Source organism: Hyperoodon ampullatus (assembly GCF_949752795.1).
Source record: "Hyperoodon ampullatus genome assembly, chromosome: 4".
Lineage (NCBI taxonomy): Eukaryota > Metazoa > Chordata > Mammalia > Artiodactyla > Ziphiidae > Hyperoodon > Hyperoodon ampullatus.
In genome coordinates this window covers 39749980-39894158 of record NC_136917.1, presented here as the reverse complement: position 1 = coordinate 39894158, position 144179 = coordinate 39749980, and the positions used below count along the sequence as shown (strand labels likewise).

The window sequence follows — 144179 nt, the reverse complement described above, 5'->3', positions numbered from 1 at the left end:
CAGACTTCCTGACTTCACACTATACTACAAAGCTACAGTAATCAAGAAAATATTGTACTGGCACAAAAACAGAAAGATAGATCAATAGAACAGGACAGAAATCCCAGAAATAAACCCACGTACCTATGGTTAACTAATCTATGACAAAGGAGGCAAGGATATACAATGGAGAAAAGACAGTCACTTCAGTAAGTGGTGCTCAGAAAACTGGACAGCTACATGTAAAAGAATGAAATTAGAACACTCCCTGACACCATACACAAAAATAAACGCAAAATGGATTAGAGATATAAATGTAAGACCAGGCACTATAAAACTCTTTAGAGGGAAACATAAGCAGAACACTCTATGAAATAAATCACAGCAAGATCCTTTTTGACCAACCTCCTAGATAAATGGAAATAAAAACAAAAATTAAAAAATGGGACCTAATGAAACTTAAAATCTTTTGCACAGCAAAGGAAAACAAAGATGAAAACACAGCCATCAGAATGGGAGAAAATATTTTCAAATGAGGCAAATGGCAAAGGATTAATCTCCAAAAAGCAGCTCATGTAGCTCAATATCACAAAAACAAGCAACCCAATCCAAAAATGGGCAGAAGTCCTAAATAGAAATTTCTCCAAAGAAGATATACAGATTGCCAACAAACACATGAAACGATGCTGAACATCACTAATCATTAGAGAAATGCAAATCAAAACTACAGCAAGGTATCATCTCACAGCAGTCAGAATGGCCATCATCAAAAATTCTACAAACAATAAATGCTGGAGAGGCATTTATTGGAGAAAAGGGAACCCTCTTTCACTGTTGGTGGGAATGTAAATTGATATAGCCACTAGGGAGAACAGTATGGAGGTTCCTTAAAAAACTAAAAATAGAAGTACCATATGACCCAGCAATCCAACTACTGGGCATTTATCCTGAGAAAACCATAATTCAAAAAGAGTTTTGTATAACAATGTTCATTGCAGCTCTATTTACAATAGCCAGGACATGGAAGCGACCTAAGTGTCCATCGACAGGTGAATGGATAAAGAAGATGTGGCACATATATACAATGGACTATTACTCAGCCATAAAAAGAAACAAAACTGAGTTATTTGTAGTGAGGTGGATGGACTTAGAGTCTGTCCTACACAGTGAAGTAAGTCAGAAAGAGAAAAACAAATACCGTATGCTAACACAGTTATATGCAATCTAAAGGAAAAAAATTATGAAGAACCCAGGGGCAGGACAGGATTAAGGACACAGACATAGAGAAAGGACTTGAGGGCACGGGGAGGGGGAAGAGTAAGCTGGGACAAAGTGACAGAGTGGCATGGACATATATACACTACCAAATATAACATCAATAGCTACTGGGAAGCAGCCACATAGCACAGGGAGATCAGCTCGGTGCTTTGTGACCACCTAAAGGGGTGGGATACGGAGGGTGGGAGGGAGATGCAAGAGGGAGGAGATATGGGGGTATATGTATATGTATAGCTGATTCACTTTGTTATACAGCAGAAACTAACACACCATTGTAAAGCAATTATACTCCAATAAAGGTGTGTAGCAGGGTAACTGAGGACATGGGAAAAGACGTGACCCAAGAGTCGGCTCACCTAACAAGCTGGGTGCGTGAGAATGTTTCAGGACTGCAAGCAGTACTGATTGCTCTGGGCACTGATCCACGCATGTCCTTGGTATAATTGGGAACATAAGAAAGTAAGGAGGTGCATTGCTTAGATGTTCAAGGACGACACAGCCTGTGAAAGAATCTTTTTGTTTTGGATAAAACGTAAATAAATATGCTATAGTGGACTGAGGGCTTTGCTGTTTTGCCTGAGCGAGCTGCAGCCCTCTACCACTGTGCTTTAACGCATACATCTCGTGTGTTGGACTCATTTTCGTCCCTGACTGAACAACTACAACATCTGGCGCCCGAACGGGGACCTGAAGGTGAGTACCGGAACCACACGGGACCGGAGGGGATTTTTTGTACGCCAAAGGGAAGAGGTGAAACCTCCGGCAAGGGTAGAGTCATGGGGAATTCTCCCTCAGTAGAAGGTCAATATATCAGGCTCCTGAAACAATTATTACAGAGTTCAGGGGTAGAAGTGAAACAGGAATCATTTAATGAATTATTTACAAAGATTCGAAAACATTGCTATTGGTTTCAACCCACGGGCCGTAATCAATTAAATTTAAAGGTCTGGAAACAAGTTATACGAGCATTGCGGCGAGCTCATCAATACGGGGATCCTATTTCAGTGCAAGTTTGGTCACTTTGTAATTTAATTTCCTTGGCACTTGAACCGCTGCAATCTGAGACAGAAAGTGAAAGTGAGGTATGGCCTCGAAGGCCAAACTCGGCCCATGACCATTCTGCTGCTTTTCACACCCTTTTTTGTGAGTCACCTGCGGAGGATTTTCCGCCACCTCCCATCTCTGACACGGGGTAAGGTCTCCTTGAATCGAGTGACGAAGATGCTTTTTCTGATGGTTATAAAGATAAGGACTGTGTTGATAATAAGGATTGTGCTATGCCTTCATGTCAGAATGAACTTTCTGACTTACTCTATAAAATGAAACATTTAGTAACTAAGCTAGAAGAAACTAAGAATAAAATTGCAACTCCTTCTTATCCGGAGCCTTGTTCAACATTTCCTTCGGCTCCTCCTCTAAAGTTAGCCGCGTATCCTGTCAGTTCGTCTCGCCAATTTCAGTTCCCTTTACAACCAGAGCTTAATAAACTTATATTAGAGGAAAAAATAAAAAAGGAAGGGAAACAATTATCTGAGCCTTTCTTTGCCTTTCCTATTGCCCGTCAAGCTATGCCTGCTAATGACCAATTTCCACAGGGATATATGAATGTTGAATATACTCATGATTTAAAATTTTTAAAAATGTTGAAAGAGGCTATTAATGCTTACGGAATGCATTCCACTTATGTGCAAGGACTTCTATCTAATTATGCTAATGAAAGTATTTTAATTCCCCGAGATTGGGAATCGCTTGCCAAAACTGTCCTTGAGCCAGGACAATACATGCAATTTAAAACATGGTGGGGGCTTCCCTGGTGGCGCAGTGGTGGGGGCTTCCCTGGTGGCGCAGTGGTTGAGAGTCCGCCTGCCGATGCAGGGGACACGGGTTCGTGCCCCGGTCTGGGAAGATCCCACATGCCGCGGAGCGGCTGGGCCCGTGAGCCATGGCCGTTGGGCCTGTGCGTCCGGAGCCTGTGCTCCGCAACGGGAGAGGCCACAACAGTGAGAGGCCCACATACCGCAAAAAAAAAAAAAAAAGAAAAAAAAAAACATGGTGGAAGGAGGAGGCAGAGGGTATGGCCCGGAATAATGCAAATAGGAATCCTCCTGGACCAACAACTGATAAATTAATAAGAGCCAAAGCTTATAGTGATTTACAAGCTCAAGCTCAGTTTGATGATTTGCGAATAATTCAAATTCGCATGTGCTGTTTACGGTCTTGGCTAAGAGTGGAACCACCTGGAAAAACGGCTCAGTCATTTACTAAATTAATGCAAGGACCAGGTGAGCCTTATACTGATTTTTTATCTCGGTTGCGAGCAGCTATTCAAAGGGCAGTAGCAATGGCCCTTAACACAAGAGAAGCTACAAGCTTTGCATCAATTAGTACAAGAACAGCTAGAAGCTGGACATATTGAACTGTCCACTAGTCCGTGGAACTCCCCGGTTTTTGTAATAAAGAAAAAATCAGGAAAATGGAGAATGCTTATAGATTTAAGAAAAATTAATGAGGTTATCCAGTCTATGGGCGCATTGCAGCCTGGTATCCCATCTGCTACTATGCTCCCTCGTAATTGGGAACTTATAATTATAGATTTAAAAGACTGTTTTTTTACAATACCATTGCAACCACAAGATTGTGAAAAATTTGCATTCACTGTGCCGGCAATAAACCAAGAGCAACCAGCACAATGATTTCAATGGAAAGTTTTTCCTCAAGGTATGTTAAATAGTCCCACTATGTGTCAATTTTTTGTTCATCAACCTTTAGAAGAGTTACGGAAGGATTACCCTGACGCATGCATTCTCCATTATATGGATGATATTTTATTTGCTCACCCCAATTATCAAACATTACAACATATCTTAACACAAGCTGAACATAAATTTAAAGAATGGGGCTTACAAAAAACTCCTGAAAAAATACAGAAACATGCTCCTTGGCAATATCTCGGCCAAGTTATAACGAACACTCAAATTATTCCTCAGAAAGTACAAATTAGGCGAGATGCACTTGTAACCTTAAATGACTTTCAAAAATTACTTGGGGATATCAATTGGCTGCGACCTAGTTTGGGTATTCCCACATATAAATTACAAAATTTATTTCAAACACTAGAAGGTGATCCAGCATTAAATAGCCCTCGTCAGTTATCTGCAAAAGCCGAGCAAGAACTTAAATGGATTGAAGAGCATGTTCATAGAGCACAATTAGATAGAATAGAAACACTGGAAGATTTTAAACTCATTGTATTTCACACTCCTCATTCTCCTACCGGTTTGTTACAACAAAAGTCAAATATTATAGAATGGATATTTTTGGCTCATAAATCACAGAAAAAATTACAGTCTTATTTACAAAAAATTGCTGGCATTGTTATAAAAGGACGATTGAGATTAAGACAATTATGTGGTCAAGATCCACATGAACTCATTGTCCCTTTTTCTAATAAAGAAATACAGGCATTATTCCAATTAGACGATGATTGGCAAATTGCTTGTGTGCATTTCTTAGGAAAAATACATAATCATTAGTCCTCAGATAAACGTTTACAATTTTTAAAGAAAACTTCTTGGATTTTACCGCGAGTGGTCCAATTAAGCCCTGTAACTGGACCAACTTTTTTTTACTGATGCTAATAAATTAGGAAAAGCTGGATATGCAAATGATCAATGTCAAAAGGTATTGCAATCTCCTTACAGCTCAGTACAAAAGGCAAAATTATTTGCTGTCATTTTGTTACTTCAAGATTATCCCACAGCCATCAATATAGTTACTGATTCACAATATGTAGAATTCACAGTTAGACATATTGAAACTGCTATGATTCCACACGATGGATTAGAATTACATCTTTTATTTTTACAACTACAAAAATTAATTAGATCACGTATATCTCCTCTTTATATTACTCATATCAGAGCTCATTCTCATCTGCCAGGACCGATGGCTTTTGCTAATGATATTATTGATACTCTAGTTGGTTCAATACAGCTTGCTACAGCAGAACATCATAAATATCATACTAATGCTCGAGGACTAAAAAATAAATTTAACATTACCTGGAAACAAGCAAAAACTATTCTTCGAACATGTCCTCAATGTGCTGCTATTAATCAACCTTGTTTACCTGCTGGAGTCAATCCTAAAAGTCTACATAATAATGATATCTGGCAAATGGATGTAACTCAATATTCTACTTTTGGTAAACTAAAATATATTCATCATTCTGTAGACACTTATTCTCATTTTTCCTGGACAACCCCCTTATCTCCTGAAAAGGCTGATGCTGTTATTACACATTTATTAGAAGCCTTTGCTGTTATGGGAATTCCTACTACTATTAAAACTGATAATGCTTCTGCCTATCATTCACAAAAATGTCAAGCTTTTTTTACAGCACATTCCATACAACATCTTACTGGTCTCCCTGGTAATAGTACAGGACAGGCAATTATTAAACGTCAAAATAGAACTTTAAAAGAAATGCTGACAAAACAAAAAGGGGAAAATGAAATGAAAAGCCCTAGAAATAGAATACACATGGCCCTATTTACCCTTAATTTTCTGAATCATGGAGAAGACAACAATAGTGCGGCTGAAAGGCATTGGAAAAGAGTAAAAACACAAGAGCTTAGGCAGCCTGTATTTGTGTTAAATGAGAATACTAATACATGGGACCCAGCCGAAGTTCTTCGGTGAGGCCAGGGATATGCTTATGTCTCTACAGGAACAGAATCTTATTGGATACCTACAAAGAAGATAAAGCTTCGAGATGGCTGCTAAACGTCCTTTTGATGTAACAGGAATGAAGGATGAGTTTGCACGAATGGACCTCCAATTTGGATGGGAAAAGGAGATCATTGTCTTAAAATGAGTTATCAGGCATGGTTGAGTATTGTTAAGAATAATAGTCACCATCAAAGTTTGTATCTCTTAAGTGCCTATAGTTTTGCCAATCATAGTTTTATTGATAATATTTCAGCACCATATATGCCTCCATGCCACGTGCCTATCGTGGATCAACTTTCGGATTGGGTCCATTGGACTCAATGTCGAGGTACAATGGCTTGAGTACTTGTTAATACTTCCTGGGGAAGCGTCATAGATTGGAGCCCTATTGGCTCTGCTCGAGCTAAAAGAACCCCGAAAGATTTATTCTGGCATAAAACAAATTATACTATTTCTACCTATACCACTAATGATACCATAATATGGCATTCTGGAGGATTTTCTCCTCCAGGATCCCATTTAATTGGATATCCTATTCAGAGGGATTTGTGGAAACTTATGGCAGCTTTAAAGAAAATAAATGCTTGGGTAGGACAAATTACCAATCAGTCAGGAAATTTCACCCTGACTTTTCGTAAAAATGTTACTCACTACAGTCGTAGCTGTGTTAAGTTACCTTATGTGTTGTTAAAGGGGCCGTCTGAATGGAATGAAACTCAAGGTATTATAACCTGTATAAATTGCTCATTGTATACTTGTATAAACTCTAGTATAAACTTCAATATGTCAACAGAAAGTTTATATATCTTGCGGGCTCGCATAGGTCTCTGGCTTCCCGTCAATCTCGGTAGAGAATGGCAGGAATCCCTTCCAGTGGCTATTTTACAACATTTAGCTAATGCTCTGAAAAGAACTAAAAGATTTGTAGGAATGCTGGTCGCGGCAATCATGGATATTATTGCAATAACTGCTACTGCCGCAGTGTCTGGAGTTGCTTTGCAACAATCCATTCAAACAGTTGATTATATAAATAATTAGCATAAAAATTCTGAGATGCTTTGGTCCTCTCAATGACAAATTGACTCTGAAATACATTCAGAAATTGCAGACTTGCAGCAAGCTGTTGTTATGTTAGGAGATCAGCTTGTGAATTTACAAAGACAAATGAAGCTGCGTTGTGACTGGAATCAAAGTTCCTTCTGTGTTACATCTGTTCCATACAACCAGTCTGCATTCCCCTGGGATAAGATAAAGAGGCATTTATTACATCACAAGAACCTGACAAAAGAGATTGTAAAGTTACAGGGGGAGATTCAACAGACTTTTCAAAAAAGGTTACAACAATTAAACTCCCAAGAAGTCTGGACAGAAATTATCCAAGGACTCAATAATTTAAATCCTATCCCTAAATTGCATGCTTTGTTTGGTTCTACTGCGGGATTAATAATAATAATGTTATGTCTAATCTGTTTGATTGTAGTCCACCGAAGATTGCAAGCCACCCACAACCTAACATCTCAACAAGCTGCTGTGTTCTCCTTGATATTACATAAGCTGCAAAACAAAACAGGGGGAAATGAAGGCACCGCTGACCTGTGGGAAGTAGTCACCCTTGAGGGACCTATGGGAAGCAGTCAGCCTTGAGGGCAGGCTATGGACATGCCAGGCATGCCACCGCTGCTCGAAGGGACTGTACCTACTTGTTCCTCTCTCTTTTTTTTGTTCCATTCCATGGGAGATAAATCACCAGGGCCCAGAGATCAGAAAGAATGTAAAATGAGACAAGCAAAGCTGTCTCCCCCCTGCGCATGCAATGAGACAAGCAAAGCTGTCTCCCCCCTTGCACATGCAGGTTATTTTGGATGATTCTGGGCTTATGGGTTTTCTCCCAGGGAAGTTAACCTTGAAAAACAAAAAAGGGGGAAATGTAGCAGGGTAACTGAGGACATGGGAAAAGACGTGACCCAAGAGTCGGCTCACCTAACAAGCTGGGTGCGTGAGAATGTTTCAGGACTGCAAGCAGTACTGATTGCTCTGGGCACTGATCCACGCATGTCCTTGGTATAATTGGGAACATAAGAAAGTAAGGAGGTGCATTGCTTAGATGTTCAAGGACGACACAGCCTGTGAAAGAATCTTTTTGTTTTGGATAAAACTTAAATAAATATGCTATAGTGGACTGAGGCTTTTGCTGTTTTGCCTGAGCGAGCTGCAGCCCTCTACCACCGTGCTTTAACGCATGCATCTCGTGTGTTGGACTCATTTTCGTCCCTGACTGAACAACTACAACAAGGTGTAAAAGGAAAAAAAAAAAAGAAAGAAAGCCCAGAGATAAACCTACACACCTATGGTCAACTAATCTATGACAAAGGAGGCAAGACTATACAATGGATAAAAGACAGTCTCTTCAATCAGTGGTGCTGGGAAAAATGGACTGCTACATGTTAAAGAATGAAATTAGAACACTCCCTAACACCATACACAAAAATAAATTCAAAATGGATTAGAGACCTTAATGTAAGACCGGACAGTATAAAACTCTTAGAGAAAAACATAGGAAGAATACTCTGACATAAACCACAGCAAGATCTTTTTTGATCCACCTCCTAGAGTAATGCAATAAAAAAGAAAAACAAACAAATGGGAACTAATGAAACGTAAAAGCTTTTGCAAAGGAAACTACACACAAGACGAAAAGACAACCCTCAGAATGGGAGAAAATATTTGCAAACGAATCAACAAAGGATTAATCTCCAATATATATAAACAGCTCATGCAGCTCAATATTAAAAAAAAAAAACATCCCAATACAAAAATGGGCAGAAGATCTAAATAGACATTTCTTCCAAGAAGACATAGAGATGGCCAAGAAGCACATGAAAAGGTGCTCAACATCACTAATTAGAGAAATGCAAATCAAAACTACGAGGTATCACCTCACACCTGTTAGAATGGGCATCATCAGAAAATCTACAAACAACAAAGGCTGGAGAGGGTGTGGAGAAAAGGAACCCTCTTCCACTATTGGTGGGAATGTAAATTGATACAGTCACTATGGAGAACAGTATGGAGGTTCCTTAAAAAACTAAAAATACAATTACCATATGATCCAGCAATCCCACTACTGGGCATATACCCAGAGAAAAACATAAATCAAACAGACACATTCACCACAATGTTCATTGCAGCACTATTTACAATAGCCAGGTAATGGAAGCAACCTAAATGCCCACAGACAGATGAATGGATAAAGATGTGGTACATATATAAAATGGAATATTACTCAGCCATAAAAAGGAATGAAATTGGGTCATTTGTAGAGACGTGGATGGATCTAGAGACTGTCATACAGAGTGAAGTAAGTCAGAAAGAGAAAAACAAATATTGTATATTAATGCATATATGTGGAACCAAGAAAAATGGTACAGATGAACCGGTTTTCAGGGCAGAAATAGAGACACAGATGTAGAGAACAAATGTATGGACACCAAGGGGGGAAAGCCGTGGAGGGATGGTTGTGGGATGAATTGGGAGATTGGGATTGACATTTATACACTTATATGTATAACATAGATAACCAATAAGAACCTGCTGTATAAAAATTAAATTAAAAAATAAATAAAATTTAAAAAATAAAACAGAAAAATGTTCCCTTCCCATAGATGTATTTATATGAATGAATTATTTGCATGCTTATATCTATAAATACAAAAAAGAGGAATAAAACCTACCTTGAACCAAAAAAGAAAGAAAACCAGAACCCACCAGTTATACAGAGGAAAATCCTATCAGTGCACTTGCTCCAGTGGCAAACAACTCTGAAGTTGGTCAGAGGTGGGGAATCGTCTCCCATGCTGCCAGCAGCCAGCCCGCAAGGAGTGTCCTCACTGCAAAGCTGGGGGACTGTGCCGAGTGTCTGTGAGTAAATGTGAGCTGAGCCCCAGGCCAGCTGCTGCTGAACTGTTCCCACTCTTCCCAGGTAAAACACCTGAATGTGTGCAAGGACTTGAAAGCCTAGAGGAAGGGCCATGGAGCCACACCAGCCACAGCACGCAGGCCGACTTGGTGCCTGCAGGCCAGCCAGGATGGTCCTGGCCCCGGGCGCTCTTCCGGAAGCTTTCCACTTCCCTGCCTCAGGTGCCCCTCCTGTCCCGGCCCCCACTGCTTTTTCCTTCCTCACCTCTGCCCGGGGAGAAATTCCAGCGGCAGGTATGGGTGACACATCCTCTTGTTTAGCTGGTGGCAGCCCGGCAATTCCTGCAGAAAGTCCAGCAGAGCCCCACTCACACCGGGCCACCCACAAAGCCATGGCCCCTCACTCACTCCCACCAGCACATCCCCAAGACTGCTAGACGGGGCAGAAAATATGGCGTCAGGCACAGCTGCAGGGGTTCTTGCTGCCTGGAGGGATATTTATATTGGCCTCAACAAAGGCACACCTGGGGAGGGCTGGCCGGCAGGGTCAGGCTGCCCAGGTCAGCCAATCCTCGCCTCTCAGGGGCTCACAGTTGCAGAAAATGGACCTTGCTGAACAGGCCGGGTCCAAGGAACAGGTGTGGGCTTCTGAGAGTGAGGATAGACAAGGGGCTTCAGCCTCAGCTTGTTTTCTAATCATTTTATCTGGCCCATGAGTGGGAGACAACTTCACGAAGACCCTCTCCTAATGAGAGGAACCCAGGAGTCAGGGAGAGGAGGGGTGGTGGGTGGAGACAGAGGCCTGGTGCCCCGGCTGCAGTGGAAGTCTCTGGAAGACCAGGTAGAGGGAGGTCACACAGAGTGATGCCGCAGGTCACAGACCTGTCGGAGCTGCTGTTTGTTAGTTCAAGTCCTGCTCTGAGGTGCTCTGTGTCAGCTCTAACCGATAGGTGGGCTGGGGGTGATATGCAATGAGGGCTATGTGCACGGTTCCTGTGTGCCCAGGCTTGCTGGGTGCCTTCCCAGGTGAGCTCCATTCCCGGGGAGGGGCCTGACCATGAGAGCCCCGTGGGCTGCTGGGTACCTGCCCAGGTGAGCTCCATATCCTGGGAGGGGCCTGACCATGAGAGCCCCGAGGGCTACTGGGTACCTGGTAAAGGACGTCAGGACAGTCATTGAAGCCATCAAGGATATACATCTAGTAGTTCCTAATTCCTACACCCTGCTGGTCATTCCACCATCCACCAGAACATGGTATTCTGTATTAGACTTAGATGATGCCTTCTTCTGTATTCCATTAGTCCCAGAGTCACAAGAAATTTTGGCTTGTGATTGGCAGGACTCAACATACAACGAAGACAATACTGCTGGGGCCGTCCTGCCCCAAGGGTTCAAAAATTCCCGCACCACCTTTGGGGAAACTTAACTAAAACCTAAAAGATCTACCTCTTGAGAAGGGAACTCTCCTTCAATATGCAGACAACATTCTGATCGCCAGCCCTACTAAGGAGGCCTCTGAACTACCTAGCTGATAAAGGACAGAAGGTGTCCAAGAAAAAGGCTCAAATATCACAGACTAAGGTGACCTGCCTGGACTGCATTCTCACAGACGGTCGGAGAAGCCCATCCCAGGAAAGGGAAGAAGCCATTTGCAGCCTTACCCCTTCTAAAACTAGAAGACAGCTTATGGGCTCCTGGGGAGGTCGGGGTTTGCTGCATCTGGATCCCTAAGTACAGTCTAACCGCTGGGCCTCTATATGAAACATTGAAAGGAAAAAATGATGATCCTTTCAAATAGAATCCAGAAGTGGTCTTTCAAAAAGGGAAAGAACAGTCAATTCAGACCCTTGCCCTGGACCTCCCTAATTTAGCTAAACCCTTTGATCTTTACATTCCCGGTAGAAGGTGAATTGCCCTTGGAGTATTAGTGCAAAAACTGGGACCACTTGAACTGGAACAACTCAAGTATGCCATCCAGGTCGGAGAAGCTACGGTCACCAAGGGCTTGCCAGCTGCCCCATCCGGCCAGGATACTGGGGGTATCTAAAAACCTGGAAATCAGCAGCCCGCAAGGCTAGCTCCCTCCTAAGGGAAAAGGACCCCACGTGGTAATCCTAACCACCCATCATGCCCTGAAGTTTCAGGGGTCGCTCCATGGGCACACAGACCTCGAGAGAGGAGGCCCTCCAACTCCAACCTCCAGAGAGACAACCTGGGGCAATGGGTCCCCATGACGACTCGTGTGACCATCACTTGACCTGGAGCTTCTCTCAGAAAACAACAAGAATGTGCCCCAAAAGAGCAGACTACTGCTTGCAGGACTTACTGCACCCAGAGGGGAAATAATAAGCTTGGCGGGGGAACCGTAGATAATGCTGTCACCATAGAAAAGCCTACAAACACTGCAGTGACGGTGGTCAATGAGACCAGCTGGACTCCTGGCTACTTCAAAAGGCTGTTGACTCAGTGGCCGTCATGGTCCTGGATCACCACCGGCCCTGGACTGTCTGGGAGTTGAGCAGGCAGGGCTCTGACACCTGGTGCTGTTTGTACGTTAATTCAGGTGCCTAATTGAAGAAAGCGCAGACTACTGGTCAGAGCATCTAGGCTGCCAGAAACCGTCAGACTAAGGTGGCTGAACAAATGTGGGGCGGGGTAAAACCTGTCCCCCCCAGCGTCTCTGCTCATCTCTTTCCTGGACCCTTAAAGGTCATTAGAATCTATAACACTTCCAATGCTGGTGCTCAGGCGGACAAGAAGTGAGGCAGGAGGCCTGGGGACAATCAACCTCACCTGGAGGCTGCCGGGGAGGAGTTCTGCCCCTCCACCCCCCCGGGTATGAGGACTCCCAACTCAGCACGAAGCAGTTACAGAAGAGAGGTCTGCACCCTCAACACCCCAAGAATGAGGAACGGGACAAAAGGCAGAGGAGGGGTTTGTCACCAGCAAAGCCCATTAAAAATTCCTGGGAGATAAAAATAGATTCTGGGCAATAAAATAAAGTCTAATCTTTTTTTTCCTTTGTGATTTTTCTAATTTCACATGCTCCTAGGGTTCCGCATGCAGAGGTCCCATACCCAGCACTTCAGACCCGATTTCCTAGTGCAAAATGGCTGGGCTGACACCTCAGCTCGCGGGCCTCGTGCAGACTCCGCGACATAGAGCCTGAGCTCCAGCCAACCCGGCCCTCGAGAGCTCCGCCCCCTCCCTCCCGCTGACGCTGCCGGGATCCCTACACAGCAGCCCCACCCACAGCCCACGGAGGAGCGCCCGCTCTCACCTCTCCATTCTCTGATCAAAATATAAAGTGTTCCTTTGCTTCTGAACCAAACTCAGTCTCGATCTGTTGACTCCAATGATACTGGGCAGGGGGACCCTTGTTGGGGCCCAGCCTGGAGGATCAGTTACAGAAATTGAGAACATTGTAACTTCAGTGAACAGATGTGTGAACCAAACTGTAAGGAATGCAGTGCAGTGTATAAGGCTTGTGTAAAATAAGATGTTTCTAACACTTCCATTTGATATTTCCATCACTTTATTATAAGCAAGGTCAGTGGAGGGTTATTGTATTATTTATCAGGTCAAGTTTAGAGAAATTAAGTGATTGCTTTCCCAGGATGTACATCTAATGATCTTGGCTGAAGCTTCAATCTTCTTTTGAATGCTTTTCCATTGAAAATTATACCATTCTTTCAGCTCCCCCATTTCTGTGGAATATAAAATCTTGTAACATATTGTTACCAAAAGGGAAAGGTGCGGGGAGGGATAATTTAAGATTTTGGGATTAACACATACACAATGCTATGTATAAAATGGATAATCAACAAGGGCCTACTGTATAGCACAGGGAACTACACTCAATATTTTGTAATAACCTATAAGGGGAAATAATCTGAAAAAATAGATATGTATATCTACATCATCTACCAAGGCCACATAAAATGTAACTTAAGGGAGGCTGATGGTGACCACTTCTGACCCTCAATCATCTAAAGCTTGGACTCTGCCTACTGCCCAAGGCCCTTCATGAACATACATGCATGTACCCGTAGCTTAAAACTTCTCCAGTTTTGGGGTTCTGGGAGACACTGATTTGGAAAGATCCCTGGTGTTCCCCTTACTTGCAGAGGACCCTTCCTACGGCTGAAACATGCCTGTCACACCCAGAGGATGGTACACCATCTGATCAGGAAGAGTTTGGAAAAGGCACCTCATCTCCTCATCTCCAGGTGCTTGGTTTCCCTCCACCAGCCTCTTTCCGAACAATCTCCCCACTTAACGAAGTCAGCACTTTCAACATCCAGTTTTGCACAGTTTGGAATTTGTTAGGAGGATGAAGCAGAAGGGGGAGAACCATGAGAGACAAACCCTAGGTGTTTGGACAGGAAAATGCCACTTTAATTTCCATTTAGTAAGAGGAAATAACCAAAGGTTCACCTTGCCCCCGGAACAAGAATAGGGCTTGAAGCAATGCTGCTGTTTTGTTGCTAGATCTCAAAGAAACAAGTTGAAAAATGGAGGTCAGGAGCACTGCAATTCACAAACCTGCAGGGTTTAAAATGATACCTATCATGGAAAAATGTCTTGAGGTAAGTCATGGAAAAGGATTTTAATGAAAGGCAGAATTTCAGGAAAGGAATTTCAAGAGGTAGATTGAACTAGCCATTAAAGCACATGAAAAAGCAGCTGAACTTCACCAATAACACAGTTGTCCAAAAAGGGCGTATGCGTTTTTCCTGAATATATTCAGGAAAAATGCATATGCCCTTTTTGGCCAACAAAACAGGCTGGCAATGCAAATCAACACTACAAAGAGGTATCGATTCAAACCAGTCGGAAGGGCTATCCTCACAAAATGTAAAAACCAGAAATGCAGGACAGGGCTTGGAGAAAATGGAACCCTGCTACGCTGATGGTGGGAATGTAAATTGCCAATGGCCAGGCTGCAGAAGTGTATTGTGTTTCCTAAAAAATTAAAAAAACAGAGATACAGAGCATGCCACACTTGCACTCATGGGCGTATATCCTGTGAAAACCAAAAATCTACAGGACAAAAGCACCCCAAAGTTTAGTGCTTCTCTGTTTACAAGAGCCACGAATTGGATACAACATAAATGTCCTTGGGGGACAAAAATGGATAAAGAAGATGTGGTACTTACAGACAATGGAATATACCTCAGCCAGGAAATCAATGAAATAAGGCCAGTTGGAGCAACTCGTGTGGACTTAGGTACTATCATTCTAAGTGACATAAGTCAGACAGAAAAAGAGACTTATCATGAGCTATCGCTTATAGGTGGAATCTAAAAATGGCTACACATGAACTAAATTACAAAACAGAAACAGAGTCACACATTTAGAAACCACACTTATGGCTGCTAAAGGTGAAAGGTGGGGTGGGGTGAGGCATAAACCACGAGGTTGAAATTAGCACAGATACGGTTCCAAACTAAATAGCTAATCGACAAGACCTACTCTATAGCTCAAAGAACTGGACTCACAATACTCTAGTCACCAGAAAATAATATATATGACTGGTAAGTGTAAGGCCAACTGGCCCGAGGCAGGGGAACGCAATCAGATTCACAGGTTGCATCAGACCGAAACTCTCCAGACCACCCAGTTCCAGAAACTGACCTGGAGACTTTCCGGACCACCCAGTTCCAGGGACTGACCTGGGGACCTTTCACCCGGCCCAGCCTTCCTGTCTTTCGAGGGGCGGGACTAGCGGTCCCAAGACTGATGTAACCGGCGCCAGATATTGCCACGATACCCGAAGAGACCACCAAATAAGGAATACCCTGCGCCCTCCCAGATTCACCACACCCCTTTCCCTTCTTCCCCTATAAAATCTTGCCCAACCCTCGCCCGGGTGCGACTTCGCTGGCCCCTTTCTCTCGGACCAGTGAACCTCGCCCGGGAGCGCCCCCTAATAAAGCTCACTTGAAGCTTTCCTCTGTTTCGTGGTGCAGTTTATTAAGATCCGACCTTACAGTAAGGATCTAAAAAAGAACTTATTGAGGTCTATCTGTAAGTGAATCAAGAAGATGTACAGCAGCAAGAAACACAACATTGAAAACCAGCTGTACCCCATTATAAAAATAAATTACAAAAAAAAGACAGTGAGAGAGAGAGAAATTCCTACAGAATTCCTTCAGGGTCTCTGATGCAACCTGGATTGACAACATCTAGACCCACAGATAGATGGGACTTAAGGATGGACACTCGTTGAGTGAGAAAATTGGTGAGGATGGGCCAGCAAATGCAGCACCTTTAGAATAATACTGCCTGGCCCCATTCCAAGGGCCCCAAATCTCCAGGTGCAGGGGAACCTTCCTAGAGCTAAAATATGCACGGGACACACAGAGGATGGTACACCATCTGATCGGGAAGAGTTTGGAGAAGGCACCTCCTCTCCTAATCTCCTGGTGCTTGGGTCCCAACTCCAGCCTCTTTTTTAACAATCTACTCAACAGGGGAAGTCAGCACCTTCAACATCCTGTTTCGCACAGTTTGGAATTTGTCTGGAAGATGAAGGGGAAGAGGGGAACAATGAGTGACGAGCCCGAGGTGTGTCTGAACAGGGACATGCCACTCTAATTTCCTATCAGGAAGAGGAATTGACCAAAGGCTCAGCTTGCCACCGAAACCAGAATACGGTTGGAAGCAATCCTGGAAAAATGCCTTGAGATAAGTCACGAAAAAGGACAAGAAAACAAGGCAGGATTGCAGGAAGGGGTTTTCAAGAGGTAGATTGGACTCGCCATGAAAGCAAATGGAAAGGGATAGAACTTCTTCCACGATGCCATTGGCCAAAAAGGGCGTATGTGTTTTTCCTGAACATATTCAGGAAAAACGCATATGTGCCTTTTCGCCAACCAAAGAGGCGTGCAGTGCAAATCAACACTACAAAGAGATATCACTTCACATCACTCTGAAGGCCATCCTCACAATGAGTAAAAACCAGAAATGAAGCATAGGGAATGGAGAAAAGGGAGCCTTTTTACGGTGACTGTGGGAAGGTAAATTGCCAACAGCACTCTGGAGAAGTGTATTGTGTTTCCCCAAAAAATCTCAGAAACAAAGCTACAGAGCATACGACACTTCCACTCATGGGTGTATATCTTGGGGAAAGCAACACTCGACAGGACACAGGCACCACAACGTTTAGTGCTGGTCTGTTTATAAGAGCCTTGACTTGAATACAACCGAAATCTCCTTGGAAGGAAAACATGGATAAAGAAGATGTGATACTTATGTACAATGGAATATAACTCAGTCATGATATCAATGAAATAAGGCCAGTTGCAGCAACTCAGGTGTGCTTAGGTACGATCATTCTCAGTGACATAAATCAGACAGAAAAAGAGACTTAGCATAAGATATCAGTTATAGGTGGAATATCAACATTGCTACACATGAACTAAATGCCAAAAGAGACACAGAATCACACATTTAGAAAACACACTTATGATTGCTAGAGTGCAAAGGTCAATTGAGGTGAGGCATAAACCAGGAGTTTGAAATGAGCAGATACCGTTCCATAGACCAAATAGGGAATCAACAAAACTTATTCTAAAGCTCAAAGGACTGGACTCAGCACAATCTACACACCGAAAAGATTATATATGACTGGTAAGAATCCAAAAAAGAATTTATCGATGTCTCTCTGTAATGAATCAAGTGGATGTACAGCAGCAAGAAACACAGCACTGAAAATCAGCTACACCCCCTTATAAAAATAAATTTAAAAAAGACACTGAGTAAGAGATAAATTCCTACAGAATTCATTCATGGGCTGCGATGCAAGCTGGATTGAGCATATCTAAACACACAGCTGGATGGGACCTAAGGCTGGACACTCGTGGGGCTGAGAGGCTTGGTGAGCATGAGTTAGCTAATGCAGCCCCTTTAGAGTTATACTGCCTGGTCCTGATTCCATGGGTCCCAAATCTTCAGATGCAGGCCACCCTTCGTACAGCTAAAACATGCATGGGACACCCAGAAGACGGTACACCTTCGGATAGGGAAGAGTTTGAGAAAACCACCTCATCTCCTCATCTCCTGGTGCTCAGGTTCCCACCTCCACCCTCTTTCCTAGCAATCGCCCCACTTGGGGAAGTCAGCACCTTCAACACCCTCTTTCGCACACTTTGGAATTTGTCCGGAGGATGAACTGGAACGGGGGGAACAATGAGAGACAATGCTTAGGTGTTTGGACAGGCACATGCCACTCTAATTTCCAATGAGGAAGAGGAATTGACCAAAGGCTCAGCTTGCCCTCGGAACCAGAATAGGGCTTGAAGCAATCCTGCTGTTTGGTGGCCAGTTCCTAAAGAAACAAGTTGAAAAGTGGAGCTCAGGGGCACTGCAATTCACAATCCTGCAGCATTGTAAAAGATACCTAACGTGGAAAAATGCCTTGAAGTAAGTCACGAAAAAGGACTTGAAAGCAAGGCAGAATTGTAGGAACGGGATTTCAAGAGGGAGATTGGTCTCGCCTCGAAAGGACATGGAAAGGGTGAGAACTTCTTCAACGACTTGGATACAACCGAAATCTCCTTGGAAGGAAAACATGGATAAAGAAGATGTGATACTTATGTAAAATGGAATATAACTTAGCCATGAAATCAATGAAATAAGGCCAGTTGCAGCAACTCGGGTGTACTTAGGTACGATAATTCTCAGTGACATAAGTCAGACAGAAAAATGAGACTTATCAGCAGATATCAGTTATAGGTGGAATATCAAAATTGCGACAAATGAAGTAAATGTCAAAAGAGACACAGAATCACACATTTAGAAAACACAATTATGACTGCTAGAGTGCAAAGGTCGGTTGAAGTGAGGCATAAACCAGGAGTTTGAAATGAGCACAGATACCGTTCCATAGACCAAATAGGCAATCAACAAGGCTTACACTAAAGCTCAAAGGACTGGACTCAGCACACTACACACCGGAAAAGATTATATACGACTGGTCAGAATCAGAAAAATAATTTATTGATGTCTCTCTGTAAGTGAATCAAGTGGATGTACAGCAGTGAGAAACATAGCACTGAAAATCACCTACACCCCATTATAAAAATAAATTCCAAAAAAAATAGATAGTGAGTGAGAGAAAAATTCTTACAGAATTTGTTCAGGGGCTGTGATTCAACCTCAATTGAACACATCTAGACCCAGAGTTGGATGGGACCTAAGGCTGGACACTCATGGGGCTGAGAGGCTTGGTGAGGATGGCTCAGAAAATGCAGCCCCTTTACAGTAATATGCTTGGTCCCCCTTCCATAGGTCCCAAATCTCCAGGGGCAGGGGACTCTTCCTACACCTAAAAGATGCATTGGACACCCAGAGTATGGTACACTGTGTGACCAGGAAGAGTTTGGAAAAGGCACCTCATATCCTCATCTGTTGGTGGTCAGCTTCCCGCCTCGAGCCTCTTTCCTAACAATCTCCCCATTTGGGGAAATTAGCACCTTCAACATCCTGTTTCGCACAGTTTGGAATTTGTCCGGAGAATGAAGTCGAATGGGGGGGAACCAATAAGAGACAAGCCCTAGGTTTTTCAACAGGCACATGCCAATCTAATTTCCAATAACGAATAGGGTTTTAAGCAATGCTGCTGTTTGTGGCCTGTTCCCCACAAAATATGAAAAATCCACCTCAGGGCCCTACAATTTTCAATCCTTCAGGGTTGTAAAGGATATCTATCATCGAAAAATGTCGTGAGGTAAGTCATCGAAAAGGACTTGAAAGCAAGGTAGAATTGCACAGAGGGATTTCAAGAGGTAGATTGGACCCACAGTTAAAGCACATGAAAAGAAGCGGAACTATGCCAATTATCCATTTGGCCAAAAAGGGCCTATGCGTTTTGTCCTGAATATATTCAGGACAAAACGCATAGGCCCTTTTTGGCCAACCAAGCAAGCGGGCAATGCAAATCTGCACTACAAAGATGTCTCACTTCCCACCAGTCAAAAGGGACATCCGAAAAAGTGTAAAAACCGGATAGGCAGGACAGGCCGTGGAGAAAAGGGAGCCTTGTTACGCTGAGGGGTGGGATGTAAATTGCCAACAGCCACTCTGGAGAAGTGCATGGTGTTTCCTAAAACATCTAAAAAACAGAGCTACAGAGCCTAGGGCACTTCCACTCATGGGCGTATACCTTCGGAAAACTGAAAATCAACAAGACACAGCCACGCCAAAGTTTAGGGCTGCTCTGTTTACAAGAACCTCGACTTCGGTACATCTTTAATATCCCAGGAAAGAGAAAAATGGATAAAGAAGTTGTGGTACTTACATACGATGGAATATCACTCAGCCATGAAATCAATGTCATAAGGCCAATAGCAGCATAATGAGTTGATTTAGGTTCGATGATTCTAAGTGAAATAAGTCACACAGAAAAAGAAACTTATCATAAGATACCACTTATAAAGGGAATGTAAACATGGCTACACATGAACTGAATTACAAAAACATAACAGAGTCTCACATTTAGAAAACACACTTATGCCTGCTTAAGGAGAAAGGTGAGGTGGGGTGATGCATAAACCAGAGTTTGAAATTAGCACAGGTACCATTCCATAAACCAAATATGTAATAGACGAGACCTACTCCTTGCTCAATGAACTGGACTCAACACCCCCTATTCACCGCAGAGGAATATACCTGACTAGTAAGAATCTTAAAACCTATGTATTGATAAGTCTCCGTAAGGGGATCAAGTGTGTGTAGAACGATATTAACACGGCAGTGAAAATCAGCTAAACCCCATTAGAAAAATAAACTTCAAAAACAAAACACAAAAACAGCGCAATTCTTACAAAATTCGTTCAGGGGCTCTGATGCAAACTAGATTGATGACATCTACACCCACAGCTGGATGAGACATAAGGATGGACCCTTTGGGCTGAAAGGATTTGTGAGGTTCGGTGAGCAAATGCAGACCCTTTAAATCAACACTGCGTGTTACCCATTCCATGGATCCCAACTCTCCAGGTTTAAGGGAATCTTACTACAGCTAAAACATGCGTGGGAAACCCAGAGGATGGTACACCGTGTGATCGGGAAAGGTTTCTAAAAGGCACCTCATTTTTCCACTCCTGGTGCTCGGGTTCGCCATTCCAACCCCTTTACTATCAATCTCCCCACTTGGAGAGTCAGCGCCTTTAACCTCCTGTTTCACAGAGTTTGCAAATTGTGCAGAGGATGAACGGGAAGAGGGGGAACCAATGAGAGACTAGCTGTAGGCATTTGGACGGGCACATGTCACTCTAATTTCCCATCAGGAAGAAGAATTAAACAAAGGCTCAGCCTGCAGCCCCGGAAGCAGAATAGGGCCTGAAGCAATCCTGCGGTTTTGCGGCCAGCTCACAAAAAAGCGAGTTGAAAAGTGGAGCTCAGAGGCACTGCAATTCACAAAGCTGCAGAGTTATAAAGGACAACTAACGTCCAAAAATATATTGAGGTAATGCAATGAGGAGGACTTGAAAGCGAGGCAGAATTGCAGGAAACAGATTTCAAGAGGAAGATTGGAATCGACTTTAAAGCACATGAAAAGCAGCAGAACTTCGACAATGATGCACTTGGCCAAAAAGGGCGTATGCGTTTTTTCCTGAATATATTCAGGAAAAAACGCATACGCCCTTTTTGGCCAACCTAGCAGGCGGGCAATGCATATCTGCTCTACAAAGGAGTCTCACTTCCCACCGGTCAAAAGGTACATTCGAAAAAATTGTAGAAACCAGAAAGGCAGGACAGGCCGTGGAGAACAGGGAGCCTTGTTACGCTGATGGGCGAGATGTAAATTGCCAACAGCCACTCTGGAGAAGTGCCTGGTGTTTCCTAAAAAATCTAAAAAACAGAGCTACAGAGCCTAGGGCACTTCCACTCATGGGCGTATAGTTTGGGAAAACTGAAAATCAACAAGACACAGCCACCCCAAAATTTAGGGCTGCTCTGCTTACAATAACCTCGACTTCGGTAAACCTAAAATATTTCAGGAAAGTGAAAAACGGATAAAGAAGTTGTGGTACTTACAAACGATGGAATAACACTCAGCCATGAAATCAATGTCATAAGGCCAGTAGCAGCATAATGACTTGATTTAGGTACGATGATTCTAAGTGAAATAAGTCACACAGAAAAAGAAACATCATAAGATATCACTTATAAAGGGAATGTAAACATGGCTACACATGAACTGAATTACAACAGAGGACAGAGTCTCACATTTAGAAAACACACTTATGCCTGCTTAAGGGGAAAGGTGAGGTGGGGTGATGCATAAAACCAGAGTTTCAAATTAGCACAGGTACCGTTCCATGAACCAAATATGTAATAGACAAGACCTACTCTTTGCTCAATGAACTGGACTCAACACCTCCTATTCACCGCAGAGGAATATATCTGACTAGTAAGAATCTTAAAACCTATGTATTGATATGTCTCTGTAAGGGAATCAATTGTGTATAGAGCGGCATAAACACGGCAGTGAAAATCAGTTAAACCCCATTATAAAAATAAATTTCAAAAACAAAGCACAAACACAGCGAAATTCTTACAAAATTCGTTCAGGGGCTCTGATGCAACCTGGATTGACGACATCTACACCCACAGCTGGATGAGACATAAGGCTGGACACTTGGGGCTGAGAGGATTGGTGAGGTTACGTGAGCAAATGCAGACCCTTTAAAGCAGTACTGCGTACTACCCATTCCATGGGTCCCAACTCTCCGGGTTTAAGGGAATCTTACTACAGCTAAAACATGCGTGGGGATTAGACATACAAGAATAGCTGAAGGGAGACTTCTGGGGAAGACAGCGGAAGATTAAGACGCGGAGATCACCTTCCTCCCCAGAGATACATCAGAAATACATCTACACGTGGAACAACTCCTACAGAACACTTACTGAACGCCAGCAGAAGACCTCAGACCCCCCAAAAGGCAAGAAACTCCCCACGTACCTGGGTAGGGCAAAAGAAAAAAGAATAAACAAAGACAAAAGGATAGGGACGGGACCTGCACCAGTGGGAGGGAGCCGTGAAGGAGGAAAGGTTTCCACACACTAGGAGCCCCTTCACGGGCGGAGACTGAGGGTGGCAGAGGGGGAAAGCTTCGGAGCTGCGGAGGAGAGCGCAGTCACAGGGGTCCAGAGGGCAAAGCAGAGAGATTCCCGCACAGAGGATCGGTGCCGACCGGCACTCACCAGGCCGAGAGGCTTGTCTGCTCACCCGCCGGGGTGGGCGGGGCTGGGAGCTGAGGCTCGGGCTTTGGTTGGAGTGCAGGGGGAGGACTGGGGTTGGCGGCGTGAACACAGCCTGAAGGGACTAGTGCGCCACAGCTGGCCGGGAGGGAGTCCGGGGAAAAGTGTGGAGCTGCCGAAGAGGCAAGAGACTTTTTCTTCCCTCTTTGTTTCCTGGTGCGAGAGGAGAGGGGATTCAGAGCGCCACTTAAAGGAGCTCCAGAGACGGGCGCGAGCCGTGGCTGAAAGCGTGGACCCCAGACATGGGCATGGGACGCTGGGGCTGCTGCTGCCACCGCCAAGAGGCCTGTGTGCGAGCGCAGGTCACTATCCACACTCCCCTTCCGAGGAGCCTGTGCAGCCCACCACTGCCAGGGTCCCGTGATCCAGGGACAACTTCCCCGGGAGAACGCACGGCGCGCCTCAGGCTGGTGCAACGTCACGCCGTCCTCTGCCGCCACAGGCTCACCCTGCATCCGCACCCCTCCCTCCCCCCAGCCTGAGTGAGCCAGAGCCCCCAAAGCAGCTGTTCCTTTAACCCCATCCTGTCTGAGCGAAGAACAGATGCCCTCCGGCGACCTATACGCAGAGGCGGGACCAAATCCAAAGCTGAGCCCCGGGAGCTGTGCGAACAAAGAAGAGAAAGGGAAATCTCTCCCAGCAGCCTCAGAAGCAGCGGATTAAAGCTCCACAATCAACCTGATGTACCCTGCATCTGTGGAATACCTGAATAGACAACGAATCATCCCAAATTGAGGAGGTGGACTTTGAGAGCAAGATTTATTATTTTTTTCCCTTTTCCTCTTCTTGTGAGTGTGTATGTGTATGCTTCTGTGTGAGATTTTGTCTGTATAGCTTTGCTTTCACCATTTGTCCTAGGGTTCTGTCCGTCCGTTTTTTTTTTTTTTTTTTACTTTTTATTTTTGTTTTTATTTTATTTTTTATTAGTTTCTGCTTTATAACAAAGTGAATCAGTCATACATATACATCTGTTCCCACATCCCTTCCCTCTTGCGTCTCCCTTTTTTTACTTTTAAAAAAAACTTTTTTCTTAATAATTATTTTTTATTTTAATAACTTTATTTTATCTTACTTTATTTTATTTTATCCTCTTCTTTCTTTTCTTTCTTTCTTTCTTTCTTCCCTTTCTTTCCTTCTTTTCTTCTTTTTCTCCCTTTTATTCTGAGCCATGTGGGTGAAAGGCTCTTGCTGCCCCAGCCAGGAGTCAGTGCTGTGCCTCGGAGGTGGGAGAGCCAAGTTCAGGATACTGGTCCACAAGAGACCTCCCAGCTCCACATAATATCAAACAGCAAAAATCTCCCAGAGATCTCCATCTCAATACCAAGATCCAGCTTCACTCAACGACCAGCAAGCTACAGTACTGGACACCCTATGCCAAACAACTAGCAAGACAGGAACACAACCCCACCCATTAGCAGAGAGGCTGCCTAAAATCATAATAAGGCCACAGAAACCCCAGAAGACACCACCAGACGTGGACCTGCCCACCAGAAAGACAAGATCCAGCCTCATCTACCAGAACACAGGCACTAGTCCCCTCTACCAGGAAGCCTACACAACCCACTGAACCAACTTTAGCCACTGGGGACAGACACCAAAAACAACGGGAACTATGAACCTGCAGCCTACAAAAAGGAGACCCCAAACACAGTAAGATAAGCAAAATGAGAAGACAGAAAAGCACACAGCAGATGAAGGAGCAAGATAAAAACCCACCAGACCTAACAAATTAAGAGGAAATAGGCAGTCTACCTGAAAAAGAGTTCAGAATAACGATAGTAAAGATGATCCAAAATCTTGGAAACAGAATAGAGAAAATACAAGAAACATTTAATAAGGACCTAGAAGAACTAAACATGAAACAAGCAATGATGAACAACACAATAAATGAAATTAAAAATACTCTAGAAGGGATCAATAGCAGAATAACTGAGACGGAAGAACAGATAAGTGACCTGGAAGATAACATAGTGGAAATAACTACTGCAGAGCACAAGAAAGAAAAAAGAATGAAAAGAAGTGAAGACAGTCTCAGAGAACTCTCGGACAACATTAAATGCACCAACATTTGAATTATAGGGGTTCCAGAAAAAGAAGAGAAAAAGAAAGGGACTGAGAAAATATTTGAAGAGATTATAGTTGAAAACTTCCCTAATATGGGAAAGGAAATAGTTAATCAAGTCCAGGAAGCACAGAAAGTCCCATACAGGATAAATCCAAGGAGAAACATGCCAAGACACATATTAAACAAACTGTCAAAAATTAAATACAAAGAAAACATAATAAAAGCAGCAAGGGAAAAACAACAAATAACACACAGGGAATCCCCATAAGGTTAACAGCTGATCTTTGAGCAGAAACTCTGCAAGCCAGAAGGGACGGGCAGGACATATTTAAAGTGATGTAGGAGAAAAACCTACAACCAAGATTACTCTACCCAGCAAGGAACTCATTCAGATTTGTTGGAGAAATTAAAACCTTTACAGACAAACAAAAGCTGAGAGAGTTCAGCACCACCAAACCAGCTTTGCAACAAATGCTAAAGGATCTTCTCTAGGCAAGAAACACAACAGAAGGAAAAGACCTACAATAACAAACCCAAAACAATTAAGAAAATGGGAATAGGAACATACATATCGATAATTACCTTAAATGTAAATGGATTAAATACTCCCACCAAAAGACACAGACTGGCTGAATGGATACAAAAACAAGACCCATATATATGCTGTCTACAAGAGACCCGCTTCAGACCTAGAGACACATACAGACTGAAAGTGAGAGGATGGAAAAAGATATTCCATGCAAATAGAAACCAAAAGAAGGCTGGAGTAGCAATTCTCATATCAGACAACATTGACTTTAAAATAAAGACTATTAGAAGAGACAAAGAAGGACACTACATAATGATCAAGGGATCAATCCAAGAAGAAGGTATAACAATTGTAAATATTTATGCACCCAACATAGGAGCACCTCAATACATAAGGCAAATGCTAACAGCCATAAAAGGGGAAATCGACAGTAATAGAATCATAGTAGGGGACTTTAACACCCCACTTTCACCAATGTACAGATGATCTAAAATGAAAATAAATAAGGAAACACAAGCTCTAAATGATACATTAAACAAGAGGGACTTAATTGATATTTATAGGACATTCCATCCAAAAGCAACAGAATACACTTTCTTCTCAAGTGCTCAAGGAACATTCTCCAGGATAGATCATATCTTGGGTCACAAATTAAGCCTTGGTAAATTTAAGAAAATTGAAATTGTATCAAGTATCTTTTCCAACTACAACGCTTTGAGACTAGATACCAATTACAGGAAAATATCTGTAAAAAATACAAACACATGGAAGCTAAACAATACACTACTTAATAACGAAGTGATCACTGAAGAAATCAAAGAGGAAATCAAAAAATACCTAGAAAAAAATGGTGGAGACACAACGACCCAAAACTTATGGGATGCAGCAAAAGCAGTTCTAAGACAGAAATTTATAGCAATACAATCCTACCTTAAGAAACAGGAAACATCTCGAATAAACAACCTAATATTGCACCTAAAGCAATTAGAGAAAGAACAACAAAAAACCCCAAAGTTAGCACAAGGAAAGAAATCATAAAGATCAGATCAGAAATAAATGAAAAAGAAATGAAGTAAACGTTAGCAAAGATCAGTAAAACTAAAAGCTGGTTCTTTGAGAAGGTAAACGAAATTGATAAACCATTAGCCAGACTCATCAAGAAAAAAAGGGAGAAGACTCAAATCAATAGAATTAGAAATGAAAAAGAAGTAACAACTGACACTGCAGAAATACAAAGGATCATGAGAGATTACTATAAGCAACTCTATGCCAATAAAATGGACAACCTGGAAGAAATAGACAAATTCTTAGAAATGGACAACCTGCCAAGACTGAATCAGGAAGAAATGTAAAATATGAACAGACCAATCACAAGAACTGAAATTGAAACTGTGATTAAAAATCTTCCAACAAAAAAAAGCCCAGGACCAGATGGCTTCACAGGCGAATTCTATCAAACATTTAGAGAAGAGCTAACACCTATCCTTCTCAAACTCTTCCAAAATATAGCAGAGGGAGGAACACTCCCAAACTCATTCTACAAGGCCACCATCACCCTGATACCAAAACCAGACAAGGATGTCACAAAGAAAGAAAACTACAGGCCAATATCACTGATGAACATAGATGCAAAAATCCTCAACAAAATACTAGTAAAAAGAATCCAACAGCACATTAAAAGGATCATACACCATGATCAAGTGGGGTTTATTCAGGAATGCCAGGATTCTTCAATATATGCAAATCAATCAATGTGATACACAATATTAACAAATTGAAGGAGAAAAACCTTATGGTCATCTCAATAGATGCAGAGAAAGCTTTTCACAAAATTCAACACCCATTTATGATAAAAACCCTGCAGAAAGTAGGCATAGAGGGAACATTCCTCAACATAATAAAGGCCATATATGACAAACCCACAGCCAACATTGTCCTCAATGGTGAAAAACTGAAAGCATTTCCTCTAAGATCAGGAACAAGACAAGGTTACCCACTCTCACCACTTTTTTTTTTTTTTTTTTTTTTGCAGTACATGGGTCTCTCACTGTTGTGGCCTCTCCCATTGTGGAGCACAGGCTCTGGACTCGCAGGCTCAGCAGCCATGGCTCATGGGCCAAGCCGCTCCATGGCATGTGGGATCTTCCCAGACGGGGGCACGCACCCATGTCCCCTGCATCGGCAGGTGGACTCTCAACCACTGCACCACCAGAGAAGCCCTCACCACTCTTATTCAATGTAGTTTTGGAAGTTTTAGCCACAGAAATCAGAGAAGAAAAGGAAATAAAAGGAATCCAAATCGGAAAAGAAGTAAAACTGTCACTGTTTGTAGATGACATGATACTCTACATAGAGAATCCTAAAGATGCTACCAGAAAACTACTAGAGCTAATCAATGAATTTGGTAAAGTAGCAGGATACAAAATTAATGCACAGAAATCTCTGGCATTCCTATACACTAATGATGAAAAATCTGAAAGTGAAATCAAGAAAACACTCCCGTTTATCATTGCAACAAAAAGAATAAAATATCTAGGAATAAACCTACCTAACGAGACAAAAGACCTGTATGCAGAAAATTATAAGACACTGATGAAAGAAATTAAAGATGATACAAATAGATGGAGAGATATACCATGTTCTTGGATTGGAAGAATCAACATTGTGAAAATGACTCTACTACCCAAAGCAATCTACAGATTCAATGCAATCCCTATCAAACTACCACTGGCATTTTTCACAGAACTAGAACAAAAAATTTCAAAATTTGTATGGAAACACAAAAGACCCCGATTATCCAAAGCAATCTTGAGAACAAAAAATGGAGCTGAAGGAATCAGGCTCCCTGACTTCTGACTATACTACAAAGCTACAGTAATCAAGACAGTGTGGTACTGGCACAAAAACGGAAGGATAGATCAATGGAACAGGATAGAAAGCCCAGAGATAAACCCACGCACATATGGTCACCTTATCTCTGATAAAGGAGGCAAGAATATACAATGGAGAAAGGACAGCCTCTTCAATAAGTGGTGCTGGGAAAACTGGACAGGGACATGTCAAAGTATGAGATTAGATCACTCCCTAACACCATACACAAAAATAAACTCAAAATGGATTAAAGACCTAAACGTAAGGCCAGAAACTATCATATTCTTAGAGGAAAACATAGGCAGAACACTCTATGACATAAATCACAGCAAGATCCTTTTGGACCCACCTCCTAGAGAAATGGAAATAAAAACAAAAATAAACAAATGGGACCTAATGAAACTTCAAAGCTTTTGCACAGCAAAGGAAACCATAAACAAGACCAAAAGACAACCCTCAGAATGGGAGAAAATATTTGCAAATGAAGCAACTGACAAAGGATTAATCTCCAAAATTTACAAGCAGCTCATGCAGCTCAATAACAAAAAAACAAACAACCCAATCCAAAAATGGGCAGAAGATCTAAATAGACATTTCTCCAAAGAAGATATACAGAATGCCAACAAACACATGAATGAATGCTCAACATCATTAATCATTAGAGAAATTCAAATCAAAACTACAATGAGATATCATCTCACACTAATCAGAAAGGACATCATCAAAAAATCTAGAAACAATAAATGCTGGAGAGGATGTGGAGAAAAGGGAACACTCTTGCACTGCTCGTGGGAATGTGAATTGGTACAGCCACTATGGAGAACAGTATGGAGGTTCCTTAAAAAACTACAAATAGAACTACCATATGACCCAGCAATCCCACTACTGGGCATATACCCTGAGAAAACCATAATTTAAAAAGAGTCATGTACTAAAATGTTTATTGCAGCTCTATTTACAATAGCCAGGAGATGGAAACAACCTAAATGTCCATCATTGTATGAATGGATAAAGAAGATGTGGCACATATATACAATGGAATATTACTCAGCCATAAAAAGAAACGAAATTGAGCTATTTGTAATGAGGTGGATGGACCTAGAGTCTGTCATACAGAGTGAAGTAAGTCAGAAAGAGAAAGACAAATACCGTATGCTAACACATATATATGGAATTTAAGAAAAAAAAAGTCATGAAGAACCTAGGGGTAAGACAGGAATAAAGACACAGACCTACTAGAGAATGGACTTGAGGATATGGGGTGGGAGAAGGGTAAGCTGTGACAAAGTGAGAGAGTGGCATGGACATATATACACTACCAAACGTAAAATAGATAGCTAGTGGGAAGCAGCCACAGAGCACAGGGAGATCAGCTCGGTGCTTTGTGACCACCTAGAGGGGTGGGATAGGGAGGGTGGGAGGGAGGGAGACACAAGAGGGAAGAGATATGGGAACATATGTATATGTACAACTGATTCACTTTGTTATAAAGCAGAAACTAACACACCATTGTAAAGTAATTATACTCCAATAAAGATTGTTAAAAATGTAGGAGAAAGAGAAAGGAAGAATCAGAATTATTATTTGAAGGTGATGTCTATACAGAAAAAGCAAGCAAATTCATTAGACAAACCACTAGAATATTAAATCTAATTGTTTTGCTATAGATAAATATTTATTTATATACAGCAATTTCACAATCCAACAATGACATTATAAAATGCAATAGAAATGCAACCCCATTTGTAAACGCCACAAAGATATTAGAGTATATAGGAATAAAGATAATTTTTAAAACTGAGGGAGATACATATTGAAAAAGTAACTAAACATTACTGAAAGATAGAAAAGGAGAATAATGGGGTAGATATACAGTGTTTACAGATGGCATAACATATCACAAAACTGTGATTCTTTCCCAAATTAAACTTAAGTTCAACAGAAATGCATGCATGCTTTCATGCAAGGGGTGTGTGTGTGTGTGTGTGTGTGTGTGTGTGTGTGTGTGTGTAGTTTAAGCTACAGGATCAAGAATGTGACTGACAACTGTTTGCTAAAGGGATTAGGCATGTGACTCATGGATCCAATCAACTATCTCAGTAGAAACCAGGAATAAAGTTGTCATTGTCCAGGAAAGATCTATAAATGTCCCTCTTGTTTGATGATTTGGACTCCTATGAATTTCATAGGAAACCAACAAGATTTTTGTGAATGTTCTATCAGCAGAAATACTGACAGGTTGGACTAGAGGAGACAGAAACAGGATAAAATAAAGAAGACTGTCAGATTCCTAGGATTCCAGAGGCAAGAAATGGGCTAACAGAGCTATCTGTCTAGGAATACATGGTATCCTACAAGAAAATGGAAGACTGATCCTATTGGTGGTTCAGAGTTTGACAAGACTGCCATTGCCACCAGGGTCCTGAGAGCACAGGCCCAGGGGGTGAGGTAATCTACTTTTCTGTGACCAGGAGGGCAGTGCATAATCAGAGCAGATTATTCTCAAGACTTAAAATCTAATGGAATTTGTTCTGTCAGCTTTCATACTTGCTTGGGACAAGTGATTATTTGTTTCCTTCTGATTTTTCTCCTTTTGAATGGGAATGTCTATCCTATGCCTGTCCCACCATTATATTTTGGAAGTACATAACCTGATGCTCGGTTTCACATCTTCACAGCTGGATAGGAATTTTGCCTCAGGATGAATTATTCCTCAAGTCTCACCCATACCTGTTTTAGATGATGTATTTTTTTTTTGGCCATGCCACACAGCTTGCAAGATCTTAGTTTCCCAACCAGGGATTGAACCCAGGCCTTTGACAGTGAAAGCTCAGAGTCCTAACCTCTGGACTGCCAGGGAATTCTACATGATAATCAGATGAGCTTGGATAGTGGAATGGGTGAAGACCTTTAGGGAGGTTGGGATACAATGAATGTATTTTACATGTGAAAAGAACATGAATTTGGAGAGCCAGAGAGAGCACGCTTATGAGTTTGTGTCTCCCCAAATTTATATATTGAAGGCCTATCTCCCAGTACCCCAGAATGTGACTGTATTTGGAAATAGCATTATTGCAGTTGTAATTAGTCAAGATGAGGACATACGGGAGTAGGGTGGGCCTCCTCCATTTCTACAAATATTCCTATAAAGTTTCATTACTGGAAAAGCTCCACTGGCTGCTAGCGACACATCAGCTCTGAGAGTGAGTGTTACCATTTGAACCTAACTAAACATTTTGCTATTACAAATGTATTAGTTTACTAGCACTGCCATAACAAAGTGCCACAAACCGCGTGGTTTATATAATAGAAATGCACTATCTCACAGTTCTGGAGGTTAGATATCTGAGACCGGGATGTCAGCCAGGTTGGTTCCTTCTGAGAGCTATGAGGAAGAATCTGCTCCAGATCTCTGTCTCTGTCTCTGTCTGTCTCTCAGGTGGTTTGCCGAAAATCCTTGGCATTCCTCGGTTTGTAGAGTTCTGCCTTCATCTGCACATGATGTTCTCCCTGTGTTTATGTCTGTGTCTAAATTTTACCCTTTTACAAGGATACCAGACATAATGAATTAGGGCCCATCCTACTCCAGCATGTTCCCACCTTAACTAATTCCATCTATAAAGACCCTATTTCCAAATAGGGTCACATTCTGAGTTACTGAAGGTTGGGGTTTCAACATATGAATTGAGACAGGTTGTGGGGCGAGGGAACACAATGTAACTGCAAACTAAAGAATGTCACTCGCCACTGGTTCTACAAGAATTAAGTCATTAGCCACTGTAGTCGCTGACCTTCAATACAACTTGAAAGAAATTCAGGGCAGAGATCAGGAATGAGGCACTCTGGGAAAACTGGCAGAACAAGCCTTCAGATAGTTAGATATTTTCAGGAGAAAATTTTATGAACCCAAATTCTTGCATCTTCCCATACTTAGAAAAACACTAAAACCACTAAGATATTTGTTCTTGGCAACTAGCAGCAATCTTTTTTTGTGTGTGTGGTACGCAGGCCTCTCACTGTTGTGGCCTCTCCCGTTGCGGAGCACAGGCTCCGGACGCACAGGCTCAGTGGCCATGGCTCACGGGCCCAGCCGCTCCACGGCATGTGGGATCTTCCCGGACTGGGGCACGGACCCGTGTCCCCTGCATCGGCAGGCGGACTCTCAACCACTGCGCCACCAGGGAAGCCCAGCAGCAATCTTCTACTGAAATGTGTGATTGATTACAAGTACCCTTCAGCAAAATCATATTTATGTAGGCCTCCCCCATTACCTCTTCAGAACAGTTTCTCAGAGCTATCTTAGAGGCTCTCTCCCAGGCTATAGACCTCAGTAAGACACTGAATAAACTACACTCACAGTTCTTGCATTGTGCATTTTCATTCAAGTCAACATAATCCATAGCAGAAGGAAAGCAAACACAAGGGAGGTGTAATAAGCTGGCCCCTACAGTAAGTTACAGGGTCTCAGTCCTAGCAAGGCCTTCTGAAAAGCATGTAGAATGTATCACTGAAAGGAAGAGGAAACCTTCATAGTGGTCTCCACCCCTGTTGCTCAAAGGCATTAGCTTTGTTGTATTGGCAGGCTGGGCAGCATGGGGTTGTTCAGCAAATGTCTCATGGAGTATCAGAGAAGCCTCATGGCTGAAAGGCAAAGAAAGATAGGTGATACCTCTGACTTGACATACTAACATATTGCATCTGTGTGCAGCTGGTGAGCACAACGATGGCTGGAGTGAAATGTGAACCAGAACTGGGCACAAGAGGATTCAAGCTGGGGCTAATATTTTATCTTTACAACAAAGCTCAAAAGTTTTACATTTTATAGTTTATCAACCTTTCCTTTATACTTTGTATATTTTATATTTATTTCAAGAAGCACATTAACTAAACTTACATGTTTTGCTCTATTTTCTTCTAAAGCGCTTATACTTTTTTCCCTGAAGAAAACAATGTGCTTTTATTGTGACTGCATTCTGTTAATTTAATGATCTGTGTCAATGTGCTTATGTCATGTAATGCACTTTCCTGTCATTCTGTTTCTCCCCCAGCTTCACTGAGTTATAACTGACAAATAAAAATTAGATAGATAGATAGGTAGAAAACAATGTGATGTTTTGGTATAAGTATGCACTGTGAAACAATCATCTCAATCAAGCTAATTAACATATCTATTGTCTCACATAGCTGCACTTTTCCTTTTGTGTGTGTGTGTGTGGTGAGAACACTTAAGATCTACCCTCTTAGCAAACTTCAATTACACAATACATTATTGTTAACTATAGTCACATTGTTGTACATGTAGCTTTACTTTTAAAATGTGTCTTCCGGGTTCGAGCCCTGGTCTGGGAAGATCCCACATGCCACGGAGCAACTAAGCCTGTGAGCCACAACTACTGAGCCTGCGCGTCTGGAGCCTGTGCTCCACAACGGGAGAGGCCATGACAGTGAGAGGCCTGCACACCACGATGGAGAGTGGCCCCCGGTCGCTGCAACGGGAGAAAGCCCTCGCAAAGAAATGAAGACCCAACACAGCCATAAATAAATGAATGAATGAACGAACAAACAAATAAATAAATACCTTTAAAAATGTGTCTTCATTACTTTTGGAATTTATTTGTATGATAGAAGGCAGAAATACAATGTTACCATGTGCATGGCTGTTTTTCCCAGCCAGGTTGACTAGTCCTTCCTTTCTTCAACATTTTCAATATCACAAGTTACATTTCCATGCATGCCTATGCCTGTGCGTGAACTCTATCCTGCCTATACTACATCAATCAGTTTTATAGCTTTTTAATGTCTAGTGTGGCAAGTTTCCTACGTTGTCAAATTTTTTCTGCATACTCTTTGATCCCTATTTTTCTTATACATTTAAAAAATTATCTTGCTCAGTTCTGTGAAAATCCCTGTCAGTATATTAATGACAATTGCATCGAATTTTAGTTTGAGGGGAGGAATAGATAGCATTGTCATGCCTTTGAAACTTCCCATCCATGAATATGACATATCTCCATTTTTCCATTCATTCAGGTCCTCTTTTATATGGTTTTTTACAACTTTTAATTTTTAAGAGATTCACTCCAGGTAAATATTGACTGAAAGAAAAACACACAAGTTAAATTTTATTCAGGGTCTTCCTGAGGACTATAGCTCAGGAGACAACCTCTCAGATAGCTCCGAGGAACTGCTTCAAAGAGGTAGGGGAAGAAGCCAGTATATATGTGATTTTTTTTTTTTGGCTAGGGAATGCATGTAGTCAAGTATACATCTTGGTAAAAGATTACTGATAGTCATAAAGAACAGATATCTCAGGTTAATGATTAACGCGCTTTTCTATCTATGAGAAGATGAAAGAAACTGGGTTTATTAAAACTCTTCCTGAGCTACATCTAACTATCTAAGGAACCTGTTTGTCCAAAGCACAGAGCATCCTGTTGTCATCTTTAATTTCCTGTCTGAAACACAGAGTGCACTGTTGGTCAGTGACTGTAGTGGGTAAATCTTTGTAGACTTGGATGGTGAGAAAAATGTTCTTTGCTCTTCTTTTGTTTGCATACTTAATAACTTTTATTGCTACGATTAATGGAATTTTTAAAAATAAATTTATTCATTTATTTTTGGCTACGTTGGGTCTTCGTTGCTGTGCACAGGCTTTCTCTAGCTGTGACGAGCGGGGGCTACTCTTCGTTGCAGTGTGTGAGCTTCTCATTGCAGTGGCTTCTCTTGTTGCAGAGCACGGGCTCTAGGTGCATGGGCTTCAGTAGTTGTGGTGCACGGGCTTAGCTGCTCCGCGGCATGTGGGATCTTGCCAGACGAGGGCTTGAAACCATGTCCCCTGCATTAGCAGGTGGATTCTTAACCACTGCACCAGCAAGGAAGTCCCTTGATTAATAGGATTTTATTACATTTTAAATTGCAAGTGCTTAGAAATATGCTGTTTTGATTATTTAAACCTTTCATTTGGAAATATGTCATATGTACATAAAAGATGCAAGAATAAGAACAGTCTAAAGAATAATTCCATAACCCTCCCACCCCAAGATTTACCCATTGTCAACACTGACATTGACATTCTTGAAGACTATAGTCCCCTCCCCCTTTTAACAGAACTTCCTCATTTGGAGTTTGTCTGGTGTTTGCTGATGATTAAATTCCGGGTTCTCAACCAGAAACACACAGTAGTGATATTGGTTCCATCTCAAGTCATCTCACCTAAAAGCAGACATCCATCTGCTGATATTTTTTATTAGATGGTCAGGTACTGTCCAATTTCTGCTCTTTATATAGTTACTATTTTTCTTTTGCAACTGATTAGCCAACTGTAAAAAGATAATTTCAGACTACACAAGAATACTGCTTATCATTTAAATTTCCTATTAGGTTTTACCACACATTGCTGCTTCATGCCTCACCCAATTTTAATTGTGATGGTTGGAACGAATGACTTCTTTCCAACTGCATGTGTTGATGTTTCTATATTGATTTTCTGTCCATCAACTTTACTTATTTTTTAGTTCTACTAGTGTGGAAAACCTCATGGAATTTTCCAAATTAATAGTTATATTGTGGGGTATTTATCTATTCAGATATTCCTCTTGACCACTGAAAGGTAAACTCATAATCCAATTTTGAGATCTTAATGAACAGAAATTTTTCTTCTGTCTTTCCAGCTTAGCTATGTTTTTGTAATTTATTTTATCCTGCATGTCAAGGTGTTTGTGGCAGAGAGGCAGTCTGCAATATCTCACTTCACTAAGATGCAAAAAAACAAATATCAAGATCAGAGTTACTCAAAAGTGCTAGTCCTAGACTAGAAAAAGACTTTGCACCAGAATATAAATCACATACTGCTTCCCTTATTGAAAAAGTCTTATCATGAAAAAAGTCAGCTCATCTAAAAAGCATACTTAGTAATTCGATTGATTTACATTCTTGCAGAATCTCCTTACATCAACACTCCATAGGCTATACTTTGACAAGCAGAGGTCTAGATGACTCATTTGAAAACGGAAGTGGTATTTCCATCCTGAAAAATTCCATGTGGTTTAAGAGTTGCTCCATGTGTGGAGAAGCAATCATTCAATATATATTAATGATTTAATGCTATGTGAAGTGTGGTAGATGAAATGCTCCTGGAATGTGATAAATCCAAGATAAGTTCTTATAACTGAAGGCAAAATGCATTTTCTACATAATACTTCTATTTATGAATATAGGCTCCCTCTACTCTAAAACTTTCTTTTGCATGATTTCAACCTCCTGTCCTACCAGAGCTGAAATTTCAACCATCAGAGTTAGGATAAGACATTTTTTCCCTTATTCATTACAATTGAATCATTTGGCAAAGAGATTTTTTAATACATGAAGCAATTTAATTTATCTTTAGTAGTTTAGATAAATAAGTAAAAAGATTTCTAGGCATCCTCTCTTAAAATTAAGGAAAGGAAACAAGTTAACTCAATAAATACAATAAAGTTTTTCTATTTTCCAAATTTTAAACCAGCTAAAATACAATAAAATGAATTATTTTATTAGAAAATATAACTGTTCAAAGATTAAAAATAAATAAGTTGCTGCCACAAAATTGCAACATAATATACAGTTAACTCATTCTGTTATGGTCAGTTAAGAGAAAGATGGCAGGAGGAATGATACAGTCAAAAGTAAACAAAAAAAGAGGGAGGGGGAAGATATGAGGGAAAGGAGAGCTAGAGCAAAAAGAGAAAAAGAAAGAAAAAGTGCTTTATTGAATGAGTTAGTTACATGAGGTCACCAAGAGAAACAAATCCTCTGACTGAGGCACTATGGTGAGAAATGTGTAGTTTGATGATTTCATTGCCCTGGTGTCTTCAACCCAGACATAAAGGAGATGCTCACATTCTCTAGGCAAAGGCACCATCAGCAAGCTTCCACTCTTCCTCACTCGACCAGAAGAATCACAGAGTGGTGGTCTTAACCCTGATGGAGGAGTACTCACTACCACTTATCCACACCTAGATGGCAGGGAAGGCAAAGAACCTTGGCGTCTGGCAGCCCTGCTTCCACCACTACCGAGAAGGCTCAAAGACAATGGTCAACTCAGGCTTTTCTTCTTGAAGTGTTTCTAATGCACGTTTTGTATCATAATTGAAATACATTCCACACAACCTGTAAAAGCAAATAGAGAAGCTTTGGATTGTACTCTTCAAATAAACACTTTCAGCTTTTGGCTTTAAAAATCTCATCTCCTCAGCCTCACACTTCTAAGCTTTCCAATGCTGCACTTCATGCCTAGTGTGGTTTCTGTGATATTCAATATTTTTAACCTTCAAGTTTGGAAATGTTTAAACATGTGCAAATACAGAGAGAATAGTATAATGAATCCCATTACCCAGGTTTGACAGTTAACAGCTCATGGCCAATCTTGTTTTGTCTTTGTTTATCACCCACCCACTCCTCACATCAGTGGATTATCTTAAACACAGCAGTTCATGCATCTATAAATATTTCAATGTGTGAAACTAAATGCAGACTTTTAAAACATAACTGCAATGCCATTATCACACCCAAAAAAGTTAACAATAATTTCTAAATATCAATATATGTCCAATCAGTGTTTAAACTTTCTCAATTGTCTGATAAAGCTTTTATATTATGTTCATTTAATCAGGAGCCATATAAAGTCCACACATTGGGAATTCCCTGGCGGTCCAGTGGTTAAGACTTGGTGCTTTCACTGCCATGGCCCAGGTTCAGTTGCTGGTGGGGGAACTAAGATCCTGCAAGCCGCACTATGCAGCCAAAAAGAAAAGATCCACACATTGTAATTGCTTGGTATGCCTCTCAAGTCTTCTTTGATATCAGTTCTTCCTCCTTCTCTTTTTTTAAATTTCCCTTGCAACTTAACTAAGAAATCATACCATTTGTCCTGAATCATTTCTAATAATCTTGATTTGGTTGTGTTATGGACTGTTTGTGTTCCTTCAAAATTTATATGTTAAAGCCCTAACCCTCAATATGATGGTATTTGGATATGAGGTCTTTGGGAGGTAATGAGGGTTAGATGAGGTCATGGGGGTGGGTCCTCATGATGGGATTAGTGCCCTTATAATAAGAGATACCACAGCACACACTCTCTGTCTATCTCTCTCTGTGTGTGTGTGTACACGTGAGGACACAACAAGCCCAGAAGAGAGCTCTCATCAGAAACCAAATCCACTAGTGCCATGGTCTTGGATGTTCCAGCTGCCAGAACCGTGAGAAATAAATGTCTATGATTTGTTTAAGGCACCTAGTCTATGCTATTTTGCTATGGCAACCTGAGCTCACAAGACAGGTTGACTGCATCCATGGATTCCCCAGTCTATTTTGAGCCTGTCCCTTATCTCCAGAGTGTCCTTCAGGGCTGGGTCAATCAGCCCACATACAGCAATGTTCCCAGCTTCATCCTGACCAATAATTCCTTTTGTTCCTATTTCTCTTAGCTCTGGAAATGGCTTTTATTGCAAGAAACATGTTCCACTGTGTCCACACAAGGATATAATGCTGATCTGAACTACTGTTTATTCAAACCTGTATTACAATTGGTTCTCAGCCTTGAGGCCATGGACAAGGACAGAAATTTCTGGGCTAATAGAATTTATAAACTACGGGTAAGATATAGATAATAAATAAACAAGAAAATGATATAGCATGTATTATGATGGTCAACACTATGGAGGAAAATAAGCAGAGAAGAGGAAAGGCATGCTGGGCTGTTATTTTCAGTAGGATGGTTACAGTCAGACTCACAGAGAAAACCCTGAGCAGAGAATTTAATGATGCACAGGAATAAGGCATGTGGATATCAAAGGGTGGAAGTTCCAGGCAGAGGGAACTGCAAGTGCATAGTTTCGGAGGTGACAGTGTTTTTCGAAATAGCAAGGAAACCAGTGTGAGTGGAGCAGAAGGAACTAGCGTTAGAAGATGACTTTGCAAAAACAGCAGGAGCCAGATCACATGGGGCCTTAGACACTGCCATGAGTTTGTGGCTCTTACCTTGTGATAGAAGCATGTTGGTAGGAGTGATATGCTCTGACTGATGTTTTAGCTACACCCTCCATCTGCAATGGTAGATGCAGAGTAGCCTGGTGGAATGCTACCAGGACAATCCAGACAAGAGGTGACAATGGTTTGAACTAGGGTAGGAGCCATGAAGCTGGCAAAAAGTGGTCAATGAATAGGCATGCTGTGAAAGCAGAGTTAACAGGACATGCCAGTGGATTGGATATGTGCATAAGGAAAAAGATGTGTCAAAGATGACACCAGGATTGTTTTGACCTGAACAATTCACACTGAGTTACCATTGACTGAGATAGGGAAGAAGCAGATTTTAGACAGAAGGGAACAGCACAGGTTTGGATTTGGACATGTGAAATTTGGGAGGCTTATTAGACATCCAAGTAGAAAGGTGAGACAAGCATTTGAACATGGAATTCATGGAGATATGAACTGGGGGGAGGGGAACAGCACATATATGATAAAACCAGAAGACTAGATGATGTAAACAAGGGAGAAAGTGTAAAGGAGAAAAATTAACCCAGTGATTGAGTCCTGGGGATTCAGTATGTAAAGGTCAGAATGATGAAGGGATGCCAGAGGAGACTGAGCAGAAACAGCCAATGTAGTAGGAGAAAATCCAGAGGATAGTGTGTTGACCCTAAAACCAAGTGAAAGAAATGTCTTTAGTGGAGACTGTGATCGTCAGAGCTGACAGAAGTTATGAAACTAATTAGGAAGCTTTTACTAGCAAGGTAATGTGTACCTCAGTGGTATCATTGATGATGGAAAGGAGCCAACGGTCCCAACACCCTGAAGACAGGCCAAAGTTTATGGAATTTCTAATCTTGATGTTTCTGGAGCACTTTCTATTTAGAAATTCTCCAAAACAAGACCAACAACACCCCTACTATGCAAGGACCTTTGCAATAAGGATGACCCATGGACAGGTCTAGTTCTACAAAGTATGATACCTTGCACAGAAATACAATTCTCTTTGGCTATTTCTCATTGGCACTTGTGTTTCTTTCAGGAATATGGATGAAAGGTCTTTTCACACCCAAATGAACCTTGATTATTCTAAATGTCTGGATGAAATTGAATACGTAGTTCATGACTCAATTATTGTATACATATATAAATCTGCAACTGGCCAAGGCCCAACCTCACCCAGAGTGCAAATGAAGCCAACCTGGATTTTGGAAACTGGCCAACTTTTCCTTAGCACTAGGAGCCCCGCCACACAAATCTCTACAGAGCACACTTACTTCAGGCTTTTCAGAAGGCAGCCCTGCTGTTTCAGCACTTCACAGAGTAGCATGACCCCCAGATCACCCAGGTCATTGTTGCCTAGGCTCAACTTTCGCAGGCTCTGATTAGAAGTCAGAAGTGTGGAAAGACCCCAGCAGCAGTGTGATGTGAGGCTGCAGTTGTCTAATCTGCAAGAAAGAAGGTGATTTCAAGAAAATGTCACCTTAAATTATCCTCCACAGGTCTCCCAGATCTTAGCCTGTAATATTTCAAATGCAGGAAAGGCTCAGTATTAACAAGCTTGGAACTGCCTTATGTGCCAAGGGTTATCATTCTCTCCTCTTCAGATGAGAATATTTTTTCCAGTCTACTGGATTTTGCAGTTCAAATGATTAACAGCAGTATATGAAATGATTTTTCCCAAATTCTATGCCTCCCTGCCCAGATTTTCCTAAAACACTAGTGCCATACCACCCCCACTCTTTTGTGGTAGAGAGATTTATGGTGAAAGGAACTTCAGTATTTACCTTTACACCATCTAAAAGTACAGCTCCCCCTAGTCCCATAATCCTGTAAGAAGCCAAGCCCTAGGAAGGCTCTCAGATATAGATGATCTCATCAACATTCCCCTCAACTATCCCCTTCCCTGTAGCCACCATGCATTCCCATCACTGTAATAAGCTCAGAGACTTACTCCAACACCTGAAGCTTGCAGTGGGCATGTAAGAGTCCCTTACAGAGTAGCTTGAACCCCACGTCTCCAAGAGCATTGCCCCGTAGGTAAAGGTGTGTGAGATTCTGGTTTGTGCTGAGCACCGAGCACAGAGCTAGACAACCACCTGACGTAATGCCAGAATTCACCAACCTGTAGAAGGAACAGGGAGAAGAATCCTCAATGCCCAGACTTCCTTGAACATTGCACAGCTGTCTCAACACAGGAACTTCATTTTATCTGAAAAGCTTCATGCTTCAACTTAAAGGCCAGCATCTTGGATATAATCTGAGGAGAGCATGACTCCCTATCTCTGGCCCCATAAAAGAGACAAATGATTTCTTAGCAGATGCTTTCCTGGGATCAGCAGAAGAGACAGAGCAAAAGCAAACTGATCCACATTCCCTTCACATTCCTCCTTCTTACACGTATTCCCTCTGGCCATACATGTTCCTCACTACCACTTCTTCCAGAAAGACATCCCACATTGTCTCTTACTAATAATTCTCATTATTATTATATTAACACTGCAGAGGCCTACCTTATTTGATTCTTATACCAACCAAGCAAGGTGGCAGTGCAGCTGTAACTATTGAATATTTTCTACAGATTAGAAAGCTGAGGCTCATCAAATCATGTGTTGTTTTTAAGGTCAAAGAGAGAATATTTGGTAGAGAGGGGACCCAGACTTACACCTTCTAGAGCCATCCCCTGCTCTATTGGCCCTTCTGTCCATTTCACACTAACTTCTGCCTTTTAAATGGCTTCTCAGAGTACAAAGCCCTAGGTTTGCATTATACGCAGTGGAACTAAGATTTTTGATGTACTGCTCTTGGGTCAAGTTGAGAATATACTATCACCCAACAAGAGCATAAGGGCTCTGAAATAGAGAGCTGTGTCACTCCTGCATAGAAGCTCAGAGAGTAATATACAGTATGCAGAAAGTCACATGTGCTAGGCCTTCAACAAAGCTTTGATTTAAGAATATCTCATGTGGTCACATTTCTTTCTTAACAATGACATGTTTTTAAGTTACAATGTGTCTTAGAATCAGAAAAAATAAAAATACAGAAAGAAGTGATTCAGGCAGCATAGCATGAACAGATGACCAAAAGGAAACAGAAATAATTATCCATCCACTAGTCTCCATCTTCCCAGTCAAGAATGAATTACAACAAAAAAGACTGAGTAAGCAAGACAAAGAGGGAAATGAAGCCCAAGAGGGATGAGCAAAAACAATTGAGTGGTTTATAGTAAGTTCTTCTTTCTAGCTAAGGAGAATTTTATCAGAGGATCTTCAGTGGACATGCAGAAGGGATTTTCAGGATTTCTGGCTGTCATAGACTGAATGTTTGTAGTCCCCTCTCCTCCAAATTTCATATGTTGAAAGCTTAACTCTCAATGTGATGGTATTATTGGGTTGGCCACAAAGTTCATTTGGGTTTTTCTGTAACATCTTACGGAAAAACCCGAAAGAACTATTTGGCCAATCCAATAGAATGTGGGGGCTTTAAGATGTGATTAGATCTTGAGGGTAGAATCCTCATGATGTGATTAGTGCCCTTTTAAAAGAGACCCCAGTGAGCTGCCTCCCCACTATCACCATGTGAGAACACAGCAAGAGTGGCTGTATGCAAGCCAAGAATAGAGTCCTCACCAGGAACCAGGTGATCTACAGGCACCTTGATCTTGGATTTCCAGCCACCAGAACTGTGAGAAATAAATGTTTGTTGTTTGAGCCACCTAGTCCATGGTATTTTTGTTACTGAAGCCCAAATAGACTAAGACACTGGCAAAGATAAAGACCATTCCAGAAGACTAGAGATGGTCCTCAAAAAGGAAAAGACAGAATATTTTGAAAGTTACAGAATAGTAAGATTTACTACTATTTCCAGAAAAGGGCTAAAAAGTATTAGCAACAGATGTTTGAGGAGAAGTACACAGTGAAGTGGCAGCAATTACAAGTAGATAGGGTGGTTTTGTTAAGAATAAATCACATTGGGGGCTTCCCTGGTGGCGCAGTGGTTGAGAGTCCGCCTGCCGATGCAGGGGACACGGGTTCGTGCCCCGGTCTGGGAGGATCCCACATGCCGTGGAGCGGCTTGGCCCATGAGCCATGGCCATTGAGCCTGCGTGTCCGGAGCCTGTGCTCCGCAACGGGAGAGGCCACAACAGTGAGAGGCCCACATACCGCAAAAAAAAAAAAAAAAAAAAAAAAAAAAAAAAAAAAAAAAAGAATAAATCACATTGGGATTATCAAAATGTTGGTAACCACTGAGACTGAGTGATGGGTACACAGAGTACATAATGAAATGTTTAGAAAATCAAACAACCAAGCCCTACCAACCAAACCACTAGATTAGAAGAATGTAACCAACACCATATATCTTGGTTTCACCCAATCCATTCGACTCAGATCTACATTTACTAAACAAAGATATCTTTCCATATACTATATTGTTACTGATTTTTTAAAAATTTACTAATGATATGCCTTATGTCACAAAAATGTCTCACAAAGAAAATTGAGGAAGAAGATTTAACATTTATTGAGTATCTACTAACTGCTTGGCTGTGTGATGATGACTTTAAATAGGTTTATCTCATTGAATTATTACAAAACCAAGATGCACGTGTTGTTTTTATTTATTTATTATTATTTTTTTTTTTTGGCGTTACGCGGGCCTCTCACCGCTGTGGCCTCTCCCGTTGCGGAGCACAGGCTCCGGACGCGCAGGCCCAGCGGCCATGGCTCACGGGACCAGCCGCTCTGCGGCATGTGGGATCCTCCCGGACCGGGGCACAAACCCGTGTTCCTTGCATCGGCAGGCGGACTCTCAACCACTGCGCCACCAGGGAAGACCGCACGTGTTGTTTTTATAGCTATTTTTAAATAGAAAAACTGAGGATCAGAGAAATCAGTTGAAGAATAAGAAGGAGCTTTCTAGATGGACAGTAGGAATGGGAGAGTAAGGATAACCTTCAGGCAAAAGGAAAATGGTATGCAAGGGTGAGGAAGGGTGAAAGAGTGGGCCAAGTTCTTAGAACTAAAAATTCAGTATGACACAAAGGAGTGAAGGGTGTGGTAGGCAAGAGGGAAGAAGCAGCAATCTAGGGCTGATCAGGGATAGCCTTGTGTGCCAAGCTAAGATATATCAAATTTACCCTGATTTCAAAGAAGAACGTTTGAAGGTTTTTTGAGCAAAAGCCCAGTATTATCAAATTTGCATTTCAGAAAATTCCCTCTGTTGTTATGTAAAAGAAAGATGAGAGGCAGAGGAAATTGAAAGTAAACACAAGATTAGAATTAGCCTCTGTTTAATTGTCAGCTCTCTGGAAAGTCCCACTATTCAACAAGGCAGAATAGAGAGGGCAAGAGGGCAGAATAGAGAGGGCAAGAAAAAGGAGAGGGGTGGGAAAAAAGTTACAAGAAATAAAGAATTTTGCAAATGCTTAGTGTGTGATGCTTGTGTAATATTGTGGAAGGGGCAGGGGCAATATGCAGCCAGAGAGAAAGACCTATTTCAAGAAAAGAAATGTTGGCTATACCTAACAAAATACAAAATGCCTAAAAGTTTTGCCTCATTAATTCCACTTGTAGGTATCTGTCTGAAAACAAATACACACACATAAAGTTGTATATATAAATATGCTTGCTGCAGAGTTATTTGTAATAGTGAAAAAGTAGAAACTCATCCAAAGGTTCATTATTCAATGAGCAGCCAAATATATTACCATAATGTATAGTATAGAGCATTATGCCAAAATCTGTAGATCTGTATATACCAGCATGGCAATGTGTCCACAATAAATGAAAAAAGTAAATCATGGAAAAATGGTCTCATAATGATTCCAGTTTGGATAGACAGAGTGTTTGGGGTTGAATCATGTCCCCCCAACATTTCATATGTTGAATTATTATCCCCCAGTACTTCAGAATATGACCTTATTTAGAAATAGGGCCACTGAAGATGTAATTAGTTAAAATGAGGTCATTAAGGTAAGCCCTAACTCAATATGACTGATATCCTTATAAAAGGGAGATGTTTAAACTCAAAGATAGACACACACCAACACAGTGAGAACACCATGTGCAGATGAAGGCTAAGACTGAGGTGATACATTTATAAGCCAAGGAATGTCAAAGATTGCCAGTAAACCACCAGAAGCTGGAAGAGAAGTATGGAACATATTCTTCCTCACAGCTGTCAGAGGAACAAATCCTGCCAACACCTTGATCTTGGACTTTTAGCCTCCATTACTAAGACAAAATAAGTTTTGTTTGGAACATTTTAACAATAGCAGAACATTCTTCTCAAGTGCACATGAAACATTTTCTAGGATAGATCATATGTTAGGCCACAAAACAAGTCTTAGCAAATTCAAGAAGATTGAAATTATACCAAGTTATACCATTCTTAGACCTCAATGGTATGAAACTAGAAATCAATAACAGGAGGATAATTGAAAATCTCAAAAATACATGAAAATTAAACAATGCTCTTCTGAACAACCGATGGGTCAAAGAAAAATTATAGGAGAAATAAAATAGCTTGAGTCAAAAAAATTAAAAACAACATACCAAAACTTATAGGATGCAGGAAAATCATTTCTAATGGGAAAGTTTCTAGCCATAAATGCATACATCAAGAAAACTGAAAGATCTTAATTAAACAACTAACTCTACACCTCAAGGAACTAGAAAAAGAGGAATAAACAAAGCCCAAAGTTAACAAAAGGAAGGAAATAAAAGATTACAGCAGAAATAAGTAAAATAAAAAGTAGAAAAATAATAGAAAAAAATAACAAACTAAGAGTTGGACCCTTGAAAAGATAAACAAACTTTACAAACCTTTAGCAAGAAATCTCTCCCCGCAAAACAAAAGGAGAGAGAGAAAGAAAACACAAATCAATAAAATTATAACCCAAAGAGGAGACATTAAAACTGCTATCACAGAAATACAAAAGATCATAAGAACTGCTATAAACAACTATAACAAACTGGACAACCTAGAAGAAATGGAAAAATTCTTAGAAACATACAAGCTATCAGGACTGAATCAGGAAGAAATAGATAATCTAACCAGATTAATTACTAGTAAGGAGATTGAATCAGAAATAAAAAAACTCCCAGCAAAAAAAGGCCCAGGACCAGATGGTTTCACTAGTGAATTTTATTAAAAATTTAAAGAAGAATTAACACCAATTCTCCGCAGACTTTTCCAAAACTCAAAAAGGAGAGAACACTCCCTAACTCATTTTATGAGGCCAGCATTACCTTGATACCAGATAGGACACTATAAGAAAAGAAAACCAGGGCTTCCCTGGTGGCACAGTGGTTGAGAATCTGCCTGCTAATGCAGGGGACACGGGTTCGAGCCCTGGTCTGGGAGGATCCCACATGCCGCGGAGCAATTAGGCCCGTGAGCCACAACTACTGAGCCTACGCATCTGGAGCCTGTGCTCCGCAACAAGAGAGGCCGCGACAGTGAGAGGCCCGTGCACCACGATGAAGAGTGGCCCCCACTCGCCACAACTAGAGAAAGCCCTCACACAGAAACGAAGACCCAACACAGCAAAAATAAATAAATTAATTTAAAAAAAAGAAAAGAAAACCAGAGACCAATTTCCTTGATGAATATAGATGTAAAAATTCTCAACAAAATACTAGTAAACTGAATTCAGCAGCACATTATAAGAATCATGCAGGACTTCCCTGATGGTCCAGTCGTTAAGAACCTGCCTGCCAATGCAGGGGACATGGGTTCAATCCCTGGTCCAGGAAGATCTCACATGCCACAGGGCAACTAAGCCCGTGCACCACGACTACTGAGCCTGTGCTCTAGAGCCTGCAAGCTGCAGCTACTGAGACCATGCACCACAACTACTGAAGCCCATGTGCCTAGAGCCTGTGCTCTGCAATAAGAGAAGCTAATACAATGAGAAGCCCATGCACCACAATGAAGAGTAGCCCCTGCTCACTGCAACTAGAGAAAGCCCATGCACAGCAATGAAGACCCAGCACAGCCAAAAGAAAAGAAAAAAAGAAATCATGCAATATGATCAAGTGGAATTTATCTCTGGGATGCAAGGATAGTTCAACATATGCAAATCCATCTATGTGATATATCACATTAATAAAATGAAATAAAAAATCACATGACCATCTCAGTAGATGCAGAAATGCATTTGACAAAATTCAACATCTGTTCATGATAAAAACTCTTAACAAATTAGGTATAGAAGGAACATACCCCATCATAATAAAGGCCACATATTACAAGCCCACAATTAACATCATACTCAACAGTGAAATGCTGAAAGCTTTTCTCTATAATCAGAAACATGACAAAAGTGCCCACCTTCCCCACTCCTATTCAACATAGTACCGAAAGTCCTAGCAAGAGCAATCAGGCCAGAAAAAGAAATAAATGTATCAGAATTGGAAAGGAAGAAGTAAAATTGACTCTACAGATGACATGATTTTTATATAGAAAATCCTAAAGACTCAACCAAAAAACTGTTAGATCTAATCAATGAATTCAGTAAAGTTGCAGGATACAAAATCAACATACAAATGTCAGTAACATTTCATGTAGCGTTGGTGGCATAGTGGTGAGCATAGCTGCCTTCCAAAAACCAGTAGCATTTCTATACACTAATAACATTATATAAAAAAGAAATAAAGAAAACTATCCCATTTACAGTAGCATCAAAAAACAATAAAATACTCAGGAATAAACTTAATCAAAGAGGTGAAAGATCTATACACTGAAAACTATAAGACACGGGTGAAAGAAATTTAAGAAGACATAAACAAATGGAAAGATATCCCTTGTTCATGTATTGGAAGAATTAATATCATCAAAATGTCCATACTACTTGAAGACATCTACTGATTCAATGCAATCCTTATCAAGACTTCACTGGAATTTTTCACAGAAGTAGAAAAAACACTTCTAAAATTTATATGGAACCATAAAAGACCCAGAATAGCCAAAGTAATCCTGAGAGAGAAAAACAAAGCTAGAGGCATCATACCTCTTAATTTCAAAGTATATTGTAAAGCTATGGTAATCAAAACAGTATCATAGTGGCATAAAAACAGACAATAGACCAATGGAACAGGATCCAGAGACCAGAAATAATCCCATGAGTATGCCGTCAACATATATTTGATGAGGAGCCAAGAATACTCAATGGAGAAGACTTCCATAAATGGTGCTGGGGAAATTAGATATTCACATGAAAAGGAATGAAACTAGACCCCTTTCATACATCACTCACAAAAATCAACTCGAATAGGATTAAAGACCTAAAGATAAGACCTGAAACCATAAAATTCCTGGAAGAAAATATAGAAAACAAAGCTTGTTGACATGGGTCTTAGTAATGATATATTTTTAATATGACTCCTAAAGCATTAGCAGCAAAATTAAAAATAAACAAATGGGACTACATAAAACTAAAGCTTCTGCATAGCAAAAGAAATAACAGAATGAAAAGGCAAACTACAGAATGGGAGACAATATTTGCAAATCATGTATCTGATAAAAGGTTAATATACAAAATGTAAAGAACTCATATAACTCAATAGCAAAAAAGCAAATAATCCAATTTAAAAATGATCAAAGGGCCTGAATAGATATTTTTCCAAAGAAGATATTCGAATAACCAACAGGTACGTGAAAATATGCTCAACAGGACTACTCACCAGGGAAATGTAAATTAAAACCACAATGAGATACTACCTCATGTCTGTTAAAATGGCCATCATCAAAAAGACAAGTAATAACTATAGATAACACTGCTGTATGGTATATTTGAAAGTTGTTAAGACAGTAATTCTAAAACATTTTTTGTAACTCTGAAGTGATGGATATTAACAGTGGTAATCATTTTGCAATATATGTATGTCAAATCATTATGCTATACACCTTAAACTTGTACAGTGCTGTACTTCAATTATATGCCAATAAAATTGAAAGAAAAAAAGTTAAAATAAATGTTGCTTAAGCCACTCCTTTTGTGGTACTTTATTACAGTAGCCCTAGAAAACCAATACACAGAGTGTATTAAGATGGGTGGGTAGATGGACAGATAAATGGATGGATGATTGTTCATGTATAACAAAATGTCTGGAAGTTTGCTCATCAGCCTGCTGTAAATGGTTCTCTCGGGAAGTGAGCTGAAAAGGAGCTTTCAATTCTTACTTCATGTATTTGTATTATTTAACATTTTCACACTAAGCATGTATTTAAAAAACTCACAAGTAGGACTTCCAGTTTCCAGGCCAGCATGTAGAAAGCTTAGAAGTTGCCACTCTGTCCTAACAACAAGGTAAAAGCTGAACAAGCTGACGAATCAACAATACTTCTTAAATCCACGAGAAGTGTGGCCACAGCACAATTTGCTGCCCCCAAAATTGGGGAGATAGAGAGGCAAATACAAAGAATCATAACTTCCTGGATCAGAAACCCACGAGCTTAAACCTCCGTGGGAATCCCAGGGAGGAAAACCTGAATTGTAATTGACAAATAACTAAAGGCTAGTTGTGGACAAGTCTGAACAATAAAAACACCAGAGGACCCCGTCATAAGGGGACCTGCATACTTTTGTGAGTTTTACCTTCAGGAGCTCAACCAAGTTCTCACATTAAATATCAGGGGAAAATCCCTCTGTACTTTCAGTATGGGGAGGAGTAAAGGAACCATTTTAAAATACAAGCATACGTCAGAGATTTTGTCAGTTCGGTTCCAGACTACTGTAATGAAACAAATATCACAACCAAATTAGTCACACGAATTTTTTGGTTTCCCAGTGCATATAAAAGTTATGTTTACACTATACTGTAGTCTATTAAGTGTGCAATAGCAATATGTCTAAAAAAACCCAATATGCATACTTTAATTAAAAAATACTTTATTGCTAAAAAATGCTAACTGTCATCTGAGCCTTCAGTGAGTCATAATCTTTGCTGGTGGAAGGTCTTGACTCAGTGTTGATGTCTGCTGACTGATCAGAATGGTGGTTGCTGAGGTTTAGGGTGGCTGTGGCGATGTCTTGAAATAAGACAACAGTGAACAACAAGGTCCTACTGTAGAGCACAGGGAACTATATTCAACATTCTGTGATAAACCATAATGGAAATGAACATGAAAAAGAACGTATACATATGTATAACTGAGTCACTCTGCTGTACAGTAGAAACTAACACAACATTGTAAATCAACTATACTTCAATAATTTTTTTAAAAAAAGACAACCATGAAGTTTGCCATATTGATTGACTCTTCACTTGAACACTTAGAAGAATTGTAGGGTTATTAATTGGCCTAATTTCAATATTGTTGTGTCTCAGGGAATAGGGAGGCCCACTGAGAGGAAGAGAGATGACACAGGAACAGCTGATCTGTGGAGCAGTCAGAACACACACAACATTTATCAGTTAAGTTCACTGACTTATATGGGTGTGGTCTGTGGTGCCCCTAAAACAGTTACAATGGAACCATCAAAAATTGCTGATCATATAGATCACCATAACAAATATAATAATAATCAAAAAGTATGTAATACAGTGAGAATTACCAAAATGTGACACAGAGACACAAAGTGAGGAAATGCTATTGGAAAATGGTGCGAATAGATTTGCTCAACACAGGGTTGCCACAAACCTTCAATTTGTAAAAATTGTAATGTCTGCGAAGCACAATAAAGCAAAGATCAATAAATTAATGTACGCCTATATACCAGAGCACTCTGTTCTTTTCAACAATACTTGTCCTCAGGAGAAAATAGTTGCCCAAAGCCTAACCTGCTGGGATATTATTAGTCTAACTGATCTTAGGGAAGGGAAATACTCAGCTTCAGCCTACTCTAGGCATCCTGTTCTGCTAAGAAGGGAGGAAAAAAACTGAGAAGCAGTTGAAAAGCACTGAGAATTCATAGTCCAGAGGTATAAATTCACTAAAAGACTGAAACCTAATCACAGGATTATAAAATGCTTCAACTCTTCCCACACTTCATTACCACATTACTAAAGTTCTATTTAGAGTACTTCCCTCTACACAGTACCTCATGTCCAGGATTCAAGAAGAAGTTACAAAACATTTTAAAAGGCAAAAAATAAAGTTTGAAGAAACAGAGAAAACATCAGAACCAGAGTCAGATATGGCAGGAATGTGAAATTATCAGACCAGGCATTTAAAATAATTATAACTAATACCCTAAGAGCTCTAACAGATTAAGTAAACAGCATGGAAGAACAGACAGGCAAAGTAAGCAGAGAGAGGACCAGTCTCTCCCATCAGGAAACCTGCACAAGCCTCTTAGACAGCCTCATCCACCAGAGGACAGAAAGCAGAAGCAAGAAGAACTACAATCCTGCAGCCTGTGGAAAAAAAACACATTCACAGAAAGATAGACAAGATGAAAAGGCAGAGGGCTATGTACTAGATGAAGAAACAGGATAAAACCCCAGAAAAACAAATAAATGAAGTGGAGACAGGCAACCTTCCAGAAAAAGAATTTAGAATAATGATAGTGAAGATGATCCAGGACCTTGGAAAAACAATGGAGGCAAAGATTGAGAAGATACAAGAAATGTTTAACAGAGACCTAGAAGAATTAAAGAACAAACAAACAGAGATGAACAATAAAATAACTGAAATGAAAATTACACTATAAGGAATCAATAGCAGAATGACTGAGGCAGAAGAACAGATAAGTGACCTGGAAGACAGAAGGGTGGAATTCACTGCTGCAGAACAAAATAAAGAAAAAATAATGAAAAGAAATGAAGACAGCCTAAGAGACCTCTGGGACAACATTAAATGCAACAACATTTGCATTATAGGGGTCCCAGAAGGAGAAGAGAGAGAGAAAGGACCTGAGAACATATTTGAAGAGATTACAGTCAAAAACTTCCCTAACATGGGAAAGGAGATAGCCATCCAAGTCCAGGAAGCTCAAAGAGTCCATACAGGATAACCCAAGGAGAAACACATCGAGACACAAACTAATCAAATTGGCAAAAATTAAAGGCAAAGAAAAATTGTTGAAAGCAGCAAGGGAAAAATGACAAATAGCATACAAGGGAACTCCCATAAGGTTAACAGCTGACTTCTCAGCAGAAACTCTACAAGCCAGAAGGGAGTGGCATGATATACGTAAAGTGATGAAAGGGAAGACCCTACAACCAAGATTACTCTACCCAGCAAGGATCTCATTCAGATTCGATAGAGAAATCAAAAGCTTTACAGACAAGAAAAAGCTAAGAGGATTCAGCACCACCAAACCAGCTCTACAACAAATGCTAAAGGAACTTCTCTAAGTGGGAAACACAAGAGAAGAAAAGGACCTACAAAAACAAACCCAAAGCAATTAAGAAAATGGTCACAGGAATATACATATCGACTACCTTAAATGTGAATGGATTAAATGATCCAACCAAAAGACACAGGCTTGCTGAATGGATACAAAAATAAGACCCATATATATGCCGTCTACAAGAGACCCACTTCAGACCTAAGGACACATAAAGACTGAAAGTGAGGGGATGGAAAAAGATATTCCATGCAAATGGAAATCAAAAGAAGGCTGGAGTAGCTATACTCATATCAGATAAAATAGACTTTAAAATAAAGAATGTTACGAGAGACAAGGAAGGACACTACATAATGATCAAGGGCTCAATCCAAGAAGAAGATATAACAATTATAAATATATATTCACCCAACATAGGAGCACCTCAATACATAAGGCAACTGCTAACAGCTATAAAAGAGGAAATTGACAGTAACACAATAAGAGTGGGGGACTTTAACACCTCACTTACACCAATGGACAGATCATCCAAAATGAAAATAAATAAGGAAACAGAAGCTTTAAATGATACAATAGACCAGATAGATTTAATTGATATTTAGAGGACATTCCATCCAAAAACAACAGATTACACTTTCTTCTCAAGTGCGCACAGAACATCCTCCAGGATAGATCACATCTTGGGTCACAAATCAAGCCTCAGTAAATTTATGAAAATTGAAATCATATCAAGCAGCTTTTCTGACCACAACGCTATGAGATTAGAAATAAATTACAGGGGAAAAAACGTAAAAAACAGAAACGCATAGAGGCTAAACAATACATTACTAAATAACCAAAAGATCACTGAAGAAATCAAAGAGGAAATCAAAAAATACCTAGAGACAAATGACAATGAAAACATGACAATCCAAAACCTATGAGATGCAGCAAAAGCAGTTCTAAGAGGGAAGTGTATAGCTATACAAGCATACCTCAAGAAACAAAAATGGCAAATAAACAATCTAACCTTACACCTAAAGGAACTAGAGAAAGAAGAACAAACAAAACCCAAAGTTAGCAGAAGGAAAGAAATCATAAAGATCAGAGCAGAAATAAATGAAATAGAAACAAACAATAACAAAGATCAATAAAACTAAAAGCTGGTTCTTTGAGAAGATAAACAAAATTGATAAACCATTAGGAAGACTCATCAAGAAAAAGAGGGAGAGGACTCAAATCAATAAAATTAGAAATGAAAAAGGAGAAGTTACAACAGACACCACAGAAATATGAAGCATCCTAAGAGACTACTACAAGCAACTCTATGCCAATAAAATGGACAACCTGGGAAAAATGTACAAATTCTTAGAAAGGCATAACCTTCCAAGACTGAAACAGGAAGAAATAGAAAATATGAACAGACCAATCACAAGGAATGAAATTGAAACTGTGATTAAAAATCTTCCAACAAAGAAAAGTCCAGGACCAGATGGCTTCATGGGTGAATTCTATGAAACACTTAGAGAAGAGCTAACACCCAACCTTCTCAAACTCTTCCAAAAATTTGTGGAGGAAGGAAGGCTCCCAAATTCATTCTATGAGGCCACCATCACCCTGATACCAAAACCAGACAAAGATACTACAAAAAAAGAAAATTACAGACCAATATCACTGATGATTATAGATGCAAAAATCCTTAACACAATACTAGCAAACAGAATCCAACAACACATTAAAAGGATCATACACCATGATCAAGTGGGATATATACCAGGGATGCATGGATTCTTCAATATACACAAATCAATCAATGTGCTACACCATATTAACAAATTGAAGAATAAAAACCATATGATCATCTCAATAGATACAGAAAAAGCTTTTGACAAAATTCAACACCGATTTATGATAAAAACTCTCCAGAAAGTGGGCATAGAGGGAACCTACCTCAACATAATAAAGGGCATATATGACAAAACCACAGCCAACATCATTCTAAATGGTGAAAAACTGAAAGCATTTCCTCTAACATCAGGAACAAGACAAGGATGTCCACTCTCACCGCTTATTCAACATAGTTTTGGAAGCCCTAGCTTTGTCAATCAGAGAAGAAAAAGAAATAAAACGAATACAAATTGGAAAAGAAGGAGTAAAACTGTCACTGTTTGCAGATGACATGATACTATACAAAGAGAATCCTAAAGATGCCACCAGAAAACTACTAGAGTTAATCAATGAATTTGGTACATTTGCAGGATACAAAATTAATGCACAGAATTCTCTTGCATTCTTACACACTAATGATGAAATATCTGAAAGAGAAATTAAGGAAACACTTCAAATTACCAGTGCAACAAAGACAATAAAATACCTAGGATTAAACCTACCTGGGAGACAAAAGACCTGTATGCAGAAAAATATAAGACACTGATGAAAGAAATTAAAGATGATACCAACAGATCAAGAGATATACCATGTTCTTGGATTGGAAGAATCAATATTGTGAAAATGACTATACTACCAAAAGCAATCTACAGATTCAATGCAATCCCTATCAAATTACCAATGGCATTTTTTACAGGACTAGAACAAAAAAGTCTTAAAATTTGTATGGAGACACAAAAGTTCCCGAATAGCCAAAGCAGTCTTGAGGGGAAAAAACAGAGCTGGAGGAATCAGACTCCCTGACTTCAGACTATACTACAAAGCTACAGTAATCAAGACAATATGGTACTGGCACAAAAACAGAAACATAGGTCAATGGAACAAGATAGAAAGCCCACAGATAAACCCATTCACCTACGGTTAACTAATCTGACAAAAGAGGCGAGGATATACAATGGAGAAAAGACAGTCTCTTCAATAAGTGGTGCTGGGAAAACTGGACAGCTGCATGTAAAAGAATTAAATTAGAATACTCCCTAACACCATACACAAAAATAAACTCAAAATGGATTAGAGACCTAAATGTAAGACTGGACACTATAAAACTCCTGGAGGAAAACATAGGAAGAACACTCTTTAACATAAATTACAGCAAGATCTTTTTTGATCCACCTCCTAGAGTAATGGAAATAAAAACAAAAATAAACAAATGGGACCTAATGAAGCTTAAAAGCTTTGCACAGCAAAGGAAACCAAAAAGAAGATGAAAAGACAATCCTCAGAAAGGGAGAAAATATTTGCATATGAATCAATGGACGAAGGATTAATCTCCAAAATGTATAAACAGCTCATGCAGCTCAATATTAAAAAAACAAACAACCCATTCCAAAAATGGGCAGAAGACCTAAATAGACATTTCTCCAAAGATGACATACAGATGGCCAAGAAGCACATGGAAAACTGCTCAACATCACTAATTGTTAGAGAAATGCAAATCAAAACTACAATGAGGTATCACCTCACACCAGTTAGAATGGGCTTCATCAGAACATCTACAAACAATAAATGCTGGAGAGGGTGTGGAGAAAAGGGAAACCTCTTGCACTGTTGGTGGGAATGTAAACTGATACAGCCACTATGGCGAACAGTATGGAGGTTCCTTAAAAAACTAAAAATAGAATTACCATATGATCCAGCAATCCCAATACTGGGCATATACCCAGAGAAAACCACAATTAAAAAAGACACATGCACCCCAATGTTCATTGCAGCACTACTTACAATAGCCAGGTCATGGAAGCAACCTAAATGCCCATTGACAGATGAATTGATAGAGGAAACGTTTTACATATATACAATGGAATATTACTCAGCCATAAAAAGGAACGACATTGGGTCATTTGTTGAGAATTGGATGGATCTACAGACTGTCATACAGAGTGAAGTAAGTCAGAAAGAGAAAAACAGATATTGTACATTAATGCATATATACTGAACCTAGAAAAATGGTACAGATAAACCGGTTTTTGGGGCAGAAATTGAGACAGAGATGTAGAGAACAAACTTATGGACACCAAGGGGGGAAAGCTGAGGGGTGGTGGGGGTGGTGGTTTGATGAATTGGGCGATTGGGATTGACATGTATACAGTGATGAGTATAAAATTGATGACTAATAAAACCTGCTCTATAGAAAAAAAAAAAAAAAAAAAACCTGAGCCCAGGGGCTTAGGGGAGGGATGGAGTGGGAGGTTGGGGTTAGCAGATGTAAGCTATTATATATGGAATGGATAAACCACAAGGTCCTACTGTATAGCACAGGGAACTATATTCAGTATCCTATGATAAACCATAAAAAAAAGTAAGCAGAGAGATGGAAATTTCAAGAAGGAACCAAAAAGGAAAGCTAAGATTAAAACAACAAAAAAAAAACCCCAAAAATAATAACACTGTAACAGAAAAGAAGAATGCCTTTGATGGGATTATTAGTAGACTGGACATAGCTGAGAAAAGAATCTCTGAGCTTGAGGATATCTTAATAGGAAGCTCTAAAAGTGAAAGTAAACAGAAAAAAAGATGGAAAATAAAACCCAGAATATCCAAGAACTGTGGAATAACTATAAAAGTTGCCACATGAGTGTAACACACACATAATGGAAACACCAGAAGGAGAAGAGAATGGAACAGAAGAATTACAGGAAACAAATATGACAAAAAATTTTCACTAAGTTAATGTCAGATGCCAAATCACAGATCCAGAGAATGCCAAGCAATATAGATACCAAAAAAATGGGGAAAAAAACTATAGCTAGGCATATCATTTTCAGAACACAAAAAATCAAAGGTAAAGGAAAAATCCTGAAAGAAGCCAGAGGGGGGAAAATACTTTTTCTGTTTAGGAGCAAAGATAAGAATTACAACTGACTTATTCTCAGAAATCATGCAAACAAGAAAAGAATGGAGTGAAATATTTAGTGGTGAGAGAAAAAAATCCTAGAATTCTGAACCCTGTGAAATTAGCCATCAAAAATGAATATTATTCAGCCTTTGTTTCTCCCACAAACAAAAATTGAGGGTATTTGTTGCCAATAGAACACCTTGCAAGAGATGAAATGTTACTTTAAAAAGTTCTTTAGAGAGAAGGAAAATAATATACGTCAGATGTGCATAAAGAAAGGAAGAGCACCAGAGAAGGAACAAGTGAAGATTAAATAAAAACTTTTATTTTTCTTATTCTTAATTGATCAAACAGATAACATCATGTTCAAAATAAGAGCAACAATGTATTCAATGATTTATATTTATGTGTATATATATCCTTATATATAAATTGAATGAATGACAGCAATTATACAAGGGACAGAAAGGAGGAATTAGGATTACTTTGTTATTATAAGGTATTCATACTGTGAAGTGACATAGGGTTATTTGAAAGTAGACAGATTAGTTGTAAATATGTATTGCAAACTCTGGAGCAACCACTAAGAAAATTTTTTTGAAAGTAAAATGGAGGGAACCCTGGCTGTCCAGTGGTTAGGACTCAGCACTTTCACTGCCGTGGGCCCAGTTCAATCCCTGGTCAGAAAACAAAGATCCTGTAAACCAGTCAGCACAGCCAAAAAAAATAAAGTATGATGGATGTGCTAAGAAAAGAGACAAAATGGAATTATATAAAAGGTCCACTTAAAGTCACAAAAGGCAGAAAAAGAGATGAAGACAAAAATAAGATAAAAGAACAAGAGCAATAAATGGAAAATGGGAACAAATATGAGATATTAATCCAACAATGGCAATAATTAATTTATCAATGATCTAAATAAATCAATTAAAAGGCAGGTATCAGTGAGTGAACAAAAAATAAGACCCAACTGTTTATTGTCTACAAGAAATCCACTTTAGGACTTCCCTGGTGGTGCAGTGGTTAAGAATCCGCCTGCCAATACAGGGGACATGGATTCGAGCCCTGGTCCGGGAAGATCCCACATGCTGTGGAGCAACTAAGCCCATGCACCACAACTACTGAGCCTGAACTCTAGAGACCATGAGCCACAACTACTGAGCCCATGTGCCACAGCTACGGAAGCCCGTGCACCTATAGCCCTTGCTCTGCAACAAGAGAAGCCACCGCAATGAGAAGCCCGCACACTGCACCAAAGAGTAGCCCCCACTCGCCACAACTAGAGAAAGCCCGTGCATAGCAACAAAGACCCAAGGCAGCCAAAAATAAATAAGTAAATAAATAAATAGAAATCCACTTTAAATATAAACACATACAGATTAAAATTACAAGAATGGAAACAATGTTTTAAAAAACAAGTGTAAAGGGATAGAGAAAGATATAGCATGCTAACACTAATCAAAAGAAAGCAGAGGATATGTGGCATAGGTGATAGATGATGATAGATAGATAGATAGATAGATAGATAGATATACATATATGCAATGGAATATTATTCATCCTTAAAAAAGAAGGAAATCCTGCTATTTGTGACATGAATGAACCCGGAGGACATTATGCTAAGTGATTTAAGCCAAAGAGAGGAAGACAAATACCATGTAATCTCACCTATATGTGGAATCAAAAAAAACAAAAAACCCACCAAACTCATAGTTAACAGAGTAGAATGGGGGTAACCAGAGGTTGGAGGGATGGGGGAAAAGGGGAGATATTGATCAAAGAATATAAACTTTCAGTTATAAGTTCTGAAGACTGAATGTACAGCTTGGTGGCTGTACATTCACCAAGTTAATATGTTGAATATTTGATATTTGCTAAGAGTAGATTCAAGTGCTCTCACCACACATGGACAAAAAAGTAACAATGTGATGGGTATGTTAATTAGCTTGTTTGTGGAAATTAGTTCACAATGTATACATATATAAAAACATCATGTGGTACATATTAAATATATATGACTTTTATTGGTCAATCATACCTTGATAAAGCTTGAAAATTTTTTTAATTCAAAAAATAAAGCAGGAGTATCTATATTAATTTCAGACAGAGCAGGCTGCAGAGCAATGAAAATTATTAGGGATAAAGAGGGACATTATATGTTGTTTATATTGGTCAATTTTCCAAGAAGACATAACAATCCTTAACATATGTGTGCCTAAAAAAAGTCAAAATATGTGAGGCAAAAACTGATAGAACTGCAAGGAGAAAAAATATATGTATCTATAACACATTGCTGGAGACTTTAACACCCCTCTATCGGAAATTAACAGATCCAGCAGGCAGAAAATCAGTAAGGACATAGTTGAACTCAGCAACTCTATCAATGAACTGAAAATAATTGACATCTACGTGTGGTTGCCAAGGGGGAGTGGGAGTAGGGGAGGGAGGGATTGGGAGTTTTGGATTAGCAGATGCAAACTATTATATTTAGAATGGATAAACAACAAGGTCCCACTGTATAGCACAGGGAACTATATTCAATATCCTGTGATAAAACATAATGGAAAAGAGTATATATGTATATATCTGAATCACTTTGCTGTACAGCAGAAATTAACACAACACTGTAAATCAACTATACTTCAAAAAAATAAATTAAAAAAAATTGACATCTATGGGCTACTTCATCCAACAACTGAGGGATATACATTCTTCTCAGGCTCACATGTAACATTCACCAAGGTAGACCACATTCTGTGTCATAAAACATATCTTAACAAGTTTAAAAAACAAATCAGACTGCAATCAGATGAAACTAGAAATAAATAACAGAAAGATAGCTGGAAAATTCCAAAATACATGGACACTAAACAAGACACTTCTTTTTCTTTCCATGTTAATTACTGTGTTTTAATTATTGCATTTTCCCCTTTACCAGAATATTTATGAATTTTTCTTTGTGTAATCCCAAGGTACATTATTAATGCAAATCAAAGGGTAGGTTAGTTATAAATATTAATGACCCAGGCAAAGTACCTTTAGCATGGAATTTCATAACACAGTCAATTTTCTAAAAAACACACTTCTAAATAAAGCATGGATCAAGGAAGAAATCTCAAAAGAAATTTTAAAATATTTTAAACTAAATGAAAATAAAAACACAACTTAAAATTTGTGGGATGCAGCAAAAGCAGTGCTTAGGTGGAAATTTATAGCAAGGGATGCATATATTAATAAAGAATAAAAATCTAAAATCAATCATCTAAGCTTCCACCTTAGGAAACTAGAAGAAGAAGAGCAAGTTAAATGCAAAGTAAGCAGAAGAAAAGCAATAAAAATTAGAGCAGGAATCAATGAAATTGAAAACAATAAATTCTTATCAAGGAAATCAGTGAGGGCCTCCCTGGTGGCACAGTGGTTAAGAATCTGCCTGCCAATGCAGGGGACATGGGTTTGAGCCCTGGCCCAGGAAGATCCCACGTGCCATGGAGCAAATAAGCTCACGCTCCACAAGTACTGATCCTCTGCTCTGGAGCCCGCAAACCACAACGACTGACCCCGTGCCACAACTACTGAAGCCCACACGCCTAGAGCCCGTGCTCCGCAACAAGGGAAGCCACTGCAATGAGAAGCCCGTGCACCACAACAAAGAGTAACCCCCGCTTGTCTCAACTAGAGAAAGCCCACACACAGCAACAAAGACACAACACAGCCATAAATAAATAAATAAATAAATAAATAAATAAATAAATTTTTTAAAAAAGAAAATCAATGAATCTTGGGCTTTCCTTGTGTTGCAGTGGTTAAGAATCCACCTGCCAATGCAGGGGACACAGGTTCGAGCCCTGGTCCGTGACGATCCCACATGATGCGGAGCAACTAAGCCCATGTGCCACAACTACTGAGCCTGTGCTCTAGAGCCCACGAGCCACAACTACTGAAGCCCGCATACCTAGAACTGGTGCTCCGCAACAAGAGAAGTCACTGCAATGAGAAGCCCACGCACCACAAAGAAGAGCAGGCCCCACTCACCACAACTAGAGAAAGCCTGCACGCAACAACGAAGACCCAACACAGACAAAAATAATTTTAAAAAAAAGAAAAGAAAAAGAAAATCAATGAATCCAAAAACTGATCTCCTGAAAATATCAATAAAATTGATAAATTTCTAGCCAGGCTAATGAAAAACAAAGAGAGAGGATACAAATTACTAATATCAGAAATGAAAAAAGGGAAATCTCTACAGTTCCCCAAAATATTAAAAGGATAATAAAGGAATCCTGCAAAAATTCTATGTTCACAAATTTTATAAGCTAGATGAAATGAACCAATCCTTTAAGGACAAAATTTGCCAAAACTCAAACAAGAAGAAATAGTCTGAATAGAACTTTATCTATTAAAGAAATTGAATCAATAATTAACAAACTTCCAAAGGAGAACATACTAGACACAGATGGTTTCACTGATGAATTCTAACAAATGTTGAAGGAAGAAATTTTACCAATCCTCTACAACTTCTTTCAGAAGAGAGAAGCAAAGGGAACATTTCCAAACTCATTCTATGAAGCCAGCATTATAAATATCTCTTATGAGCAAAGGTGCAAAAATCCTCAACAGAATATTACCAAATTGAATCCAACAATGTATAAAAAGTTATATACCATGATCACATGGAATTTATCCCAGGTATTCAAGACTGAATCGAAACCATTTCCACTAAGATCAGGAACAAGACAAGACTGCCCACTCTCACCACTCTTATTCAACATAGTTTTGGAAGTTTTAGCCACAGCAATCAGAGAAGAAAAGGAAATAAAAGGAATCCAAATTGGAAAAGAAGAAGTAAAGCTGTCACTGTTTGCAGATGACATGATACTATACATAGAGAATCCTAAAGATGCTACCGAAAAACTACTAGAGCTAATCAATGAATTTGGTAAAGTAGCAGGATACAAAATTAATGCACAGAAATCTCTGGCATTCCTGTACACTAATGATGAAAAATCTGAAAATGAAATCAAGAAAACACTCCCACTTACCATTGCAACAAAAAGAATAAAATATCTAGGAATAAACCTACCTAAGGAGACAAAAGACCTGTATGCAGAAAATTATAAGACACTGATGAAAGAAATTAAAGATGATATAAATAGATGGAGAGATATACCATGCTCCTGGATTGGAAGAATCAATATTGTGAAAATGACTCTACTACCCAAAGCAATCTACAGATTCAATGCAATCCCTATCAAACTACCACTGGCATTTTTCACAGAAGTAGAACAAAAAATTTCAAAATTTGTTTGGAAAAACAAAAGACCCCGAATAGCCAAAGCAATCTTGAGAACGAAAAACGGAGCTGGAGGAATCAGGCTGCCTGACTTCAGACTATACTACAAAGCTACAGTAATTAAGACAGTGTGGTACTGGCATAAAAACAGAAAGATAGATCAGTGGATCAGGATAGAAAGCCCAGAGATAAACCCACGCACATATGGCCAACTTATCTTTGATAAAGGAGGCAGGAATGTACAGTGGAGAAAGGACAGCCTCTTCAATAAGTGGTGCTGGGAAAACTGGACAGGGACATGTAAAAGTATGAGATTAGATCATTCCCTAACACCATACACAAAAATAAGCTCAAAATGGATTAAAGACCTAAATGTAAGGCCAGAAACTATCAAACTCTTAGAAGAAAACATAGGCAGAACACTCTATGACATAAATCACAGCAAGATCCTTTTGGACCCACCTCCTAGAGAAATGGAACTAAAAACAAAGATAAACAAATGGGACCTAATGAAACTTCAAAGCTTTTGCACAGCAAAGGAAACCATAAACAAGACCAAAAGACAACCCTCAGAATGGGAGAAAATATTTGCAAATGAAGCAACTGACAAAGGATTAATCTCCAAAATTTATAAACAGCTCATGCAGCTCAATAGCAAAAAAACAAACAACCCAATCCAAAAATGGGCAGAAGACTTAAATAGGCATTTCTCCAAAGAAGATATACAGACTGCCAACAAACACATGAAAGAATGCTCAACATCATTAATCATTAGAGAAATGCAAATCAAAACTACAATGAGATATCATCTCACACCAGTCAGAATGGCCATCATCAAGAAATCTAGAAACAATAAATGCTGGAGAGGGTGTGGAGAAAAGGGAACACTCTTGCACTGCTGGTGGGAATGTGAATTGGTACAGCCACTATGGAGAACAGTATGGAGGTTCCTTAAAAAACTAAAAATAGAACTACCATATGACCCAGCAATCCCACTACTAGGCATATACCCTGAGAAAACCATAATTCAAAAAGAGACATGTACCAAAATGTTCATTGCAGCTCTATTCACAATAGCCCGGAGCTGGAAACAACCTAAGTGTCCATCATCGGATGAATGGATAAAGAAGATGTGGCACATATATACAATGGAATATTACTCAGCCATAAAAAGAAACGAAACTGAGCTATTTGTAATGAGGTGGATAGACCTAGAGTCTGTCATACAGAGTGAAGTAAGTCAGAAAGAGAAAGACAAATACCGTATGCTAACACATATATATGGAATTAAAAAAAAAAAAAATGTCATGAAGAACCTAGGGGTAAAACGGGAATAAAGACACAGACCTACTTGAGAATGGACTTGAGGATATGGGGAAGGGGAAGGGTAAGCTGTGACAAAGGGAAAGAGAGGCATGGACATATATACACTACCAAACGTAAGGTAGATAGATAGTGGGAAGCAGCCGCAGAGCACAGGGAGATCAGCTCGGTGCTTTGTGACCGCCTGGAGGGGTGGGATGGGGAGGGTGGGAGGGAGGGAGATGCATGAGGGAGGGGATGTGGGAACAGATGTATATGTATGACTGATTCACTTTGTTATAAAGCAGAAACTAATAAAAAAAATAAAAAAATAAAAAAAATTTAAAAAAAAAAAAAAAAAAAGACTGAATCGACATTTGAAAATCAATTAATATAATCCATCACATCAACAGAATATAGAAAAAATTGTATGATCATATCAATAGATACAGAAAAAGCATTTGATAAAATCCAACACCAATTCATGATAAAAGTACTCAGCAAACTAGGAATTAGGGAAACTTCCTGGACTTGTTTTTAAAAATCTACAAAAAAACCTACTGGTAACAGTATACTTAAAGGTAAGGAACTTGAAGTTTTCCCGCTAAGATTAGGAAAAAGACAAGGATGTCCCCTCTCACCACTCCTTTTCTTCATCATAGTAGAAGTCCTAGCTAATGCAATAAGACAGCAAAAGGAAAAATAGTAAAAGGTATACAGATTGGGAAGAAAAAATAAAGCTGTGTTCACAGAGGACATGATCTTCCATATAGAAAATCTGAAAGAACTGACAAAAAAAACTCCTAGAATGAAAAAGCAATTTCAGCATGGTTGCAGGATATAAGGTTATGAGGACACAGGGAGGGGGAAGGGTAAGCTGGGATGAAGTGAGAGAGTAGCACTGACACATATACACTACCAAATGTAAAACAGATAGCTAGTGGGAAGCAGCTGCATAACACAGGGAGATCAGCTTGGTACCCTGTGACCACATAGAGGGGTGGGATAGGGAGGGTGGGAGGGAGGCACAAGAGAAAGGGGATATGGGCATACATGTATACATATAGCTGGTTCAGTTTTGTTATACAGCAGAGACACAACATTGTAAAGCAATTATATTCCAATAAAGATGTTAAAAAATGCGGTATATATATTTATATATTTATAATGAAATACAACCCATCCATAAAAATAGAATGAAATAGCGACCTGGTGGTGCAGTGGTTAAGAATCTGCCTGCCAATGCAGGGACATGGATTCAATCCCTGGTCCGGGAAGATCCAACCTGCCACGGAGCAACTAAGCCTGTGGACCACAACTACTGAGCCTGCACTCTAGAGCCCATGGGCCACAACTACGAGCCCACGTGCCACAACTACTGAAGCCCACGTGTCTAGAGCCTGTGCTCCACAATAAGAGAAGCCACCACAATGAGAAGCCCGTGCACCTCATCGAAGAGTAGACCCACTCGCCGCAACTAGAGAAAGCCCACACGCAGCAACGAAGACCCAATGCAGCCAAAACTTAAAAAAATAAAGAATGAAATAATGCCATTTGCAGCAACAGGGATGGAACTAGAGATTGTCATACTAAGTGAAGTAACTCAGAAAGAGAATGACAAATACCATATGATATCACTTACATGTGGAATCTAAAATATGACACAAATGAACTTATCTATGAAACAGAAATGGACTCACAGACATAGAGGATAGACTTGTGATTGCCAAGGGGGAGGGGGTTGGGGGGATGGAGTGGAAGTTTGGGATTAGCAGTTGCAAACTGCTATATATGGAATGGATGGACAATGGGGTCTTACTGTATGGCACAAGGAACTATGGTCAGTATCTTGGGACAAACCATAATGGAAAAGAATATTGAAAAAAGAAGGTATATATAAATATGTGTATAACTGAATCACTTTGCTGTGCAGCAGAAATAAACACAACATTGTAAATCAACTATTTTAAAAAACGATGTGGTACATATATACAATGGAATATTACCCAGCCATAAAAAAAGAATGAAACAATGCTATTTGCAACAACATGGAGTGATATGGAAATTATCATACTAAGTGAAGTAAGTCAGACAGAGAAAGACAAATATCATATGATATCATTTATATGTGGACTCAAAAGAAAAAAATGATACAAATGAACTTATTCACAAAACAGAAACAGACTCACAGATTTGGGAAACAAACTCATGGTTAACAAAGGGGAAATGTGGGGAGAGAGGGATAAATTAGGATTTGGGGATTAACATATACACATCACTATATATAAAATAGATAATCAACAAGGACCTACTGTATAGCACAGGGAACTCTACTCAATATTCTATAATAACCTATATGAGAAAAGAATCTGAAAAATAATGGATATATGAATATGTATAACTGAATCACTTAGCTGAACACCTGAAACTAACACAACATTGTAAATTAACTATACTCTAATATAAAATAAAAATTTAACTTAAAAAATCCATCCCTTTCCTATACTAGCAATGAACTAGTAGAATTTGAAATAAAACACAATACCATTTATATTAGCACCCAAAACACTGAAACATTTTAACCGAGCAGGACCCTATGAGGCCTTCCCAGAATAGACCTACACCCATGTCCTCCACCTGCCTTTTGTCTGAAGAAAAACTTTAGTCAAATAATAAATGTAATCAGAGAAGTGAGAAAATGCAGAAAGAAAGGAAAACAGTCAAGCAAGACAAAATAATAATACTTTAGTCATTAAACAAAGTCAAGGACCTTTAGTTCTTCCTCAAGAACTATAGATACTATTCTGAGCCATGTCCTTTGAGCTGTTTTGCAGAAACTGAAACCCCCACCAGGTGGAAGAAGTTAACTGTATGCTGCCCACAAGTGCGTAGACCCCAGACCATTTGGAACCAGAAGGTTGATGATGCTGACTCTTGATTACCTCACCACCAACCATCAGAAGAATGTCCACAAGCTGACCACACCCTGCTCCTTGAACACTATAAGGCTCCTTACTACACCCTCCAGGGTGGGACTCACAGTTCTGAGGGCATTAGCCCACCGTGGCCCCCTTTGCCTGGCAAAGAAATAAAGCTATTCTTTTCTACTTCATCCAAAACTCTGTGTCCACATTCTTATTCAGTGCAGGTGAACAGAGGCTGAATTTCAGCAACAATACTTAGGTATAAATCTAACAAAATATGTATAAGATCTACATAAGGAAAACTACAAAAGCCTGATAAAAGAAATCAAAGAACTACATATATGGACAGATATTTCATGTTCATGGATAGGAAGACTCAATGTTGTCAAGATGTCAATTCTGCCCAACGTGATCTATAGATTCAATGCAGTCCCAATAAACTTCCCAGCAAGTTTTTCTGTGTGTGTGGATATTGATGAAATGATTCTAAAGTTTATATGTAGAAGCAAAAGACCCAGAATAGCTAATAAAATAGTGAAGGAAAAGAACAAATTTGGAGGACTGACACTATTCAGCTCAATGACTTACTGTAAAATAACAGTAATGAGGACAAAAGAATAGACAAATTGATCAATGGAACAGAATAGAGAGCCCAGAAATAGAGGAACATAAATATAGTCAACTGATCTTTGACAAAGGAGAAAGGGCAAAGATAAGTCCTTTCAAAAAATGGTGCTGGACAACTAAACATCCACATACAAAAACATGAATCCAGACACTCATACCTTTCACAAAAATAACACAAAAAATTAACTCAAAACAGACCTAAAGGTAAAACACAAAACTATAAAACTCCTAGAAGATAACATAGGAGAAAATCTAGAGGACTTTGGGTTTGGCAATGACTTTAGTTTGGCTATGACCAAACTCATGATCCAAGAAATAAATAATTGATAAGTTGGACTTTATCAAAATTAAAATTTTCTTCTCTGGGAAAGACACTGTCAAGAGAATAAAGAGACAAGTTACACTGGGAGAAAATATTTGCAAAAGATATATCTGATAAAGGACTATTATCCAAAATATACAAAGAACACTTAAAACCCAACAATAAGAAAAGAAAAAATCCAGTCAAAAAATGGGCTAAATGCCTTAACAGACACCTTAGCAAAGAGGATATACAGATGGCAAATAAACTTATGAAAATATGCTCCACATCATATGTCATCAATGAAATGCAAATTAAAACAACAATGAGATACCACCACATACATATCAGAACAGCCAAAGTCTGGTACACTGAAAACACCAAATACTGGCAATGATATGGAGCAATAGGAACTCTCATTCATTGGTGGGGGGAATGCAAAATTTTATACCCACTTTGGAAGACAGTTTTTCAGTTTCTTACAAAACTAAACATTTGTTACCATATGATCCAGCAATATCACTCCTTGGTATTTACCCAAAGGAGCTGAAAACATATGTCCATGCAAAAGCCTGTACACAAATGTTTATGGAAGCTTTATTCATAATTATCAAAACTTGGAAGCAAACAAGATATCCTTCATTAGGTGAATGGATAAATAAACTGGTACATCCAGACAATGGAATACTAGTCAGTGCTATAAAGAAATGGCAAAAACTTAAATACTTATTATCAAATAAAACAAGCCAATTTGAAAAGGCTACATATTGTATGATTCCAACTGTATGATATTCTGTTTAAGGCAAAATTATGGAGACAGTAAAAAGATCAGTGGTTACTAGGGATTAGAAGTGAGGGTGGGACGAATAGACCAAGCATGGAGGATTTGGGGGCAGTATACCTACTCTCTATGTTACTACAATAGTAGATACATATCATTATACAATTGTCCAAACCCACAGAGCATACCAAATGAAGAGTGAACCTAATGTAAACTATGAACTTTGGGTGATTATGATATGTCAGTGTAGGTTCATCAGCTGTAACAAATGTACCACTCTGGGGGATGATGGTGATAATGGGGAAGATTATGCATATGTGAGGTAGGGGGCACATGGGAAATCTCTGTATCTTCCTCTCAATTTTGCTGTACCTAATTCCCCTCTAAAAAAATGTCTATTTAAAAAGAAAAAAGCACAAGAGCAATATCTAGGTTTAAGATCTGTTTGGGGAGCCACCTGTATACAGGTTGTTTTCAAAGCTGAGGGGCATATGAGAGTTCCCAGAGAGTGTAGAAACATTGAGTGAAAAAGAAAACCAATCGTGAAATCCCCAGACCACAGGAAGAGAAGTCAATGCAGAAGCCAGAGAAGCAGAAGCTACAAAATTAGCAGGAAAAACTGAGCAGTGCCCTAAAAACAAGAAAGAAGGGTTTCAAGGAGGAGATGATGAACAGAATTAAAGGCAACAGATTTTAACTAGGATTAGGACTGATGAGAATCTACAAGAGTCAGAAACAGGATCACTGAGGGTCAACTGAGAGTTTATGCTCTGAGCCTCTTCACTTCTTTTTGCTTTGTGTGGAGTGTTTTCCCCTGGCTTCTTCATGGCTCTCACTCTCAGTTTATTTAGTACCCGATCCCATGTCATCTGCATGAGAGGCATTTACTGAACACTTGGGCAAGGAAGTAGTCCTCATTGTCACTCCAGTTTTTACTATACCACTTACATATATTGTACATTGTTTTGCTTGTCTATTGTCTAGAGTTTATCACCCACTATAAGAATGTTTGTGAAACCCAGGTCTTGGTTTGTTTTACTCACTGCTACTATCAACACCCACAACTGAGCCCCCAGAGTACCTGGAAAATAAAGGGGCTCAATCATATCTTTTGAACAAACCAAGAGTAGCAGAAGCCAAATTGCTGAGATAGAGTAATGATATAAGGGAAGGAAACGAAGGCATTGAATATAGACTTTTTTTGGTAAAGAGTTTGGCAATACCTGAGGATGGGTCACTGGGACAGGCCCAAGGAGGTAACAGAGCTTTGTGAACATCTATGGGTTTCAATTATGGATTAACAGATTATTCCTCAGTAAAGACCCTTCCTGCTGTATTTGGTGCTGATCTGGTTGGTATTTCTGTCAGTAACATTAATGAAGACATTTACAGTTTGCTTGTTATATGTCTAGGTAATACTGACAGGCTCATGATTCAAAAATGCCTAGACAGCTCTCTCACTTGCCCGCTTGCATCTCTTACAAGCATCCTACATTAATAAATTTACTTCTTGCCTATCACGGTGCCTCTCACTGAAGTTCTTCTGCACTGAGACACAAAGAACCTAAGCCTCAATAAGTCCAGACACCAGCACAGAGATTTCTTCAAGATGGCAGAGTAGAAAGACGTGCACTCATTCCATCTTCTGAGAGCACCGGAATCACAACTAACTGCTGAACAATTACGGACAGGAAGACACTGGAACTCACCAAAAAAGATACCCCACATCCAAAGACAAAGGAGAAGCTGCAATGAGATGGTAGGAGGGGCACAATCACAATAAAATCAAATCCCATAACCACAGGGTGGGTGACTCACAAACTGGAGAACAACAAACAACAAACTGGAGAAGTCCACCCACTGGAGTGAAGGTTCTGAGCCCCACGTAAGGCTTCCCAACCTGGGGGTCCAGAAACGGGAGGAGGAATTCCCAAGGAATCAGATTTTGAAGGCTAGTGGGATTTGATTGCAGGACTTCGATAGGACTGGGGGAAACAGAGACTCCACTCTTGGAGGGCACACACAAAGTAGTGTGCACATCAGAACACAAGGGGAAGGAGCAGTGATCCCATAGGAGACTGAACCAGACCTACCTGCTAGTGTTGGAGGGCCTCCTGCAGAGGTGGGGTGGGGTGGCTGTGGCTCACCACGAGGACAAGGACACTGGCAGCATAAGTTCTGGGAAGTACTCCTTGTTGTGAGCCCTCCAAGAGCCCCCCATTAGCCCCACCAAAGAGCCTGTAGCCTCCAGTGCTGGGTTGCCTCAGGCCAAAAAACCAACAGGGAGGGAACACAGTCCCACCCATCACCAGACAAATGGATTAAAGTTTTACTGAGCTCTGTCCACCAGAGCAACACCCAGCTCTACCCATCACCAGTTGCTCCCACCAGAGAGCTTGCACAAGCATCTTAGATAGCCTCATCCACCAGAGGGCAGACAGCAGAAGCAAGAAGAACTACAATCCTGCAGCCTGTGGAATGAAAACCACATTCACATAAAGACAGACAAAATGAAAAGGCAGAGGACTATGTAGCGATGAAGGAACAAGGTAAAACCCCAGAAAAACAACTAAATGAAGTGGGGATAGGCAACCTTCCAGAAAAAGAAGTCAGAATAATGATAGTGAAGATGATCCAGGACGTCGGAAAAAGAATGGAGGCAAAGATCGAGAAGATGCAAGAAATGTTTAACAAAGATCTAGAAGAATTAAAGAACAACGACCTAGAAGGATTAAAGAACAAACAAACAGAGATGAACAATACAATAACTGAAATGAAAAATACACTAGAAGGAATCAATAGCAGAACAACTGAAGCAGAAGGATGGATAAGTGACCTGGAAGACAGAATGGTGGAATTCACTGCCACAGAACAAAATAAAGAAAACAGAATGAAAAGAAATGAAGACAGCCTAAGAGACCTCTGGGACAACATTAAATGCAACAACATTCACATTATAGGGGTCCCAGAAGGAGAAGAGAGAGAGAGAGGACCTGAGAAAATATTTGAAGAGATTATAGTCAAAAACTTCCATAACATGGGAAAGGAAATAGCCACCCAAGTCCAGGAAGTGTAGAGAGTCCCAGGCAGGATAAACCCAAGGAGAAACATACTGAGACACATAGTAATCAAAATGACAAAAATTAAAGACAAAGAAAAATTATTAAAAGCAGTAAGTGAAAAATGACAAATAACATACAAGGGAAGCCCCATAAGGTTAAGAGCTGATTTCTTAGCAGAAACTCTACAAGCCAGAAGGGAGTGGTATGATATATTTAAAGTGATGAAAGGGAAGAATCTACAACCAAGATTACTCTACTGGCAAGGAACTCATTCAGATTTGACTGAGAAATCAAAAGCTTTACAAACAAGAAAAAGCTAAGAGGATTCAGCACCACCAAACTAGCTCTACAATAAATGCTAAAGGAACTTCTCTAAGTGGGAAGCACAAGAGAAGAAAAGGACCTATAAAAACTAACCCAAAACAATTAGAAAATGGTAATAGGAACATACATATAGATAATTATGTAAAATGTGAATGGATTAAATGCTCCAACCAAAAAACACAGGCTCACTGAATGGATACAAAAATAAGACCCATATATATGCTGTCTAAAAGAGACTCACCTCAGACCTAGGGACACATACAGACTGAAAGTAAGGGGATGGAAAAAGATATTCCATGCAAATGGAAATCAGAAAAAAGCTGGAGTAGCAATACTCATATCAGATAAAATAGGTTTTAAAATAAAGAAAATTTCAAGAGACAAGGAAGGATGCTACATAATTATCAAGGGAGCAATCCAAGAAGAAGATATAACAATTATAAATATATATGCATTCAACATAGGAACACCACAATACATAAGGCAACTACTAACAGCTATAAAAGGGGAAATCGACAGTAACACAATAATAGTGGGGGACTTTAACAGCTCACTTACACCAATGGAAAGATCATCCAGACAGGAAATTAATAAGGAAACACAAGTGTTAATGACACAATAGACCAGGTAGATTTAGTTGATATTTATAAGACATTCCATCTGAAAACAGCAGATTACAGATTCTTCTCAAGTGCACATGGGTCACAAATCAAGCCTAAGTAAATTTAAGAAAATTGAAATCATATCAAACATCTTTTCTGACCACAACGCTATGAGATTAGAAATAAATTACAGGGGAAAAAAAATTAAAAACACAAAAACATGGAGGCTAAACAATACACTACTAAATAACCAAGAGATCATTGAAGAAATCAAAGAGGAAATCGAAAAATACCTAGAGAAAAATGACAACAAAAACACGACAATCCAAAACCCATGGGTTGCAGCAAAAGCAGTTCTAAGACGGAAGTTTATAGCAATACAATCCTAACCCAAGAAACAAGAAAAATCTCAAATAAACAATGTAACCTTACACCTAAAGGAACTAGAGAAAAAAACCCAAAACCCAAAGTTAGCAGAAGGAACGAAATCATAAAGATCAGAGCAGAAATAAGTGAAATAGAAACAAAGAAAACAATAGCAACAATCAATAAAACTAAAAGCTGGTTCTTTGGGAGGATAAACAAAATTGATAAATCATTAGCCAGACTCATCAAGAAAAAGAGGGAGAGGACTCAAATCAATAAAATTAGAAATGAAAAAGAAGTTACAACAGACACCACAGAAATACAAAGCATCATAAGAGACTACTACAAGCAACTCTATGCCAATAAAATGGACAACCTGGAAAAAAATGAACAAATTCTTAGAAAGGTATAACCTTCCGAGACTGAACCAGGAAGAAATAGAAAATATGAACAGACCAATCACAAGTAATGAAATTGAAACTGTGATTTAAAATCTTCCAACAAGCAAAATTCCAGGACCAGATGGCTTCATGGGTGAATTCTTTCAAACATTTAGAGAAGAGCTGACACCCATCCTTCTCAAACTCTTCCAAAAAATTGCAGAGGGAGGAACACTGCTGAACTCATTCAATGAGGCCACCATCACCCTGATACCAAAACCAGACAAAGATAATACAAAAAAAAAGAAAATTACAGACCAACATCACTGATATATATAGATGCAAAAATCCTCAACAAAATACAAGCAAACAGAATCCAACAACAAATTAAAAGGATCATACACCTTGGTCAAGTGAGATTTATTCCAGGAATGCAAGGATTCTTCAATATACACAAATCCATCAATGTGATACACCATATTAACAAATTGAAGAATAAAAACCATATGATCATCTCAATAGATGCAAAAAAAGCTTTTCACAAGATTCAACACTCATTTATGAAAAAAACTCTCCAGAAAGTGGGCATAGAGGGAACCTACCTCAACATAATAGAGGCCCTATATGACAAACCCACAGCAAACATCATTCACAGTGCTGAAAAACTGAAAGCATTTCCTCTAAGATCAGGAACAAGACAAGGATGTCCACTCTCACCACTCTTATTCAACATAGTTTTGGAAGTTTTAGCCACAGCAATCAGAGAAGAAAAGGAAATAAAAGGAATCCAAATCGGAAAAGAAGAAGTAAAGCTGTCACTGTTTGCAGATGACATGATACTATACATAGAGAATCCTAAAGATGCTACCAGAAAACTACTAGAGCTAATCAATGAATTTGGTAAAGTTGCAGGATACAAAATTAATGCACAGAAATCTTTTGCATTCCTATACACTAATGATGAAAGATCAGAAAGAGAAATTAAGGAAACAATCCCATTCACCATTGCAACAAAAAAAATAAAATACCTAGGAATAAACCTACTTAAGGAGGTAAAACACCTGTACTCAGAAAACTGCAAGGCACTGACGAAAGAAATCAAAGATGACACAAACAGATCAAGAGATATACCATGTTCTTGGATTGGAGGAATTGATACCGTGAAAATGACTATACTGCCCAAAGCAATATATAGATTCAATTCAATCCCTATCAAATTACCAATGGCATTTTTTACAGAACTAGAACAATAAATCTTAAAATTTGTATGGAGACACAAAAGACCCCATATACCCATAGCCACCTTGAGGAGAAAAACTGGAGCTTGAAGAATCAGGTTCCCTGAATTCAGACTATGCTACAAAGCTACAGTAATCAAGACAATATGGTACTGGCACAAAAACAGAAATATAGATGAGTGGAACAGGATAGAAAGCCCAGAGATAAACCCATGCACCTATGGTCAACTAATCCATGATAAAGGAGGCAGGGATATACAATGGAGAAAAGATAGTCTCTTCAATAAGTGGTGCTGGGAAAACTGGACAGTACATGTAAAAGAATGAAATTAGAACACTCCCTAACACCATGCACAAAAATAAACTCAATATGGATGAAAGACCTAAATGTAAGACCAGACACTATAAAACTCTTAGAGGAAAACATAGGAAGAACAAACACTCTTTGACATAAATCACAGCAGCACATTTTTTGACCCACCTCCCAGAGTATTGGAAATTAAAACAAAAATAAACAAATGGGACCTAATGAAACTTAAAAGCTTTTGCATAGCAAAGGAAACTATAAAAAAGACAATCCTCAGAATGGGAGAAAATATTTGCAAATGAGTCAATGGACAAAGGATTAATCTCCAAAATATATAAACAGCTCGTGCAACTCAATATTAAAAAAACAAACAACCCAATCAAAAAATGGGCAGAAGACCTAAATAGACATTTCTCCAAAGAAGACATACAGATGGCCAAGAGGCACATGAAAAGTTGCTCAACATCACTAATTATTAGAGAAATGAAAATCAAAACTACAATGAGGTATCAGCTCACACTGGTTAGAATGGGCATCATCAGAAAATCTACAAACAACAAATGCTGGAGAGCGTGTGGAGAAAAGGGAACCCTCTTGAACTGTTGGTGGGAATATAATTGATACAGCCACTATGGAGAACAGTATGGAGGTTTCTTAAAAAACTGAAAATAGAATTATCTTATGACCCACTACTGGGCATATACCCAGAGAAAACCATAATTCAAAAAGACACATGCACCCTAATGTTCACTGCAGCACTATTTACAATAGCTAGGTCATGGAAGTAACCTAAATGCCCATCGACAGATGTAGAGATAAAGAAGATGTGGTACATATATACAATGGAATATTATTGAGCCATAAAAAAGGAATGAAATTGGGTCATTTGTAAAGACATGGATGGACCTAGAGAATGTCATACAGAGTGAAGTCATTCAGAAAGAGAAAAACAAATATCGTATATTAATGCATATATGTGGAATCTAGAAAAATGATACAGATGAGCCAGTTTGCAAGGCAGAAATAGAGACACAGATGTAGAGAACAAACTTATGGACACCAAGGGGGGAAAGCAGAGGGGTGGAGGAGGTGGTGGGATGAAGTGGGAGATTGGGATTGACATGTATACACTAATATGTATAAAATAGATTACTAATAAGAACCTGCTGTATATTTTTAAAAATTAAATTTAAAAAATGCCTAGAGGGCTTCCCTGGTGGCGCAGTGGTTGAGAGTCCGCCTGCCGATGCAGGGGACACGGGTTCGTGCCCCAGTCCGGGAAGATCCCACATGCCGCGGAGCGGCTAGGCCTGTGTGCCATGGCCGCTGAGCCTGCGCGTCCAGAGCCTGTGCTCCACAACGGGAGAGGCCACATCAGTGAGAGGCCCGCATACTGCAAAAAAATAAAATAAAATAAAAAATAAAAATAATAAAAAAGTAAAAAATGCCTAGAAAATGAGTCAAAAGAAAGATATGAAGAAATTTAACAGACCTAAATGTGAGGTGCCACACAGGTTGGAGAGGGCAGGATATATTGTAGAAGCCTTCTAGAGAGCCTACTAGCAACTCATCGTGAGGCAGTGTTGTGCTGGAGTTAAGGGGTGGGTGGTGGGTTACACTGGACTATATGTGCATTGGGTTCCACTGCCTTTAATCTCTTTGAGCCTCACGTTCTCGTCTTTCAATTGGAGACACTGATATCTACTCAGTGTAGTTTTTGTGAGGCCAACTGAGATAACCCATGTAAAGAACATGGAAGAGCAGTGATACATGGTAAAGTGCACTTATCAGTGGTTATTTTTGTGGTAGGCACATATATACAATGGAATATTACTCAGCCATAAAAAGAAACAAAATTGAGTTATTTGTAATGAGGTGGATGGACCTAGAGTCTGTCATGCACAGTGAAGTAAGTCAGAAAGAGAAAAACAAATACTGTATGCTAACACATATATATGGAATCTAAAAAAAAATGTTCTGAAGAACCTAGGGGCAGGACAGGAATAAAGACGCAGACATAGAGAATGGACTTGAGGACGTGGGGAGGGGGAAGGGTAAGCTGGGATGAAGTGAAAGAGTGGCATGGAAATATATACACTACAAATATAAAATAGATAGCTAGTGGGAAGCAGCTGCATAGCACAGTGAGATCACCTCGGTGCTTTATGACCACCTAGGGGGGTGGGATAGGGAGGGTGGGACGGAGATGCAAGAGGGAGGAGATATGGGGATATATGTATATGTATAGTTGATTCACTTTGTTATAAAGCAGAAACTAACACGCCATTGTAAAGCAATTATACTCCAATAAAGATGTTAAAAAAATTTAAAACAAGAAATACATTTGGTCTTTGTCCCCCATTCCCAGCTCAGAGGTCCTAAAACCCTGGGGATTTCCTGAGTAATAGGAGTGTCTCTTGTTATTCAAAGGAGCCCCTTTTGATCACACCTGAGTTTATGCTAATGAGGTAACTTAAGTTCGGGCCCCTAGATAGGCTCAGATGGGCTGATCATCAGAAAGCCCAAGCGATTAGAAAGTTGGAACTTTCAGCCGAATCCACCAACTTCCAGGAAGGAGAGGGGAGGAAGGCTGGAGATTAATCTCTATAAAATCTCTTGAACAATGAGATTTGGAGAACTTCTGGGTTGGTTGGTGAATATATCCACAAGACAGGAGGGTAAAGCACCCCAACTCCATGGGGATAGAAGCCCCTGGGCTCCAGACCCTTCTGTACTTCACCCTATGTGTCTCTTCATCTGATTATTTGTACCCTTTATAAAAAATGTAAATGTAAATAAAGTATTTCCCTGATTTCTATGAGTCACTCTAGCAAATTTTCCCACCTGAGTAGGGGGTCGTGTGAATCCTCAATTTGTAGCCAAGTCAGAAAGAAGTGTGAGTAATCTGGGGACCCACTCCTTGAAATTGATGTCTGACGTTGGCAGGGGTTGGTGGAGGCAGTCTTTTTGGACTGAGACCTTAGCTGAAGGGTCTGTAATAACTCTGGGTAGTTAGCGTCAAAATCAAATTGACTTGTAAGACACCCAGTTGGTGTGTGCAGAGAATTGGTTATTGGTGTTAGAAACGCCCCCAAAATGTGTATTATTATTGACTGCAGACATCCAGTAGAACTCATGATCTAATGTGATTGCCAGAAATATAAGGAAATCCCAGGCTTCACCGGTGACAGTATAGTGAGCCCTGCCACAGGAGGTGAAAGATCCACCACACATCTTTAGGAGTATCAGGTTCAGGTCTGGGCATTGTACTTCGAATAGAGACATTAACAGACCAACCCTCACCTAGGACAACATAACTAAATAGGTGAAAGTGCTAAGCCAAGTTAAGGGTTAAGGGTTTAGAGACATCCAGGCAAAATATGAGAAGACCTAGAGTGTGACTGTTGTCTCTGAGGAATTGAGATCAGCATCTCTTAGCAGACCCTGGGGAACAGAACAAGGACCAACGCACAAAAAACAAAGAAGGGGCTGCATAGAAATAAGAACTGCAGGCAGTGTAGCAATGACTAGCATGCCTAGAAATTTTTACCCATAAAACGGGTGACTACCCACGTGAATGTCTTAGAAGCAAATGTTTCGCTGCTTCACTGGGCTGCACAATTCCTAAACTTTCTTTCAACTCTGAGAATCTCCACTTCTATATGTAATAGAGAAGAACAAATCTGACTCCATATTAGATCTGGTTCTTTTACTTTAACCTTTGTGCTCTGTTGCCTGTGCTGAGTCATGCTTTGCCCCTTTGTATAAGAATGTTGCCTGTAGCCAGAATAGCGTATTCTCAAGGCTCTGATTTTTAAGAGTCATCCATTTGGAGATAAAAAGTTGCAGAACAGAGGGTAACATTTGTCTTGCTGGAGGTTTATGGGAACAGTGTGACCTGACCTACGTGGACAGTGCAAGAACAAAGGATTATGACACCAGGAAGTCTGCAAAAACCACCCACGCCCTTCCCTCAACTTGCCTTTAAAAATGTTTGCTGAAACCCTTAAAGGAGTGCAGGGTTTTGGGGTACATGAGCCGCCCATCTCCTTGCATGGCCCTGCAATAAACATTTCTCTACTCCAAACTGCAATGTTTCAGTTTGTTTTGCCTCACTGTGTGCTGGGCACATGAACTTGCATTCAGTAGCATAGACATAACTAACTTACTAGCAGTGGGTAGTATCTAGTGCTTCAAACTACTTCAGATATTGTCTCTTCCATTCTTTAACCTCAACTCCATCTGATTAATCTTTTTTAGAGTAACCCCCATTCACATTTTCCAAACAATGTATCCCTAAATATAAGTTGCTTTATTGCTGAGACACTCATGAAGACTTACCCCAGTTTCTGCAGGTTACATTGTGGATTCTTTGCTTTTTCACATAAAATTCCAACTCCTGAGTCTCCCAGAGCATTTTCCCCCAAGTAGAGTCTGGTCAGGGAATGGTTGGTGCTCAGGACAGATGCGAGATCATCACAACACACCGATGTGAGGCAGCAACTGACCAACCTTCAGAAATGGCAGAATGTCACAACACCTCTCTCATCCCACTCCCCACTCTGCTGCGACTCAAGAAAGCACTTGTCCTGCCTTTGCCTATAGTCCAGTCCACACATGGAAAGAGTACATCCAACCTCTTTATTAACTTTTTGCTTCTTTTTCTGGTTGGTATAATAGCATGTAAACACCTTCCAAGCCCATGCAATGTTACAACATCTTACCAGATCTCTACATGTATTTTTATTGTGGTAAAATATGCATAACATAAAATTTACCATTGTAAACATTTATAAGTGTTCATCTATAAGTGCTACAATTCAGTAGCACTTAAGTACATTCACATAATTGTGCAACACTACCGCTGTTTATCTCCAGAACTCTTTTCATCTTCCCAAGCTGAAATTTTGTACCCATTAAACAATAACTCCCAATTCACCTCCCCTGAGCCCCTGGAAACCACCATTCTACATCTTGTCTCTATGAATTTGACAATTCTAGGTACTTCATATAAGTGAAATCGTACAATATTTGCCCTTTTTCTTCTGGCTTATTTTACTGAATATGTAGTCTTGTTTTGCTTTGCTTTTTTATAATAGCCACCCTAATGGGTGTGAACCAGCCCTACCATTTTCAAGTGCTTTCTTGTCTTCTTCAAAATTCAAGTCTCCCAGAAGCATTTAATGAAGAGCTGCATAGAATGTCAAGTGTCTGCATTGCTTTAGTATCGTTTTTCCTATTCTGTGTGGACCAAGGCCCTGTCATCAAGTCCCAAAACTCTTCTATAGCAATGCAGTACATTGGTTTTATTTTCTCAGCTAGGTTGTAAATACCTTAAAGGCAAGCATGACATTTCTGATTTTTTAAGTTCCCCTCCAGGGCTGAGTATATGGCTTTTACTACAACAAACACTAACTGAATTAATATTGACAAACACCCAGAGATAAACAGAGGGATTCCTCTGAGCAGCAAAGGCCATTCTCACACTAAAATTCTAAACCATCATGACTCATTGAAGCCCCAGCTCATACTTCTTGAGGGAAATTAGTTCAGACTCACCAGAGCTTCTTCAGATTGCAAAATAGATGTCTCAGTCCCACACACAAAAGTCTGATTCCAAAGTCTCCCAGGGCATTGTGGCTCAGATCCAGTTCCACCAGCTTCTGATTGTTGCTCAAGACAGAGGAGATGTTGAAGCAGCACTGATGGGAAAGGCAACACTGCCCCAACCTTCATGCCAAGCACAGAAACAGAAAACATCAGAACTTGGGCTGCTTTTCTGTCACTGCTTTCTGGTCTAGGTTGGTTTTTAGCGCCAGGAAGGGGCACTGTGTTCTCACGTTACAAAGAGAAAGTTATAACTAAATTTTTATGAAAGAAAGTATCATCTTATCAGAACTCCTGACTACAGCTTAAGACATATTGGGAAGTTAGCTGTTGGGCTCACTGGCTCACAGTCTGAGACCACAGCTGCCAGTGAACACCCTCCATAAATAATGGGCATATATATGAGTATGTAAATGGCAAGTTCCTGTTTTGTAAATGAAAACAATGGTGAACCTATGGGTTCCACCTTTTTACCACATGTTCCTAACAGCTGAAACTCCTTCGGATGGATACTGTTCTCTCTAGGGTTGTACCCCTCTACCTTTTCTCTTTGCCAACCTTGTCCCTGCTATACTGTTTGATGATTTAATCTCAGCCCTTCATCTAAACTGAAGAAGCAAGCAGCTCTGATTCTTGATTTGCTTTACACACACACACACACACACACAAACACACTCCGTCACCACCATCACCACCAACAACAACAATTAGTCCCTATCAGAGGAGCAAGAACAATATTCCAGCTCATCTCCAGGCGAATAGTTCAAATGTCCTGGAGCTTGTTGGATCATCTTTTCTGCCTCCATTTCCACACCAACCAGAAGCGAATGGATAATAGATCTTATCTGCAAAACATCTCATTCTCACCTATGTCTCCCCATTTGTGTCTCACTTTCTGGAATCACACAGGGGCACCCACAGGGGCGATGGGGAGGGTGGCATGGGATGATGGTGGAGAGGAAGGTTAAATGTCAAAACCAGCCAGAGCCTTGAAGGCAAGAAGAACATTTTATAATTTGTCAAAAGAGCAAAGAAAAAGCTCTTAAGCATAGAAATGCCATGATCAAAGTATAATTTTCTAAATAACACTCTGTCTTTTGTACAGAGAATGATTGGTAAGTGGCAAAAGTAGATGCAGGGAGACCAAACAGCCAACATTCATTCAATATGTATTTTTGGGCATGAACACATGGTAAGAACAATGTCTCCAGACATTATAGAGACAATTGCAGAACAAACATGAATCCTGTCATGAGAAGTTTATGGTCTTAGAGTCTATTGCACTATCCAGGCAAATCATAGTGGTTGTTGGACCTGGGCTGGTGGAGTTGAGATAGGCTGGGACCTTGGACTCTTTACTGCAGTGCTTGCACCTGGACAAATATCTGCTCAAGCAACAGAATACAAAGAAACTATAAGGGACTAAACATAACTGCATTCACGTGTGCAGTTGGTGCAAATTATGAACAATAAGATACAGAAAAGTCAAAACCCAACTGCCATTTCTGAGGTCCCAGGAGCAAAAGCAGGGTACTGCGCATGATCCCTGCACAGAGCACCACCAAGGGGGTGGCAGACCACCTAAGCCACACCTCTGGCCCCTACTCTCACCCCATTTAAGGGACCAGCTCACCCCCACTCAGGGAGTGAGCAAGGGCACGTGTTACTTGTTTTTTTTCCCTTGTGCTGTAGCACGAGCCCCAATAAAGCCTTACCAGAATTCATCATCTGGCCTTTAGTTACTTTCTGTTAATTAAGGAGTCTAAGGACTCTAGTCAGTAATAAAGTGAGGATGAGGAAAAGTGGACAATGTTTTGTGTAATAGGTAAAATAAGACTGGTGATGGAGTGGTTATGATGAGCAAGAGAGGAAGGAATGAAAATGTCCTGGAGTGGTGGGCTTTAACACTGGCTGTGTAGCTCATCAGAAATGCAGATGTGTGATGGAAGAGGGCTGGAGGGATGGCCAACACAACTGTGTGCTCAACTCAGGGCATGCGAGTCTGATTCACAGTGTGGGCTCACAGCAAGCATTTTATTAATAAATCTGCAAGAGATTCCCTGTGACAATTTAATCTATGCAAAATATTTTGATGGGTTCCAGCCCAGGTAGCCATTGCTGTATTTGATGAAACTCTTCAAATCTCATCTGTAAGCATGGCTAATGAAGAAATGGAAGACACTGAAAGTCACGTCTTTTCATGACACCAACAAATGACCTACTTTCAGTTCCCCTTTATTCTTCCCCATCTTAAACTTCCCAAACAACTGTCCTCCAATCAATTTTGCCTTCCCACTTGCTATGGGCTGAATTGCGTCCCCCCAAATACTTCATGTTGAAGTCTCAACATTTAGGACCTCAGAATGTGACTATATTTGGAGACAGGGTTTAAAAAGTAATTAAGTTAAAATAGGTCATTAGGGTAGGCCCTAATCCAACATGACTTGTGTTCTTGTAAGAAGAAGAAATCAGACACACACAGAGACCATGTGAAGACACAAGGAGAGGACAGCCAACTACAAGCCAAGGAGAGAAGATGCAGAAGAAACCAACTCTTCTGACAACTTCATCTTGGACTTCTAGCCCCCAGGACTGTGAGAAAATTAATTTCTATTGTTTAAGCCTCCCAGTCTGTTGTACTTTGTTATGACAACCTTAGAAAACTAATCACTAATCTGGTCCTTCTTCTCCCTTACTCTCTCTCTCTCTCTCTCTCCCTCCCACACACACACACACACACACACACACACACACACGTGTTCTTACCACAATCTGCGAATGTTACATCCAGGTTGCTGGAGTGTTTCACATAATACCTTCATCCCTGGGTCTCCCAGGGTATTGCCACTGAGGTTCAATTCAGTGAGGTTCCAGTTATCGCTCAGGACTGAGAAGATGCCCCTGCAAATACTGGAAGTGAGATAGTTCACCAATCTAGAAATTGGAAGGAAGGAAGGACAGAAAACAAAGTCAATCTCTAAGAATAGCAAACTGAATCTAGGGGCCAGGAGTGGCTGACACCAGTTCAAAGGCCTCCTGGGAATTAAGAAATGAGTCACAGAACCAAAGATTGTGCACTGAGGAATGAAAAAGGCTAGAGGAGCCTTGGTAAGACTGTTCTACACACCTATGATTCAAAGAGCCTGTGATGAATGGATAAGGAAGATGTGATGTATACACACACACACACACAGACACCCCACAATGGAATACTACTCAGCCATAAAAAATAATGAAATTTTGTCATTTGCAACAACATGGATGGACTTGAGGGTATTAGCTAAGTGAAATAAGTGAAAGACAAATGCTATATGATATCACTTATATGTGGAATCTAAAAAATAATACAAATAAAGTTATTTACAAAACAGAAAGAGACTCACAGACATAGAAAACAAAGTTATGGTTACCAAAGTGGGGGGTAGGAATAAATTAGGAGGTTGGGATTAACATATACACTCTACTATATATAAAATAGATAACCAACAAGGACCTACTGTATAGCACAGGGAGCTATATTCAATATTTTGTAATAACCTATAAGGGAAAAGAATCTGAAAAAGAATATATATATATATATATACACATATATATTTATCTGAATCACTGCACTGTACACCTGAAACTAACATGACACTATAAATTAACTATACTTCAATTAAAGAAATAAAAATTAAAAACTAAATTAAATTTAAAAATAATGAAATTTTGTTGTAACAACATGGATGAGCTTAGAGGGTATTATGCTAAGTGAAATAAGTGAAAGACAAATACTGTATGATATCACTTATATGTGGAATCTAAAAAATAAAACAAACTAGTGAGTACAATGGAAAAGAAACAAACTCACAGATATAAAGCACAAACTAGTGGTTACCAGTAGGGAGAAGGAAGGGGGAGGAACAAGATCGGTGTAGGTGATTAAGAGGTACAAACTACTATGTGTAAAATAAACACAGTATAAAATGTTCATTGCAGCTCTATTTACAATAGCCAGGAGATGGAAACAACTTAAGTGTCCATCATCGGATGAATGGATAAAGAAGATGTGGCACATATATACAATGGAATATTACTCAGCCATAAAAAGAAACGAAATTGAGCTATTTGTAATGAGGTGGATAAACCTAGAGTCTGTCATACAGAGTGAAGTAAGTCAGAAAGAGAAAGACAAATACCATATGCTAACACATATATATGGAATTTAAGGAAAAAAATGTCATGAAGAACCTAGGGGTAAAACAGGAATAAAGACACAGACCTAGGGGGACCCTGGGAAGATGGCGGAAGAGTAAGACGCGGAGATCACCTTCCTCCCCACAGATACATCAGAAATTCATCTACACGTGGAACAACTCCTACAGAACACCTACTGAACGCTGACAGAAGACCTCAGACCCCCCAAAAGGCAAGAAACTCCCCACATACCTGGGTAGGGCAAAAGAAAAAAGAATAAACAGAGACAAAAGGATAGGGACGGGACCTGCACCAGTGGGAGGGAGCCGTGAAGGAGGAAAGGTTTCCACACACTACAAGCCCCTTCGCGGGCGGAGACTGCAGGTGGCGGAGGGGGAAAGCTTCGGAGTGGCGGAGGAGAGCACAGCAACAGGGGTGTGGAAGGCAAAGCGGAGAGATTCCGGCACAGAGGATCGGTGCCCTCAGGCACACACCAGCCCGAGAGGCTTGTCTGCTCGGCCGCTGGGGCGGGCGGGGCTGGGAGCTGAGGCTCGGGTATCGGCTTTCAGTCGGAGCGCAGGGAGAGGACTGGGGCTGGCGGCAGGAAGAGAGCCTGAAGGGGTTAGTGCACCACGGCTAGCCCGGAGGGAGTCCGGGGAAAGGGTCTGGAGCTGCCGAAGAGGCAAGAGGCTTTTTCTTCCCTTTTGTTTCCTGGTGCGCGAGGAGAGGGCATTAAGAGGGCTGCTTTGGGAAGCGCCGGAGACGGGCGCGAGCCGCGGCTAAAGGTGCGGACACCGGAGACGGGCGTGGGACGCTGGGGCTGCTGCTGCTGCCACCGCCGCGGGGCCTGTGTGCGAGCGCGGGTCACTGTCCACCCCGCCTTCCGGGGGGCCTGTGCACCCCGCCACTGCCGGGGTCCCGGAACCCGGGGACGGCTTTCCCGGGAAAGCGCACGGAGCGCCTCGGTCTGGTGCAACGTCACGCCGGCCTCTGCCGCCGCAGGCCCGCCCCACACTGCGCGCCCCTCCCTCCCCTCTGCCTGAGTGAGCCAGAGCCCCCGAATCAGCGGCTCCTTTAAACCCGTCCTGTCTGAGCGAAGAACGGACGCCCTCCGGCGACCTACGCGCAGAGGCGGGGCCAGGTCCAAGGCTGAGACCCGGGAGCTGTGAGAGCAGAGAAGAGACAGGGAAATCTCTCTGTGCAGCCTTGGAGGCAGCGGATTAAAGCTCCACGGTCCACTTGATGTGCCCTGCGTCTGTGGAGTGCATGAATGGACAGCGAATCATCCCAAATTGAGGAAGTGGACTTTGAGGACAAGATTTAAGACTTTCCCCCCTTTTCCTCTTTTTACAACGAATTATCCCAAATTAAGGAGGTGGACTTAGAGAGCAAGATTTCAGACTTCTCGCCCTTTTCCTCTTTTTACAACGAATTATCCCAAATTGAGGAGGTGGACTTGGAGAGCAACATTTTTGATTTTTCCCCCTGCTCTCTTTTTGTGAATGTGTATGTGTATTCTTCTGTGTAAGATTCTCTCTGTATAGCTTTGCTTCCACCATATGTCCCTGGGTTCTATCTGTCCGTTTTTTTTTCAATAATTACTTTTTAATTTTAATAACGCTACTATATTTCATACTTTATTCTATTTTACTTTACCTGCTCTTTCTTTTTTTCCTACCTTCCCTTCCTCCCTCCCTCCACCCCTCCTTTCCTTCTTTCTCTCTTTCTTTCCTTCCTCCCTCCCTCCCTTCTTCCTTTCACTCTTTCTTTTTCTTTCCTTCCTCCCTCCCTCCCTCCCACCCCTCTTCCTTTCACTTTCTTTTTCTTTCCTTCCTCCCTCCCTCCCTCCTGTCTTTCTTTCTTTCTTTCTTTCTTTCTTTCTTTCTTTCTTTCTTTTTCTTTCCTTCCTCCCTCCCTCCCTCCCTTCTTCCATTCACTCTTCCTTTTTCTATCATTCCTCCCTCTCTCCCTCCTTTCTTTCTTTCTTTCTTTCCATCCTTCCTCCCTCCCTCCCTCCTTTCTTTCTTTCTTTCTTTCCATCCTTCCTCACTCCCTCCCTTCTTTCTTTCTTCCTTCCTTCCTTTCTTTCCTTCTTCCTTTCTTTCTCTCTCTCTTTCTTTCTTCTACTAATTCTTTCTCTCTACTTTTTCTCCCTTTTATTCTAAGCCAGGTAGATGAAAGGCTCTTGGTGCTGCAGCCAGGAGTCAGTGCTGTGCCTCTGAAGTGGGAGAGCCAACTTCAGGACACAGGTCCACAAGAGACCTCCCAGCTCCACATAATATCAGGCAGTGAAAATCTCCCAGAGATCTCCATCTCAACAACAGCACCCAGCTTCAGTCAATGACCAGCAAACTACAGTGCTGGTCACCCTATGCCAAGCAACTAGCAAGGCAGGAACACAACCCCACCCATTAACAGAGAGGCTGCCTAAAAACATAATAAGGCCACAGGCACCCCAAAACACAGCACCAGACGTGGACCTGTCCACCAGAAAGACAAGATCGAGCCTCAACCACCAGATCACAGGCACTAGTCCCCCCCACCAGGAAGCCTACACAACATACTGAAACAACCTTAGCCACTGGGGACAGACACCAAAAACAACAGGAACTACGAATCTGCAGCCTGCAAAAAGGAGACCCCAAACACAGTAACATAAGCAAAATGAGAAGACAGAAAAACACACAGCAGGTGAAGGAGCAAGATAAAAACCTACCAGACCTAACAAATGAAGAGGTAATAGGCAGTCTACCTGAAAAAGAATTCAGAATAGTGATAGTAAAGATGATCCAAGATTCTATTTCCAAGATCCAAAATCTTAGAAATAGAATAGACAAAATGCAAGAAACAGTTAACAAGGACCTAGGAGAACTAAAGATGAATCAAGCATCGATTAAAAACACAATAAATGAAATGAAAAATACTCTAGATGGGATCAATAGCAGAATAACTGAGGCAGAAGAACGGATAAGTGAGGTGGAAGATAAAATAGTGGAAATAACTGCTGCAGAGCAAAATAAAGAAAAAAGAATGAAAAGAACAGAGGACAGTCTCAGAGACCTCTGGGACAACATTAAATGCACCAACATTCGAATTATAGGGGTTCCAGAAGAAGAAGAGAAAAAGAAAGGGACTGAGAAAATATTTGAAGAGATTATAGTTGAAAACTTCCCTAACATGGGAAAGGAAATAGTTAATCAAGTCCAGGAGGCACAGAGAGTCCCATACAGAATAAATCCAAGGAGAAATACGCCAAGACACATATTAATCAAACTGTCAAAAATTAAACACAAATCATATTAAAAGCAGCAAGGGAAAAAAAACAAATAACACACAAGGGAATCCCCATCAGGTTAACAGCTGATCTCTCAGCAGAAATTCTACAAGCCAGAAGGGAGTGGCAGGACATAATTAAAGTGATGAAGGAGAGAAACCTGCAACCAAGATTACTCTACCCAGCAAGGATCTCATTCAGATTTGATGGAGAAATTAAAACGTTTACAGACAAGCAAAAGCTGAGAGAGTTCAGCACCACCAAACCAGCTTTACAACAAATGCTAAAGGAACTTCTCTAGGCAAGAAACACAACAGAAGGAATATACCTACAATAACGAACCCAAAGCAATTAAGGAAATGGGAATAGGAACATACATACCAATAATTACCTTAAATGTAAATGGACTAAATGCTCCCTCCAAAAGACACAGGTTGGCTGAATGGATACAAAAACAAGACCCATATATATGCTTTCTACAAGAGACCCACTTCAGACCTAGAGACACATACAGATTGAAAGTAAGGGGATGGAAAAAGATATTCCATGCAAATGGAAATCAAAAGAAAGCTGGAGTAGCAATTCTCATATCAGACAAAATAGACTTTAAAATAAAGACTATCAGAAGAGACAAAGAAGGACACTACATAATGATCAAGGGATCGATCCAAGAAGAAGATATAACAATTGTAACTATTTATGCACCCAACATAGGAGCACCTCAATACATAAGGCAAATACTAACAGCCATAAAAGGGGAAATCGACAGTAACACATTCATAGTAGGGGACTTTAACACCCCACTTTCACCAATGGACAGATCATCCAAAATGAAAATAAATAAGGAAACACAAGCTTTAAATGATACATTAAACAAGATGGACTTAATTGATATTTATAGGACATTCCATCCAAAAACAACAGAATACACAGTTTTCTCAAGTGCTCATGGAACATTCTCCAGGATAGATCATATCTTGGGTCACAAATCAAGTCTTGGTAAATTTAAGAAAATTGAAATTGTATCAAGTATCTTTTCCGACCACAATGCTATGAGACTAGTCATCAATTACAGGAAAAGATCTGTAAAAAATACAAACACATGGAGGCTAAACAATACACTACTCAATAACGAAGTGATCACTGAAGAAATCAAAGAGGAAATTAAAAAATACCTAGAAACAAATGACAATGGAGACACGATGACCCAAAACCTATGGGACGCAGCAAAAGCAGTTCTAAGGGGGAAGTTTATAGCAATACAATCCCACCTTAAGAAACAGGAAACATCTCGAGCAAACAACCTGACCCTGCACCTAAAGCAATTAGAGAAAGAAGAACAAAAAACCCCCAAAGCTAGCAGAAGGAAAGAAATCATAAAGATCAGATCAGAAATAAATGAAAAAGAAATGAAGGAAATGATAGCAAAGATCAATAAAACTAAAAGCTGGTTCTTTGAGAAGATAAACAAAATAGACAAACCATTAGCCAGACTCATCAAGAAAAAAAGGGAGAAGACTCAAATCAATAGAATTAGAAATGAAAAAGGAGAAGTCACAACTGACACTGCAGAAATACAAAAGATCATGAGAGATTACTACAAGAAACTCTATGCCAATAAAATGGACAACCTGGAAGAAATGGACAAATTCTTAGAAATGCACAACCTGCCAAGACTGAATCAGGAAGAAATAGAAAATATGAATAGACCAATCACAAGCACTGAAATTGAAACTGTGATTAAAAATCTTCCAACAAACAAAAGCCCAGGACCAGATGGCTTCACAGGTGAATTCTATCAAACATTTAGAGAAGAGCTAACACCCATCCTTCTCAAACTCTTCCAAACAATTACAGAGGAAGGAACACTCCCAAACTCATTCTATGAGGCCACCATCACCTTGATACCAAAACCAGGCAAGGATGTCACAAAGAAAGAAAACTACAGGCCAATATCACTGAACATAGATGCAAAAATGCTCAACAAAATACTAGCAAACAGAATCCAACAGCACATTAAAAGGATCATACACCATGATCAAGTGGGGTTTATTCCAGGAATGCAAGGATTCTTCAATATATGCAAATCAATCAATGTGATACACCATATTAACAAGTTGAAGGAGAAAAACCATATGATCATCTCAATAGATGCAGAGAAAGCTTTCGACAAAATTCAACACCCATTTATGATAAAAACCCTGCAGAAAGTAGGCATAGAGGGAACTTTCCTCAACATAATAAAGGCCATATATGACAAACCCACAGCCAACATTGTCCTCAATGGTGAAAAACTGAAACCATTTCCACTAAGATCAGGAACAAGACAAGGCTGCCCACTCTCACCACTCTTATTCAACTTAGTTTTGGAAGTTTTAGCCACAGCAATCAGAGGAGAAAAGGAAATAAAAGGAATCCAAATTGGAAAAGAAGAAGTAAAGCTGTCACTGTTTGCAGATGACACGATACTATACATAGAGAATCCTAAAGATGCTACCAGAAAACTACTAGAGCTAATCAATGAATTTGGTAAAGTAGCAGGATACAAAATTAATGCACAGAAATCTCTGGCATTCCTGTACACTAATGATGAAAAATCTGAAAATGAAATCAAGAAAACACTCCCATTTACCATTGCAACAAAAAGAATAAAATATCTAGGAATAAACCTACCCAAGGAGACAAAAGACCTGTATGAAGACAATTATAAGACACTGATGAAAGAAATTAAAGATGATACAAATAGATGGAGAGATATACCATGCTCCCGGATTGGAAGAATCAATATTGTGAAAATGACTCTACTACCCAAAGCAATCTACAGATTCAATGCAATCCCTATCAAACTACCACTGGCATTTTTCACAGAACTAGAACAAAAAATTTCAAAATTTGTTTGGAAAAACAAAAGACCCCGAATAGCCAAAGCAATCTTGAGAATGAAAAACGGAGCTGGAGGAATCAGGCTCCCTGACTTCAGACTATACTACAAAGCTACAGTAATCAAGACAGTGTGGTACTGGCACAAAAACAGAAAGATAGATCAATGGAACAGGATAGAAAGCCCAGAGATAAACCCACGCACATATGGTCAACTTATCTTTGATAAAGGAGGCAGGAATGTACAGTGGAGAAAGGACAGCCTCTTCAATAAGTGGTGCTGGGAAAACTGGACAGGGACATGTCAAAGTATGAGACTAGATCATTCCCTAACACCATACACAAAAATAAGCTCAAAATGGATTAAAAACCTAAATGTAAGGCCAGACACTATGAAACTCTTAGAGGAAAACATAGGCAGAACACTGTATGACATAAATCACAGCAAGATCCTTTTGGACCCACCTCCTAGAGAAATGGAAATAAAAACAAAGATAAACAAATGGGACCTAATGAAACTTCAAAGCTTTTGCACAGCAAAGGAAACCATAAACAAGACCAAAAGACAACCCTCAGAATGGGAGAAAATATTTGCAAATGAAGCAACTGACAAAGGATTAATCTCCAAAATTTATAAACAGCTCATGCAGCTCAATAGCAAAAAAACAAACAACCCAATCCAAAAATGGGCAGAAGACTTAAATAGGCATTTCTCCAAAGAAGATATACAGACTGCCAACAAACACATGAAAGAATGCTCAACATCATTAATCATTAGAGAAATGCAAATCAAAACTACAATGAGATATCATCTCACACCAGTCAGAATGGCCATCATCAAGAAATCTAGAAACAATAAATGCTGGAGAGGGTGTGGAGAAAAGGGAACACTCTTGCACTGCTGGTGGGAATGTGAATTGGTACAGCCACTATGGAGAACAGTATGGAGGTTCCTTAAAAAACTACAAATAGAACTACCATATGACCCAGCAATCCCACTACTAGGCATATACCCTGAGAAAACCATAATTCAAAAAGAGACATGTACCAAAATGTTCATTGCAGCTCTATTCACAATAGCCCAGAGCTGGAAACAACCTAAGTGTCCATCATCGGATGAATGGATAAAGAAGATGTGGCACATATATACAATGGAATATTACTCAGCCATAAAAAGAAACGAAACTGAGCTATTTGTAATGAGGTGGATAGACCTAGAGTCTGTCATACAGAGTGAAGTAAGTCAGAAAGAGAAAGACAAATACCGTATGCTGACACATATATATGGAATTTTAAAAAAATGTCATGAAGAACCTAGGGGTAAAACGGGAATAAAGACACAGACCTACTTGAGAATGGACTTGAGGATATGGGGAGGGGGAAGGGTAAGCTGTGACAAAGCGAAAGAGAGGCATGGACATATATACACTACCAAACATAAGGTAGATAGATAGTGGGAAGCAGCCGCAGAGCACAGGGAGATCTGCTCGGTGCTTTGTGACCACCTGGAGGGGTGGGATGGGGAGGGTGGGAGGGAGGGAGATGCATGAGGGAAGGGATGTGGGAACAGATGTATATGTATGACTGATTCACTTTGTTATAAAGCAGAAACTAATTAAAAAAAGCATTAAAAAAATTTAAAAATTTTTTAAAAATTAAAAAAATAAAAAGAAACCTCAAAATGGAAAAAAACAAAACAAAACAAAACAAAAATGTCATGAAGAACCTAGGGGTAAAACGGGAATAAAGACACAGACCTACTTGAGAATGGACTTGAGGATATGGGGAGGGGGAAGGGTAAGCTGTGACAAAGCGAAAGAGCGGCATGGACATATATACACTACCAAACGTAAGGTAGATAGCTAGTGGGAAGCAGCCAAATAGCACAGAGAGATCAGCTCGGTGCTTTGTGACCTCCAGGAGGGGTGGGATAGGGAGGGTGGGAGGGAGGGAGACGCAAGAGGGAAGTGATATGGGAACAGATGTATATGTATAACTGATTCACTTTGTTATAAAGCAGAAACTAATACACCATTGTAAAGCAATTATACTCCAATAAAGATGTAAAAAAAAGAATACATTGTACAACACAAGGAATATAGACAATATTTTATAATAACTATAAATGGAATGTAACCTTTAAAAATTGTGAATCACTATGCTATACACCTGAAACTTATATAATATTGTACATCAACTATAACTCAATAAAAAATAATAACAAAATTAAAAGTAAAAAACAATTAAGAAAGAGCCTGTGACTTTGGCTGACTGTGAATACCCTCTGGCCCTTCCCTCAGGCATCCTTCTCCTCCCTCAACAGTCGGCTCTCCTGCCCATGGCCCTGGACACTCTGCTAAGTGACCCAGAGACCAGTTCTCACATTGGCTGCACAATAGCATGAGCAGTGCTCTCGAAAATCCCTAGGCCAGGCCATAGGAATAAAGTCAGAATCTCTGAGGTGGGACCAAGCATACTGATATTTTTAAGACTTCCAGGTGCTTCATGACATTTTTTTTCTTAGATTCCATATATATGCGTCAGCATACAGTATTTGTTTTTCTCTTTCTGACTTACTTCACTCTGTATGACAGACTCCAGGTCCATCCACCTCACTACAAATAACTCAATTTCGTTTCTTTTTACGGCTGAGTAATATTCCATTGTATATATGTGCCACATCTTCTTTATCCATTCATCCGATGATGGACACTTAGGTTGCTTCCATCTCCTGGCTATTGTAAATAGAGCTGCAATGAACATTTTGGTACATGACTCTTTTTGAATTATGGTTTTCTCAGGGTATATGCCCAGTAGTGGGATTGCTGGATCATATGGTAGTTCTATTTGTAGTTTTTTAAGGAACCTCCATACTGTTCTCCATAGTGGCTAAAGCAGAAACTAACACACCATTGTACAGCAATTATACTCCAATAAAAATGTTAAAAAAAAAAGATTTCCAGGTGATTTCAAAGTTCAGCTCTTGTTAAAATGCAGATTCTGACTCCATGGATCTAGGATCAGGCCTGCAGTCCTGTACTTCTAACAGGCACCAGGTGGATGCCCATGCTCCTGGCCCTTCGAAGGCTCTAGAACACGCAAAGCAAGCTCCTGCCCTCAGAAGAAGGTAGCTGTCATCTAGCAAGATGGGCATCAGGCTTTTCATCAGGAGTTTTAGTCTGAGTCTCCGCCAGCCTTCCTCACAGCTGTGTGATCTTTGTCAGATGTCTTGTTTACTCAGCTTCAATTTTAGAGCACTAGAGAGCAGATCCTTTTCTCTTAGTCCCCCTCTCTCTTTCTCTCCCTCTCCCATCTTCTTTCTAGCTATTCTGAACTATTTGCCATTGTCAAAATGTACCCTGCTTTCCCACCTCCCACCCTTTGAACCCACTGTTCCCTCAATCTGGGCTGCCCTTTGCACATTCATGGCTCTCTCATGCCCCATCGTTCAGGGTCCGGCTGTTCAAGGGCTCCACCCATGTGCTTCAGGTGCACTCCACCAGTGCTCTTGCCAAAGCCCATCCTCTCTACCAACTGCCCTTGTTTCCTGCTTGTCCCCACAACCCAACTGTAAGTCGCTGTGAGCAGGACCTTGGTCTTAGCCACCACTGAAACCCCAGCGGGTGGTCCTTGATGACCCGACAGTAAATAGAAAAGTCATCCTGGTAGTGGTGCTGAGGCAAAGAGAGGGAGCTGAAAATGTATTGCTGCCAGTGAAAGGCTCAGCTCTCTTTCTCCTTAATTTTGTCCTATGTCAAGTGTCTTCTATAGCGGTTAAACCCAAGCATTCACAGAGCAGCCACCTCCCCACAGCCACTGTAGCAGTGGCAGTTTCTGTGCAAGGACTTAGAAGTCAAGGAACTCAATCCCTTCACTGTACACACACAGCAACTGGCGTCCAAACCCCTAGCAAGTGGGTGAACAGACCCTGAAGGGGGTGCTGTTGATGAATGCCTGGCTGCAAACACAAGGTGGGGGCCTTGGAGCACTCTCTCCTTTCCAGCCCTATTTCCCTCGATTTCCCCTCATTGGTTTTTCCAGTGAAACCATATCCCTCCCCATTTTCTCCAACATAAGTACTCTTCCTCAGACCATATTCATGCTTTCTTCATACAAGAACCCATTGCACAAATCCCTTTACCTTCTCTTCCACTCACGCACATCCTATCAGTCCTTCACGGCAGGCTCAAACTTCACTCCTCCAATAAACCTCCCCCAAGCATCCAACACTGAGGGCCCTCTGTCCTCTGTGTTCCTGGGCAGAGTCAAAGGGGTTGTTTTGCCCCTTAGGTACTGATAGGGTATTATGCACTAAAGCCCCAAGTACTTTACAAGCAATTTGAGTTTATGAACATTTTTATTCCATTCTTTCCCCCACAGAATGCCTTGTGCTAAATTGGCATCCACCAAACATTTGCTTTTTGTTTCATTGGCTTTTTTCTCATGGCGTTTGTCCACCTACCCTTTCTCTACTAGTCAATATATGCCAATGAAGGAGTCTGGTAGAAATGAGTGGTGGTGGCATTATTATGTAGCTGTGGCAACTGTATTTGCAAGACAGTTGAGAAGGAAGGAGAGAGAGCAAGTGCCAAGAGATAGGTGGTTAGAAAATAGAAGACATATACTACCACCTGCCTGAAGCAGAATCTCCTTACCGCTGAGGATATGCAACATGAGGATCAGAGAGGACACAATTGTTCACATCAGAGTGTTGAACTTCCTCCTCTTCCTCCTCCTCCTCTTCCTCCTCCTCCTCCTTGGATGAGTTACGGAGCAATCTCAGGGAAAGTGATTCCATGTGGCGACAGTTCTCAATACAAAAAGAAGAAACCACATGGTCCATTCTGGTGGAGAGCTTGATCTCAATTTTGGGGAAATAGACCATGGCCCTTTGCACAAAGTCCTCCTCCTGCATCTCATACAAACAGTAGAACAATTCCAGCTGGCTGGGCTCAATCTGTAGCATCTTGCCTTTGGCTTTTGTTTCAATCCATTTTAGCAACTCCAGCCTGATTTTCTGAGAGATCTTGCAACTCAGTTTTTTCTCCAAGTAGGAGGTTCTCTCCTGGTTTATAAGGCCAAAGAGAAAGCGGACAACAAAAATCAGATACCCTTTTTCAAACTTGCCATAGTTTTCGAGAAGGACCCTCACATCTCGGTTGGGAAGCTTCAAAGTACTCCGCTGCATGTTCCTCATCTCCCCCTGATTCTCCTCTTCCAGCAGATAGTACATGGCAGCAAAGAACTCCTGGAAAGTCATGTGGATGAAGCTGTAGAATTTCTCACAGTCCACTTCCTTTTGGAATAGGTTCATCCTCAAGAAAGCAGACACATCTGCCTTCTGCAGGCCATGATTCCTGAGATCACACTCCTCAAACAGGATTTTCTGGTTCCAGATTCCATCTGCAGCCAATGAACAGAGACCCCAGAGGGTGGCAGAGTTGTGGTGCCCCTGGCTCCCTCCTTGGGATTGCAACAAACTGGAGAGGAAGAATATATACACTGCAGTGGTGGTCTTGGATGTCCGAGCAAGACTCTTGCCACTGTCCATCTGCTGTTTCAGCCCAGTGCACACAATCCAGCAGACCAGGGGAATAAAGCACATGGTGAAGAGGATCTCATTCTCCTGAATCAGCCTGAAGGCTTCCCTTGCTTGCTGCTCATCTGAGAAATACTTAAAGAAATATTCCTTCTTTTTGACCTCTGAGAAACCCAGGATCTCCACATGACGAGCCCGGCCCAGCAAGTGCTGAAGTTTCTCCAGGGCCACAGGTCTTGTGGTGATGAGCAGAGAGGCCTCGGGAAGCAGACTTTTTCTGATGAGGCTGCTCAGGAGAATGTCTCCCCGCTCCACCTTCTGCCAATTCGTGCAGAGTGTTTCTGTATGCTCATCAAAGGCACCTTGAAGCTCATCAAAACCATCCATAAGGAAGAGGATCCTGGAAGGCTTGCTCACAATCTTGCCTATGGGTGGGTTTGGGCCAGGGCAGCAGCTGGCGATCAGGTCCCCCAGGCTCCTCTGCATCCCAAGGCTCACCTCCCGACAGTGAATGTAAAACAAATAGTCAAATTTGTCCTGGTAAAGTTCCTCTGACGCCCAGTCCAACATGATCTTCCTGGCCAGTATTGTTTTCCCAATGCCCGCTGCTCCCTGGAATACCACCGTGTGCACAGGCTCAGAGTGTGGGTCCTCAGGATCAAAAAGCAATTCCAAGTTCATGGAACTCACGGGGCCATCCCGCATCTTGGCTGAGGTCCTACCAATGGCCAGGAGCTCATGCTCTCTCTCCTGCTGGCTCCGGTGTTCCTTGATGAGACGCAGCCTGGTGAAGCGTTTGTTGAGGTTCACGCTCTCACCCAGACGGGCATTCCTGTCTTTGATACACTGGAATCTACTTTTCACATATTTTCTGTACTTCTTACAGTAATCTGTGGCAGAGACAGAAAGTTAGATTTTGGAAGAAGCCTGAGCACATCCACCAGAGATGAGCTATCAACAAGGGCCGGTGGTCTATAAGGAATGGTAACTGGAATTGAGGAATGGGGGTTGCAGTTTCTCTCCACTGCCTGGGTATGAACAGCCCCAGAAAATCTAGGGTGTCAAAATCTTCCTAGACACGGTTAAACAAAAGAACAGCAAAGCACCATATGAACTGGCCCTGGCCAGAAGATCCTTTTTATTCAATCTTACTCCTTTAGGTAGTCTACAGCTCATGCCTGATAAAACCTGAAACACTCAATTGCCTCCCCTTGGTTCTGGGACTCCAAGGAGCCATGCAAACATGAATCTATTTCTTAAGCTGAAGTGGATTTCCTGAGACAGGACTTTTCACCCCAAGGGGCAGGAACATGTTAGGATCACCAAGTTATCCACCTTCCTAGCTTCAAGTACCTACAGAACCAGGTCTCCAAACCCAACTAGAAGTGCCACCCCCATTGCTTACCTTTCTTTTTTTTTTTACAAATAGAGATTCTGGAAAGGTACCCCAGTAAACCCATCCACTCCTCTTCAAGGCTTTCCTCCTGGCTTATCACAGAAACATTTGCATTGTCTGAGAGTAAAAGGAAGAAAAATTCAAAGTGTCAAAACCCAGGACTCCTGATTAAAGTGGTCATTGAGATCCAATATCTAACACCTGGCACAGGTCAAAGGCACCTGCCCTGAACATTCCTAAACCAGAATACAGCTCAGTTGAACGTCCAGTTGGGGGCATTCCTGTACTCCTAATTTCAAAGCAATGGATACCACCCAGAATTATGTCCACACTGTATCCAGTCTTGGAATCTGTCTCCCAAGCCTGGAAATCAAACAGTAAACATGTGAGGCATCAAGGTTTCTTATCCTCATTTGTCTTTGGCAGACTGCCTCCCTGGTGCTCTGGTTTTAAGGCCATCCCACACACTTTCCAATATCCTCAAGATGGCTAAAGGCCAGCAATATCATCCTTCCTTGACTCCAAACACCTGAAATTCATCTTACCCATATCCTGAGTCTTCAAGAGTAAGAATAACCAATCTGGCTTATGTCTATTTCTCTATTTCAGTATTCAGAATCCTGGCTGACTTTAGATTCACCTAGAAAGCTTTAAAAACACTGATTCCAGGACTCCACCCCCAGTGATCCTTTGTCAGTTCTCTGAGGTGGAGCCCAGGCACCACTATATTTTAAAAGCTCCAACATGCATCCACAGTTGAGAATCACAGATCTAAACAATCAGTGAAAAACATATTCCAAAGAAGCATCTTATAGGAGAAATTAGACACAGTAGAACAAGAGCTAGGCACCAAGGGAAACACATGGGACAGAAAACTTTAGGTGGGCAGGAACCGAAGAGCTACATAAAGGATTCCTGATAGGTGTCTACTTATTCTGAATGGCAATGCTGTTAATCCAACACACACAAAACCACAAAACAAAATCTAAACATTAACTCAAACCAAGACTAAAATTAATTCTTACCTAAAACCTAACCCTAGCCAGTACCCCCCATAAAAACAAAAAACTTCTAACCCTAGTTATAATTCCTCCACCCCAAAACCCAGATGTAGAAGCCAAATGGCACAGTGGTTAAGAGCCAGGCTTCCACCAAAGACACACTTGGCATTGAATCCCAGTCTTCGCTCTGATTAGAACAGAGTCATGGACAACCAAAACCTTTTCCAGGCTCACTTCACATGGTTGTGCAACCAATCTCCAGAATTATTTTTCATCTTGTAAAAATGAAACTCTATACCCATTTAACAACAATTCTCATTCCCTATTCCCTGCAGCCCCTGGCAACCACCAGGGGTTGTGACTGGCTTATTTCACTCAGTATAATAAAACTGAAAGTTCATTTGAAAAAGCACAGGCTTCCTGGGGTTCTTGTGAAGAATGAATAAAATCCACAAAAACTGCTTAGTGAACTACTTCTGCCACTATGATTATTATACTTTAAAAAGGTTACTGAGTATGTAAGTACTGACACATTTATAACTGTGTTATTATACGCAATTTGTTTATAACATCCCACTGGTGTATGCCCTTGCCCTCATGTCCCCATATTATTTTTATCTCCCTCAATAGACCCATATTGCTTCCCCAGTTCACCGTGCTTCTGACCTGATGATTCATTTTTTTTGCCAGTATAAATACATTTTAATTGACTTTAGACATGCCAATATGGACAGTACCAGGTTGGAAGAAAAAACAGGGTAAACAGGGTAAACATTCATTAGAAAACAGAAGTTTAAATATATAAAACTGTCTTCAAATCGCATGGATATACTACATACACACCACCATTTTTGTCTGACCATTTCAGAAACGCTGATTCATTTTTATTCCCCCTTTCCGCTAGCTCAACATCATCATCCTGTGATTTTCTAGATTCCTCTGAGCCCATCCCTGTACCCTTCCCTTGCTCAGAACCAGAGCCAGAAGGAAGAACCTCACCCTCAGCATGTCCACAAGGATGAAGAGTATTTCTTTGATCATTCCAACACCCAAAGTAATGCCCATAGGAAAAGCTTTTCCCAAGAAATTACATAGCTCTATAAGGTGAGAGATGATTGCCCCCCGAGCCATGGGAAGCAGAGATTCAAGTTTGTTGACTAAGCAGTCAGACACATGAGGAGCTAGATGGGGACCTGGAGGAAGTTTCAGGCACAGGGGAGATTTGGATAAAGTGTAACTAATCAGAGAAGATTCCTAGTGGTATGTGAGCCCTGACTTAGGTTTTTAAATGAGTTAGAAAAAAGTAAACTGCTTTCCTCCATCTTCTCATAGCACTATCATGAGAAGAAAAAAGAAGATGAAACCAAGATAATAAAACAAGTGATTAAAAAACAAACATACTGGGCTTCCCTGGTGGCACAGTGGTTAAGAATCCGCCTGCTAATGCCGGGGTCGCGGGTTCGATCCCTGGTCCAGGAAGATCCCACATGCCGCAGAGCAACTAAGCCCGTGCACTACAAGTACTGAGCCTCCGCTCTAGAGCCCACGAGCCACAACTACTGAGCCCAAGTGCTACAACTACTGAAGCCCATGCACCTAGACCCTGTGCTCCGCAACAAGAGAAGCCACCGCTGTGAGAAGCCCGCGCACTGCAACAAAGACCCAACACAGCCAAAAAATAAATTAATTAATTAAATTTAAACAGACAAACAAAACAAACAAACATACTAACTTTGATTTGTCAAAGGATACCATCGACAGAGTGAAAAGGCAACCCATAGAATGGGAGAAAAATTTGCAAATCATATATCTGATGAGAGGTTAATATCCAGGATATATAAAGAACTCCTACAAGTCAACAACAAAAAAGACAAACAACCCAATTAAAACATGGGAAAGGGACTTGAACAGGCATTTCTCCAAAGATAAACAAATGACTAACAAGCACATGAGAAGGTGCTCATGTCACTCGTCAATAGGGAAATGCAAGTCAAAACCACAATGAGATACCATCTCACACCCATTAGGACTGCTACTATCAAAAAAATATAAGTATATATATAAAATAAGTGTTGGTAAGGATGTGGAGAAATTAGAACAATTGTACACTGCTAGTGGGAGTGTGAAATGATGCAGCCATTACGGAAAACATTCCTCAAAAAATTAAACTAGAATTACCATGTAATCCAGTAATTCCACTTCTGGGCATATACCCAAAAGAATTGAAATCAAGGTCTCAAAGAGATTTGTACAGCCATGTTCATAGCAGCATTATTCACAATAATCAAAAGCTAGAAGCAACCAGAAAGTCCATTGATGGATGAATGGATGAACAAACTGTGGTATATACATACCACAAAATATTATTCCACCTTAGAAAGGAATGAAATCCTGCCATATGTGACAACATGGGTGAAGCTTGAGGATGTTTATGCTGAGTGAAATAAGCCAGACACAAAAAGACAAATACTGTATGGTTCCACTTATAAAAGGTACTGGAATAGTCAAATTCATAGAAACAGAAAGAGGTTGCCAGGGGCTGAGGGAAGGGTAGAATGAGGAATAGTTGTTTAATGGATACAGAGTTTTGCAAGATGAAAAGATTTCTGGAGATCGATTGCACAAAAGTGTGAATGTGCTTAACACCAATGAATCATACACTTTAAAATGGTTGACAGTAAGTTTTATATTATATGTATCTTATCACAATTTAAAAAAATATACTGTCTTCCTTCCACTCACCCCATTCTGGCTCATCCCTCTTAGCTTTCTCGTAAAGGTCTCTCCTGTTGATTGCAGCAAAAATCCACTTGGCCATGGCCCATGCTTTCTCCTCTCCATTGAAATCAATCATCAGAGTGGCTAGATCCACGTGATCTGCTTTCTCTGTCTGACCCCGAGGAAGTGACGTGCAGCCCTTCTGACTAGGATAGTCTTCTAAGTGCATCTTGAATTTCTTAAAGTCTATGTCTTCCAGATCCTCCAGGTAACGAGCCAGCTTGCAGCGGACGCTTGCCATGCTCATCTGCAGCCCTGGTCAGAGTCCTTGGGCATAGGTCCACACTGGGGAACCGGGTGGTGAAAACAGCATATGGATAAGAAGTCTTTTAAGAAGTCTACCCTCAGAGAGAACTAAACTGTCAAAAACCCAGAAGATTGAAAGGAAAAAGAAAATCACCAGACTCTAACGAGTTGCCATCTTTAGTTTTGAAAAGTGAGTCAAATACTTACCAGAGAGTTTTCCTATTGACTTGACCCAGGAGTGTGTCCTGAGCCATGGAAAAAAAGTGCCCCTGTGGAGAGAAACAATTAAACCCACAAACACAGTCACATTAACATTGCAATGTGTATCTTAAGCCACTTCCTGATGCCACCTTGATGTATCACCAAGAGAACTTTGGTCCCACTGATCACTGGCTATGTGTGACCTTGGACAAATTCTTCACTATTCTTCAACTTCAGTTTCCTCGTCTATAAAATGACAGAGTGGAAAATATGTTTTTTACATTCCTTCCAACTGAAAGACTCTGGTTTCTTGTTTCTGTTTTGAACCAAGGAAAGATGAGTAAGGGACAAAAGAGGGATGCCAGGAATGAGTAATTATGGTGATAACAGAGCAGCATATGTCTAGAGAGAGAAAAGGAGAGAGAACATAAAAGCATGTAGAGGAGAGGATGGTCTGCAATAGCCCTTTTATCAGTCCACTGATTGATAAAAACTGAAATGGGATGGAACTTGGGGTGATAAGGGAGAATAATAAACACATATATTTCTTTAATGTCTCTTTACAAAAATCACAATTATAATAATTATTAGAACTCACATTTATTGAGAGCATCTCATGGGCTAGGTGCTGCACTGATGCACAAAGCCCAAAGATTATATTCCTAGTCCCATGGTATGGAAGTAGAGACTGAGTCTTAGGCTAAGTGACTTGCCCAGGGTTTCACAGCCAGGAGGGACAAAGCCAGGATTTAGACCAGGGTCATTGATTTCTAAGTCTTGCCCCTAACGTTGCATTTTCTCAGCTTAAAAAGTGTGAGACCGTTTCTTCCACCACTTAAGTAGGTATCTCAGTCAGATAGGAGGAAAAATTATCGAAGATGATAAAAATAAATGGTTAAAAAGCAAAGACATTTTCCCAGGTTTTATCACACAGAGTCTTTCATTATAGTGTTCAACAACTCAGTTTCCTAACTAGAGTTTGAGCTCCACAAAGACTAGAAATAAGCTGCTATATCTTTTGATCATACACATCTCCTAGATTTTAGATGGATGAACACATTGGTTTTGTTTGGAATTTATCCCTTCATATTACTGAATTTGGAAAAGCACAACATTAGCCCAAAGACATAAGTGATGTTAAAGGAAGGGAGGGGCCCTACGAAGCTTTGGAACTCTCCAAAATGGAATTTATAAAGAACACAGTTTAATGTTCAAGACATCTCAAACATGTTCATCTCTCCTTCTATCTTCATTCTTGCCTCTCCACTCCTGGCCTCATACACCCCATGCCAAATACATTCCCTATGCATCTGGCAGGTGGCAGGAGGGGAGGGGGCACTCCAGACAGATCCACCAGCTCTGCAGACCCTCCCAGGTCCCATTCCATTGATCTTTCCATCCACATCAGGACTCTGCCTTTCCTCTGTGCTCCCCTATCCCTAACCCTAGTGCACCTCACTCTGACCTTTACCTTCTCTGTCCCTTGGTTTCTAAAATACTCATTTGCTTTTATGCATCCCATCTATCCTCTCCCTGGGGGAATGCTTGGCAAATCTGCTGGAGTCATGGGTGTAAGCAGTGGTTGCTGCTCCTGTCCTCACCCCCCGTCCCCCCCACACACACACTCGCACTCGCACACATAGCACCCAAATACTGATAAACATAAAAGAACATTCCAGAAGCACTGTTGAAGGACAGACCTGAAGGCTGGCAAAAGAAATCTCTAGTCAAGTTCTGGCCCTTGACACAATCTCCCCATTCTTCCCAAGACCATTTCAGCCATCCCGCTCCACAGAGCTGGACTCACCCAGATGCCAGCCTCAGGAACAGCCGGAGAGGAAACTAGATGAATTTTATAGCAGTCACAGCCCAGCAGGAAGGATGTGGTCTCACTATGGAGTGAACAGGCTTGCATCACAGACAAAGGCAGAGACTAACGATTACTCACATCACTGGATTTTCCAAACTGAAGTTCTCAAAGCTGAGACTGGTTGTAGCCAGAGATGTCGGCCTCTCCTCCGTGGCCACTGGGGTAGAGAATGGGAGGAAATTCAACTGCTACTCAGTGGATGTTCCCTGTAACTCTGACAGCAGCCACGTGAGTGTTTTGTTGACAGAGAGGGAAGTACGTTGGAGAATACTACCGGAGCTGGAAAATAGAGAATTGAGAGCATAACCTGGCCATCAGACTGCAAATCCCATGCACTTTCAAGCCGTCACATGGAGGCAGTCTGCAGACAGTACAATAACAATTGACTGTTATATTTTTGACCACTTTATTAAGGGTAAGTATATACCTGTGAAACCATCACCACCATCAAGGCTATAAACATATTTATCACCTCCCAAAGTTTCTCCCCACCCTATTATGATTATGATTTTTTGTGTGTTGTGAGAACACAATATAAGATCTACCCTTTTACCAAATATTAAGTACAGAATACAGTATTTTTTATATACATTTATTTAGTTATTTATTTATCTTTGGCTGTGTTGGGTCTTCATTGCTGAGCACAGGCTTTCTCTAGTTGCAGCAAGGCATGGGCTACCCTTCGTTGTGGTGCACGGGCTTCTCATTGCAGTGGCTTCTCTTGTTGCAGAGTACGGGCTCTAGGCATGCGGACTTCAGTAGTTGTGGCTCGTGGGCTCTAGAGCACAGGCTCAGTTGTTGTGGTACACGGGCTTTGTTGCTCCATGGCATGTGGGATCTTCCTGGACCAGGGCTCGAACCCATGTCCCCTGCATTGGCAGGTGGATTCTTAACCACTGTGCCACCAGGGAAGTCCACAATGCAGTATTATTAGCTACAGGCTCTATGTTCTACAGCAGATCTCTAGGACTTTTTCATCTTGCATAATAGAAACTGCCCACCCTCTGACTAATATTTTCCCTTTTCTTCCTCTCCCTAGCCCCTGGCAACTGTCATTCTACTCTGTTTCAATGACTATTTTAAATTCCACATGAGTGATTTCATTCAGTATTTATCTTTCCTGTCTCATTTATTTATTAATGTCATCAAGATCCATCCATGTTGTTGCAAATGGTAGGATTTCTTTCTTTGTCATGCCTGAATAACATTCCATTGTATATATATACCACATCTTTATTCATTCATCTATTGATGGACGCTTTGTTTGTCTTATCCATTCTTCTATTTATGGACATTTTATCCATTCTTCTATTATGGACAAGGTTGTTTCCACATCTTGGCTATTGTGAATAATGCCGCAATGAACATGGGAGCAGATATCTCTTCAAGATCCTGATTTAAATTCCTTTGGATGGGCACAAATTCTGCTCTCTGACTCACTGACTTACTTGTTCAACTAACACTTATGGAGTACCTAGTGTGTGTCAGGCATGAACACAAAGCTGAAAAGCACCTTGCCTTACCCAAGAGGAGCTGGAGGAGAGAGAGACACCCAGACCTGCTTTTCTAGCTCTCAACATGGCTGCAGGACCACAGTCCAACAGTGGCATGAGTTCCATAGAGCATGGTGAGTGAGAAGCACTCAGCACCCCCAGGAGAGTGCAGAAAACTTGGAGCAAGAAGGAAAAGCATCCAAGTCTAACAGAGGGGCACTGGTATGCTACTTCATGCCTCAGTTTCCTCATCTGTGAAATGGGGGTGACAATAGCACCAGTAGGAGATGGTTGTCATAAGGACAGAGCAAATGGGTAGATGTGAGGCCTTTGGAACACAGCCTGAATCAAAGAAGCTGGCATCCATGGGTAGCTCCTGTTACTACCATTTTTACAGAATTATGTGCAAAATGCTCCAAGAGATGAAAGAGAGGCACCTACTCCCACTGAAGTAAGGGCAGGATAGCAAGACTTGAGTCTAAAGCTCTGCATGTTATTAAGGGCCAGGGTGCATGCAGGAGCAGTGAGGAATCCAGATGCTGAGGCCAGAGAGAGAGACAGCAGATCAATCAAACAATACCTGAGAGGGAAATGTAAGGTAGAAAGCAGTGTTCAAATGTCATTCCAGAATTTTGAAAATATACTCTAATCATGTATAATAACTAATCAGGGAAAAAAATCACCATGCTTTGCTTGTTATTCTGCCTTCTTCCTTGCTAAAAGGACCCCAATTTTGTGCAAGATTTCACTTTTTCCTTACAGGACTAGGGAAAAGTTAATTCTTTTCTCCAAATTAAGGGGGGTTTATATAACCCAATAATTGGATCCTGCTCTCCTAATAATGATTGTTTAAGGAGTGGGCTGGTGAGTAAGTTCTGGTTATAAGACCAGGACTTCATATAAAACAGTCTGTGCTCTGAAGAAAGACTTTCCATAAGGTTTGGTCCTTTACTGCCAATAGATGTGGTCACATCAGGTTATGATGCCTGGAACTGCTGTGGCCATTTAATGACTATAAGGGAACATAAAAGACTCTAAGGATGGCAGAGCCAGAGATGGAAGAAACATGTCCACTGAAGCAACCAGCCCAACAGTGAAATGCTCGGGTGTTTAAGCCAATTAATATGGTTTCTCTGTTCCTTAAATCCAAAGGCAACTTATACATAGATGCCATTGTTGAGGTGAGGTATGATTGACTATTCTTCTCTGTGAGTTTTGATTTCCCTGAGGTCAACACTGAGCTAATACTCACCAGTACAGGTGTAGCATGGCTATCGACTTGTGCCTGGGCTAACGGGTGGGCATCAGTGTCCTGAGGATTGTTAAATAGTTCTACAAAAGACCCTAGCTGTCAGCTGCTACCATTTCCTCACCATTTGCTCATCATAGTTTTTCCCTGTGGCAGCATGGCCACAAAATAAGGAGTTATCAGCCAGCTCTGAATTTCAAGGTAGAACAATGGTCTTGAATGGAAGGCTTTTATGAAAGAATGTAGGCTTTTTGAGAGAGAAAATCTTCGTTGAGCTCCAAATAGCATGAGCATTCATGAATTCATAAAATAAATTTTATCTCATAAACTATAGCACAGGGAAGATTGTAAGGTGATACGAGAACAATTTCAAAGAACATGAACATTTCAACAGGAGACTGGAGAGTCCCTGCAATGGTTAATTTAATGTGTCAATTTGGCCAGGCCATGGTACCCAGACATTTGTCCAAACACCAGTCTGGATGCTGTTGTGAAGGTATTTTTTAGATGAGATTAACTTTTAAATCAGTAGATTTTGAGTAAAACAGGTTACCCACCATAATGTGGTTAGGCCTCACATAATCAGTTGAAGGCATTAAGAGAAAAGACTGAGATCCCCCAAGAAAGAAGGAATTCTGCCTGCAGTTTGCCTTCAGACTCAACAATGCAACATCAACTTCTCCCCTGAGTCTCCAGCCTGCCCTGCAGATTTCAGACTTGCCAGCCTGCACAATCACATGAGCCAAATACTTAAAATCCCTCAAGATAGATAGATAGATAGATAGATATAGATGTTGATATAAATATAGACATAGTTACATATATATAAATGTGATATATATACATATATATATATATACACACAATATATATATATGTACATATATATTGTCTGAGTGTGTTCAGGCTACTGTAACAAAAATACCATACTAAAAAAATGGGTGACTTCAACAACAAACATTTATTTCTCATTGTTCTGAAGGCTGGGAAGTTCAAGATCAAGGTGCCAGCAGATTCAATGAGTGATGAGGGCTGCTTCCTGATTCATCGAAGGTCATCTTTTTACTCTGTCCTCACTTTGCAGGAGGAGTGAGGGACCTCTCTGGGATCTTTTATAAGAAGAGCACTAATTGCATTCATAGGGGTTCCCCTCTCAGACATAATCACCTCCCAAAGGCCCCACCTCTAAATAATAATCACACTGGGGATTAGGTCTCAACATACGGATTTTGAAGGGACACAAACATTCAGTATATTATACACACACACACACACACACACACATACATCTGTTTCTCTGGAGAGCCCTGACTAACACAGTCCCTGGGTAAGGACCAAAAGCCCAACAGCATACCTGCAGCCCAAGCCCCAGGATGAGGAGTTACAGAAACTACTAGTGGATGCAGGGGATCTGAGAATAGAGGAAAACATGCCTCACTGTCCCAGATGTAGCCCAGAGAGAGTACACACCTCCCAGAGAAGTCTATCTTCTAAAACAAGGAAATGGTGCCTGAGATGCCAGGTGGGCAGGCCATGACATATTCACAAAACCCTACCTGGCCTAGACCCAAGGAGGGAGTATGCATTCTGGGACAACCAGAAATTCCAAGGCACCTAAGACTAGGATGAGGATGTGGTGCCAGAAGCAGCTGGGAAGGACGCTGGTACCCAGGGGAGATTTCAGAGGGGCCCAGAAAGGACAGAGATCAGCCCAGCAGCCAGACACCCTTCCCCTACTAGGGAGAAGAGAAGAGACAGGAGGTAGAGAGTCCCAAGGCAGCTGAGCTTTCTTAGAAAGAGACTGCATTTTAAACTGAAAGTGACTGTTGGGCAAATCACATGGCAGAAACATTATGTGGCAGGAAGGGGCAGTGATGCACAATTTGAATTTTCACAAAGACAAATTCAATTTTTGAAAATAAAGTTACAATTTAGCATTACTGAGTCTTCGGGATCTTTTGTAGGGAGAAGCCTGGCATAATCACTTTATGTTGCAACTGTGCTCTTCCCTCTTTCCCACAAGGTGTATTTCCCTGGGGCTCAGAATGCTGGGAACACACCCTTGTCCTGGCAGTCACCATCCCCAGTTGAGATGGGTTTCCATGGGCTTATGAGCCCAAGTGTTTCAAAGACCCCCAATTCTTGGACCTCTACACTTTCTGAGTAATGGATTAAAGAAGATTTGGCTGACAATTGTGAAAAAAGTTGTCAAGTCCTGCTTTTTAAGAGACAAGTCCTCCACACAAACATCCCATGAATCATATTTGGAATCAGTTTCTTTGTTCCCATTTAGCTTTCCCTTTTTCTGTGTTCATAAGCTTTTCTCTAGAATTACTTTTTATAAACAGCATTAGGGTCAGAGACCCTTGTCATGGGGTTCCAACTATGGCTTACTCTCTCATCTACTTTTAAATGATTCCGCCCCCCACCCGTCAGTGCTCCCTATTGTGTTTCTGGAAGACACATTCCAAGTTGAAGCAAATCTAGGAGCTTTTACTGCAAACTCGAAACCAGAAGGAAAACAGATAAACATTTTGAGAGGAAAATAGATAAACTACTACTCAGAAGTACAGTTGACCCTTAAACAACTGGCAGGGGTTAAGGGATGCTGACCTTCTGCACAGTTGAAAATTTGCCTATAAATTAGAGTCCGCCCTCCTTATCAGCAATTCCTCAGTATACTACAACATGACCATGATGACATTACGCTAAGTGAAATAAGCCAGTCACAAAAGAACAAATACTGTTCCACTTATATAAGATTCTTAGAATAGTCACATTCACAGAAACAGAAAGAATGGTGGTTGGCAGGGACCCAGGGGAGGGGGAAATGGGGACTCATTGTTTCATGGGTACAAAGTTTCAGTTTTGCCAGATGAAGAGTTCTTGGGATTCCCTGGTGGTCCAGTGGTTAGGACTCTGTGCTTCCACTGCAGGGGGCATGGGTTTGATCCCTGGTCAGGGAACTAAGATCCTGCAAGCCACACAGCATGACCAAAAACAAACAAATAGAAGAAGAGTTCTGGAGATGGATGGTGCACAGCAATGTGAATGTACATTACACTGCTGTACGGTACACTTAGAAATTATTAAAATGGTAAATTGCATGTTATATATATTTTATACAGTAAAAAAGAAGAAAATCAGTTGTTTTATACATTTCCACCCCTGATTTTCCCTCTCTCTCATTTAACCCAGAAGAGAGTAAAGAAAAACTGTAGTACAAGTGCTACTCCTAGCACTCAGTTAAAAGTAAGCAATTACATTTCACTTTACCAGCTACATCTATATAAATTGTGGATGGATTGGATACTTTAAATGTTTATATAAATATATAGAAAAGACTGGAAAATAGACACACATCACATTTTTGCTTCTGATATCATCCCTAAAAGAGGTCACTATATGGTAAGAAGGAGACATTTCCACTACATGCAATTCTGTATTGTCTCTATTATAATGAATTTCAGCAACTTTTTAAAAGTTACGGAAAGAAGCTAAAAAGATTTCCTATTAAAGATAGCAGAAGAGAAACCTCTAACTCTTGTGTCTTCTCTGAAATCAACCCAGAACAACAAAGAGAAGCAAAAGAAGAACTTCCACTTCTATGAAGTCACCAATCATGAGAGGGCCCCTATGCTCTTGGGGCCTGGGACTGGAGGGAGAAGGGACACAATGAGAGAGACCATCTGCAGGCAAATAAAGAGAATCCAAGGTTTTCCAGAGTAGGGAACACACACTAGTGGGAAACAGCAATCCCAGCCTCACCCTCCTTTGAATTGCAAGGTCTGGGCAAATCACCAAACATCTTTGAACCCTGTGGACCACAGTAGTGGAAGGATGTTGGGAAGAAACAGGGACATACGTTTTCAAGAGTGGGTGGTTAACTGTTACCAGTGTGGGGAGAAACTGTGAGTGAACCACTAGGAGCCTGATCCTTTCTGACACTGGATAGCTAAGGAGAAGTCCAAGCTAAATCACCCAAAAACTGTGACATGCAGGGTTTTGACATGAGTCAAGGAGACTTCCTGTTTTTCGGAAGGGGACCACACCCAACAGAGAGGAACAGCAAGAACAGGGCAAAAGGCAGGAAGGCTGGACCCACACTGCAACCTGCTGACGTGCATGGGTCCCTCTCAGAATAATATTTTCAAATGCATAAAATAAAGCACAGAAGATTACAAAGGGAAACATACTGAAATACAGGTACCAAAATATTTTTTTTAAGTTTGTGATATTTATGCCTCAATTAATGAGATCTAGCAGTGGGCCTAATAACTGTTATAATCTGGAAGAAATGATGAGGGTAACTGGTATTTCAGTATATCTGTAAAGTGATATCAAAATATCTTTAGGGACTACCCTGGTAGCGCAGTGGTTAAAAATCCACCTGCCAATGCAGGGGACACAGGTTCAAGCCCTGGTCCAGGAAGATCCCACATGCCGCAGAGCAACTAAGCCCACGAGCCACAACTACTGAAGCCCGTGCTCCTAGAGCCCATACTCCACAACAAGAGAAGCCTGCGCACCACAACGAAGAGTAGCTCCTGCTTGCTGCAACTAGAGAAAGCCCGTGCACAGCAACGAAGACCCAATGCAGCCAGTAAGTAAGTAAATAAATAAATAAATTTATTTTTTAAAAAAGAAAATATCTTTAATATCCACTGGTGACAAATGTATAGGATCTATGTATACTACTGGGCTGTGTTGCCTGCCTTCATTAGAGAAAATCAAGATTAAAAATTTTCCCATCCAAGTTAACAGACCCCCTGAATTATATCCACAGAAGCCTTGGGGATATATGCTACCTCTTCCTCCAACTACTTTTTCAAAAAGAGCTGTACAGGAAAAACGCCATTACTTCAAAGAAAAGTGATAAATTTTTTAAAGGAACTATCAAGGAAACTATGTAAAGATAATGCAGGCGGGAAAAACAAAAGAAGAAAAGGCATCTGGCAAATAAAAGATAATGGAAAACACTTAAATACAGTAGCATGGTGGAAGTTAGTAGCATTCCAAAGCAGGTGGAAGTTAGTGGGGCAGGCACAATAGTGCACCTCCCCAGCATGTCTACATGCTAGTCCCCACAAACCATGAATACATAAACTTATATGACAAAAGGGAATTAAGGGAGCACATGAATCAAGTTTGCTAATGAGGTGACAAAACTGGGGAGAGTATCCTGGATCATCCAGGTGGGACTAATATAATCACAAGGGTCCTTATAAGTGGAAGAGGGAGGTACAAGAGTTCAGAGTGATTTGATGTGAGGACTCAAGGAAAAGATACCTCTAGAAGCTGGAAAAGGCAAAGAAACAGGGTCTCCCCTAGAGCCTCCAGAATGGAATGCAGCCTTGCCGACACCATAATTTTAACATCCTGAGACCCATATTTGACTTCAGACCTGCAGAAGTAAAAGTTAATCATTTTTTATTGTTTCAAACCAATAAGTTTGTGGCAATCTGTTATGGCACCCATGGAAAACTAATACAATTAAGAAGCCCTAGTCCTCCCAGAATAGAGAGTCCAGAAATAAACCCACACACCTGTGGTCAATTAATCTTCGACAAAGGAGGCAAGAATATAAAATGGGAAACAGACAGTCTCTTCAGCAAACTGTGCTGGGAAAGTTGGACAGCTGCATGTAAATCAATGAAGTTAGAACACACCCTCACACCATGCACAAAAATAAACTCAAAATGGCTTAAAGACTTAAATATAAGACATGACACCATAAAACTCCTAGAAAAGAACATAGGCAAAACATTCTCGGACATACATCATAGCAATATTTTCTTAGGTCAGTCTCCCAAGGAAAAAGAAATAAAAGCAAAAATAAACACATGGGACCTAATCAAACTTATAAACTTTTGCACAGCAAAGGAAACCATAAACAAAATGAAAAGACAACCTACAGAATGGGAGAAATGGGAGAAAATATTTGCAAATGATGCAACTGACAAGGGATTAAATATACAAACAACTCACACAACTCAATAACAACAACAAAAAAAAACAATCAAAAAATGGTCAGAAGGCCTAAATAGACTGTTCTCCAAAAAAGACAACAGATGGCCAACAAGCACATGAAAAAAATGTTCAACGTGGCTAATTATTAGAGAAATGCAAATCAAAACTACAATGAGGTATCACCTCATGCCAGTCAGAATGGCCATCATCAAAAATCTAGAAATAATAAATGCTAGAATGGGTGTGGAGAAAAGGGAACCCTCCTACACTGTTGGTGGAAATTTAAATTGATGCAGCCACTTTGGAGAACAGTATGGATGTTCCTTAAAAAACTAAATATAGAGTTACCATATGAACCAGTAATCCTACTCCTGGGCATATATTTGGAAATAATGAAAACTCTAAATCGAAAATATATATGCACCCCAATGTTCATAGCAGTACTATTTATAATAGCCAGGACATGGAAGCAACCTAAATGTCCATCAACAGATGAATGGATAAAGATGTGGTACATATATACAATGGAATATTACTCAGCCATTAAAAGGAACGAAATTGGGTCATTTGTAGAGACGTGGATGGACCTAGAGAGTGTCATACAGAGTGAAGCAAGTCAGAAAGAGAAAACCAAATATCGTATATTAATGCATATACATGGAATCTAGAAAAATGGTATAGATGATCTTATTTGTGAAACAGAAATAGAGACACAGACATAAAGAACAAATGTATGGATACCAAGGGGGAAAGGGTGGGGGGAGGAATTGGGAAATTGGGATTGACACATATACATTATTGATACTACATATAAAACAGACAAGTAATGAGAACATATTGTATAGCACAGGGAGCTCTACTTAATGCACTGTGGTGACCTAAATGGGAAGGAAATCCAAAAAAGAGGGAATATATGTATATGTATAGCTGAATCATTTTGCTGTACAGTAGAAACTAACACAACATTGTAAAGCAACTATACTCCAATAAAAATTAATTTAAAAAAACTAGGACTTCCCTGGTGGTGCATTGGTTAAGAATCCACCTGCCAATGCAGGGGACATGGGTGCGAGCCCTGGTGCAGGAAGATCCCACATACCGCAGAGCAACTAAGCCCATGAGCTACAGCTACTGAGCCTGCGCTCTAGGGCCCACGTGCCGCAACTACTGAGGCTGCATGCTGCAACTACTGAAGCCCACACACCTAGAGCCCATGCTCTGCAACAAGAGAAGCCACCACAATGAGAAGCCTGAGCACCACAATGAAGAGTAGCCCCTGCTCGCCACAGCTAGAGAAAGTCCACACGCAGCAACGAAAACCTAACACAGCCAAATAAATTAATAAACAAATAAAAATAGAGTTAGCATATGAAGCAGCAATCCTACTCCTGGGCATATATTTAGAAAAAATGAAAACTCTAAATCGAAAATATACATGCACCCCAATGTTCACAGCAGTACTACTTATAACAGTCAAGGCATGGAAGCAACCTAAGTGTCCATGAACAGATGAGTGGATAAAGATGTGGTACATATATACAATGGAATATTAGCCATAAAATAAAATGAAATAATGCCATTTGTAGCAACATGGATGAACCTAGAGATTATCATACTAAGTGAAGTAAGCCAGACAGAAAAGACAAATATATGATATCATTTATATGTGGAATCTAAAAAATAATATAAATAAAGTTATTTACATAACAGAAACAGACTCATAGGCATAGAAAACAAAATTATGGTTACCAAAGGGGAAAGTGGGGAGAGGGATAAATTAAGAGTTTGGGATTAACAGATGCACACAACTATGTATAAAATAGATAAACAGCAAGGATTTATTGCATAGCACAGGGACTTATATCCAATATCTTGTAATAACCTATAATAAAAAAGAATCTGAAAAAGAATATACATATATGTATAAATGAATCACTTTGCTGTACACCTGAAACTAACACAATATTGTAAATCAACTATAATTCAATAATTTTTTTAAAAAACAAGAGCCCCTAGTTCTCCATGAAATCATTTAACTTATCAAAAGCAGTATCTATTACACATAAGAGTCTGAAGAACAGGCATAAAGCGTTGGACAACATGAAGAAAGGGAGATAAAATGATGAGCCGACAAACTCAGGTCAAATGGAAAGGGGAAAGCCTCTCAGAAATGAAGATCACCATAAGAGCAGCAGAAAAGAAAGATAGAATCTGCTAAATCATTCAAGCATGGAGAACATGCTTGAGAAATTGAGAAAAAGAAAGAAGAAAGGACAAAGTGTTTAAGAGAATTTTAAAGCCAAAGGAACGGTATATAAGACAAAGGAGATCCAACATATACATAAATTTTGTCCCTGAAGATAAGAGCAAATGAAATAGGAAAAAATATCAAAGACTTAAAGAAAACTTCCTAAAATAAAGAAATGCTTGAATTTACTAATTGGAAAGGCACAGTGTGTCACAGGGAAAACTGATTTAGAATGTGCAACATTTGGGCATACCTTTCAAAGACTGAAAAAATAATCCTATGGACAAAAATAAGCAGGTAAAAGCATTTATTAAGAATAGCAATTAAGCTGCCCACAAACTTTTGATCAAAATCTCAGCAATGTTTCATCAAAATCTTAAAGCAAAGTTTGGCTTAAGAATTGTATATAGAGCCAACATTCTTTTAAGCAAATAAGCAAGAGAAACATATTTTTTAAAAGATTTTTTTGACATGGACCATTTTTTTTGGTTTTTTATAAACTTATTTATTTATTTATTTTTGGCTGCAATGGGTCTTTGTTGCTGTGTGTGGGCTTTCTTTAGTTGCATTGAGTGGGGGCTACTCTTCATTGAAGTGCACGGGCTTCTCATTGCGGTGGCTTCTCTTGTTGCTGAGCATGGGCTCTAGGCTCACAAGCTTCAGTAGTTGTGGCACGCAGGCTCAGTAATTGTGGTACAGTGGGCTCTAGAGTGCAGGCTCAGTAGTTGCAGTGCACGGGCTTAGTTGCTCTGCGGTATGTAGAACCTTCCCAGACCAGGGCTCGACCCCGTGTCCCCTGCATTGGCAGGCGGATTCTTTTTTTTTTTCCATTTTTTAAACACCTTTATTAGAGTATAATTGCTTTGCAATGGTGTGTTAATTTCTGCTTTATAACAAAGTGAATCAGCTATACATATACATGTATCCCCATATCTCCTCCCTCTTGTGTCTCCCTCCCACCCTCCCTATCCCAACCCTCTAGGTGGTCACAAAGCACCGAGCTGATCTCCCTGTGCTATGTGGCTGGCAGGTGGATTCTTAACCACTGTGCCACCAGGGAAGCCCTGACGTGGACCATTTTTAAAGTCTTTGTTGAATTTGTTACAATATTGTTTCTGTTTTACGTTTTGGCTTTTTGGCTACAAGATATGTGGGATCTTAGCTCCCCGATCAGGGATCAAACCCACATCCCCTGCATTGGAAGGCGAAGTCTTAAACATTGGAAGGCCAGGGAAGTCCCAAGAGAAACATTTTTAAACAGATAAGAACTTTTAAAGTATCTTTTCCAGGGCTTCCCTGGTGGTGCAGTAGTTAAGAATCTGCCTGCCAATGCAAGGGACACGGGTTTAAGCCCTGGCCCTGGAAGATCCCACATGCCACCGAGCAACTAAGCCCGTGCGCCACAGCTACGGAGCCTGCGCTCAAGAGTCCACAAGGCACAACTACTGAGCCCATGTGCCACAACTCCTGAAGACCACGCACCTAGAGCCCGTGCTTTGCAACGAGAGAAGCCACCGCAGTGAGAAGCCCACACATCTCAACGAAGAGTAGCCCCCGCTTGCTGCAACTAGAGAAAGCCCGTGCAAAGCAACGATGACCCAACACAGCCAAAAATAAAAACAAATAAATTAATTAATTTTTTAAAAAGTACCATTTCCATGCCTGCTTTTTGGAAAAGAGAAAAAATAAAATAAAAAACAAACCTACTAGAGTACAAACTTAAGCCAATCATGGATGAAAAAAGAAGATGTTGTAAATTGATGTTCATGGGCAGTGAATTTGTTTTCACATTCTAGAAATTAACTTTTATCAAAATAATTTATTTCAAAAACCACATAGTAGTTCAACACTTCTGTGACAATAGCACTGGTTAAACCCCATTTTCCACCAGCTCTACATGGGGTGCTTATGTGTCTAGTTAAGTGGCTCATTCCCAGCCTCCCTCACAGACATGAGTGGCCATTGTCACAATACTAGCCAATGAGATATTAGCAGAAGTCATTGAGTTGCTCTTCTAAGAAAGCTCTTGTATAAGTTTCACTTCTGGAATGACAATGTGAAGAGCCCTATGGACCCATTCCCAAGCAAAATAACAACAACTGGTGAAAACTGTAAAAATAACAACCATTTAAAGTTTCAGGAAATTGTCCTAAAGGTAGACAGCAAATGAAGCGTTTACTAAAAAAAATCTACTAAATCTCCATAGGAACAGTGAGAATCTGTGGCCCTTGAGCTGCAACCAGCCCCTTCTTTCCCTTCCTATCTGCATCCCCTACGCACTCCCTCAGCAGGAAGAAAGCTTCAATCTGGGTGAGTGAGGCCAAGAAAATAGTAACCCCTTAACCTCATCTGTCAATGAAGGGATAGCACCAGAAAGGACAAGAAGCCAATATTTCTCATCCCCTCCAACTCCAAGTTACAGAGGGTAAAATCCTAGCTTTACCCTTCACCCATGGAAAACTGAGAGTATTTGCCAATGGCCTTTGCACCAACTTACTCATAGGGTAGAGTTTCCATGCCAGTAACTTTTATATGGATGTTCATATCAACACTATTTATAATAGCCAAAAAGTGGAAACAACCCAAATGTTCAACTGATGAGTGGACAAACAAAATGTGGCATGTCCACCCAGTGAAATATTATTCAGCAATAAAAAGTAACCAGTGACTGATATATGCAATTACATGGATGAACCTAAAACACATATTATGTGAAAGAAGCTACTCACAAAAGACCATATATTGTATGATTCCATTTGTATAAAATGTCTATAGTAGGCAAATCTATACAGACAGAATGTATGTTCATGGTTGCCTAGGGCTGAGGATTTGGGAGGAAATGGAATGTGACTTCAAATGGAAACAAGGTTTCTTTTTGTGGTGATGAAAATGTTCTAAAATTAACTGTGATGGTGGCACAACTATGTGAATATACTAAGAAACTTTGAATTGCATAATTTAAATGGTTAGATTGTATAGTATATGAATAATCATATATCAACACAACTATTATTTTTTTAAAAGCTCTTATTTTTTTTAAAAAAAGAAGACAGTTGGAATGTATCTTTTAGAATTTGTCCTTCCTCTTCTGCCTGGTATGCAGCTGCAGAACCTGAGGTACAAAAGCCATCTTGAATCTATAAGAACAAAAGCCACATGCTAAGAAAGACTGCACAGAAAGAGTAAAAGTATCTGTGACCTCAATGGCATCATGAGCCAGTCCCCTTCCTCTGAATAGAAAGCAAACAACTACAACAAAGTCTTGTTTAAGTCACCATGATTTGGGCTTTGTGTCATATGCATCCAAGTGAAAATCTTAGATAAACAACTACCCTCTCCATCCTATTCCACTCTCAGAAGCACCTACTTTTAACATTTTTGGTTTTTATGTTTATGGTTTTACTTTTAAATTTGCTTACACTGCTAATTTCTTGATTTTTCAATTTTAGACATTGTTCACTTCCTTTTATGACAGTTGCAGATTTAGTTTTTTAACACCTTCTCTTCACTTCCCTTCCTTCTCTTCCCCCAGTGCAGTAAATCCCCTACATATGAATGAGTTCCTTTCCAAGAGCACGTTCATAAGTCCAATTTGTTTGTAAGTCTAACAAAGTTAGCCTAGGTACCCAATTAACATAATTGGCTATATAATATTGTACTATAATAGGTTTATAATACTTTTCACACAAATAATACATAAAAAACAAACAAACACAAAAAACAAAGAAAACATTTTTAATCTTACAGTACAGTACCTTGAAAAATACAGAAGTACAGTACAACAGCTGGCATACAGGGGCTGGCATGGAGTAAACAGACAAGAAGAGTTATTGACTGGCGAAGGGAGAGGAGGTGGGAGATGGTAGAGCTGAAGGATCGTCAGCAATAGGAGAGGGAGGGCAAGCTACAATTTCATTCACACCTGACGCTGATGGCACAGGTTCTGGTTCCTTGCTGGATTCAATTCTATCTACCCTCTTGAAAAAACAATCCAGTGATGTCTGGGTAGTAGCTCATTTTTTCTCATCATAGATGACACGGTAGCACTGGATTGCAGTCTGAACAGATGCTGCAACCTTCGTGTACCATTCTACATTTGGATCCTGTGCCTCAAAAACTACCAGTGCCTCCTCAAATAAAGAAAATCCCCTTGCCATTTCGTGCATCATGAATCTCTTCAGTTCCTCAGTTACTTCTTCCTCTTGTCTCTATTCATCCTTTCTCTGGGCCTCCAATTCTATCAGGTCTTCATTAGTAAGTTCCTTGTGTTGCACAGCAAGGAGTTCAGTGAAGTCATCCTCTTGCAGATCTAGCTCCAGCTTCTCTCTGAGGGTCACTAAGTTGCTGAAGACCTCTTTGGACTCCTCATCCACCTTCTCAAATCCACGAAAATCATGAACAAACTGCAGGCAAACGTTCTTCCAAACCCCATTCATGGTGATGGCTGTAAACTCACACCAAGCAAAGTCCATTTTTTTATGGTCTTGTAGATGTTGTAGTCCTTCCAAAATTGTCACAAGGTTGTCCCCGATTCATCACTCACCTTTACGGCCTGACAAAAAGCATGATGTAAATAATATGTCTTGAAAGTCGCTGTAACTCCCTGGTCCATAGGTTAGATGAGCGACGATTCAGGGGCAGATGCACTACTTTGATGTTAGGATGAAAGTTGTCTATGAATGGGGGGTATTGTCAAGCAGCAAAACAATGTTGAATGGGATGTCCTTCTCTAAGCAATATTTCTCTACCTCCTGGATAAAGTGATAGAAAACCCAGTCCTAGAAAATTGTCTGTGTAACTCAGGCTTTGGGGTTACTCTTCTGCACAACAGGAAGAGAGCCCTTGGCTATGTTTTTAAGGGCTTTTGGGTTCTCTGAATGATAAACTTAGAGATGCTTCAGCTTCATATCGCCAGAAGCATTGCCACCAAACAACAGAGTTAGCCTATCCTTTGCTGCCTTTATAGCCTGGCATCAACTTTTCCTCCTTACTGATGTAACTTCAGTGTGGCATCCTCTTCCAGTACAATCCTGTCTCATCCAAGTTAAAAACCTGCTTGGGTAAATATGCACCTTCATCAATAATTTCTTGAAGCATTTCAGGAAATTCCCAGGCAGCTACTGTATCTGCACTCACTGCCTCACCACTTACTTTTAGGTTGTGAAGGTTGGCTCTAGCCTTGAACCAATGAAACCAGCCATGGCTGGCATTAAAAGATGCGCCCGGGCCTCCCTGGTGGCGCAGTGGTTGAGAGTCCGCCTGCCGATGCAGGGGATACGGGTTCGTGCCCCGGTCCGGGAGGATCCCATATGCTGCAGAGCTGGGCCCGTGAGCCATGGCCGCTGAGCCTGCGCATCCGGAGCCTGTGCTCCGCAACGGGAGAGGCCACAACAGTGAGAGGCCCGCGTACCGCAAAAAAAAAAAAAAAAAAAAAAAAGATGCGCCCTCTGATTCTTCACCGTGTTTCTTCTTCAAGTCTTCATAAAGGCTTTTATTTTCTCTTGAATCAGCATTAAGCTGAGTGGGACTTGACACTGATGCTGATCCTGCATCTACATACTGAGAAGTTTCTCCATCTCCTCCATCACTTTTCCATGGTTCTTCAATATTACTATCAACATCATCAGCAGAGCAGACTTCACATGTTCCATGAGCTTTTCCTTGTTCTTTAGAATTGTGCCGATGGTTGAATGATTCACATTATAAGAACGAGTGACATCTACCATCTTTTCCCCTCGCTCCACTCTCTCCATTATTTTCACTTTTGTTTACATTTTTATCTCTTGGCACTTCTTAGCAGTACTAGCCACATCACTGGTGCTTTTACACTTGTTTCCAGACATCCTGAGCTTGAAATAAAGATACTGTATTACTATAATCTATACAGTACTGTACAGTAAAGTACACAAAAGCACAACCATTTGTAGAGGATGCACACATGTGACAATGTATGCCAGACATGTGAACTAACTTACGTGATTGGACATGCGAACACACATTCACATCTTTGAAAATTCGCAACTTGAAGGTTCATATGTAGGGGACTTAGTGTATAGTTTATCACTAGTTTAAGTTAAACCATTCAGTGTTTACAAATTGCTGGCTTTGCTCATGTTCTTCACTGTAAAGCCAAGGACTGAACCAAGAGTATCTCCTTGCACTTTTTTTCTCATAGTTAATATGAGAATATGAGAATAATATGCCTTTATTTTTTCATAATTTTTGCATAAATTTTTGTATATCTGGACACTCCATTACATAATCTATCAAATAATCAATTCTATGAGTCTCCTTTTTTTTTTTTTTTTCCTAAAGACTGCCCTTCAGGTCCTCAATGCTCCTGACACGGCCTGGACAGGTTCTTCTGTAGGTCTACAAGGTCACCATCTAGAACTTTTCCTTGCCAGTCACCTGAGTTGGAGCCATCATTTCCAGGATCCCATACCTTTCTCTTTCTTGATTTTTTCCCTTGATTTGCAGAAGCAAGTAGCTTCCTGAGAAAGAAGCCATCAGATAAATATTCTGAGCCCTTCATCCTGGACAGTGTTTATGTTTTGTACTCACACTTGACTAACAGTTTATCTGGGTTAAAAATTTAGGTTGATAACACTTCTGGCACCAAATGTTGCTTTTAAGAAACATAATAACATTTATATTCTTCTTGCTTTATATGAGATTTCTTTCCCTTTGTTCATCTTCTTCTTTTCTCTGGATGCTTATAAGATGATTTCTTCCGTGGTTCTAAAATTCGAAAATAATGTGAATGTTTTATGCATGGATAGCCATGGAGCAATTTCAATTTGAAACTGAATGCCAACCAGTTCTGGAAAAACCTCTTGTATTTCTTTGATTATTCCCTCCCTTCTGTTTTCTGTTTTCTTTTTCTATAAATCCTAATAATTGAATTTTTTTATCTTTCTGGTTGATGACCCAAGCTCTTTCAGCTGTTCATTATTTGAATCTATCTTCTAATAGATTCTATTTATTTTAACTTCCAGCCCCTCTATTTTCTTATTAATTTTGACTCAAAATTTTAAATTCCAAGAGTTCTAGCTATCAGATTATTTTACTTTACAATATCTTGTTCTTGTTTATCTATAAGTATATTGTTAAATTTTTTCTTTTAGATTGATTTTTCCTCTGCATTGTTTCCTCACATATTGTCCTCTCATCTTGCTACTTTTCCTTAAATGTCTCTAGATCCTTCATTATGTGTTATATTTAACAGTGAGGCACTAAAATAATAGATTAAGTGTTTAAAGGCATGGATGAGGCTTATAAACTGGGGATGGGGAACTTCTCTTGTGGAACTGAGTATGGAACTATGAATTTTATTGGGGATACTCCAAATTTAGGAATGAGGAGATATTTTCTCTAGATGCATCCAGTTTCTCCAGAGAAGAACCTACTAATCTTCTACATTAGCAGTTGACCTTTGGCTGCTGATGTTCTGTGGGTAAGGCAGGTTGACTTCTAATCTCTTTTGTCTTAATGTGTTCTTTTTTAATCTCATCTCCCTCTGCCCACACTATAGGTGGTAGTTTCTTCTGCCCCATAACATTAGTTGTCATATAGAAGAAAATTTAAATATATATAAAAATATTGGAAGTAAGCAAAAGAAGGTTATTTTCATAATCTTGCATTGGTAAGTGCCTTTAAATTATGATATGTAACCCCAAATCCATACAATACTGGTAATCATGTAAAAGATAGACATTTTTAATGGCAGTAAAAAAGACAATGTTGAAAAATAATATCAGCAGTGAAGAGTCAGGTTTTAACTATATAAAATGCTCTTATAGATCAACTCAATGAAAATTAACATTCCAGTAGAAAACCAAATAGACAAAGAATTTAAACATATAGTTCATAGAAAAGACAAATATTCAAATGGCTTATTTTTTTTTTTTTTTTTTTTTTTTTTTTTTTTTTTTTTTTTTTGCGGTATGTGGGCCTCTCACTGTTGTGGCCTCTCCCGCCGCGGAGCACAGGCTCCGGACACGCAGGCTCAATGGCCATGGCTCATGGGCCAAGCCGCTCCGCGGCATGTGGGATCCTCCCAGACCGGGGCACGAACCCGTGTCCCCTGCATCGGCAGGCGGACTCCCAACCACTGCGCCACCAGGGAAGCCCTCAAATGGCTTATTAAAAATATTTTTAAATATACTTAATTGTACTGATAATTAATTAGAAATTAAAACAAAAAAATCATATTTTTTATATTTCAGAAAAATGAGGATTAAAATATGTGGTAAACACAGTGTTGGCAAGAATATGGGGAAATAGCCACCATCACACATTTGAGAGTATAAACTTCTGTAACTTCCCACAATTTGACAAATAGCTACTGACATTTTTAATAAACATATCCACTGAGCCAACATTTTTATTTCTAAGTATTAATCCTACATATGTATTTTTAATGTATTTGAAAAATATATAATGTATACAAAGATGTCCGTTGAAGTATTGTTTGTGATATTTCAAGACTGGTAACAACCTGATATCTGGGTGGTATTAGCACAGGTGAGGGTCAGCCTGGAAACTGTTTTGTAGCCACTGTGTGACAAGAGGAGAAACTTGTGCCAGCATCTATATTATTACATAACTCAGCACATTGCAAAACAACCACAAACAAGAAGGTAATATGTTGATTTACATTTTGATTAGCTTCCTTATCTCATGGACTGGCATTTTCAGCCACACTGATTTAGGGGAATGTATAAATCAATTTTGGTACAACCAAAAAATATTCAGTCTTGAAAAAGAATGGGAAAGAACTATTGAGTTATTTTTGAAAATATATTTATGAAAAAATCTTGAGCATGTGTGTATGTATTCATGATTAACGTTTTTAAATGCTTTTCATTTGTGTAAAAACAAGGAAAGAGGTATTCAATCACATATCTGTATTTCTGGAAAGAGTTATAACAAATTGGCAACAGTGTTCACCTCTGGAAAGAAAGACTGGAGAAATTCAGAAACTAGAGATCTGAATGAAAAGGAGACTTGCCTTCCCCTGTATTCTATTTATAACATTTAAATCTTTAGACCATGTGCATGTACAAATAAAAGCAGAATTTTTAATAAATATAATAAGTAGCAGAAACAAAAAAAAATTTATGCACCCTTATGTTCATTGCAGCATTATTTACAATAGTCAAGTTATGGAAGCGATCAATGTGTCCACTGAAAGATGAATGAATAAAAAAGATGTGGTATGTATATACAATGGAATATTACTCAGTCATAAAAAAGAATGAATCCTTGTCATTTAAGACAACATGGAGGGGCGGAGCCAAGATGGCAGAGTAGGAGGATGTGGAGTTCACATCTCCTCACAACCAGGGCACCTACCAGGTGCTGGTGGTGGACTTTGGACACCTAAGAGGACAGGAGGAATTCCCACACTACCAGGTAGGACATGGGAGGGTAGGGGGTGAAGAAAGGTGGAGATGGGACAGGACTGGCATCCCTGAGTGGGGGCTGGGGGAGGGGAGAGGTTCCCATGCTTGGAGGGGCCCAGCCATGACGAGGAGATCAGCAGGGATGCAGAGGGACCTTAGGGGGATCAGAGGATCAGAGGGGAACACAACAAGAATCTCCCCAACCCACTCAGGCCCTGGTGAGCCTGCTGGGCTCCCAGGGCTGAACCCTTAACCTCCGGGACCGCCCCAGCCATGTGGGTCCCCAGGCCTGAGCCCCTACCCTGCCAAGGCCTCTTCTAGCCACACAGGTCCCGACTGTGAGCCTTGCCTCTGTCAAAGCCTCCTCTTGCTGTGCAGGTCTTGGAAGCCCGTGTGCCACCCCAGACAGGGCCTCCTCTGTCTGCAGGGGTCTAGGTGGGCTGAGCACTGCCCCCCTCCAAGGCTTCCTGCAGCTGCGCCGGCCCTTGTGGGCATGGCTCTAGAGGCCTGCATCCCATCTGACCTGTGCAGGCATGTGTGCTCTGGGCCAGATCCAGGAACAGATGCTGGTGAGAGGAACACACACAGAGGTGGGGCTGACACAGTGGGTCCAGAGACCTACCTAGAGGTCCTGGAGGCCTACTGGGGAGGCAGGGATAGGCTGCAGCTCACCATGGGTGCAAGGACACTGATAGAGGAGGCACCAGGGAATTTTTTTTATCTTTTATTTTTATTCTTATTTTTTAATTGTCTTTCTTTATTATTATTATTATTTTTTTGCTGTTGTGGTTCTGTTTTGGTTTGTTTTTGTTTCATTTCTATTGTTAATTTTTCTAATATATATTTTTTCTAATTTTATTTCTTTATTCTTTGCTACTGTTCTGCTCTTTTCTGTTTGTTGCCTTTTTTTTTTCCACTACATGGCATATGGGGTCCTGGTTCCCAGGTCAGGGGTTGAAGCTGAGTTCCTGTGCTGGGAGGATCAAGTCCAAACCACTGGTCTAACAGAGAACTTCAGGTCCCAGAGAATATTAATTGGTGTGAGGTCTCCCGGAGGTCCTCATCTTGGAACCAAGACCTGGGTCCACCAAACTGCCTGCAAACTCCAGTGCTGGATGCCTCAGGCCAAACAACCAGCAAGACAGGAACACAGGTCCACCCATCAAAAAAACTGGGATGACAAAAAAATATGTTACAGATGAACGAGCAAGGTAAAAACCTACAAGACCAAATAAATAAAGAGGAAATGGGCAACCTACCTGAAAAAGAATTCAGAGTAATGATAGTAAGGATGATCCAAAATCTCAGAAATAGAATGGAGGGACAGACTGAGAAAATACAAGAAATGTTTAACAAGGACCTAGAAGAACTAAAGAACAAACAAACAGTGATGCACAACACAATAACTAAAATGAAAAATACACTAGAAGGAATGCATAGCAGAATAACTGAGGCAGAAGAATGAATAAGTGAGCTAGAAGACACAATGATGGAAATAATTGCCAAGGAGCAGAATAAAGAAAAAAGAATGAGGGCTTCCCTGATGGCACAGTGGTTAAGAATCCACCTGCCAATGCAGGGGACAAGGGTTCGAGCCCTGGTCCAAGAAGATCCCACATGCCGCAGAGCAACTAAACCCATGTGCCACAACTACTGAGCCTGCATGCTGCAACTACTGAAGCCTGTGTGCCTAGAGCCTGTGCTCCACAACAAGAGAAACCACCACAATGAGAAGCCTGTGCACCACAGTGAAGACTAGCCCCCACTCACTGCAACTAGAGAAAGCCCACTCACAGCAATGAAGACCCAATGCAACCAAAAATAAATAAAAATAAATAAATAAATTTATTAAAAAAAGAAAAAAGAATGAAAAGAATTGAAGACAATCTCAGAGACCTCTGGGACAACACAAGATGCACCAACATTCAAATTATAGGGGTTCCAGAAGAAGAGAAAGAGAAAGGGACCAAGAAAATATTTGAAGAGATTATAGTCAAGAATTTCCCAAACACAGGAAAGGAAATAGCCACCCACGTCCAGGAAGCACACAGAGTCCCATACAGGATAAACCCAAGGAGGAACATGCCAAGACACATACTAATCAAACTAACAAAAATTAAATTCAAGGAAAAAATACTAAAAGCAGCAAGGGAAAAGCAACAAATAACATACAAGGGAATCCCCATAAGGTTATCAGCTGATTTCTCAGCAGAAACTCTGCAGGCCAGAAGGGAGTGGCAGGATATATTTAAAGTGATGAAAGGGAAAAACCTACAACCGAGATTACTCTACCCAGCAAGGATCTCATTCAGATTCAACGGAGAAATCAAAAGCTTTACAGACAAGCAAAAGCTAAGAGAATTCAGCACTACCAAATGAGCTTTACAACAAATGCTAAAGGAACTTCTCTAGGCAGGAAATACAAGAGAAGAAGAAGAAGAGAAAGACCTACAAAAACAAACCCAAAGTAATTAAGAAAATGGTGATAGGAATATACATATCAATAATTACCTTAAATGTAAAGGGATTAAATGCTCCCTCCAAAAGACACAGGTTGGCTGAATGGATACAAAAACAAGACCCATATATATGCTGTCTACAAGAGACCCACTTCAGACCCAAAGACACATACACACTGAAAGTGAGGGGATGGAAAAAGTATTCCATTTAAATGGAAATCAAAAAAAGATGGAGTAGCAATTCTCATATCAGACAAAATAGACTTTAAAATAAAGACTGTTACAAGAGACAAGGAAGAACACTACATAATGATCAAGGGATTCAATCCTAGAGGACATACAATTATAAATATTTATGCACCCAATATAGGAGCACCTCAATACATGAGGCAAATGCTAACAGCCACAAAAGAGGAAACTGACAATAACACAATAATAGTGGGGGACTTTAACACCCCACTTACACCAATGGACAGATCATCCAGAAAGAAAATAAATAAGAAAACATAAGCTTTAAATGACACAATAGACCAGATAGACTTAACTGATACTTATAGGAAATTCCATCTGAAAGCAGCAGAATATACTTTCTTCTCAAGTGCAGCAGAATGTTCTCCAGGATAGATCACATCTTGAGTCACAAATCAACCTCAGTAAATTTAAGAAGATTGAAATATTATCAAACATTTTTCTGACCACAATGCTATGAGATTAAAAATAAATTACAGGAACAAAAACTGGAAAAAACACAAACACATGGAGGCTAAACAATACACTACTAAATAACCAAGAGATCACTGAAGATATCAAAAAGGAAATCAAAAAATACATAGAAACAAATGACAGTGAAAACACGATGATCCAAACCTATGGGATGCAGCAAAAGAAGATCTAAGAGGGAAGTTTACAGCAATCCAATCCTACTGCAAGACACAAGAAAATTTCAAATAAAGAACCTAACCTTGCACCTAAAGCGGCTAGAGAAAGAAGAACAAACAAAACCCAAAGTTAGTAGAAGGAAAGAAATCATAAAAAGCAGAACAGAAATAAATTAAAAGAAATGAAGAAAACAATAGCAAAAATCAATGAAACTAAAACCTGGTTCTTTGAGAAGATAAAAAAAATTGATAAACCTTAACCCAGACACATCAAGAAAAAAAGGAAGAGGATTCAAATCAATAAAATTAGAAATGAAAAAGGAGAAATTACAACTGACACTGCAGAAGTACAAAGGATCATAAGAGACTACAACAAGCAACTATATGCCAAGAAAATGGACAACCTGGAAGAAATGGACAAATTCTTAGAAAGGTACAAACTTCCAAGACTGAACCAGGATGAAATAAAAAATACAAACAGAACAATCACAAGCACTGAAATTGAAACTGTGATTAAAAATCTTCCAACAAACAAAATTTCAGGACCAGATGGCTTCACAGGCAAATTCTATCAAACATTTAGAGAAGAGCTAACACCCATCCTTCTCAAACTCTTCCAAAAAATTGCAGAGGAAGGAACATTCCTGAACTCATTTGATGAGGCCACCATCACCCTGATACCAAACCAGAAAAATATCACAAAAAAAAGCAAATTACACACCAAATTCACTGATGAACAGAGAAACAAAAATCCTCAACAAAATACTAGCAAACAGAATCCAGCAACACATTAAAAGGATCACACACCATGGGCAAGTAGGATTTTTCCCAGGGATGCAAGGATTCTTCAATGTATGCAAATCAATCAATGGGACATACCATATTAACAAACTGAAGAATAAAAACCATATGATCCTCTCAATAGATGTAGAAAAAGCTTTTGACAAAATTCAACACCCATTTATGATAAAAAAAAAAACTCTCCAGAAAGTGGGCATAGAGGGAACTTACCTCAACATAATAAAGGCCTTATAAAATCCACAGCAAACATCACTCTCAATGGTGAAAAACTGAAAGCATTTCCTCTATGATCAGGAACAAGACAAGGATGTCCACTCTCACCAACTATGTTATTCAACATAGTTTTGGAAGTCCTAGCCACGGCAATCAGAGAAGAAAAAGAAAGAAAAGGAATACAAATTGGAAAAGCAGAAGTAAAACTGTCACTGTTTGCAGATGACATGATACTATACATAGAAAGTCCTAAAGATGCCACCAGAACACTACTAGAGCTAAACCATGAATTTGGTAAAGTTGCAGGATATAAAATTAATGTACAGAAATCTCTTGCATTCCTATACACTAACAATGAAAGATCAAAAAGAGAAATTAAGGAAACACTCTCATTAACCTGTGCAACAAAAAAAATAAAATGCTTAGGAATAAACCTCCCTAAGGAGGTAAAAAATCTGTACTCAGAAAACTATAAGATACTGATGAAAGAAATCAAAGATGACACAAACAGATAGAGAGATATACCATGTTCTTGGATTGGAAGTATCAATATTATGAAAATGACTATACTACCCAAAGCAATCTACAGATTCAATGTAATCCCTATCAAATTACAAGGGCATTTTTCACAGAATTAGAACAAAAAAATTTACAATTTATATGGAAACCCAAAAGACTCCGAATAGCCAAAGCAATCTCGAGAAAGAAAAATGGAGCTGGAGGAATCAGGCTCCCTGATATCAGACTATACTATAAAGCTACAGTAATCAAGACAGTGTGGTACTGGCATAAAAATAGACACACAGATCAATGGAACAGGATAGAAAGCCCAGAGATAAACCCCATAGAATGGAGAAAAGACAGTCTCTTCAATAGCGGTGCCAGGAAAACCGGACAGCTACATGTAAAAGAATGAAATTAGAACACTCCCTAGCACCATACACAAAAGTAAACTCAAAATGGATTAAAGACCTAAATGTAAGACTGGGCACTATAAAACTCTTAGAGGAAAACATAGGAAGAACACTCCTTGACATAAATCACAGCAAGATTTTTTTTGACCCACCTCCTACAGTAATGAAAATAAAAACAAAAATAAACAGATGGGACCTAATGAAACTTAAAATCTTTTGTACAGCAAAGAAAACCATAAACAAGATGAAAAGACAACCTGCAGAATGTGAGAAAATATTTGCAAACAAAGCAACTGACAAGTGATTAATCTCCAAAATATACAAACAGCTCATGCAGCTCATTATCAAAAAAACAAACAACCCAATCAAACAATGGGCAGAAGACCTAAGTAGACATTTCTCCAAAGACGACATACAGATGGCCAAGAGGCACATGAAAAGCTGCTCAACATCACTAATTATTAGAGTAATACAGATCAAAAGTACAAGGTGTCACCTCACATAGGTCAGAAGCATCAAAAAATCTACAAACAATAAATGCTGGAGAGGGTGTGGAGAAAAGGGAACCCTCTTGCACTGTTGGTGGGAATATAAATTGATACAGCCACTATGGAGAACAGTACGGAGGTTCCTTAAAGAACTAAAAATACAGACTTCCCTAGTGGTCCAGTGGTTAAGAATCCGCCTTCCAATGCAGGGGGCACAGGTTGGATCCCTGGTTGGAGAATTAAGATTCCACATGCTGCAGGGCAACTAAGCCTGGGTGCCACAACTACAGAGCCCACATGCCACAACTACAGAGCCCATGTGCTCTGAAACTCACGTGCCACAACTAGAGAAGCCCATGCAGCTCAATGAAAGATCCTGCATGCCGCATCTAAGACCCTACGCAGCCAAAAATAGATAAATATTTTTTAAAAAACTAAAAGTAGAACTACCATATGACCCAGCAATCCCACTACTGGGCATATACCCTGAGAAAACTATAATTCAAAAAGACACGTGCACCCCAATATTCATTGCAGCACTACTTACAATAGCCAGGACATGGAAACAACCTAACTGTCCACTGACAGATGAATGGATAAAAAAAGATATGATACATGTATACACTGGAATATTACTCAGCTATAAAAAGGAATGAAACTGGGTCATTTGTAGAGAAGTGGATGGACCTAGAGTCTGTCATACAGAGTGAAGTAAGTCAGAAAGAGAAAAATAAATATCGTATGTTAATGCATACGTGTGGAATCTAGAAAAATGTACAGATGAACCTATTTACAGGGCAGGAATAGAGATGTAGATGTAGAAAACGGATGTGTGGACTTGGTGGGGGGAAGGGTGGATGAACTGGGAGATTAGGATTGACATATATACACTACCATGTGTAAAACAGATAGCTAGTGGGAACGTGCTGTACAGAACAGAGAGCACAGCTCAGTGCTATGTGGTGACCTAGATGGATGGGGTGGAGGTGGGGTGGGAGAGAGGTCCAAGAGGGAGGGGATATATGTATACATATAGCTGATTCACTTCATTATACAGCAGCAACTAACACAACATTGTAAAGCAACTATACCCCAATAAAAATAAAAAATTTAAATAAGATAATATGGATGGACCTGAAGGTATTATGCTAAGTAAAAAAAGTCAGACAGAAAAAGACACATACCATATGATTTCACTTATATGATTCCACTTATGTGGAATACAAAACAAAATGAGAATAGATTCATAGATACAGAGAACAAACTGATGATTGTGGGGTTGGGGGAGAGTGAAATAGACCAAAGGGATTAAGAGGCACAAACTTCCAGATATAAAATAAATAATTCATAGAGATATAATATCAGAATAGGGAATATAGTGATAATATTACAATAACTTTAAATGGTGACAGATAGTAACTTGACTTACAGTGTTAATCATCTCATAATGTAGATAAATGTCATATCACTATGTCATATACCTGAAACTGATATAACATTGTATGTTAATTACACTTCAATTATAAATTTAAAAATAGATAAGATGGGAAGAAGGGAGAAAGAGAGAGGAAGGAAGAAAGGAAGGAAGGAAGGAAGGAAGGAAGGGAGGAAGGAGAGAGTGAAAAACATTAGTCACCCCACCTCTAGAGGAAAATGGATTATAGAAGTTCAGAAATAACAGGTGAAAACACCTAGAAAACAATGAATTGTCTAAAAGATTTACACATTTTAAATGTCCACATTAAAATATATGAATAAGATAAGTAAAATATTTGAAAGCAACTGTATTTGGAGTTCAGCCTAATCTCTCTCCTCTATTGCAATAGTCCTATGTAAAGGCTTCCTTACCATTTTAGCAAATGTCAGAATAATTATTTAACAACAGCTGTTGCTCAGGCTCCTAATGGTATAATATAATCCAGTTCATCTAAAGTCCTAGAGTGAGATCTTTGTGCTAAAGAAAAGAAAACCTTCAAAATTTTGCACAAGGTCAGATATTTCTTTCTTTTTGTGCACAAAATAAACCTGTCATAAGATATTTGTAAATAATTTATCCAGTAAGGGTTGATATCCAAACTATAGAAAGAGTTCATACAACTCAATATAAAAAAAAATCAATTAAAAAATGGGCAGAGGACCTGAACATTTTTCCAAAGATATACAGGTGGCCAGCAGGCACATGAAAATGCTCAATATCACTAATCATCAGGGAAATGCAAATCAAAACCACATTGAGGGGACTTCTCTGGTGGCCCAGTGGTACAGAATCCGCCTTACAATGCAGGGGACGTAGGTTCAATCCCTGGTCAGGAAACTAAGATCCCACATGCCGCAGGGCAACTAAGCCCACGCACCACAACTATTGAGCTTGCACACCTCAACTACAGCCCCCGTGCCTTGAACTACAGAGCCCACACGCCCTGGAGCCTGCGCGCCACAACTAGAGAGAGAAAACCCACACTCAACACCTAGAGAGAAGCCCGTGTGCCGCAACGAAAGATCCCGCATGTCTCAGCGAAGATCCCATGTGCCGAAAGTAAGACCCGACGCAGCAAAAAATAAATAAAATAAACAAATAAATAATAAATAAGTCCCAAAAAAACCCCACATGATGAGATATCACTTCACACTTGTCAGAATGGCCATTATCAAAAAGACAAAAACAACAATTGTTGGTGAGGATGTGGATAAAAGGGAACCCTCAGGCACCATTGGTGGGAATGTAAATTGGTTCAGCCACTGTGGAAAATAGTATAGAGGTTCCTCAAAAAATTAAAAATAGGGCTTCGCTGGTGGCGCAGTGGTTGAGAGTCCGCCTGACAATGCAGGGGACACGGGTTCGTGCCCCGGTCCGGGAAGATCCCACGTGCCGCGGAGCGGCTGGGCCCGTGAGCCATGGCCGCTGAGCCTGCGCGTCTGGAGCCTGTGCTCCGCAACGGGAGAGGCCACAACAGTGAGAGGCCCGCGTACCGCAAAAAAAAAAAAAAAAAAAAAATTTAAAAATTCCACCTCTGGGTATTTATTCTAAGAAAACAAAGACATTAATTCAAAGAGATAGATGCATCACTATGTTCATTGCAGGTTTCAAGATATGGAAGCAACCTAAGCATCCACGAACAGATGAACAGGTAAAGAAGATGTGGTGTGTGTGTATATATATATATATATATATATATATATATATATATATATATATGTGTATATATATATACACATGTATATATACATGTATATATACATGTATACATGTATATATATATAAAATGTTAGTCATAAAAAAGAATGAAATCTTGCCATTTGTGACAACATGGATGGACCTAGAGTGTATTATGCTAAGTAAGATAAGTCAGACAAAGAAAGAAAAATACCATATTTCACTTATATGTGGAATTTAAAAAACAAACCAAGAAGAAATTCACAGATAGAGGAAAAACTAATAGTTGCAGGGGGAGTGAAATAGGTGAAGGTGATTAAGAAGCACAAACTTCCAGTTACAAACTAAATAAATCAGGACTTCCCTGGCAGTCCAGTGGTTAAGACTCTGCACTTCCACTGCAGTGGGCACATGTGTTCGACCCCTGGTAGGGAATCCCGCATGCTGCATGGTGTGGCCAAATAAATAAATAATTATTTTTTTAATTAAAAAAATAAATAAATCATGGGATGTAATATTCAGAATAGGGAATATAGTCAATATTATAATAAATTTAATGGTGATCGATGGTAACTGGACTTAGGGTGATTATTGCATAATGTATAAAAATATTAAACCACTATGTTACACATCTGAAACTAATATAATATTGTATGTCAAGTGTCACTTAATTTTTAATAAATAAATAATTGATATTTTAAAATTTTTTAATAAAAATAAATAACCTATCATTGCACTGGACCTTCAGTTTTCTGTAAATGGGAGGTTTATTCAAGGTAAACGTTTAAAACACACCACAGGGACTTCCCTGCTGGTGCAGTGGTTAAGAATCCGCCTGCCAATGCAGGGGACACGGGTTCGAGCTCTGATCCAGGAAGATCCCACATGCCGTGGAGTAATTAAACCCGCGTGCCACAAATACTGAAGCTTACGCACCTAGAGCTCGTGCTCCACAACAAGAGAGTGAGAAGCCCACGTACAGCAAGGAAGAGTAGCCCCCGCTTGCCGCAACTAGAAAAAACCCGCGCGTAGCAACGAAGACCCAGCGTAGCCAAAAATAAATAAATAAATATTTTTAAAAATAAATAAATAAAACACACCACAATTTCGTAATCCTGCTTTGTCACTTCTTCTTCTTCTTTTTTTTTTTTTTAATGTACTGGGATTCTCTAAACAAAAAAAAAAAAAAGGGAAAGAAAAAAAAATGGAAGTGGCCTGGAACTGCTGTCACAATGCGTTTCCTGCCCACATTCTGGGCACTTCTCCTTTCCAGAAACCGGCTCCAGCTGCATCTTGGGCCACGGGGGTCTCAACACTTCTTAGGCCTTGCCTCTCTTCTCCTCTTTAGGACTCTAAGCAAAACCGGCCACCTGGCCTGGCCTGGTCTGCAGCCCCCAACAACTGACCTCATTGCTTAACTAGGGTGGGAGAATCCCCGCAAATTTGCTTCTGCTACTCTCTGCTACCCTCTGCTGGTCACGGGTGTTAGTAGCACTCAACCTTCCACCCTCTTTCCTAGCTTAAGGAGACAAAGAAAGAAAAGCAAGGATTAGAAGAGAGTGCAGAGGACCAGAGAAAGGAGATAGCTAGTCACTGAAGGAAAGAGTGTGCAAGGTGTTGAAATTTCCAGGAGAGAGGCGAATGACTGGATACTGGGGAAAGATGTTGTTTTTCTAGATGAACATTAATATAGTTACTTACAGGAGGTGGGGGAGAAATGTTTGGCTGACACCTGTGCAAAACGAGGAAGCAGGAACCTCCCCCTCTTTGTAACCAAGAGACCGACATTGTGAAGCACTCACCTTCATGGGGCGCCTCCCCTCCACCTCACTTAAGTTAACCAAATGCCCTTCTGTCCACCCTTCATCAAAACCCTTTCACAAGAAAGGCTCTTGTAAACCTGCAGGCGAGCCTCTTTCAATTGTTTAGAAATAAAAAGATATTAGATATCATCCAGTTTAATATCCTTCCTTTATAAAAGAATACACTGTGCTCTAGACCCCGTGAGCCACAACTACTGAGCCTGTGCACCACAATTACTGAAGCTCACGCACCTAGAGCCTGTGCTCTGCAGCAAAAGAAGCCACTGCAATGAGAAGCTCACACACTGCAAAGAAAAGTAGCCCCCTCTCACCACAACTAGAGAAAGCCCGTGTGCAGCAATGAAGACCAAATACAGCTAAAAAAAAAAAAAAAAGCATAATCTAGCAGATGCAAACTATTATATATAGGATGGATAAACAACAAGGTCCTACTGTATAGCACAGGGAACTATATTCAATACCTATGATAAACCATAATGGAAAAGGATACGAAAAAGGATATATATATATATATATATATATATATATATATGAATCACTTTTCTATATAGCAGAAATTAACACAACATTGTAAATCAACTACCCTTCAATAAAATTTTTTTAAAAAAGCATAATCTTCCTCGAGGCAGACCCTGGCCTCACTTAATGCTAGTTGTGTTCCTCAGTCCTGACAACTGGAAATGCCCATCCACACAGCCCAACATGTCCTAGGAGTCCTCTTTTGGATTTGTGTGACTGATCCAGCTGGTAAAGATACAAGGAACCACTTTTAGGTTCAGACACTTGATTACTTATATAGCAAAAGGAAGAACAGCCAAAAGTGCCCCAGCTCTCCATGGCCCTCTTCCCACACACCAAAAAGACAACACCTCTTTCTCTCTCTGAGTTCAAAGAAGAAGTAATGGAGCACACTGCAAGATCCAGTCACCTACAAGTCAAGACAAGAAGCCTCAGAATGAAACCTAACTTGCCGGCACCCTGATCTCAGACCTGTAGCATGCAGAATTGTGAGATATAATTTCTGTTGTTGAAGCTGCCCAGTCTGTGGTACCTTGTTACAGCAGCCCAAGCTCGCTGAGACAAAGTTTTGCCTGCATGGCCCATGTCTCCAGGGCACCATGGGAGAACCATGGCCCTACAATCCCCTCCCTCCAACACTGCCCAACTTTCACCTCTATCACAAACACACTCCACGGCATACCTCAGAAAGGTTGAACCTTGGACACCCCTGGAATAACCCAGAGGAAATCAGGAAGAGAAGGAAGAAGTTAATGGTCAGACTGTTATGCTCCCCCAATTTTCTCTAGTTTCCTTCCTTTCTTTCTTTTTTTAAGTAGGTGTGCCAATGGCTTTTTCTTTTTAATTTTTATTGGCATATATTTGATTGACAATGTTGTATTACTAATTTCCTTTACTTCTAACTATTAAAAGCACATTCAGGGCTCCCCTGGTGGTGCAATGGTTAAGAATCTTCCTGCCAATGCAGGGGACACAGGTTCTAGCCCTCATCCGGGAAGATCCCACATGCCGCGGAGCAACTAAACCCGTGTGCCACAACTACTGAGCTTGCGCTCTAGAGCCCGCGAACCACAACTATTGAAGCCCACGCACCTAGAGCCTGTGCTCCCCAACAAGAGAAGCAACTGCAATGAGAAGCCCTCCCACTGCAGTGAAGAGTAGCCCTCCACTCACCACAACTAGAGACAGCCCATGCACAGCAATGAAGACCCAATGCAGCCAAAAATAAATAAATAAATTTATAAAAAATTAAAAAATAAAAGCACATTCCAAAAAAAATACCTCATAATAAAGAAGTAGACATATATTTTTTTTTTAAAAAAAAGCACATTCAAAGTCCATCTTACACATGGTTGCCTCCTCATCTTCTTCTCCCAGGGGTCAGAACCAAGTTTTGCTAATAGAAGTACACAATCAATTTCTGTTTGATTATATGCATTAGTTTAAAAGGACTCAATTTCTTTTTCCTCAGCAATTTCAAGGTAATCTACTCTGAAAATCTTGTGCCAGGACTACGCAAAACATTTTGCTGACATCACCCTATTTAACCCTCTGAACTATTTTTGCTCACACTCATGACACAAAATGTGTGGGGGTTTCCTCTACCCAACAACTGATTCTGCAAATGTCTGGACTCTAATTGGGTGTCCTACAACTCAATTCTGATACTATCTACCCAGAATTAGTGTCAAATCTCACAAGTTAAGGGTTCAGTCCCACAAGACTGACCCCACTGCATATGCCAATCAGACGTCCAGGGTGTCACGGGTACTTCTGACCAACCAGCTATAAACGCAAGGGTTACCATGCCCACTCCCCAACTCAGTTTCAGTAATTTGCTAGAGATGCAAACTATTACATACAGAATGGATAAACAACAAGGTCCTACTGTATAGCACAGGAAACTATATTCAATAACCTGTGATAAATCATAATGGAAAATAATATAAAATATATATATATATATATACATATATATGTATACCTGAATCACTTTGATGTATAGTAGAAATTCACACATTGTTAATGAACTATACTTCAATAAAATAAAAGGTAGATAATTTTCTAGAATGACTCACAGAACTTAGGAAAGTATTTACTAGTTTTTTTTTAAGGATATAACTCAGTAACAACCAAATGGAAGAGACACATAGGACAAGGTATGGGGTGGGGGTGAGTTTCCATGCCCTCTCCAAGCACACCACCCTCCTAGTACCTCCATATGCTCACGAACCTGTAAGTCCTCTGAACCCCACCATTTAGGGGTTTTTTTATGGAGGCTCCATCACATAGGCATGGTTATTAAATCATTGGCCGTTGGTGACGGAACTCAATCTCCAGTCCCTCTCACCTCCTGGGAGGTTGGGCAGTGGGGCTGAAAGTTCCAACCCTCTCATCACAATTATTGGTTCCTGTGGCAACCAGTCCCCATCCTGAAGCTACCTAGGAGCCCAACTTGAGTTCAGATAAGTTCAAATAAGTATAAACTCAGGTATGGTTGAAAGGGACTTATTTGAATTAAAAAATATACTCTCTCATGCATATCACTCAGGAAGTATCAAGGATTTTAGAAACTCTGTGTCAGGAACTAGGGACAAAGACCAAATACATATTTCTTATTACCAACATCCTTATTCTATTAATGAGGGAACTGAAGTTTAGATAATAAGCATTGCTTGCAATACAGCGTGTTATATTTAAGAAATGGTTCTGTATATATTGTAGACTGTATTCTAAATTATAGTATAGTGCCTATATAATCACACATATGCTATATAAAATGTACTATTCTATAACCTAGAAGTATTGTACATTAGTAGATATTATTACATTATATAATAACACATCTGTTAAATGTTTTACTCCTACAATAACCCTATAGGGTGAGAACTAACTATGATTACTATCATTTGAGGAAACTGAACTACAGTGAAGTTACATTAGTGCACAAGATCACACCATAGAAGGGACTTCCCTGGTGGTTCAGTGGCTAAGAATATGCCTTCCAATGCAGGGGATGCAGTGGGTTTGATCCCTGGTTGGGGAACTAAGATCCCACATGCCGCAGGGCAACTAAGCCCGTGCCACAACTAATGAGCATGCGAGCCACAACTAGAGAGCCCACGCACCACAACTACAGAGCCTGTGCACAACTAGAGAGAAGCCCAAGCACCACAATAAAGATCCTGTGTGCAGCAACTAAGACCTGACGCAGCCAAAAATAAATAAATAATTAATTAATTAAAAAAAAAAAAGATCACACCATGGGATGTGGCAGCTGAGCTGATCTAAAAGTTGTACAGCCCCACAGGCACTTCCCTGGTGGTCCAGTAGTTAAGACTCTGCACTTCCAATGCAGGGGGTGTGGGTTCAATCCCTGGTCAGAGAACTAAGATCCCACATGCCATGCAGTGCAGCCAAAAAAATAAAGTTGTGCAGCCCCAAATCCTTTGCTCTCAACACTCCCCTAAACTGCTCTTGTCTGAGTCCCAGGCCTGAATGTGTACCTATCTCAAGGTTCTTGGTCACTGTTTCCCAGTACCTCAAAGAATCTTCTTCAATTTTATAATATTCTCTCCCTACTTCAATTTAAAATGTTTATACCCCCAGTCACTTAGCAAAACTCAGCTTCATATTTCCTTGATTCTAAATCTTGCATTTGACAAAAGATGTTATATATAAAGTTAAAAGAAAAATGATGAAGGATATATTTGTGAAAAGATTCTCATTTTATATAATACATTATTACTATCCAAAATGTGTACAGGGCTCCTGAAAATAAAGGAGCAAGTAAGACTTATATGCTGAGAACTATAAAACATTGATAAAGAAAATCGAAGATGATTCAAGGAAATGGAAAGATACCCCACACTCCTGGAATGGAAGAATTAGTATTGTTAAAATGGTCATACTAAAAAAAAAAAAAAAAAAAGGCCATACTACCCAAAGCAATCTACAGGCTTAATGCAATCCCTATGAAATTACCCATGACATTTTTCACAGAACTAGAACAAGCAATCCTAAAATTCGTGTGAAACCAGAAAAGACCCAGAATTGCCAAAGCAATCCTGAGAAAAAAGAACAAAACTGGATGCATAACCCTTTCAGACTTCAGACAATACTACAAAGCTACAGTAATCAAAACAGCATGGTACTGGCACAAAAACAACATATAGCTCAATGGAACAGAAGAGGGAGCCCAGAAATTAACCCACACCCCTATAATCAATTAATCTTTGACAAAGGAGGCAAGAGTATACAATGGAGAAAAGACAGTCTCTTCAGCAAGTGGTGTTGGGAAAGCTGGACTGCCCCTTGTAAATATAGGAAGTTAGAACATTCCCTCATACCATATACAAAAATAAATTCAAAATGGCTTACAGACTTAAATATAAGACATGACACCATGAAACTCCTAGAAGAGAACATAGGCAAAACATTCTGTGACATACATCATAGCAATATTTTCTTAGGTCTGTCTTCCAAAGCAATAGAAATAAAAGCAAAAATAAACAAATGGGACCTAATCAGATTTATAAGATTTTGCACAGCAAAGGAAACCATGAACAAAATGAAAAGAAAATCTATGGACTGGGAGAAAATATTTGCAAATGATGTGACCAACAAGGACTTAATATCCAAGATATACCAACAGCTATTACAACTCAATACAAGAAAACAAACAACCTAACCAAAAAATGGGCAGAAGACCTAAATAGAGATTTCTCCAAAGAAGACATACAGATGGCCAACAGGCACATGAAAAGATGCTCAAGATCACTAATTATTAGAGAAATGCAAATCAAAACTACAATGAAGTGTCAACTCACTCCAATCAAAATGGCTATTTTCAAAAAGTCTACAAATAATAAATGTTGGAGAGGGTGTGGAGAAAACGGAATCCTCCTACACTACTGGTGGGAATGTAAATAGGTGCAGCCATTATGGAAAACAGTATGGAGGTTCCTTAGAAAACTAAAAATAGAGTTACTATATGATCCAGCAATCCCACTCCTGGGCATATATCTGGAAAAGAAGAAAACGCTAATTAAAAAAGATACATGCACCCCAACGTTCACAGCAGCACTATTTACAGTAGCCAAGACATGAAAGCAACCTAGATGTCCCTTGACAAATGAAGGGATAAAGAAGATGAGGTATATATATACAATGGAGTATTATTCAGCCACAAAAAAGAATGAAATAATGCCATTTGCAGCAACCTGGATGGACCTAGAGATTATCATACTAGGTGAAGTAAGTCATACAGAGAAAGACAACTATTATGATGTCACTTATATGTAGAATCTAAAAAATAGTAAAAAATTATTTACAAAACAGAAACAGACTCATAGACATAGAAAACAAACCTATGGTTACCAAAGGGAAAGGGAGAGGAGGGATAAATCAGGAGCTTGGGATTAACATATACACACTACTATATATAAAATAGATAACCAACAATGACCTACTGCAGAGCACAGGGAACTATACTCAATACCTTATAATAACCTATAACAGAAAAAAAATTTTTTTAAGGATAAATGATGAATTATATATTTGTGAAAAGATTCTCATTTTATTTTTCTATATTTATTTATTCATTTATTTATTTGGCTGTGCCAGGTCTGAGTTGTGGCACGCAGGATCTTTTAGTTGCAACATGTGGGATCGAGTTCCCTGACCAGGGACTGAACCCAGGCCCCCTGCATTGGGAACGTGTAGTCTTAACCACTGAACCACCAGGGTAGACCCAAGATTCTCATTTTATATAATAAATTATTAATATCCAAAATGTGTAAAGTGCTCTTAAAAATAAAGAAGCAAATAAGACATTTTATTATTTATCAGTTGCCATGTGTATAACAAGTTGCTTAAAACAACAAACAATTGTAGTCTCAGTGTCTGTGTGTTAGGGATGTGGGCGTGGTTTGGTGGGTGTTTCTGGCTCAGGGTCTCTCCGGAGGCTGCATTTAAGACTCAGACAGTTGGGGCTTCCCTGGTGGCGCAGTGGTTAAGAATCCTCCTGCCAATGCAGGGGACACAGGTTTGATCCCTGGAAGATCCCACATGCCGCGGAGCAACTAAGCCCATGCGCCACAACCACTGACCTGAGCTCTAGAGCCCGAGAGCCACAACTACTGAGCCCTCCGAGCCACAACTACTGAAGCCCGCGTGCCTAGAGCCCGTGCTCCACAAGATAAACCACCGCAATGAGAAGCCTGCAAAAGAGTAGCCCCTGCTCACCACAACTAGAGAAAGCCCGCTCACAGCAATGAAGACCCAACGCAGCCAAAAATAAATAACTTAAATAAATTAAAAAAAAAAAAAGATTCAGACAGTTGCTAGGCTCTGAGGCTTGCCTGGGTTTACAGGATCCACTTCCAAGCTGGCACTCAGCTGCTGGCAAGAGGCTTCAATTCCTGGCCACAATGCCCTTCCCATAGGACTGCTCACGATATAAAAGTTGGCTTCCCAACTTCTATGAGAGCGATGAGATAGACAGAGGGAGAGAGCACAAGTGGGCAAGGGAGCTACCAAGATGAAAGCTTTTGTAACTTAATCCTGGAAGGGATATACCATCCCTTCTGCCTTAAGCTGTTGGTCTCACAAACTAACCCCGGTAGGATGTGGGAGGGAGCCACATAGGGTGTGAACAGCAGAAGATGGAATAGAGGTCATCTTGGATGCTGGCTGCCATTAACATAAAAATGGTTATCCATATAAAAAGATATTTGTCCCCCCAGTGATTAGGTAATGCAAATTATAACAAAAAGAACCCATTTCTCTGTTAGATTAGCAGGAACTTTAAAAGTCTGACATAATCTATCATTGACCACAACGCAGGCAAGTGGGTATGCTTACACCTTATCCTGGAAGTGTGCACTGAAAGGACAATTTGTACTAACCTCTGAAGTAGTGACTCCACGTCCTAGGTTTCTCTCCTGAAGGAATACTGACTTATGTTCACATGATTTATGTTCAGGGGTACTCAGGGAAGAACTGCTTGCTGTACAAAGAGAATAAAGAAAAGAATGCCCATGAATAAGGAATCATTATTTCATATCGTACCCACAGTGCACATAGTATGTTGCTAAATGAAGAAAGCTTCATGCCAAATATATGTATCTTGTGATCGAATTTAAGTAAAATAATTTTTTAATCTCCCATGCAGGTGATAAACACACACACACACACACACACACACACACCCCAGCAAAAATACAGGAAACCTGCATACCTTGTTCACTCCTTAACCCGCAGGGCTGTGAACAGAGACATTCTGGATAAAAACTATGCCCCAAAATATCTGAATACAGATAAAGATAAATCTAGAAAGTTGCACAGTCAATTATAGAGAAGGACGATATGATGAGGGAACATTCACATTTGGGTGTGTGTGTATTATATACAAAACCACAAATATGTACTTAAGTTTTGTAGTTTATTTCCTTCCAACAACATTGCTACAACCAACTGTGAACAAAAATCATGAAACTGGACAAAGTCAGCAAGACTGATACCATCCTGGCCTTCAGAACTCCTCTCCAAGGGCTTTTAAATCCCAAATTCAGTGCGAAGAAGTTAGAAGAGGAGAAGGATGAAGAGGAAGGGGAGGAGAAAAAGTAGGAGGAGGAAGAGAAATATGAGGAAGGGGAGAAGGGGGAGGAGCATGGGAGAGGAGAAGGGGGAAAGAAGAAGAAGAAGAAGAAAGAGGCGAGGGCTTTCCTGGTGGTGCAGTGATTGAGAATCCACCTGCCAATGCAGGGGACCTGGGTTCGTGCCCCGGTCCGGGAATATCCCACATGCCGCGGAGCAGCTGGGCCCGTGAGCCATGGCCGCTGAGCCTGCGCGTCCGGAGCCTGTGCTCCGCAATGGGAGAGGCCACAACAGTGAGAGGCCCGTGTACGGCAAAAAAAAAAAAAAAAAAGAAAGAAAAAGGAAAGAGGCAGAAGGCCCTTTTCATTTCATTCCTTTGCTTCTGTAAAGCAAATGTCACGTGAGGAGAGTCAGGGATGAATCCCTTTCACATGGGTGTGAAGAGAAGCCAACTGTTTCCACAACAGGCAGGAAAGAAGCCTTGGACTTCCTCAGCTGAAATCAGTCCTGTACCTCTAAGTCAAACAAAGACAAGAGGAAAAAGAAGCCCTGTCCAGGCGCTGCAGTGAGCTGGTCTAGGGGCCTGTGTGTGGAGCGCGCGGCACCCAAGTGGACCCGCGTGAGCGTGAAGGGGAGCTCAGCCGGTCCTGGCATGCGCGGGACAAGGATGCCCGGATGTCTGCCGCTCATCTCCCCTGAGAGTTGCTTCCGCACTTCCAGCAATACATATTCGACCAGCCGGGTTATCTCTGCGAAGGTAGCTCGGGTTTCGTGGTGTTAACACTC

General features: G+C 40.3%; 1 protein-coding gene across 1 annotated transcript; it reads right to left on the bottom strand.

The window, feature by feature from the left end:
* Positions 1 to 37687: 37687 nt before the first annotated feature.
* On the bottom strand, positions 37688 to 102108 carry NLRP3 (NLR family pyrin domain containing 3; the record flags this gene model as incomplete). The annotated part of the gene is made up of 9 exons (XM_079703591.1): positions 37688 to 37787; positions 40925 to 41095; positions 41602 to 41772; positions 79552 to 79722; positions 80770 to 80940; positions 83584 to 83751; positions 95803 to 97576; positions 98092 to 98199; positions 101826 to 102108. 9 exons carry the CDS (start codon positions 102106 to 102108, stop codon positions 37688 to 37690), a joined length of 3117 nt encoding a protein of 1038 aa, XP_079559717.1.
* Positions 102109 to 144179: the final 42071 nt, after the last annotated feature.